Source organism: Mytilus edulis, chromosome 1, assembly GCF_963676685.1.
Source record: "Mytilus edulis chromosome 1, xbMytEdul2.2, whole genome shotgun sequence".
Classification (NCBI taxonomy): Eukaryota; Metazoa; Mollusca; class Bivalvia; order Mytilida; family Mytilidae; genus Mytilus; species Mytilus edulis.
The window spans coordinates 43,195,892-43,340,070 of record NC_092344.1 but is presented as its reverse complement, the minus strand read 5'-3'; the positions used below and the strand labels follow the sequence as shown (position 1 = coordinate 43,340,070).

The 144,179-nt window shown below is 32.1% G+C and overlaps 3 protein-coding genes across 3 annotated transcripts; 1 reads left to right on the top strand and 2 right to left on the bottom strand.

Annotated features, from left to right (window-relative positions):
• Positions 1 to 22,922: 22,922 nt before the first annotated feature.
• LOC139482994 (ubiquitin-conjugating enzyme E2 H) lies at positions 22,923 to 47,448 on the bottom strand. Its single transcript, XM_071267025.1, has 7 exons — positions 47,169 to 47,448; positions 43,744 to 43,820; positions 34,222 to 34,296; positions 30,618 to 30,657; positions 29,922 to 29,974; positions 28,848 to 28,976; positions 22,923 to 28,307 (listed from the first exon to the last, which is right to left on the bottom strand). The coding sequence occupies exons 1-7, from the start codon at positions 47,219 to 47,221 to the stop codon at positions 28,189 to 28,191; spliced, it is 546 nt and encodes a 181-aa protein (XP_071123126.1). The 5' UTR covers positions 47,222 to 47,448; the 3' UTR covers positions 22,923 to 28,188.
• A 5,457-nt stretch (positions 47,449 to 52,905) lies between these two features.
• LOC139483029 (zinc finger C3HC-type protein 1-like) lies at positions 52,906 to 66,665 on the bottom strand. The gene is made up of 9 exons (XM_071267059.1): positions 66,536 to 66,665; positions 65,150 to 65,300; positions 63,826 to 63,976; positions 62,483 to 62,566; positions 61,780 to 61,907; positions 59,867 to 59,988; positions 58,215 to 58,959; positions 57,380 to 57,601; positions 52,906 to 55,411 (listed from the first exon to the last, which is right to left on the bottom strand). The coding sequence occupies exons 1-9, from the start codon at positions 66,628 to 66,630 to the stop codon at positions 55,352 to 55,354; spliced, it is 1,758 nt and encodes a 585-aa protein (XP_071123160.1). The 5' UTR covers positions 66,631 to 66,665; the 3' UTR covers positions 52,906 to 55,351.
• Positions 66,666 to 75,914: 9,249 nt separating this feature from the next.
• Positions 75,915 to 143,114, top strand: LOC139482985 (TPR and ankyrin repeat-containing protein 1-like). Its single transcript, XM_071267018.1, has 31 exons — positions 75,915 to 75,985; positions 82,015 to 82,108; positions 89,979 to 90,088; positions 90,560 to 90,810; positions 92,993 to 93,155; positions 98,675 to 99,019; positions 99,480 to 99,752; positions 100,622 to 100,869; positions 101,839 to 101,992; positions 102,821 to 102,976; positions 103,400 to 103,615; positions 105,229 to 105,489; positions 106,726 to 106,994; positions 107,332 to 107,509; positions 110,734 to 111,051; positions 113,962 to 114,246; positions 116,399 to 116,716; positions 118,472 to 118,744; positions 119,519 to 119,677; positions 121,359 to 121,915; positions 123,169 to 123,228; positions 124,241 to 125,111; positions 125,663 to 126,852; positions 127,245 to 127,655; positions 128,347 to 128,443; positions 129,708 to 129,905; positions 131,918 to 132,228; positions 134,040 to 134,192; positions 135,482 to 135,704; positions 136,316 to 139,452; positions 140,622 to 143,114. The coding sequence occupies exons 3-31, from the start codon at positions 90,040 to 90,042 to the stop codon at positions 140,751 to 140,753; spliced, it is 11,256 nt and encodes a 3,751-aa protein (XP_071123119.1). The 5' UTR covers positions 75,915 to 75,985; positions 82,015 to 82,108; positions 89,979 to 90,039; the 3' UTR covers positions 140,754 to 143,114.
• Positions 143,115 to 144,179: the final 1,065 nt, after the last annotated feature.

Here is a 144,179-nt window from a genome sequence, read left to right as displayed (position 1 = left end):
TTTATTTTTGAATTGTTTTTTACATGTAGATACATAGAAATGGTTTTATTTTCTATTTTATCATAACAAGAGACTTCTCATTTTGCATATATTATGATAATTAACAGATATTGTCTGAGTCTTTTCTGGGTAATCTGTTTGAAAAGTCCACGAAGACAAGATATTTTCTGAGGCCTTTCTGGGTAATCTGTTTGAAAAGTCCATGAAGACAAGATATTGTCTGAGGCCTTTCTGGGTAATCTGTTTGAAAAGTCCATGACGACAATGGAAACAATAGCATTGCCATTTTGAATTAAAGCAAAAGAAGAAGTTCAAAGTAAGGAAAAGAATTCAGATTGACATGATGAATGTATTATTTTTATGATGGAAATCTTTGTGTAGTTTTTAATTTCATTTTTGGGTAAAGATTGCTTGGAAAGCAAGCAAAACCCTATGGCACTGTCTTGATATCTATATCCTCCATGGTTTATCACTACCTTTGATTGTTTAAACAAAACAGTGCAGTTATGTAATCATTATTTGATCCTATCCAGGTTATGTCATGCAATATATTGATGATAATAAATGTAATACTTTAATATTTTAGTAACAATATGATAATTATTATGTATTTGAAATACCATACTTGTCAAGAATTATTTTATCAAAAATTACAATGTATTGTGTATGAATTTTTTAAAACAATTTCTAACTTTAAATGTTCAATCATGAACAAAGGAATAAAAATCTTACTCAAATTTTATATTTGCCAAGCAAAATACAATTTGATGTTATATTGAAAAAAAATCACAAAATTGCAAAATGGAGTCTCATATTAAAGCACTTTGATTATTCATATATTTAATGTGTTGTCTTTCTAAAAATTATACAATTGTGTGAGATGTTTCATTGAATATATTTTTTACCAAGATGTTGCTTTTATCCAAATTCCAATTTAATGGTGTTTTATTTTTTCTAGATTTATAAAATATTTTTTATAGCACAAATCCAATTCTTTTAAAGCTGTTGGAAATATTGATATTTAAATAATGATTTAATTTATACATGTTATAATGGTGTAATTTTTTGTGTTTATTAGAATTACAGAATAGCAATCATTTTTTACATCTTAAACTGATTGCTGTTTGCATTTTCATTTTTTTATTGCATTCTGTGTTTTAACTATTGTCAAAATAGATGTAAAAATAAAATAACCAGGACTTATTTGAAGTGTACAAATAATCACCGGTCATTAGTTTTTATCTTATTTTAAAAAGAGTTTTATGACAGGTCCAAGCTTTAGTTTTTCCTCTTCATTGATTTTCTTAACTGTCTTCTGGTTAAATCCTTTGTGTTTGTAAGTTTAATTTTAAATTTCACATGAAAATATAATTTCATTCTATTAATAATAACTTGTTTTTCAATGTTATAATTTGATCTCATCCTTCGACATCTACCAACTTCTTTCTTATTCTTTTTTTACTGAGATATTGTTTTTTTTTTGTTATTTATATTCTTTATTGTTTGTATATGCTCAGGAATTAAATCTTGCCTCTATAAATAATTTAAATGTAATAAATACACTAAAATCAAAAGTGTTATTTTTTTAATCACGAAACAGAACACACTTAAGCTATCACATATGTGCCATGTAATTTGTTTTATAGACTTAAGCTGAATCTAATTTTTAATTTGCAAGCAGAAGTTGTGACAATTCACAGAAAAAAATAATATGTCACCCGACCAAGACATGTTTTTATGTACAAGCAATCTGAATTGCCAGCTTCCTCAGTACCATTATCCTTGTATATTTGATGATCAAATATCTGTATAAGAAATAATAATATTTTCTTAACATTCTAAAGGTTACCTATTCAGCTTGAAAATAAGGGAGAAAAGTGTCATAGAAACTGATCAACCTCTGCAGGACAGTGTTCTCCCCAGACATTTTATGTAGTATCCTTGTAAACAGAGAAATTTGAAATACCATCTTGTTTTTAAAAATTATAGCATCACATCCATAACATAACCTATAACAAGATCTATTCAGATAGCATCACATTCAAGCAATATAGCATCACATTACCATGATGCTAAAAGGCTCTGGGGAGATCACTGCAGGACCATTAGCCTTGTAACTAAGGTTATCACATTTCCAATCTATTGATATGAAATTTATGTAGATTGTTTCAATTAGATAGTGAAGGTCAAAATACTATTTTTATGCCCATCTTTAGAACAGGAATATACTGGTACACCTCTGTCTATCAATGAAAAATTTAAACAAAAATACCGAACTCCATGGTGAATTCAAAAATGGTCAATTATATCTAACAAAATTAAATAATTGACTATACCAAACAACGGATTTAACGGAAAATAGCTGTCATATTCCTGTCTAGGTACTGGCATTTTCTGAAGATTGATTGGTTGCTCACCGTCCAGTGGCAAATATTTCATGCATGGTCAGGACGACATTTTCTGAAGACTGCTTGATAAGACATTGTGTAATTTGAGAAATTGACTCCCCCTGGAAAATTGAACCCTCTGTATTTCCTTTAAATTTTAGGAAGTACATAGCACTACATTTATATGACATATCACAAATATTTCCGACTTTGTATGGTTTACTTAGTAATAGGAGTTGTGGCAATCTAATTAAAAACAGATCTCTCATCGCTCCTGTTTCTGATATGTCGCGTGGGAGATCTAACGAAACCCGCTTTGAGGTCACATGTGAGTGACCTCGTAGGTGTGTCTTTTTCGACCAATGAAATTGAGTCTTCCACGATCTTGGAAGTTTAACGTAAGGCAAAGGGATGTAACTCATTTTATTTACGACGAAATCGTCAGTCAAAATAATTCATAAACTTTTTTGATTGGCTTATTAATAGGTCGTCAACTTATTTACATATCTTTATAAATTCATAACTTTTAGTTCACTCACATGTGACCTCAAAGCCGGTTTCGTTAGATCTCCCACGCGACATATCAGAAACAGGAGCGATGAGAGATCGGTTTTTAATTAGATTGGAGTTGTGGCCCAATGAAATCGGTTTCTCCCTTTTGTAGAATAGACATAAAGTACAATATATAGCTATGACAATTTGAAAATCTGCAATCTGCTTCGATTCTTTGAGCTAAGTAAAACATTAAAAATATTTTCTGACCTGTTGTAGTTCTACCATGTACATATAAATGCAATATTACTAGATTTAAGAGCGGGATTAGCTATGATTATTTAAAAATTTGTGATCGATTTAGGGGGTGGTACCAAGTTCTAATTCATACCTTTTTTTCTAAAAAAAAAACCATAGCTGGAATAACTATGCTTATTAAAAAAATCTTAGGTCTATATGGACAAAAATAAACGAAAGGAATGAATAAAAATAATTTAAAGGGATTAACTGGCAATTTCGGTGATGTTGACATTTCTTACCTTGCTGATCATTTTTGCTCTTTCTCTCTATCTTTTATATATTCTGAAGAAGAAAAAATAATACATGTAGAAAAAATCTTTCAAGGGCAATTACTCCAAAAAGTGGGAAAATAATGATTAATGACCTTCTTTCTGACTGATTTGTAGGTTTTACTTTGCTAAACATTTTTGCCATGTAAAGTTCCTCTCTATCTATCACAATTCTTGAAACTAAAAGAAACATTAAAATTGTTTTTCAAGGGCAATAACTCCTATATGACTAAAAAAACAATTGACGTTATTATTGATATTGACTTGATAGTAGATCTGGCTTTGTTGAGATATTTTGTTGATTGAAGATTTTCCACTTTCTATCATAGATTCTGCAAAAAAATAAACATTTTTTAAGGTCTTACTTAAAAAACGTAAGACAATCATTATGTCTATAAAAGAGTTCAAGATAATAACCCTAAATCGAGACATTGTATCAATAGAAAATATTTCAGGGGCAACAAATCCAAATCAGGTTGTCCAGTTTGCCTTCAAATTTCATGACATAAATCTTGACCTACCTGTGGAAATCTTTATACGTTTCAGTTGTGCTCTTACTGCTTTAGTTAGTTTTCATTATATATGTTAACCAAAAAAAAAACCATGTGTTTAACCATGTTAGTCTGTTTCTGGGCGGATAAGAATCTTAAACAAAAACTGAATTCTATATATTAGATAAAAGAGATTATGACGGACGACGACGCACACTTAGTGATGGCAAAAGCTCACAACCAATTCGAGGCAATGTGAGCTAAAAAGGAAATAAATAATAAAAACGAATATTCCACTTTAATATGTCGTTACAACAATCGTGTCAACTTTTCCACGATTATGACATAACTATAATAAAAGCTACATATATATATACTTATTTATGGATTTACATAAAATATGAAATTGAAACCAACAGCTTGCTAATGATTCTGATTATTATTCAAACGAAATTCTATTTTTGGTGAGTATTCAAAAAGTAGTAAAGATCACTTAAAAAAATTAGAATATAATATAGCAAGCTGGTTTTTATTAATATCGCCAAACTTTATTATGATATTATACTATAATGAAGCGGTATATGAAATACATACGCAGATTGATTGCATTTTGTGCTATAATATTTTTTCTACAAGTATTCAAAATGTTCAGAGATAAGGATAACCCAATTTTAATACAAAGTGATAAAATATCTTCAGGAGAAAGAATAATTACAAGCACGAATGGTGCATCTCGTATTGTCAGTGTATCAAAGAAAACAACTGAAAATCTTATTGCTAACAAAAAGAATGTAAATATTGTCCAACTAAATGATGAACAACTTTTAAACAAGAATACGACGAAAGAGCATATCATTCTACGGACTAAACATGTTCCACCGTTAACTGATGAAGAAATGGATCATATAAAACATGCATTTGAAAATTCACCTATTGTCTTAAAAAAATACAAGTTGGTATTCTTTTGGAATGAAAAGTCTGGCTGCACATACTGGAAAAGCCTGTTTTATTTTATACAAGGATTAAACAGTACAAATGTGCATAATAGTCATCTTCTATCTTATCTCGTACAATTCAATACCAACGAAATAACAAAGATGATGTTTGATAATTCTTGGACAAAAGCAGTATTTGTAAGAGAGCCAAGAGAGCGAATATTGTCATGTTACTTAGATAAAGGATTAAATGCGGCTTTTATGATGCATTCTTGTAAACGCACCCCGAAATCATTTTTGGATTTTTTAAAACTTATAAAACAATGTAAAGGTTCTCACTGGGAGCCTCAGGTAAAAGTACCGAAGTTTTTATATAAGAATATGATAGTTGGCAAACTGTCTGACATCTTTGCCTTTACTGAACAGCTTCTTACAAAAATTGGAGCTTGGAATGAAACTGTTAACGTTTGGATGAATTCAGAAAAGACCGAAAAGAGAGCAAGGCATCATGCGACAAACTCTAAAGATAAATTGTATCAATATTACAATGATACCAAAATTCAAGACATAATTTTTGAAATGTATACTGATGATTATGATGTGTTTAACTTTGAAAAAAAATATTTTGGCTTTAACAAAAATCTTTACAAACGTTTAAAAACACTATCGTAGATTGATGTTGAAAAAAGCTCCATGTTTCTTATGTCAAAATCTAATTTCCATTTTTTTTTTAAATCTAAATGCATTTTTTCATAATAATTCTTTTATTGTCATATAAGTAAAATGATACTTGTGACATAAACAAAAGTAACAACAACAAAAATGACTGATTTGAAAACGGATTATCAGACATTTTCTTCTTTCATTTAATTTTGCCCGAAAATATGAATAATTACAATAAATGTTTCAACATTTTACCTCTCCAGATGCCCATTTCGACATTTTCATTTAACCATTCAAAACATTTTACCTGAACAAAAAAATATATAGCAATCTACGAACGGAATTCATTTTTACAGCCGATTACATTGAGTGTGTAGGTAAAGGTAATATATTTGGTTAGCTTGCTTGCTAGCTGAACCGTACGTGAGGTTACAATAAGGTAATGTATACTACCCTCCTTTCGAAGTAGCCTAGTTCTACCGACAGCTAGATTGTTTATCTGTTGGACTTGTCTACTCTTAAAGGAGGGTAGTATACCGAACCAAGTAATGACTCACGGTTTAGCTAGCAAGCAAGCTAACCAAATATATTACATTTACCTACACACTCAATGCAATCGGCTTTAATAACAATTGAAATAAATTGAAACTTTTATCTTTAATAAAATTTATATGTCAAAGATGCGATCAATTTCAATCTTAATCAAATTCTTTAAATTTTCGTTTACAGTTTGGTCTTGGAAGTTATAGGCATGACAAAATCATATACGAAATGTAACATATATTCAGAACAATATCAGTTGTGGAACTTTCCAAGTGTTTATCCTTAGAGTTTTCCTGCATTATGAATGTGTTATTACTAAGAAGAGTATATTTATAACTATTTAAATGTCGAATAAAGGCAACAGTAGTGTATCGCTGTTCAATAGGCATATTTCGATTAAGCAAAAACAAATCCGGATAAAAAAAACCAAGAGAACCACATCAATTCAAACCTAAGGAAATATATCAACTACACGAGGAAAACCACAGCACAACAAAAAACTACAACAAAAGCAAACACTAACATACATAGAAACTGACTGCAGAAAACAACTGCCATATTCCTGACTTGGTACATAACATTTTTAGTAAAAATGGTGGGTTGAACCTGGTGATATTGCTAGCCATTGTTTTGTTGTAAAACATTTACTTTTAGGGGGAAACACAATAACAGGTGTGGACACAGATATGTGTTGTCTGGTGGGCGAAGGTTGATAACGACTAGTGCAGTTTTAAAAACTGATGGGAGACAGCTGGTGCATACGTGACTTCAAAAACTTATATTATTTATATTTTTTTTTATTATTTCAGTTTGTCTGAAATTTTTATTATTTCAGTTTCTCTGGAATTTTTATTATTTCAGTTTGTCTGTGTCTTCTTTAGTTTCTCAGTATTCTCCATGGGTGACAACGTCAAAAGCAATAACTCCTATAAGGGTTAAATACACAATTTTTGTCATGTTATAAAGATAAGAATATATGGTATGATTGCGAATGAGACCACTCTCCATAAAAGACCAAATGACACCGAGTTAACAACCTTATATCACCGTACAGCCTTCAACAATTTGCAAAGCCAATACCGCATAGTCAGCTATAAAAGGCCCCGAAATGACAAATGTAAATCAATTCAACTGGAAAACTAACGAGCTAATTCATGAACAAAATAATGAACAAAAACAAATATGGTACTAAGCAACAAACGGCAACCACTGAATTACAGGCTCCTGACTTCGGACAGGCATATACAGAATGTTTTGACGCCAAATACTACCCATAACCTGGGACATAGGTGCAGCGACACAACATCAGAACAAACAATGTAAAAAAATAAATGAAAAACAGATATGAAAAACAATCAAACAAAAAGACAACCATTCAATTACAGTATTCTGATTTGGGACACGCAAATATGAACTAGTTTGTTGGCCAAACCTTCCCCCTGACACGGGACAGAGGTGTAGTAGTACAACACACTGTGGATTCATTATTATTCGTTGGATACCAATTTTAGTGATTTTTTTGTGGGTAGGGGTGAACCACGATATTGAATGTTCAACGAATGACAAATTTCCTATCGGTTGTGTACACAGAAATCAGCAAAACTACAAAATCATATATCCCAAAAAATGAAAGTTATCCTCAATCCACGAAAATTCATACCCACGAACATAAATGAATCAACAGTAGCTTATTAGTAAAACCTGTCCTGTTGATTTTTTTTTCATATTATAGATTATCTCTATCTACTTCAGTTCCCCCCCCAAAAAAAATTATGAAACAACATCGACGGACAAACAGACGGACTGACGAATAGACAAATGCTTCCTTTTCGTACGTTTTAAGGTTTTGCGTTTATAAATAGTTGACGTGCAGAAGAATAGACAGAGGATAAATCTAAAGTCTCCTGCATTGTCGATGCCAATTCACAAAAACTTCGACGATTTAGAACTAGAAAATAAATACAATTTTAACGATAAAGGTTCATGTAAATCAATATATTCAATTTGAATTTTAACAATATCTATATTGGCGAATTGGTAGAAATATGGACGGACTGGTTTATTTTGCAATGGTACGAGTTGTCATTGATTCTTATTGTTAAAATTCCCAGATATGATCACTATGTTTCATCTCATAGAAAATACTATTTGTATAAATACACATGGTAGTGGCAAATTTCGAATTCTGTGGAGGAGGTAGTACATAATTTCAGTATAAGTTTAAACTCTTCAAATTTCTGAGCATGCAAATGGTGAAAAATATGCCTAACAGCCCTATGTATTGACCTTTGAATAAAATAGTAGTGCATATCAACTTTTCATCCTAGGATATATTTTTTTACAAAATTTCACAGTAAAAGTGGCACAGTTTTCGTTAAGGGAGTTCAAAGTTGTACAGTTTTCATTAAGGGAGTTCCTATGGTAAATGGCATTGTATATATATTTACAGAAGTGCAACCTATAAGAGATCAATTTACATTCATGTTGACTTATTTGTACATGTTGTAGGTCTTACTTTGCTAGCAATTTTTGCTATTTAGATAGTTTTCTATCTTTCATAGTTTCTGCAAAAAGTAAAATCACAAAAATACTGAACTCAGAGGAAAATCTAATCAGAAAGTCCATAATCACATGGCAAAATCAAATGACAAAACACATCAAAAACGAATTCCTGACTTGGTACAGGCATTTTCAAATGTAGAAAATGGTGGATTAAACCTGGTTTTATAGCGCTAAACCTCTCACTTTGATGACAGTTTCATCAAATTCCGTTATATTTACAATGATGTAAACATAACAAAATAATATGAAAAACAAAAATCGTCTTTCAAAGTCAATAACCCTTATACGGGGTTAATTGAAATTTTAGGTCATATTGAATATTAATTTTCTTTGCTGAAAAAAATTGCCGTTAAAAATCTCTCTCTGTGTCTTAAAGTTTTCAAGATAATAGCCCTGAACTGAGACATTCACAAAAAAAATTAATACCTCCAAATCAGATTGTCCGAATTGCCTGAAATTTCATGTCAAATAAAACCTCGACTGCTAGTTGATATCTTTATCCATTTCAGTTGTGCTCCTTCTGGTTTACTTTTTATTTTTAGATGTAAACCAAAAAGCTGCTTTTAACACCTATGCTGTATGAATAGCCATGACAGCCATGGGTCTGGACCGATAAGAGTATAAAACTAAATCTTAATGCCAGACATTTAGATAAAAAGTTTACGACAAACGCCAAGTGATGACTAAGGCTCGCAACCCAAGTCAGGCAATGTGAGCTAAAAAGAAAATAAATGATAATTAAAAACCAATTGTTCAAAGAACAATTGAAGGTCTTTCAACTAATAAAGATCTATTTTGATATGAAAACATTAAAATTCAGTTGAAAATGTCAGTTCCTATGGCTTTATGATGTATAAATATGAATTTAAAGCAAAGGTCAAAATCTAGAACGTCAAATTAACCTTTGACCTTGACCTCAATTTCAAGGTTATATACTAAACATTTCAAATCAAAAGACACTAGTTCCTTAATATGTATGGTTCAGGAGTAATATCACTTTACGCATAATTCTAAATATAAGAGGGGCGAAAACTCCCATGTATTGTCTACGCACCCTTGCAACCAAAATTTATAAGTTACGACATGTCGCAACTAACAATTTAGTAAAAATAATTTGTCGATATCTTACAAGGTTAATGAAAATAAGTGAAAATAAGCCAAAATCAAAATTTAGAATTTGACCTTGACCTTTGACCTTGACCTAATTTTCATTTTTTTGGACCAAGGATCTCAAATCAAAATACCCTAGGTCTCTATCACTTATGGTTTTCCAGTTTAAAATACATTTCAAAATTTCAAATACAAAAGGGGAAATAACTCTCATATGGAATCTCTATACGGCTTCGGTCAAAATAAAACAGCACATCCTGAGGATATAATGAGCAATTTGCAAAAATAAATTTGTCGGTTTCTTATACGGTTGTGAAGATTACGCGATAACAAGAAAAACAATGTTTGGGGAGATAACTCTTATATGGGAAAGATTTTGGTTACGCGGAGTCAGTTATAAAAGCGTAATAACTGTTCGATATCATATACCATATGTCTTAGCGACATCTTGCGAAACAAAAAAACAGCGAAGGAAAAAAAAGTTGGCGGAAGAAAAAAAATAATAATTAAAATGTCAATTGTTCTTGAACAATTGAGAGGTCTTTCCTTTTGTAAAGTAAAATACATGTTCCAATAGACGTAGAATGTACTGAAAAGCTTTAAAACACACTGAAAATCCTTTAAATTAGGTCAAAAACACATAATTCGCTATATAGGACATGACCTTGACCTTTGACCTTTTGACCTTTGTCAAGGTCATTAGTCCCAAATGTCATTGCTGAAGACCCCATGGGTCTAGGACCTTTGGTTATATAGTAAAAGCTGATTTTGTCTTTTCAGAAACCTAAATCAGGGGTTATGCCCCTTACAGAAAGGTCAAACCTCTTTGGTCAAAATGTAACAAAGTTGCGCCTAAATAACCCAAACATTTTCCACTATTCAAAACTTCTGTAAGTATAATGGTTTCTGAGATTATCTCATAACAAGGTGTTAGGTCAAAGGTCAAGGTCAACATACACATTTGACCTTGAGGTATTTTTCAAAGTCACATGAATTGATGATGAATGGTGAAGATCCTAGGTGTCTACGACTTACGGTTTCTGAGTTTTGGTGGCCAACCGACACCGGTTAATTTTCATAGGGGCATAACCCTACCAATGAGTCGTTGAATCTTTTCGATCCAAATGTAACGAAGAACCGGGGTCTGGTCCTGAACAAATTTCACCCTTTGTTTTTTTTCTACCTATTACGGTTACGGTGTTGGAACGATAACAAGGTTTTTGGGTTTCGGAGGGATTACTCCGAACCGACAAAATATTTCGACTAACAGGGTGAGTTCTGGATAGGTATTCATGACACCGATACAAAGTGTGAACATGAAAGCGACACGTCTTACGGTTAAGGCTGCTAACTGCGTCAAAGTTTGGCGGAAAAAGAATAATAATAATTAAACTGTCAATTGTTCTTGAACAATTGAGAGGTCTTTCCTTTTTTAATGTAAAATACATGTTCCAACAGACGTAGAATGTATTGAAAAGGTCAAGGTCAACCTTAAAAAGCTTGAAAACACACTAAAAATCCTTTAAATAAGGTTAAAAACACTAAATTCGCTATCTGGGACATGACCTTGACCTTTGACCTTTTGACCTTTGTCAAGGTCATTGGTCCCCAATGCCATTACTGAAGACCCCAAGGGTCTAGGACCTTTGGTTATACAGTAAAAGCTGATTTTGTCTTTTCAAAAACCTAAAACAGGGGTTATGCCCCTTATAGAAAGGTCAAATCTCTTTGGTCAAAATGTAACAAAGTTGCGCCATAATGACCCAAACATTTTCCACCATTTAAAACTTCTGTAAGTATAATGGTTTCTGAGATTATCCCATAACAAGGTGTTAGGTCAAAGGTCAAGGTCAACATACAAATTTGACCTTGAGGTATTTTTTAAAGATACATGAAATGATGATGATTGGTGAAGATCCTATGTGTCTACGACTTACGGTTTTTGAGTTTTGGGGGCCAACCGACACCGGTTAATTTTCATAGGGGCATAACCCTACCAATGAGTCGTTGAATCTTTTCGATCCAAATGTAACGAAGAACCGGGGTCTGGTCCTGAACAAATTTCACCCTTTGTTTTTTGTCTACCTATTACGGTTACGGTGTTGGAACGATAACAAGGTTTTTGGGTTTCGGAGGGATTACTCCGAACCGACAAAATATTTCGACTAACAGGGTGAGTTCTGGATAGGTATTCATGACACCGATACAAAGTGTGAACATGAAAGCGACACGTCTTACGGTTAAGGCTGCTAACTGCGTCAAAGTTTGGCGGAAAAAGAATAATAATAATTAAACTGTCAATTGTTCTTGAACAATTGAGAGGTCTTTCCTTTTTTAATGTAAAATACATGTTCCAACAGACGTAGAATGTATTGAAAAGGTCAAGGTCAACCTTAAAAAGCTTGAAAACACACTAAAAATCCTTTAAATAAGGTTAAAAACACTAAATTCGCTATCTGGGACATGACCTTGACCTTTGACCTTTTGACCTTTGTCAAGGTCATTGGTCCCCAATGCCATTACTGAAGACCCCAAGGGTCTAGGACCTTTGGTTATACAGTAAAAGCTGATTTTGTCTTTTCAAAAACCTAAAACAGGGGTTATGCCCCTTATAGAAAGGTCAAATCTCTTTGGTCAAAATGTAACAAAGTTGCGCCATAATGACCCAAACATTTTCCACCATTTAAAACTTCTGTAAGTATAATGGTTTCTGAGATTATCCCATAACAAGGTGTTAGGTCAAAGGTCAAGGTCAACATACAAATTTGACCTTGAGGTATTTTTTAAAGATACATGAAATGATGATGATTGGTGAAGATCCTATGTGTCTACGACTTACGGTTTTTGAGTTTTGGGGGCCAACCGACACCGGTTAATTTTCATAGGGGCATAACCCTACCAATGAGTCGTTGAATCTTTTCGATCCAAATGTAACGAAGAACCGGGGTCTGGTCCTGAACAAATTTCACCCTTTGTTTTTTGTCTACCTATTACGGTTACGGTGTTGGAACGATAACAAGGTTTTTGGCTTTCGGAGGGATTACTCCGAACCGACAAAATATTTCGACTCACAGGGTGAGTTCCAGATAGGTATTCATGACACCGATACAAAGTGTGAACATGAAAGCGACACGTCTTACGGTTAACGCGGCTAAATTTGTTAAAGTTTGGCGGAAAAAGAATAATAATAATAATTAAAATGTCAATTGTTCTTGAACAATTGAGAGGTCTTTCCTTTTATAATGTAAAATATATGTTCAAATAGACGTAGAATGTATTGAAAAGCTTTAAAACACACTGAAAATCCTTTAAATAAGGTCAAAAACACATAATTCGCTATATGGGACATGACCTTGACCTTTGACCTTTTGACCTTTCTCAAGGTCATTAGTCCCCAATGTCATTGCTGAAGACCCCATGGGTCTAGGACCTTTGGTTATATAGTAAAAGCTGATTTTGTCTTTTCAGAAACCTAAAACAGGGGTTATGCCCCTTATAAAAAGGTCAAATCTCTTTGGTCGAAATGTAACAAAGTTGCGCCTTAATGACCCAAACATTTTCCACTATTCAAAACTTCTGTAAGTATAATGGTTTCTGAGATTATCCCATAACAAGGTGTTAGGTCAAAGGTCAAGGTCAACATACAAATTTGACCTTGAGGTATTTTTCAAAGATACATGAATTGATGATGATTGGTGAAGATCCTATGTGTCTACGACTTACGGTTTCTGAGTTTTGGTGGCCAACCGACACCGGTTAATTTTCATAGGGGCATAACCCTACCAATGAGTCGTTGAATCTTTTCGATCCAAATGTAACGAAGAACCGGGGTCTGGTCCTGAACAAATTTCACCCTTTGTTTTTTTTCTACCTATTACGGTTATGGTGTTGGAACGATAACAAGGTTTTTGGGTTTCGGAGGGATTACTCCGAACCGACAAAATATTTCGACTCACAGGGTGAGTTCCAGATAGGTATTCATGACACCTATACAAAGTGTGAATATGAAAGCGACACGTCTTACGGTTAACGCGGCTAAATTTGTCAAAGTTTGACGGAAGAATAATAATAATAATTAAAAACCAATTGTTCAGAGAACAATTGAAGGTCTTTCCATCAAAACAATGTATTTTGATATGAAAAGTTGTGAAACTAAGTTTAAAATGTCATTTCAATCGTCAAATGATAGCTCCTAGTAAGCTGATTCCAAAAATATATTGTTTCCATACATTGTTTTTAAATAAGGGAGATAATTTGTTACTTCCGGTTTGAAAAATGTTACTTCCGATTTTATTTGAATATTTACTTGACACTGATTCCAAAAATATCTGGTTCTATATACTTTTATATTAATAAAGTACAAAAAAATAGCTATTTCCGGTTTACAAAAGGTCACTTTCGGTTGTTTTTTACAAGGTTAAATGGTTTGATACCTTTTTCTAAAAGTTGTATATCTTTATCATGTATACATATAGAATAAAAGCAAAGGTCAAAATCTAGAACGTCAAATTAAGCTATGACCTTGAGATCAATTTCAAGGTCATAAACCACGGACCTCAAATCAAAAGACCATAGGTCTTTATTATATTTAGTTAATGAGTTATATCACCAAATGCGTATTTTTAAATACAAGAGGGGAGAAAACTCCCTTTTACATTCAACGTACGCTTGCAATCAAAATTTACATCTTACGACATGTCGCAACTAACAATTTAGTAAAAATAATTTGTTGATATCTTATACAGTCTTTGGATATAAGTGAAAATAAGCCAAATTCAAATATTAGAATATGACCTTGACCTTTGACCTTGACCTAATTTTCATTTTTGGGACCAAGGACCTCAAATCAAAAGATCCTAGGTCTCTATCACTTATGATTTATAAGATAGAAATTCATATCACTTATATCAGATGCATAAGGGGAAATAACTCTCATATGGAGCGGTCATATCGCTTCGGTCAAAATAGGACAAATCATGCGAAGGATATAACGAGCAATTTTGTAAAATAAATTTGTCATAATCTTTTACGGTTGCGAAGGAGATGCGCTAACAAGGAAAACAGTGTTTGGGGAGATAACTCCTACAAAGAAAAGTATTCGTTTACGCAGGGTAAATTTCAAAAGCGCATAAACTGTTCGATATCATATACCAAATATCTAAGCGACATATTGCGAAACAAATGTTTATCGCAAGAACAAAATTAGGCGGAAGAAAAAGAAAAAAATTAAAAACCAAATTGTTCAGAGAACAATTGAAGGTCTTTCCATCAAAACAATGTATTTTGATATGAAAAGTTGTGAAACTAAGTTTAAAATGTCATTTCAATCGTCAAATGATAGCTCCTAGTAAGCTGATTCCAAAAATATATTGTTTCCATACATTTTTTTTAAATAAGGGAGATAATTTGTTACTTCCGGTTTGAAAAATGTTACTTCCGATTATATTTGAATATTTACTTGACACTGATTCCAAAAATATCTGGTTCTATATACTTTTATATTAATAAAGTACAAAAAAATAGCTATTTCCGGTTTACAAAAGGTCACTTCCGGTTGTTTTTTACAAGGTTAAATGGTTTGATACCTTTTTCTAAAAGTTGTATATCTTTATCATGTATACATATAGAATAAAAGCAAAGGTCAAAAGCTAGAACGTCAAATTAAGCTATGACCTTGAGATCAATTTCAAGGTCATAAACCAAGGACCTCAAATCAAAAGACCATAGGTCTTTATTATATTTAGTTAATGAGTTATATCACCAAACGCGTATTTTTAAATACAAGAGGGGAGAAAACTCCCTTTTACATTCAACGTACGCTTGCAATCAAAATTTACATCTTACGACATGTCGCAACTAACAATTTAGTAAAAATAATTTGTTGATATCTTATACAGTCTTTGGATATAAGTGAAAATAAGCCAAATTCAAATATTAGAATATGACCTTGACCTTTGACCTTGACCTAATTTTCATTTTTTGGGACCAAGGACCTCAAATCAAAAGATCCTAGGTCTCTATCACTTATGATTTATAAGATAGAAATTCATATCACTTATATCAGATGCATAAGGGGAAATAACTCTCATATGGAGCGGTCATATCGCTTCGGTCAAAATAGGACAAATCATGCGAAGGATATGACGAGCAATTTTGTAAAATAAATTTGTCATAATCTTTTACGGTTGCGAAGGAGATGCGCTAACAAGGAAAACAGTGTTTGGGGAGATAACTCCTACAAAGAAAAGTATTCGTCTACGCAGGGTAAATTTCAAAAGCGCATAAACTGTTCGATATCATATACCAAATATCTAAGCGACATATTGGGAAACAAATGTTTATCGCAAGAACAAAATAAGGCGGAAGAAAAAAAAAAAAAAAATAATCAGAAGAAAAACAATAGGTCTTTCCACAGAAAAGTGGAAAGACCTAATTAAACTGTCAATTGTTCTTGAACAATTGAGAGGTCTTTCCTTTTGTAATGTAAAATAAATGTTCAAATAGACGTAGAATGTATTGAAAAGCTTTAAAACACACTGAAAATCGTTTAAATAAGGTTAAAAACACTAAATTCGCTATCTGGGACATGACCTTGACCTTTGACCTTTTGACCTTTGTCAAGGTCATCAGTCCCCAATGTCATTGCCGAAGACCCCATGGGTCTAGGACCTTTGGTTATATAGTAAAAGCTGATTTTGTCTTTCCAGAAACCTAAAACAGGTGTTATGCCCCTTAAAAAAAGGTCAAATCTCTTCGGTCAAAATGTAACAAAGTTGCGCCGTAATGACCCAAACATTTTCCACTATTCAAAACTTCTGTAAGTATTATGGTTTCTGAGATTATCCCATAACAAGGTGATAGGTCAAAGGTCAAGGTCAACATACAAATTTGACCTTGAGATATTTTTCAAAGATACATGAATTGATGATGAATGGTGAAGATCCTAGGTGTCTACGACTTACGGTTTCTGAGTTTTGGTGGTCAACCGACACCGGTTAATTTTCATAGGGGCATAACCCTACCAATGAGTCGTTGAATCTTTTCGATCCAAATGTAACGAAGAACCGGGGTCTGGTCCTGAACAAATTTCACACTTTGTTTTTTTTCTACCTATTACGGTTACGGTGTTGGAACGATAACAAGGTTTTTTGGTTTCGGAGGGATAACTCCGAACCGACAAAATTTTTCGACTAACAGGGTGAGTTCCGGATAGGTATTCATGACACGAATACAAAGTGTGAATATAAAAGCGACACGTCTTACGGTTACGGAGGCTAACTTCGTCAAAGTTTGGCGGAAAAAGAATAATAATAATAATTAAACTGTCAATTGTTCTTGAACAATTGAGAGGTCTTTCCTTTTGTAATGTAAAATGCATGTTCCAACAGACATAGAATGTATTGAAAAGGTCAAGGTCAACCTTAAAAAGCTTGAAAACACACTAAAAATCCTTTATATAAGGTTAAAAACACTAAATTCGCTATTTGGGACATGACCTTGACCTTTGACTTTTTGACCTTTTTCAAGGTCATTTGTCCCCAATGCCATTACTGAAGACCCCAAGGGTCTAGGACCTTTGGTTGTATAGAAAAAGCTGATTTTGTCTTTTCAGAAACCTAAAACAGGCTTTATGCCCCTTAAAAAAAGGTCAAATCTCTTTGGTCAAAACGTAACAAAGTTGCGCGGTAATGACCCAAACATTTTCCACTATTTAAAACTTCTGTAAGTATAATGGTTGCTGAGATTATCCCATAACAAGGTGTAAGGTCAAAGGTCAAGGTCAACATACAAATTTGACCTTGAGATATTTTTCGAAGATACATGAATTGATGATGAATGGTGAAGATCCTAGGTCTCTACGACTTACGGTTTCTGAGTTTTGGTGGTCAACCGACACCGGTTAATTTTCAGAGGGGCATAACCCTACCAATGAGTCGTTGAATCTTTTCGATCCAAATGTAACGAAGAACCGGGGTCTGGTCCTGAACAAATTTCACCCTTTGTTTTTTTTCTACCTATTATGGTTACGGTGTTGGAACGATAACAAGGTTTTTTGGTTTCGGAGGGATTACTCCGAACCGACAAAATATTTCGACTAACAGGGTGAGTTCCAGATAGGTATTCATGACACCGATACAAAGTGTGAACATGAAAGCGACACGTCTTACGGTTTAGGCTGCTAACTTCTTCAAAGTTTGGCGGAAGAATAATAATAATAATAATAATAATAATAATAATAAACAGAAGAAATACAGTAAGGTCTTTCCCTTTTGTAAAAGGAAAGACCTTAATAATAAACAGAAGAAATACAGTAAGGTCTTTCCCTTTTGTAAAAGGAAAGACCTTAATAATAATAATAAACAAAAGAAATACAGTAAGGTCTTTCCCTTTTGTAAAAGGAAAGACCTTAATAATAATAATAATAATAAACAAAAGAAATACAGTAAGGTCTTTTCCTTTTGTAAAAGGAAAGACCTTAATAAACAAAAGAAATACAGTAAGGTCTTTCCCTTTTGTAAAAGGAAAGACCTTAATAATAATAATAATAATAATAATAAACAAAAGAAATACAGTAAGGTCTTTCCCTTTTGTAAAAGGAAAGACCTTAATAATTAAAAACCAATTGTTCAGAGAACCATTGATGGTCTTTCCACCACTTACAACATATTTTGATGTGAAAATATTAAAAATTCAGTTGATATGTCAGTTCCTATGACTTTATGATGTCTAAATATGAATTTGGAGCAAAGGTCAAAATCTAGAACGTCCAATTAACCTATGACCTTGACCTCAATTTCAAGGTCATAGACTAAGGATCTCAAACCTAAAGACACTAGTTCCTTAATATGTATGGTTCATGAGTAATATCACTTTACGCATAATTCTAAACATAAGAGGGGCGAAAACTCCCATTTATTTTCTACGCACCCTTTCAACCAAAATTTATAAGTTACGACATGTCGCAACTAACAATTTAGTAAAAATAATTTGTCGATAAGTTATACGGCTTTTGAAAATAAGTGAAAATAAGCCAAAATCAAAATTTATAATATGACCTTGACCTTTGACCTTGACCTTATTTTCATTTTTTTGGACCAAGGATCTCAAATCAAAAGACCCTAGGTCTCTATCACTTATGGTTTACCAGTTAGAAATGCATATTCTTATATCAAACATAAAAGGGGGGATAACTCTCATATGGAATCTATATACGGCTTCGGTCAAAATAAAACAGAACATCCTGAGGATATAACGAGCAATTTGGAAAAATAAATTTGTCGGTTTCTTATACGGTTGCGAAGCCTTAGAGATAACAAGGAAAACAGTGTTCGGGGAGATAACTCTTATTTGGGAAAGTATTCGGTTAAGCAGAGTTGGTTTCAAAAGCGTATAAACTGTTCGATATCATATTCCAAAAATCTAAGCGACATCTTGCGAAACAAAAAAACAGCGAAGGAAAAAAATTTGGCGGAAGAAAAAAAAAAATAATCAGAAGAAATCCAATAGGTCTTTCCACGGAAAAGTGGAAAGACCTAATAATAATCAGAACAAAACCAATAGGTCTTTCAACCGAAAAGGTTGAAAGACCTAATAAAAATCGTATTCAACTGTTGACTTTACAACAATCTTCTGAACTTTTCCACGATTATGAACAAATGAAAGAAGCGATGTATTTGTGGATTTATATGAAATATGAAATTAAAAGTAACAGCTTGCCAATGATCTTTGTATATTATCAAACAAAATTCTATGTTTTGATGAGTATTCACGAATTTGTAAAGATCATTTGGAAAACAGTATATAATGTAGCAAGCTGTTTTCAATTATATCGCCATATTCTAGTATGATATCATCATATAATGAAGTTGCATATAAAACGAATATGCAGATTTGCTGCATTCTGTGCTATAATATTTTGGATACTAGAATTTAAAGTTTTCGGAGATGTAGATAACTTTGCCAAATTTTTTATACAAAATGATAAAACATCTGCAAGAGAAAGAATAATTAGAAACACGAATAATGCATTTCGTAGTGTCAGTGTATCAAACAAAACAAGGGAACATCTTATGTCTAACTACAGGAATGTAAATGTTGTACAACTAAATCGTGAACAACTTTTAGACCAAAATATGAAAAGAGATAATATTTTTCAACAGAATAGACATGTTCCACGGTTAACTGATAAAGAAATTGAACAGATAAAACATGTATTTGAAAATTCACCTGTTGTAATACAAAAATACAAGCTAATATTTTTTTGGAATGAAAAGTCTGGCTGCACATACTGGAAAAGTCTGTTTCATTTTATACAAGGATTGAGCAGTGAAAATGTCCACTCTAGTCAGCTTCTATCGTATCTTATACAATTCAATGACAAAGAAGTAACAGAGATGATGTTTGATAATTCTTGGACAAAAGCAGTATTTGTGAGAGAGCCAAGAGAGCGAATATTGTCATGTTACTTAGATAAAGGATTTGATAAATCTTTTATGGAGTATTACTTTAAACGCACTCCAAAATCATTTTTGGATTTTTTAAAGCTTACACAACAATTTAAAGGTTCCCACTGGGAGCCTCAGGTAAAACTACCGAGGTTTCTATATAGGAATATGATGATTGGAAAAATGTCTGACATTTTCACCTTTACTGAACAGCTTCTTACAAAAATTGTAGCATGGAATGAAACTGTTAACGTTTGGATGAATTTAGAAAAGATTAAAAAGAGAGCAAGGCACCATGCGACAAACGCTAAAGATAAATTGTACCAATATTACAATGATACCAAAATTCAAGACATAATTTTTGAAATATATGCTGATGATTATGATGTATTTAACTTTGAAAAAGTATATTTTGACTTTGACAAAAAAAAAACCTTCAGAAACGTTAAAAAGTCTGTTTCATTTTATACAAGGATTGAGCAGTGAAAATGTCCACTCTAGTCAGCTTCTATCGTATCTTATACAATTCAATGACAAAGAAGTAACAGAGATGATGTTTGATAATTCTTGGACAAAAGCAGTATTTGTGAGAGAGCCAAGAGAGCGAATATTGTCATGTTACTTAGATAAAGGATTTGATAAATCTTTTATGGAGTATTACTTTAAACGCACTCCAAAATCATTTTTGGATTTTTTAAAGCTTACACAACAATTTAAAGGTTCCCACTGGGAGCCTCAGGTAAAACTACCGAGGTTTCTATATAGGAATATGATGATTGGAAAAATGTCTGACATTTTCACCTTTACTGAACAGCTTCTTACAAAAATTGTAGCATGGAATGAAACTGTTAACGTTTGGATGAATTTAGAAAAGATTAAAAAGAGAGCAAGGCACCATGCGACAAACGCTAAAGATAAATTGTACCAATATTACAATGATACCAAAATTCAAGACATAATTTTTGAAATATATGCTGATGATTATGATGTATTTAACTTTGAAAAAGTATATTTTGACTTTGACAAAAAAAAAACCTTCAGAAACGTTAAAAACACTATCTTAGATTGATTTATAATGGACAACTTTTGCTTGTTTTGTTGATAACAGTTCCATGTTTCTCATGTCAAAATCTTATTTCTTATTGCCTTTAAAAAAATGTCTAAAAGACAGTTTCTTCTTTCAGTTAATTTTGCACATGTATTTGAATAATTACATTAACGAGTATAACATTTGAGTTTATCAGATGCCCATTCCGACAACTAATTTGTCTTCGGTGCTGCCCGTATCAAATTGATTTGAAATTTCAAAAACTACGAACGGAATTTATATTAAATTACATTTGAAATAAATCGATATATTTATGTTGTAATGAATTCATATTTTAAGATTCGATCATTTTCAATCTCATTCAAATTCTTCAAATTTCAGTTTGATCTTGTGTTATAGGAATGACAAAAATCATAAACCAAATGTAATATATTTTCCTACCCACGGTGTTGTACTTTCGAAGGGTTTATTCTCAGTTTTTACCTTTATTGAGAGTGTTTTATGACTTCCTGCAGTAATTGTATTACTATTTAAATGTAAAACGGTGCCCAAACTAGCCCATCAGGCAACACAATATAATTTAAGATTTTAAAGTTGACTTTGCTCTATCTGGCAGTAAATAAACTTATCATAGATACCACTGCGAGTACTCTCAAATCTGTGGATTTTCTGTTGTGCGTGTCCACGTCCACCATATGTTTGTGTTTTTCTATTTGTATCCATCTGATGAGTTAAGCCTTTCTCAAGTGATTGTAATAATGTGTTCTTATGTTGTACTGTTACACCACTGTCCACGTTTGGGGAGGGTTTAGCGTCAACAAAATAGTTTAACCCTGCCACATTCTGTATGTGCCTGTCCTAAGTCAAAAACAGCATCAACATCCTGATTTGACATTTTGTTTCCACAGAAAGTTTTGAAACATTTATTTTCTGAATAAAGATAACCCTCAAATGAGTTAAACATATTACTATGTTTTCAATATATTGATATTCTAAATGATATTGTCCTCCCAAAAATCCATACTTACTTAAACTGATATAGTATATGAATTTATTGTCAGAATAGACCAAAGATTCAAATGGCTCGACAAAAATGGCATTTATACATTACCATGCAAGTTATGAAAATACTCAAAAGTCAATGAACCATGACTTAATGTATAGGGCTAAACAATTCCCACGGAAATGTGATGTGCCAGTGCTAATACAACTACATACCATTGATACTATAGGTTTTTAATAAGTCGTTCCATGTTTAACAGACCTAAACACAAACATTAACTTGTAAACTGTGGAAAAGTTTCAAAGTCAGTACATCATAAAGAGGGGGTGAGAATATATAATCTGCCTGGAAATGAAACTTGCAAATACCAATACATTTGCTTACCAAATATCATTGACTCAGCGTTAGTGGTTCATCTTAAAACTGTCCTAATCACAAACTAATACATGAAAACTTGGCAAAAGTTTCAGTCAATAGACCAAATGATCTCCATGATAATGAGATGTGCCAATGCTTATATAGCTGCATACCAAATATCATTGACCTGCTTGGTTCACCATGAACTTGACCTAAACACAAACTAATACATTGCTGAGGCTCCCACCCATCCTGGAAACAGTAAACCAATGTCTTGCTTTTTGACACTGACGAGGATAGGCAAAAATGACAAAAAACAGATTTTCATCTTTTTATTTCTTTTTCATATTTTTCTTCCATAGAATAAATATACATAATATCGATAAAGATATAAGACTAAAACCAATCACTCTACATTTCTATATTTCACAGACACCTGTATAATCTGATGGAAATGTTTATATTAGATATATACAAATCTTAAATAAAATATTGCTGGATCCATAATCTGATATCAATAAAATAATTTAAAAGACTAGGAACAAAGTTTATAAATTCAATAATCCATGTAGTTAACCAATTGCTGTAGGCCTGTTCGGTATTGGCCGACTGTGCAAGGGCTGTATAGCCAGTCAAGGTCGTTAAAAAAATCCATTTGTATATGAAAATAAGAAGATGTGGTATACTTGCTGATGAGACAACTTTTCACATGCTAGAAACAATAGGTTTGTGTGTGAAAGGTCGAAAAATAAACAGTTTTAAAGTGTGCACAATTGCTTAAGTAATGTAGGATCATCAAATATTTCATTTAAAATAGTCCCTATTTTATATTTTCCTAAAAAAATCATAAAGTTTCATTTATATTTATTCATGTCAAATAATTCAGAAAATTAACAAATTTCTGGTGATTTCTCGATCAGTATGCATTAATTCTGAATTAAAAGTATGCAAATCTGTGATTGTTAAAAAATCAATGTTAGTTTTGTACTTTTGTATTGAAATCAGAAAATGGTCCAGCAAGAATCACATAATTATCAATAATAGCAACAACATGACCTAATCACTATTGGTTACTCTCACCAAATGTATCATTGTAACAAAATCTTAACAATAGGCAACATGACATTAAAAACAAGACTTAACAAAAAATAAGGAATTCTCACCAATTTGAAACAAAACATTCAACATGGCAAAAACGAGTAGGAGGTATTTTTTAAGAATCAAATACAACTGGAAGCATATATTCATACTTCTATCATAAAAACACACAAAAAAGTATTATTGCTTTATACAGTATATATAAACTATTGTTGTATATGTTTATTAACTTTCACTGCAATTATCAATTTTGGAGGTGAAACAATCATTTTTTATACAAGTTCTCAACTGGTTTTCTGTTTCTACAGCTTTTCTTGTAAAACAGAAACCAGCATTGATAAATCAGACTTTCAAATTTATCAGATAGAAATACATTAATATATTTAAAAAACTTTGTCCATTGATTCTACAATGGAATAAGAGTAATTTAGAAAATTATTTTGATAAATGTTCTTATACATTGCTTTCCGTAATATTGATGAAAATAGCAATCACATTTAACCAAATGGCCACAACTAATATAATTTCATGGAGGGAATATTATTTTACAACAAATTAATAAAGTATTAAATCGTTAAGACTCTTAAGCCTAAATTAAGAAGTATTTTCTCCTAGAAACAAATGTACATTACACAAACTTCTACACAGTGACAGCAAACAAATGGTATGCAAGCACAAAAAGCAGAGATTCTACAGGGAAAAGTATGAAATTTCATATGACCAGAATTTTGTTCATTTCAATGATGTTAAGTGTATAAGTATGAATTTAATTTCGCTGATAAACATTTCTATAGTTTGATAAAAAAAATATTGTGATCTTGATAATTTATTCTACCAAGACAATGGAAAATAATTAAAAAGAAATGTGGGGTATACATTATTGATATAGCAATCTTAATTTATCTATGTTTATGTATTTAGACTTTCAAATCATACTGCTATCGATGGAAATAGCTGGGAATATCTTCAATGTTTGATATCAACATGATTTGATATATTCTACTAATTTGTTGACATAATAATTAAACACTGTTTCAAAATTCTCTAAATTAAATTTTTTTTTCAAAAAGCATGTTTTTTCGTAAATCACACCATCTTTCATGGTATGTGCATCTTAAACACTATGGTTTAAATTGCATGAAAAAAGTAATGCTTAGCCATAATGTTTCCCTATTTAGCAAAATATTATAAACTTAACATGATAGCATGAAAGGCATCTGCTAAAATAATTAGAAATGGAAAACAATTGGTATTTGAAATAAACTGATGATAAATTCTTATGGCTATAATGTACAATTATTTTAACCGTGCTCCTTTGAAAATTTTGATAAAAATAACATTTAACTTGTTAATAACACAGACCAACTTTACACTGTATCAAACAGACATTTTAAGTCCAAATAATTTGGTCTAAACGACCTTCAACTTGAAATAAATATGTCAATTCCAGGACTTACTCCTGCTTAGTTCTTTTTTTTACATGTAGTAAATAATGATAGTTTTTTTTTAATTTATCGTATTAGTAATTTAAAGTTTAATAAATTGAAATTCTTCGTCTGCTTTTTTTCCACAAAATTAAACAATGAATTTGATATTTGGGCAGTCCATATTTTTAACAAAATTCTTTAAAAATCTGATTAACTTTGAAAAAATTTCATAACTTTTCACTCTGAACCATACGGTCTATAACATGGTTTGTCACTGACTCTAATAAAAAAATAACAAAATACATTTTTTGTTAAGCTATCCAAAAACAACCACAGAATTATCCCAGTTTATTAAAAAAAAATACAGATATACTTGTATAACACATTAAAAATAAAAATTGGAAAAAAAAAACTACATGATAAATATGATTTCTTAATTCATGATAAAATGAACCAAAATAGCTCACATTAAGTCATTTATAATTTTTTTTTACTATAAAAAAACATTTACTTCAAAATAACAGTTATTCCTCATTCATCCATGACCAGCTTGAAATGTGCAAAGACTGTCCTAACTTTTTTATTAAAATTTTCAGAGAACTTTGTTTTAAGTGTAAATAATATTGCTTTCACTATAAATGTTATCTATACTGATTAGTACTTTTAGAAAATTTATGGAAGAAGTGATTTTTTATCTAAAGGTAATGCAATAAATTACAGACCGAAGAACCAACATGTGAAATAAGTATATAGTCCTATTCCAGAAGGATACTTTTGTAATTTGTTTATTTTAAACATTTCTATGGTCATATCTTTGTAAAAATCCATGCAAAAAAATATCAAAATTTATACTGTTTTATAACCAATGTGTATGAAATTTATTCAACATACACAACATATTTCTTTTATAATAACCAAAAATTAACCAATACAAAATGTCAAAGAACCTTATTTTCAGAATCTAAGGTCAAAGTACCTCAATTTCAGAATTTATTAAATATAAAAAAACTCAAGTTTATTTTCAGAATCTAATGTCAAAGAACCAAATTTTCAGAATATAACCATCTTGCTTTTATTGTGTATGGTTTCAAACCTTTCCTACAATAAAAGTTCTGGTAAAGTCTAAAAATATTTTATAACTTTCAATTCTATATAACTTAGTCAACCCATTTCACTATTTTTTTTTACTTAAAAATTGCTACAGCTATTAATAGCAAATAAAGACTGAGAATTTTAACAATTAGTCAGAACAGCCTTCTGTGAATTGATTTAATGAAAAAGAAACCTGGGAATCAATATTGTAACAAACCAAATTCACAATTCAAATGTTTTCATTTCTTCTACTTTAATCTCAAACTAGATATTTGTGCTGTAAAATCCTAACTCTGCCAAATTTGAGTGATTTAATCTGTTATATAAAGAAATCTGTTAGTGCATTATAAAATTTTATCAATTACTGTAATAATCTTTTCTAATAACTAACTAAAAAAAAAGAAGGAAAAACAGAAGTTTTTTTAAAATGATATCAAATTTTATCTAAAAATTTATCTTTAAGTATTGGTTCAAAATAAAAAAGGAATATTAGCTCTATCCAATACATCACTATGAAATGTTTATTTCATTCAATAGTTTCTCTTGTTGTCTTATGCATCAAAATTTAAACAAAAATCTACATAAAAATTCATTTCATTAAAACTAAAAGTAAAGTAGTAACTATAAATAAAACATTCAGTTTTAGATAAACTTTCTGTTTATATCAAATAAGAAAATATTTAAGTCTCAATTACTTTCTATTATTTTCAACACCATAATGTTTTATTTCAGTAATGAAAAACTTTATTTTGCAATTGAACATGTACAAATTCGAAAGACTAAAGATATCAAACTTTTTTAAGTTCTGGGGGACATTTTAAAGCACTATGTCAAAACATTTATCACAGCATATAATTTTATCAAATGAAGAAATTTAATACTATCCATCAAAGCGTACATAGGCCACACATAACATATAGTGTTTGAATGAACAAAATGTGTGGAAAACACAAAAATGACCCAGTTTATAATTTTTTGTCATGGGAATTTCCCAAAAGTGTGACCTGGATGAGGATGACCAAAGATAGCATAAGTTATCCATATGTTTTCCTACAACTTCGATGTCAAGCGGCACAAACTTGTAGCTAAGTGTGCTCAGAATTTGAAATTCACAGAAAGACGTTTAACGAAAGAAAAAAAAGAAACTGTTTACTAGATTGCAATAAGAGAACTCAATTTTCCAGATTTTTTTGTTAGATATGAACTAAAATATAAGAATATTAAAAGGAGTCAGAATCTTACATTTTGTTTTACAATTATACTTCATTCAAAAACACTTCCTGAAGGCCTGCATAACAATTTCCCAGGTTAACATGTTCTAAAAATAACACCAGATAACATCCCCTTGTTCATTATTAAAAATGATACGAGTGTCTTAAATTGATGGATTAAAACAATAGGGAATTTTTTAGTTAAGTTTCATCAGCCAAAAAAAAAAATGTGATTTTTTGCATTTACCGAAGTTTCGATTTTTTGAAAAGAGCTTACCTGTTCAGGACTTTTTATAAAGGTAAAAATTGTTAATAAATACCCTAGTGTCTCAAAAATTTGCTTTATTTCTCAAGTAAGAAGAATGGTGGTATTTATTATAAAAGAGAAATAAATATACTGTTAACCGTTCACAAAAACCTTAATTTTTCTTTAGTGAAAAGCAAAAAACGAAAAATTTCCTATAACAATATTGAAATGGAATGGGAAAAAATACTTGTAAGTGTACAAACAAATCTTAATTTGAAGAAGCCTGCTCCAATAAGATGTTTAAAAATATTATACACAAATTGTCATAATTACAGCTGATAATAATTTGTCCATCTATCAATAAAGTCACCATCTAAAACAACAACTAACAACATATTATATGAAGCAACAAGGGGTACAAGCAATAAACAGCATTTTCACTTTCACATGGTGTTAAATTTAGAACTGATGCAATATGGGATGATGAAATCTTATGACAAAGCTATGGTTACAGTTCCATGTCTTGAGCTTCATCTTCTGAGAAATCACTCATAGAACTTTCACTAGATGATGACTGGTGTTCATGTTCTCTTAATGCTTCTTCTGTTGCATATTTCTTTACATATTCTGAAAATAAAATATTATTGTTACTGTTAAAAAAATTACACCCTAAATGGCTTAATTAAAAAAAAATAGCCCACGTTGGAACTAAACAGAATGGACACCTTTATATTCTTTAAGATTAAAAGTGGAATATTTTGTAGAGGCAAATTTAGGGTAGGAATCATACGTCTACTCTAAGACTAGGCCAAAGAAAATAATAACAAAGATGAATATTCATACACATACACACATATAAAGTAACCACCCTTCTTGATCTTATATATTGTAAACCAACTTACTTTCGTGGATACTTTATTTTGTGTTTAGCCCTATTTAGTCTACTTCACAGCGATTTATTTTCATGATTTTCAAATATATTTGATGTAGTTAAATAGAAAATATCCAAGTTTTACTTATTCACAACAATTTATATTCGTGTTATTTATCTTCTCAGGAAAGTTGCGAAAATTAGTTGGTTTACAGTTATCAATATTTTATGGAGGTAAGCACTATTATATGTCAGTACCCAGACAAAGATAAAACAAACAATTGTTTTCTACAAACCTGCAACCTTCTTCTTGTATTCTTCTGGTTTATGTAAATACATTGAGGCAGCATCACCATTAAGTGGATCGGTAGGGTTAGGGTAAGTTAACAACTGTGGCAGAAAGGACTCAAAGATATTGGACAGATCTGAAAAGACAAATACAAATATAATAGTTAATAAAACCCGAGTACAAATGTATCTTCAATTTGAGTGATTTTTTTTTATATTTACATTTTTGACTTGGCCATAGATGTACTTTTAAATAACAAATACCTAACATATTAGGCTATTCATTTTTGCTTTAGAATAACATGACAATGATTTTTATTTTTTTGATGTAAAGTTTACTTCTTCTGAATTATCTGTAAGATAATGTTTGAAAATCATGAACATTCATAATGCCATTACACTTCTCCCCATTTTTTTTAAAAACCTAAAATTGAGAATGGATATGAGAAATGTGTCAAAGAGACAACAACCCAACCAAAAAAAACAAAACCAAAAACTAATTTCCAAATTGTACACAAGATACTAAAATTAAAATAATACAAGACTAACAAAGGCCAGAGGCTCCTGACTTGGGACAGGCGCAAAAATGTGGCGGGGTTAAACATGTTTGTGAGATCTCAACCCTCCCCCTATACCTCTAACCAATGTAGAAAAGTAAACCCATAACAATACGCACATTAAAATTCAGTTCAAGAGAAGTCCGAGTCTGATGTCAGAAGATGTAACCAATGAAAATAAACAAAATGACAATAATACATAAATAACAACAGACTACTAGCAGTTAACTGACATGCCAGCTCCAGACTTCAATTTAACTGACTGAAAGATTATGATTTCATAATATGAACATCAGGCACAAGCATACATATTCAGCAGACTTTTTAGTACTCAACAAGCAAGTCAACAGTCTTTGAAATTTTAAATAAATTTAAACCAAGACTTCACATAAAAAACATTCAACTTCTCCCTTTTCTGTGACTGTTTCTAGGACTGTGTCACATGGTGTCATGTTTGAGAACAGCCTTCAGTGTCATACTTAATGGAATAATAGTACAACATTTTCTTCATTTATCTTATCTTACCATATAGAGCTGTCCATGCTTGGTTTATAACATCTAAACATACAGAGCCAGATCTATAATATAAAATAAAGATCTAAAATGAAATGACACAACTATATCACATTTTTTCCAGTTTGAACTTTGAACCCACAACCCTGTTTTATTATAACTATGCATCTGGTCTTGTATGTAACACTAGTAATAGTAAACTTATGTCTCACTTTTAGGTCATTTTCATTGTATATAGTGAATGCACAAATTTAAATTTAAATGGCAATACTTTAAAATGCTAACAATACAAATCTTTCAAGGTCAAGAAACATGACTGAGGCCAGTAGGGTTGAGCTAGAAAATCATCTTGGAAATAACATGTGCCATTGATTATACAACTGCATACCACAGATCATTGACTAATAATAAATGGTTCCCCTTTGAACTATATCATCACAAAATTCAACAATTGAACTACATTTTGAGACCATTAATAGCTGTTTGGAGTGAGCCAAGACTTCTTGTTGAAGGCCTTACTTTTACCTATAATTGTTAACTTTTTAATACATTGTGACTTGGATGGAGAGTTGTCTCATTGGCACTCATACCAGACCTTCTTATTTATAAAGTATGCAAGATTCAAATTCAATAGAACATGACTGAGGTCAGAGGTGGGGAGCCAAATAATCTCCATGTAAAATGTGCCAGATTTTAAATTCTACTTACACTTCATCTATATTGGGATGAAATATCCTGTTCATAAAACCTGAAAAATATTAACTTTGATTAAAAATTGATTATTCAGGTCGAAGTTTCAGATAAAATTGAATATAAGAATAACTCAAAAAGAGATTTTTCACAAGTCTATATCTTTAAACAATATATAAAAGTATCATCATGCATGTAAAAAAAAATATTTGTCGGATCAGGCTGTTAATAATATTTTGATAAATCTCTAAGCAAAAATCTCCAAACAATGCCATTTCAGCATTTGTTTTTGAAATGCAAAAACTTCAGGCTTTGAACAAATGTGATATATATTTATAAGCCTTTGTGCTCCTAAGTAAAATTTCAGGTCTTGTAAATTAATGAAAACACATTCATAAATTTGGTGCATCTTAAAGCACCTTTTTTTATTTACCTTCAACAGGTCTACGTTTAAACCAAAATATTTTGATTTTTTTTATAAATAGTTAAAATTTGCTGTATGACTAAAAAAAATCACCAAATCTACCTTTAAAGTCAATTAAGGACTTAAGTTTCTTTGATTAAAGAAAAAAATATATAAATTTATCAACAGAGAATTTGATACATGTACATGTATACAGTCTAGATCCCACAGTGATATTTTTTTGGTGAAAATTTAGATACAAGCTGGTCAAATCAAATATGTCATAAAAAATATACCTTTAAGTGCTAAATTGAACACATTTGAATTTTTGTAAAAGAATTTGGAATATCTTCTTTACAAAAGTATCCACTTAATTTGTGTAACAATTCTTTGGAAATAATTCATTTTTATAAGTTTATAAATATTATAAACATTTCAATCTTTATGAATATGTATAGTCAGCCAAACATTTATTTATGTCTCCAATCTTAAAGTGCATAATTGTACATTATCACTTATGTAGGCATAAAATATGCACCAATAAAGCAATGATGTATATGTAAATGATGTCTATATTATATCATGATATATAAAACATACATATATTATCTGATAACAAACCTATAAAAAATGTATATGATGTCAAAATCAAATACATCGTTACATGTGAAGATTTTATAAATTCTAAAATCAGGAAGTTTTAACCTACAAACATATATATGTAACATGTAATATGTACAGCTTAAATGTCTATTTTTAGATGTTACTTAATAGGTTAAAAATATGTCTAACTAATAAGAATAAATTATGTAGGCTTCCTGTTGTTTACGTTTATTGTTTCAGGGTCAATTAAATCAAATAAATCATTTATAAAGAATAACATTTCTGAAAAGATGATAAAACTGGACAAAACTGGATTTGATCAAGAGGAGATGAATTTAAATCAAAATTCATAGTGTAACTCAGGCATACATAAATATATTTTTTTTCTAATTTACAGAGTAATTATTGCATGTATAACTTGGAGCAAGGTTTTTTCATCTTGATGAATACATGTATCATAACATGCATAATTACATTAATATATAACAAGTACATAACCAGATGCTCTGCAGGGCACAGCTTTATACGACCACAGAGGTTGAACCCTGAACAGTTGGGGCAAGTATGGACACAACATTCAAGCTGGATTTAGCTCTAAATTTGGATTGTGATTAGATAGTTGACACAGCATAGGTTTCTGACACAGAATGAATGTGGTCTAATGAACTTAAAATATTTTTTTGCCTTTGAGCAATTCACTATGCTGTTGAATATTAATCCTCTCAAAAAAATGTTTGAAGAAATTTTCTTTCTATTTATGAAATCTGAAATGAGAAAAATTTAACCCCCCCCCCATTTTTTTTCACATCCCCCTTTCCCTTTTTCCAAAACTGATCTCAATTCAAATTTCTAATGGAATTTGCAACAATAACTACTCATTTAAATACATCATAAAATATTAAAATGTAAAATAAAGTGCTTGTTATCACTAAATGGTAAAGATTGTTTTAATTTAGCAGTTGGTAGTAAAAGTGAATATACATTGTATATTGTATAAAACAATGATTTAAGTTGATTCAATGACTATTCTGGACAAAGAAAGATAACTCCAATTGAAATTGTGCAATTAGATATTTCTTGCTATTGTGCAATACTGTGCAATTGAAAATATTTGCTATTGCACAATACTGTGCAATTGAAGATTTCTTGCTATTAAGCAATACTATGCAATTGAAAATTTCTTGCTATTGCACAATACTGTGCAATTGAAGATTTCTTGCTATTGCTGAATACTGTGTAATTGAAAATTTCTTGCTATTGCGCAATACTTAATATAATAATTTTGGATCCTATTTTGAACCAACTTGAAAACTGGGCCCATAATCAAAAATCTAAGTACATCTTTAGATTCAGCATATAAAAAAAGCCCAAGAATTCAATTTTTGTTAAAATCAAACTTAGTTTAATTTTGGACCCTTTGGACTTTAATGTAGACCAATTTGAAAATGGGACCAAAAATTAAGAATCTACATACACAGTTAGATTTGGCATATCAAAGAACCCCAATTATTTAATTTTTGATGAAATCAAACAAAGTTTAATTTTGGACCCCGATTTGGACCAACTTGAAAACTGGGCCAATAATAAAAAATCTAAGTACAATTTTAGATTCAGCATCAAAGAACCCCAAGGATTTTAAATCAAACTAAGTTTAATTTTGGACCCTTTGGACCTTAATGTAGACCAATTTTAAAACGGGACCAAAAATTAAGAATCTACATACACAGTTAGATTCGGCATATCAAAGAACCCCAATTATTCAATTTTTGATGAAATCAAACAAAGTTCAATTTTGGACCCTTTGGGCCCCTTATTCCTAAACTGTTGGAACCTCAACTCCCAAAAACAATCCCAACCTTCCTTTTGTGGTCATAACCTTTGCGTTTAAATTTCATTGATTTCTATTTACTTATACTAAAGTCATTGTGCGAAAACCAAGAATAATGCTTATTTGGGACCTTTTTTGGACCTTAATTCCTAAACTGTTGGAATCAAAACTCCCAAAATCAATCCCAACCTTCCTTTTGTGGTCATAAACCTTGTGTAAAAATTTCATAGATTTCTATTTACTTAAACTAAAGTTATACATGTAGTGCGAAAACCAAGAAAATGCTTATTTGGCCCCTTATTCCTAAAATGTTCGAACCAAAACTCCCAAAATCAATCCCAACCTTCCTTTTGTGGTCATTAACCTTGTGTTAAAATTTCATTGATTTCTATTCACTTTTACTAAAGTTAGAGTGCGAAAACTAAAAGTATTCGGATGACGACGACGCAGACGCTGACGCCAACGTGATAGCAATATACGACCAAATTTTTTTGAATTTTTGCAGTCGTATAAAAAGAACTACATAAAATTCAAATCAATTTGACCACTAAATGTTAACACATTTTGGACTAAAGTCACTAAACTTGGGAATTTCAAGCAGGGAGCCCAGACAAGATATTTTATAATTAGTTTCTATACAATGTATGTTCAACTGAAATTTACCTGAAAGTTTAGGGGCCCTGCTCAAAATCTAGGAGCCATGGGCAACTGGGCTCCCTTTAAGTTTTGTTCCTGCTGAGTAACATTTGTATGAGTTATTATATAGTGTAGTATCATATCATGCTTACCAATAGAGGGAGACTTGAAAGGATATTTCTCTGGTAAATCTACTCTCACTTTCCACACTCCTCCGTCATATGGAGCTACAAATACACATAAATAATTTATTCAAATTTATCCTGCAGTTGGGTGTTCTACTATACAGATACAGTCCTACAGATATCGCTATGCTGTATCTGTATACTATACAGATATCGCTTTAAAGATCCGCCCACTGCCGGACTGAGTATTGTATAAACCTGCGTGACCTCAGAATGTGTGTTGCAATCGCATTCCAACGACATCTCAATTGCGAATTAACGATTACTTTAATACGTTCTGTTTGTTTTCAAACATTTCTTTAGAGCAATAAGAATCACACCAATTTTCTGATAACATACACACATGACCAGCAGTCTTTTCTACGATGACAACTATCGATTTTAAAACTTGAATGTGTATGATTGTGTAACAAAAACAACCATGTCAATTTCAGCATGCATGTTTAGTGAATGTGAAGTGTAGGACAACTGGTACACTCCTGTTTCAAATTGGACAATGTTTTGTTATTTGTTTTTACTGTTGAAATTAGTTTGTTATATTAAAATAGATAATTATTCACCTTGAGCGATGTATTAACTGAGCTCGAAACAGGTGTAATAGCTCGCTAAAAGCTCGCATACACCTTGTTTCCTAGCCTCGTACAAATACAGCTGATATTTAAAGACACAAAACAGTTATTGTCTATAAAACACTAATATTACATGTATATACATGTGTTTTGTCAGATATTCAATGCTAAACTTGTTTGTTAACAATTCTTGTTGTTCAGTGTTGAAGGCTGTACTTTGACCAACAATTGTTAACTTTTTATACATTGTGACTTAGAAAGACATGTACGTACAGTTGTCCATATTTGGCACTGATACTACATCTTATTTAATATATTTTTGATGTCTTTATACTTCAAAAAGTCTGTAACGCAATTTGATTAAAACAGATCATGTTTCATGGATAAGACAATGCTTCACTGAACTTTCTGTTCTGAAAAATATGTTAACCAATCAAATTTCTCCTTCTAAAATTTTGAAAGCATGTAAATTAAGACAAATCCTGAGATTCTCCCAAAAGTCTTCAATTTAAAAGTAGAACAGAACAGAACAGTGAAATATTAAGGTCCTTGTGCACAAGCAATTTGAAACATGATATGTTTTGTAATCAGATTATTTGAATTAGCTATATATATATAGAGTATAATCTTAATATACATCTTAATATTCTAATAAACTTTAATTTGATCATGTTGAAACATTCTTTTCTTGGAATGTCAGTTAACAATTGTATTTAATCTTTAAATATATCTTCAATATATTATTAAATAAACTAAGTTTGTTTTAATTTTTTCATGGATTATCTATAGCTACCAATCAATCATTCTGCACATTTATATTGACACATTAATTAACCAAGCCCATCTGTGTATTTTTTAGTTAAAATGATACAGATCATTATATTAATAACATCAATATTAAAATCTGTTTTTCTGTTAATCAATAGGCATGTTGACTGTTTGATGAATTCAACTATGTTAAACTATCTATTTAGCATGTTAAGATGTTGGGTTTTTTTTTATTGTTGACAAAACTTAATCCAAATTTAGAGTTTTAATTTACGTTTCAACTATTTGTAAATAGAATTAAACAAACAAATAAATATATTTCAGAAAAAAACGAAGACTTACAATTTTAAACACTTAATAAGGTATAACCTTCAGATCTGAAATAATGTATTTTTCACAAAGGTGCTGAAATTTAAAGAAATTTTTGGAAAAGAGACAAAAGATCATTATTCGATTCGTATAATTATCATTAATCTTTTTTTAATATAATCCCGAAACCAAAATAAACTCATCTATTCACTTTCCCAAATTTGTATATGTTGATATATATATGTGGTTGGTAATATACTGGTAAAACATTTTACCTTTTCAAAACTACTTTTATAAGATCCATGTAAGAAGAAAATTTAAACAAATGCAACCAAATTCATATGCCAATTAAGTACTGAGGTAGAAATTTCATTTATTATTAATACAGTGTTTGTAAGGCAATTTTCACATTATATGTATGTGGGTAATCCAAGGGTCCGGAAACGGTCATATATGCCAGACATGACCGATTCGGACACTCAAAAGTCCTAAATCATTTATTGGGATTTAGGTCAAATTTTATTTTTCAACAGAAATAATTTCGGTCATTTCGTTGAGATTGAGTTTCAAATCGCCATTTTAAACATATTTTTGTTTTGTTATCGATTTTATGTAATTAAACTGCCACTCCAGTAAAGTGTTATAATCCTGAGGGTCCTCCTAATAACTATATTAATGCCTCGGGGAGCTATTGGCTAATGATCGCTAATCTCTTTACCTGTGTTTTCAGTTCACACCTGGCTATTTTAATCACAAGCTCCGAACTAATATTATGTTCCAGACCATATGAGTATTTGGACCGTACGCGTACGGTCCAGCTGAGCAGACATGTTTTGGGATCATATGGGTTAAATTTAAACAAACATTTATCAAAATCTTTATTTTTAGTTTAATAAGTCCAATCTACCCAGAATCACATGAGTGAACAATCGATCACGTGACACAAATCAGAACGAGGTTGATCCTTTCATAAGCAAATTGGAACTTATTTTGTGAGGAAAAATTATTCGAATTATGGATTTTATTCTATGATCTGTCAGGAAATTGTATTTTATATTGGATTTATGTGATTATAGTAAAACAGATATCGTAAAAATACGTTTGAAAATTATAAAGTAAAGATTATATCTCAGTTTTCGATTTCGAAAACCGAGGGCACGTGTTTCCCAGAATGGCGGAGGAATTTACGATAGAACCTATCCAAGTGGAAGATTGCAATATATTTGAAAATCAAACAGTTATTGTGAATGATGATGGTTCTCTTCAAATCATTGGAGCTCCATCAGATAATGTGGGGAAAAATAGTGCTACTTCTATGTTTTCTGGAAAAATTAAAAAAGGAGGGGCTACGAGTACGAGTACCGCTACATCTGACCAAACAAATAGGCCAGATTTAATTGGAATGTACCAGGAGCAGATGATCAATAATCAGAAACTGATTTTGGAACAACAGAGAGCAATAAACGCTCTGACTAAATCTGTCTCAGAGATAAAAAATGCGTGTATTCAAAACAAACGCGCACCGGTTACAGCTTCCAGTACGCATGCGCGTAGCAAGGTCAACAGGTCACCAAGTAGTGTAAACACAGCTGATAGTTTTTACGACAGCATATCGGAAGAAGAATCCGAAGGAGATTTTGAATCGTCAAATGAAGATGAGGAAGGTGAACCAAAGAGTAAACAGAGAAAAGTGGAAATTGCACCGACTAAGTTTGAGAAGATTAAAAGAGTAGAAAGTGTTCTTTCCAAAAAGCCTAAATTGGGGCCTTCCGTACACGAGGAAATAGCGAAAATCGTAAACCAAGGATCCGAGTCTACGGTAGACCATAGGAGCAAAGAGGTACAAGAGCTATTAGAAAAATACGTTAGACCCGAGAATTGTGATTATTTGGAAGTGCCTAAGGTCAATAAAGTTTTATGGACTTCGAAAGAGACTGACAAACGTTTAAAAGACTCTGATCGGAATTTTCAGAGAACTCAAGGTTATTTAGTGAATGGGATGATTCCTCTGGTTTTGTTGATGGACAAAAGTTTGAAAAGCTCAACAGAGGAATCTGAAGAAAATTTCGAATTGGCACTTGATTCTTTGAATATGTTACTGTATGCACACAGAGACATGTCTAGTCAGCGGAAAAGATTACTGACTCCAGCACTTGACAAAAAGTACTATGTTCTTTCCAATGAAGGGGAAAAGATTTCTTCAAAGTATCTGTTTGGGGAACAGGAGGACCTCGAAAAGAGAATGAAAGAAATTGACGACAGTGTTAAACTGGGGAAAAAGATTGGTTATACTAAAGGTTTTGGAAAAGATAAAACAAGAGAGCCTGAGAAATCAAACAGAGACAACAATAAGAGCAATGGGTTTAACAGTGGTTATAGCAGTGGTTTTAAAAGTTCTTTTTTAGCCAAACGGGCCCAGATCAACCGAGAGGGAAAGAAAAACAAGAAAGGCAAGGGAAATCTGGGCCACAAGAAACACTAGTCACAAAAGATAATGTAAGTACTTTTATGGTTAATGAATTACATCATCTTAAAAATTTACCTGCCAATTTTGTAGCAGGAAAAATTTCAAACTGTTTACCAGTATGGAAAAACATTACAAGTGACATTAACCTCTTGAGCATTGTGTCTCAAGGTTATCACTTAGAATTTGAGACTGAACCTTGTAATAAATGTTCACGTAAAGAAATAAAATTTAATGACACTGAGCAACTCATTATTGATGACCTGCTATCAAATTTGTTGAATAAAAGTGTCATTGAATTTACTAACCATCAGTTTGGGGAAGTTGTATCTCACATTTTTATAAGACCTAAACCTGATGGATCTCATAGACTTATTCTCAATTTAAGTAATTTAAATGAACATTTGGAGTATAAACATTTTAAAATGGAAACTTTCAAGTCAGCTGTAGAATTAGTAAAACAAAACTGCCTCTTTTCTAGACTGGACATTAAAGATGCTTTTTATAGTCTAAAAATTAGTCTTGAGGACAGGAAATATTTAAGATTTAAATGGAAAGAAAACTTTTTTCAGTTTACTGCTATGCCTAACGGTTTATCGTCCGCTCCTAGAGTGTTCACAAAACTACTAAAACCAGTGCTCTCCTCTTTGAGGAAAGAAGGATATGTAAATTGTGCATATATAGATGATATTTTACTCATCAGTGACTCACATGAAGAATGCAGTAATAATGTAAAAAGCTCTTTGATGTTATTTGATAGCTTAGGATTTACTATACACGATAAGAAATCAGTTGTTACACCAACTACAAAAATTGAGTTTTTAGGGTTTGAAATAGACTCAGTTAATATGACTGTTAGACTAACTGCTAAGAAAGTGGCGAACATTGTAAATTTAAGTGTTGACTTGTTGGGAAAAGTATTTATTACTGTGCGTGAGTTTGCTAAGCTAATTGGGAAATTAGTTGCAGCTGAACATGGTGTTTTATATGCACCTTTGTTTTACAAAACCTTAGAAATACAAAAAGACTTTGAGTTAAAAATAAATAAAGGAAATTTTGAAAGCAAAATGAAGCTTTCAAAGGAATCTAGAGACTGTATAAATTGGTGGATTCTCAATTTACCATATAGTTTCAAACCTATTGTATTCAAATCGCCAGACAGAAAAATTGAGTCGGATAGTAGTATGATAGGATATGGTGCACATGATGTTACAAATAATTTGGATATGTCAGGTATTTGGTCGAAAGAGGAGAGACAAAAACATATAAATTATCTTGAGCTAAAGGCAGCCTTTTTGGCCTTAAGACAATTTTGTGAAAATTCACACGGAGAACATGTCCAATTATTTCTGGATAACACTACAGCTATAAAATATTTGAATAAAATGGGCGGAAGAAAAACATCACTTAATAGACTAGCTAAACAAATTTGGTTATGGTGTATGCATAGGAAAATTTGGTTAAGTGTTTTCTTCATAAAAGGAAAGTTAAACATTAAAGCAGATGCACTTAACAGGCAAAAGCTTAATGCTGATATGGAATGGATGATAGTAGACAATATATTTGCTCAAATCATGGACAAGTTTGGACCTTGTGACATTGACCTTTTTGCCTCAAAATATAATTACAGGTTAGATAAGTATGTTTCATTTGGACCAGATGTTAAGGCTTTTGCAGTTAATGCTTTCTCTTTGAACTGGAGTGATTATTACGCATATATTTTTCCACCTTTCAGTGTATTGAGTGCTGTATTACAGAAAATTTGTCTAGAAAGAGCAACAGCAGTGGTGATAGCTCCGTTATTTTCGACACAACCTTGGTTTCCTGTGATGCTGAAATTAGTATGCAAACAACCCTACATTCTACCAAAAGTTCAAAATATCTTACAAAATCCAAAAACAAGTCAAAATCATCAGTTAAAAAATATGAGACTGGGAGTTTTCATGGTCTCAGGGAAAAATTGTGTGAAAGAGGCCTTTCAAAAGACGCTGCCAATATCATCATTGGATCATGGAGAGAAAGTACACAAAAACAATATGGGTCATATATCCAAAAGTGGATGTTTTTTTGTAACGAAGAAAAGATTAATCAATTTAATCCATCTATAAACAATGTTCTAAAGTTTCTTTTCAATTTATTTGAAAATGGATTGGGTTACAGTGCTTTAAATACTGCTAAATCTGCTGTGTCAAGTTTTGTGTATTTGATAACTAATGTTCAAATTGGAAAACATGTCCAAGTAAAACAGTTTATGAAGGGAATTTTTAACAAAAGACCTTCTCTTCCAAAATATAATGTCACTTGGAACATTGAAATTGTTTTAAAGTTCTTAAAAAGTTTGAAACCAGTGAAAGATATTTCATTAAAGAAGTTAACATTAAAATTGGTAATGTTGTTGGCTTTGACAACAGGACAAAGAATCCAAAGTTTGTTTCTTATTGACATTCGGAACCTTGAATTAGGAGAAACATATGTAAAAATTAGATATGGAGATTTGCTCAAACAAACAAGACCAGGATATCAGTTGTCAGAATTGTTTATTGAGGCATATAAACCAGATTATAGAATATGTGTTGTGTATACCTTAAATGAATATTTAGAAAGAACAGCAGCACTTAGAAATGATGTAACACAATTATTTGTAAGTCATCAAAAACCGCACAAAGCTGTCAAAAAGTGTACTATAGCTAGCTGGATTAAAAAAGTTCTTGTTTTAGCAGGCATCGATATGACTATTTTCTCGCCTCATAGCACAAGAGGAGCTTGTACTTCTTACGTGAGTGGTAAGATACCTATAGATACTATTCTAAGAACAGCAGGATGGAGAAAAGATAGTGTTTTTAGAAAACATTACAAACGACCCACTACTAATGACAGTACATTTAGTAATGAAGTCTTAAATTCAAATGGAAAATAAATGTTGTAAATATCATGTGTATATAAAGGATATATATTTTACAAATACTATTGGAAAGATACAGTTGTACATATATATCAAAACGGTGGAAATTCAAAAATTTTACCATGCTTTACACCTTGTGAATTGGAGTTCAATTTGTTATAACAGAATATGATAAAAGTACAGAAAACTGAACTCTAAAGACTCATGTGATTCTGGGTAGATTGGACTTATTAAATTAACAAATTAAACAAAACTTACCTAAGTTGAAGTTTGATGTTAATTTGGTAAGGTCCAATCTCCCAGAATAACATGCCCGCCCGTGATTGTGTTTATGCCCTCCCAGTGGATGTGAATTTCAGTTTCCTGACTTTTCCTCTGAAGTCTGATTTGTGTCACGTGATCGATTGTTCACTCATGTTATTCTGGGAGATTGGACCTTACCAAATTAACATCAAACTTCAACTTAGGTAAGTTTTGTTTAATTTGTTAATTATACAAATTGTTATTATTACCAAAAAGATGAATAAAGTGAATAAGCGAACAATTGACATCAAAACTTGTTTAATTGTATATCTGAATCCTATTTTGTTACTCTGGACCAAGGTGACACTTGCTACAAATATACCACAAAGAACGTCATATTTTCTTTTACATTAACATGATTTGTTCATGCATGTTCCTTTGTCTTTTTTTGTAAAGTTCCTAAATATTCTATAGCAATTGTCTCCCCACTTTATGTTTACTTCCGATAACTTCAATTTCAATGAGCATAATGGGCTGCATGCAGTTAACGAATTACTGACATGCTAAATACAGGAGATTAACAGATTAAATAAGCGTGATTATTTTAAATAGTTAAAATAATAAGTTTTTATTTCCATTACTATTGAACTTTTTATATTAATTTGAGACATAAGTTCTGTTGATCTGTTATATACATTTGTATCTAATAAACTTGACTAACTTCTTAATATTAATCAAACCGTACGCGTACGGTCCGACCGTATGCGTATTTTGAAAAAGTACGCATACGGTCCAGACCGTACGCGTACGGTCCAAATACTCATACGGTCTGGAACAATTATAAAGAAATTAAAATTCTATACCAACTGTCTTCATTATTTAATTACTTTTCAGCTAAGACAATTGTCAATAATGATTTAAAATTAAATTAAAACTTGATTTAATTTACGGATTTTTTTCACTACTAACACGTGCTTTGTTTACTATGATACGCATGCCTGAAATTCTCTTCCGCAGATTTGACACTAAATCGTAAATTTAAAATGATTTCTTGCAAGTGCAACTATTTTCATTAATATTCTTACACTATTAAAGGTAAATATTAAAAAAACGATGTTTTCCTGTGAATTTGATAAACAAAACTAATCCCGGAAATAAGTCCGGAATTGTTCGTTTTAGTATTGTCGTATTACATCCGGTTTGAATTTCGACTTCAGAATCGAAAGAAACGTAAGCGATGACTGAGAAAATTACGATTTTGAGTCATTAAAATCATTTTATACTTAAACTGTTGCCTTGCCTTAATTGCTTTTGATCGATTTTAGGAAAATGGTAGGATAAATCATGAAGTAAACGCGATGCAACAGTGAAACAAGTTCGTTGATGCTACGAGTATGAGCATACTCGTGCAGTAATGAGATTTTGACAATCTGTTTTTGAAAAGGGGCACCAACTTTTATGTTATATGAAAATGACCGAAATTAGGTGAAAAAATTTCCGGATCCTTGGGGTAATCCCTTAATAAGGGTGTGACTGCTCAGAGAAAATTGAAGAAAGTTACATGTAAAAAAAGAAATCCTAAATTAAAATTTAAAACAACACTCAACAGTATATGAGTCTAGGAAATCATATACAAACTATCCAATTTCAATACAATTAACAGTGGAGACAAAAAAAAATCGCACCAGCTGTTGCAAAATTCCAAAGGCTATAAATACATCATTCATTCAAAAATTGGTCATCCATAAAGTTTGGAATCTTACAAACTTACCATTAGAGCAAATTTCTTAATACATCTTGTATAGTAAAACTTTGGTTGGCCTGCTTGCTTTGTTTATATAAGTGTTTACTCAAACTTTGTAATTAAGATTGATGTCTTCAAACAATATACATTGTATACAGCCATAATATAGTTAAACCTTTATACATTATATTTAAATTTGATTGAAAGTTATCCCAATTACAGCTGTACAATATACAAACAAATCAAGCAATCAAACCAAAGTGTTGCTTTACATGCATTAGGACATTAGCTCTAACTGGATGAGCATCACATTATAAAAAGAACTCCCATTATTGTATCTGATACATATGTCATGTATGTATGCTGCTTTAAATTCTCTAATGAAAGTGTGTCAAAATCTTACCTCATTTAACCTCATGTCAAATAAATGCTGACTCAGCTGATAATGACATTGACTAAAAATATATATTGAGCTTCATTTTATACTCACTACCACTAGGTCCATAGAACTTGACAATGAACTCGTTCAATCCTCCTAGTATCGTTACCTCATGCTTGCTTTCAATACTGATGGTGTTAAGGAAAATTACCATAATGCAATACAGTTTAAATTATCAGTAAGTAAAAAATAATTTCATACATTGTATCCAATTATAGAGAGCTAGGTCAAAATTTTATTTATATTAATGTATTGACTTAACAAATCAAGTTGTTTCAAGAACATAACACACAGCACAAGTTTAATAAAGGGAAGTAACGAGATAGCAATAGTTTTGGACATGACACTCACTCACAGCAGCTTAAAATCTTTTTAAAAAGAGAAAAAACACATGAAGACATGAACATTTCAGTATATTCTACTGTCTAATGACAGGGTCATATTCAACCATTTTAAAAAGGGGGTCCCCAAAACTCCAAATATGGGTGTTTCCAAGCCAGAATAAAAATGGGGTGGGGGTTCCAACCATATCCACTTTTAAATCATTCAACCCTTGGGACCCCCCCCCCCCCTTTCTGGAATTCATCACTGATTTATCAAATTCTTTATAGTGATAAAAAATCCCCTGATCATTGTTTGATTATGTTTCATTGATCATCCACGATGAAAAACACAAGTTAAAGTCTCAAAGGACTGCATAAAATTCAATCTAATTGGGTTAATGCATACTTTGTTGTTCTAACTGGTGTATTACAAAAATTTGTTTAATAAAAAGATAATATCACTTTATCCTCCCAAAAAAAAGTTTTCCCACAGGCCTATTACAATCATGGTAATGTGGTGCTGTATTTTAAAATGTGCTGCAAAAACAAAAGCTTTTTTAGAAATTGTTATGGATGTGATATTATATAGTTAATTAAAAAAAAATCAATATCCAAATATTCTTGTTTACAACTTAGACCTTATATGAAATTTCAAGTGAGGATACTGTTATATTACTTTACCTATACAGCATTCTCCAGAAATCTCCCCAATTTATTTAAATAACATGATGGAATTTCAAAAAGGACTATTTTCTAAAATTAACCAACACTTTTATAATACATTCTATTTTTCAAATTAAATTATATATATATATTACATCAGTAGCTGATCCAGAAATTTTCATAAGTGGGGCCCACTGACTGCCTGAGAGGGGGCCCGCTCCTGTCATGCTTCAGTGATTCCCTATATAATCAACCAAATTTTTCCCACAAAAGGGTGGTAGGCCCAGGTCCATTGAAAAACCCTCTCACTCCACTTCTGTATATACATGTAGCGCTGCACCATGTTACTATTTGCCACTGAACATTAAACAGCCACCCATCTGTCCTTTGAGAATGAAGGAACAATTTGCCACTAGAAGGGTTAACAACGGTTTCTTCAATACAGTTTGTACATTTACATTAATGATATAACATGTGGAAAGTGTACGTGGGAAGGTTTTTTTAATTTTTCAAGCCATTTTTTTCTTTAAAATTTATTCACAATATTCTCTATTCTTTATTTTGAGCCCTTTTCTTCTGTATTTTTTTATTATTTAGTAATGGAAGATCAAAAGTGCAGTCTACTCTGGATGTACTAAATCACGACACAAAATATATCAAAAATACACAATGAGGCCTTCACAACAGAGCAAAAGCTCACATCTCATTGGCCATTCACTGCTATTTCACAATGACCTCTTGCACCAGAGTTGTGTAAAATTCATTGTTCAAAGTTGTGAATGTGTATTGAAGAACATAGATGTCCAGTTTTATCAAAATATATCTGACATTTACATACAATAAGCAAAGAAACATTTAGAACCGAGTGATTTGGAATACAGATTTCCATAACAATTAACCTTTTTTATTTGAAGCAGTGTACAAAGCTATGTCTTCCTATACTGTTCATGGTGCTTGGGTAGGAAATCAACTTCAAAATTAAGCTGTCAAGACATCTGAGTGTGACTAAGTCACTTTCTTAACAGTCTGAGTCTTTTTAGTACTTTGAGCTTTTGTTCAGTTATAACTGCAACTATGTTTATTTCCAATTGTTCAAATCTATCCCTCATTACTTTTTCCAACCTGTGTTCCATTCATCCGAACAGCTTACAGGTTCACAAGAGGACAAACCTAGAGCATCCCACTGGAAAACCGTCTTGCTAGTTAATTACAGGTCATCCCTAATGACATGCTCATACCTCATGGCCCAATCTAGTTAACTGCCAGTATTCAGTTTCACAAAAAATAGAACAACTAAAATTGATCTTAAGTCATGAACAATTCAGTATGTGTATGATCAACTTTGGTCAAGACTTTTTATGAAACTGATCACAGGTCCTTGCAAACTATTGCATATATGTCCATAGTACATGCTTGTTGTTCTATTACTGTATTGCAAAAAGACATGTACATCATCGTCATGATTGAATGGTGTACCAGCATGATCAAACCCTCCATCTCAGAATCTAAAGACAGTGCTTTGACTGACTGAGTCTAAGAAAATCTTCCCTATTTCAACCAGTTAGACTCCATTTATATATCCAATCATACAACAAATTCCTTTACAGTATTACTTTGAGTAAAAAGGGGGAGGGTTCAGTTTAAAAAAAAAAGTTTAATCCAGTATGATATGTTCATTCATCATGTGTTTTCCAAAGTCAGATATCAGTGGCAGATCCAGAACTTTTTAAAAGGGGAGCTCCAGTCATGCTTCAGTGATTCCCTATATAACCAACCAAGATTTTCTCACAAAAAGGGGGGGGGTGGGATTGTGGTGTTGATGGCAGATACTAAGGATAATGCCGCCCAGTATAAACATGTTAGATTCATTTTGGTGCATGCACCACTGAAACTGCACGTCATGCATCTATTTTAAATACATGAAAACAAAAAATTAAATTATGTTTATAAAATGTAATCTTAGCCATAAAATTATTAAGCTCCTTTTCTTTTATCAAAGATCTTATCTCATAAGTGGACTACAATTTAAAAGACAGACTTGTAATGGCAAATTTATGTTTTCTTTGTCTATTTTGAGTATACTTAAACAAATAATACTTGTTATAACACATTGAGTTTTTAATATCTTTGATAACAAAAATTGAAGAACTTTGAGAGTCACACACCCAGCACTTGTAAACAATATTTGTTTACCTACCTGGTTTACATAAAAATACATTTTGTGTAAACGTGTGTACAATGCATGCCAAGGCAGGTTATTGAATTCTTTGTAGCATATTGTGCCTTATAAATCTACTAAAAAAATAAAACTGATTCTTTTATTTTGAGAAAAGATTGATTAACAGTTCGCAAAATTGATATGACTATAAAAGGTAAGTGATGAAATGTCCTCAACGAAACCAAACCCTGGCCAGTTGTTGGCGACTTCATACAGCGGAAATATCTTGAAAAATATACACATCGACCGAAACAATGAATATCTAAGGATACAGCTTCACAACATCAGTATCCATTCTTCTCTTTCCTGGGCTTGGTGAAGACATTTCGTTCAATATAACTTATTTTCAGGAAAGTTTTATTCGTCTGCAATCTGTCCTCAAAACAAAAACAACAATGATGGCGGATGTGGAAATCTATGCATGACGATAGGTCACATGGTCATCTTAACTCCGCCCGTATTAGATAGTTATTTTTGTTATTCACACTTCATATCAATTACTGTATCTATCAATTTACTTAAATCATAAAATTGTATTGTAAAAATTGCTGTAAAGAACTTCGATTGTCTTTATTTCTTCAGGAACCGTGAAATCCCAAAGGTCATAGGTCATTATTTTGTTTGACATTTATCACGTGACAATATTACCACGAGGTTATGGCGATCAGCTGTTCGATGTAAACAAACAATGTGTATTATTTTTCGATCGATAATTTATTTTATAAACATATAAATACATGGCTGATAGAACACAAAACTTATGAAAACTATCGATTATATATTCATTTAAAATAAAATTCAATGGTCATAGAACTAAAACGGGACTGAAAAGATTATATATAAGCCGTTTCTTAAACTATTACATCAAAGCAGATACATATTATATGGGACTTATATGTCCACACCAGTTCAGCTTTTTAATTTTTCATATTCGCAACAATAATTTATTTTATATTTAAGTAGATAAAGATTCAAAGATACCATACATGTCTCTGATTGATTTTATAATTTTATTTTCCAATTTCACTCTTAAAATACTTACTGAAACGAGTGGGGCGTTTTTAGAACAGAGTGTAAATTAATATTTTTCACACTTCTTTAAGTTTTAACATCTTCCGTGTTGACCTTTTCTTAGCTATATGAGTCCCTCCTGATTAACTTATTAAAAGTACAAAAAAAAGCTACAAAAATTTACTCATGATTTATCTTCTTCAAGACTGTAGACTATTCACATTTAATTTATTTTATTGATGTTTATTTTGGGGATTTGCCTTTTATATGTCACTGGTTTTCACTAGGCTTCGTACCTAAAAGAGGTAACCAAGCTCAATTTCCAGTGACTTTATTTCCATCAAAGTCATTCTTGAAGGTTTGACAACAATTTGGCGGTATATCATGGCTCCCGGAACATATGGTGAGATTATGAATACCGTGATAAAGCTAAAAACTACAAAAAAATCATGACTGTTTGAGTTTTTATCAGCAACATTTTTATTACAACTGTAGTTGTTTTTGGTTGTTTGTTTTGCTTTGTATTGATACCAAGAGTCAATTCCTTTTCACCTGATATAATATATAATTTGTTCTTATGTTATGCTGCTACATCACTGTACATGTTACGGCTTAAGAGTTGAGTGACCGAAAATATGTTAAACCATGCCACATATGCTGTTTGTGCATGTCCAAAGTCAAGAGTCTGTACATCAGTGGTTGCTGTTTCTTACTGTGTATCATTTTTTTTTAAATATATCAGACCGTGTGCCGTTTCTCGTTTGAATTGTTAATCACTTTTTTTTTAATGTATATATATTGGAGCCTTTTATGACCTTTTATAGTTAACATACTCTTTTATCTTTGAATTCCAAGAGGTTTACCAACTTTCTGATACTGCTTACTTTCTACGAGACAATTTCATTTCTGCCGAAGCAAGCGACAATAACATTTTGAGAGTTTCGGGCTACATGCAAATGTGTTCTCATCTCGTATCTCAATTAAAAAAAATACAGCATTCAATTATACATTTATTTCAAATTTTCACTAGGGGAACAACTGCCTATCCTCTTCTTAAGTATCTTAATAGTTCACCAACTTGTATTCGAATGGGTTTGTGTTGGTTTTCTGTGTAGCGTATAAGTCAGTTTATGTATTGTTTCTGCCCATTGAATTTGTGTTTCTTTTTCATTTTTTATGTTTTGGTGTTATCCCATTTAAAAGTATCAAAATCAGTTGTGCTACCTAGGTCTAAATCTGATAAGGTGGGTTAGACAGACGATATCAAGTTATGAATCCACTTGTACTCATCATCTGATTTTAAAAAGAGGCATACGGTGCCAAAGGCAAAGGGACAAAAATATATCAAAAGCCTAGGACACTGAACACGATCCCCAGCAGACCCGAGTATGATCTTGAATTCTCCGGAAGGAGAGAATATACTTTTCCACATGTGGCAATAGTCGTTCTGCTCATGCATGGCAAGTACGAATTCGGTGATAAGTCTCATAGGTTATGCCATAATTCAAGTGATGTCATGATTCAAGAAAAGAGGACATGACTGTGTTTACGACAATAGAAACATATTCATGGTAATCTGTGACAGATATTCAATAACAGTCAATCAACTCGTGGGGGTGCTCACAGTCAACATGCAGTTACATGGACTAAGTTAATAAAAGAAAGAGTAACACCAAATGGCAAATGTATTATGCGATTCTATATGGACATTTCAAAACTAATTTCAGGTTGCTTAACAGTCTGAACTTGCGAAAGTTGAAGAGCAACAAATCCTAAACAGCTTGGACAAAAAAGGATGCCACGCCTCTCTTAGCAACACCTGTAAAACATTGACAAATAACCCTTTTCTTAAAAAAATATTCTTATAATGAAGTGATATTCTATCATGCACGAAAGATGGTTTAACTGTCCCTCTAAACACAATAAGCTTGGTGTCAATCTGAAATTCAAGATGGCCACCATAGTGAATGGAACATATTATTAGTTTAAATGTCCAATCAATGGGGACAAAGATATTTAAAAAAATCTGAATTTGAAATATATTAGAATCAGTCATAAAGTTTGTTGTTTATGTGTCATTCTGAATTCCATGATGGCCACAACCCGACAGAAGATTATACTATGTTCATGGTGTAGATTCAGCAAGTCTTAAGGAGTTCAACTGCATGTCTTGTTTGGAAAAAAGTAGAAAAAAATCATAATGTTACACTTCAAAGAATTTATTATAACCATAGGAGACCTAAAGACTTACCGATGTCCAAAATACAACAAAAGCAACACGAAAATAGTACAGAGAAAAAGCATCTGCACCATTAAATGAAGAAATGAGTTAAAGATAATGTGGAACCCATCATACCTCCTTCTGAAGGCCTTACTGTGACTTTGACATGAAGAAATGAGTTAAAGATAATGTGGAACCCATCATACCTCCTTCTGATTTTGTGTCATAGATGGATACCGTATATCCTTTGTTTTTTGTTTGTGTTTGGTTTGTTCATGTACTGATTTTGTGTCAAGGATGGATACCCTATATCCTTTGTTTTTTGTGTGTGTTTGGTTTATTCATGTACTGATTTTGTGTCATGGATGGATACCCTATATCCTTTGTTTTTTGTTTGTGTTTGGTTTGTTCATGTACTGATTTTGTGTCATGCATGGATACCCTATATCCTTTGTTTTTTGTGTGTGTTTGGTTTGTTCATGTACTGATTTTGTGTCATGGATGGATACCCTATATCCTTTGTTTTTTGTGTGTGTTTGGTTTGTTCATGTACTGATTTTGTGTCATGGATGGATACCCTATATCCTTTGTTTTTTGTGTGTGTTTGGTTTGTTCATGTACTGATTTTGTGTCATGGATGGATTCCCTATATCCTTTGTTTTTTGTTTGTGTTTGGTTTGTTCATGTACTGATTTTGTGTCATGCATGGATACCCTATATCCTTTGTTTTTTGTTTGTGTTTGGTTTGTTCATGTACTGATTTTGTGTCATAGATGGATACCCTATATCCTTTGTTTTTTGTGTGTGTTTGGTTTGTTCATGTACTGATTTTGTGTCATGGATGGATTCCCTATATCCTTTTGTTTTTTGTTTGTGTTTGGTTTGTTCATGTACTGATTTTGTGTCATGGATGGATACCGTATATCCTTTGTTTTTTGTGTGTGTTTGGTTTGTTCATGTACTGATTTTGTGTCATGCATGGATACCCTATATCCTTTGTTTTTTGTTTGTGTTTGGTTTGTTCATGTACTGATTTTGTGTCAGGGATGGATTCCCTATATCCTTTGTTTTTTGTGTGTGTTTGGTTTGTTCATGTACTGATTTTGTGTCATGGATGGATACCCTATATCCTTTGTTTTTTGTGTGTGTTTGGTTTGTTCATGTACTGATTTTGTGTCATGGATGGATACCCTATATCCTTTGTTTTTTGTGTGTGTTTGGTTTGTTCATGTACTGATTTTGTTTCATAGATGGATTCCCTATATCCTTTGTTTTTCAATTATATACTAGTAATAACAAGTTCACATACACGAAATTGTTTGATAAGTGAGTAACAAACTTAAAACCTGAAAACCAAAGCCTAATCTAAGAGTTTGACCACAATGTATGCTGCTTATATATCAGGTACCCATTTCAAAGTTTCAACTCACAAATGTTGTTTATCATGTGGGATAACTAAGCAACACATTTTTTCCTTAAAACTTAACCAGACTATATAACTGAGTGTACATAAGTTCAACGTAGACACCTTTTATTTGATACCTTAATACCTGTAACTAAAATATATTCCTTATAGTTTTATATTTACACCTACCTATAGGAAATCTTTTACTACTTTCCAGTATGCTTTTTTCCAAACAGGCCACATCTGGTGGTGATGCATCTTACAAAGTCTATCTGAATCATTTTAAAAAGAATTCCACTTAAACCAGTGCTAGGTTCCATCTAAAACTTGTAGTGGAGTGACTTCTTTTTGTTGTTTTGTGTTGAAGGCCACACTGTGACTTTGAGATGAAGAACAACATTAAAAGCACTATTCCCTTGCTATTGTGTGATTTTGTGATATATACTTTGTTTATCTATTACGACAATTTCTAATTTACATGGAATCCTCCAAAACAAACTCAATACACATTTTGGTTTCTCAAGCTGAAAGTTGGGTCTAAATATCATATTTGCAGTTGTAATGGCCCTCATGACTGCAAGAAAAGTAATAAACAAGGGTTGTGTTTATTGTAAAGGCAAGATAATGAATCAGATTGATGGTTGGTGTTAATGACACTTTCAGAATTCTTATTAGTTATATGGTAGCAGCAAGTTTTAATCATAGATAAAGTTGGGGTACCCCTAGAAACCACCGACTTTATAAAAAAAAATGGCAATCCCATTCAATCAAAACAGAAGTTGAGTGCACCTCAAAAACTCAGTGTCAACAGGTTAGTAATGATCGTAGATAAACTACTTAGACTTGAATCATGTGGCATTCTGGGAGTTGTTGCTTCAGTGATTCCCTATATAACCAACCAAATTTCCACACGAAAAAAGGGGGCATGGGTGCAATCAATGCCTTTCAATGATGACATATGGTTGAAGCCCCTCCTTCGTCATGGGTTGGAAATTGGGGTATAAACTCTAATTAGGCATTTAAATAGAAGATTAGAAGATCATATCATAGGGAACCTGTGTACTAAGTTTCAAGGTAATTGGACTTTTCATCTTCATGAAAAACTACCTCGACCAAAAACTTTAACCAAATACTTTAACCTGAAGCGGGACAGACAGATGGACAAATGAACGGACACAGACCAGAAAACATAATGCCCATAAATTGGCATAAAAAAGCTGTAGTACTACAAGATTTAATTACCTTACAGATATAAATGAGCAACAGCTTCAAACAGAACCTAAAAATCCTCATGTTTATATTAGAATTGATATTGACCATGCAAACAGACTTAAATTATCAACTAGTTAATAAAAAAATTAGAACACATTCACAGATGTTATAAATTTATTGCATCGTTTAAGTTTGATACTTACAGCAGACAAATAAGCACACATGTACTTATCCACTTATACAGAAGAAGATATTGTTCTATAATACATGCATAAATAGATGCTCAAAATAGGCTATAGTTCTCAGATTGTATCACAATAGATTTTAGTTAAACTACATATATCATCAAACAGAGTTCAAATGTCCCCCGCTTTACACATCTAAACAAAAAAATTAAGTTCCATTTTTCAGAAATATCTCTAGGAAAGGTATGCTTGAAAGCACTTACAATGTTCTTTTCCATATAAAAATCTAACAACCACCAATTGTACATATAAGAACACTAAAAATCCAATTTTCCTTATAATTTTTATTTCTTCATGGCAAACCTCTGCTAAAAATATTTGATGGGCATTGACTTTCGAACTTGTCCAATATAAACCTCTGATAAAAGTTTAATAAAAATCTGACAAGAACTGTATGTGTGAAAGGGCTTACAAGACTTGACAGACAGACTACAGATGGACGGTTTGGACATACAATCAGAATTTATATGTTCCCCACAATACATCACATAATCTTTTGCACTAACTGGGTGTTTCAAGATAGTATTCAGACACGTTAAAAATACTGCCATGGATGGCTTAATATTCTGCAATTTCCTATAAAAAGTTTTTATATTCCTATAATGTTTTACAGGATAATATTACAATTTAACACTCCTAACATCATGAACATATCTTAGAGAATGCTATTTCTGTCAATTTGAGAAAGTTTAAATGCAAACAACTTACATATATTCTATATTATCATTATAGTAAGAATGTAATAATTTACTGAAAAGTACAGAACAAAAATTCATTGCAGATATTTAAGTAAATTTCTCCTACAGTCAAATTTCTACACAAATTGTAAAAAAAATATACAATCATTTATATACTTCAGTGTTTTTGTATTGGACTCAATACTACTCCATAGTTTTTGACATCTACTTCAACCCTTAACCCTATTCATAGCTATGGCTATAGTCCTAACCCCAACATAAAACATAACCCATAACTAACGGTATAAGAATCTTTAATTCCCCCCCCTTATATTATCTACTGTATATTTTATATGACATTTATCATGTCTATGAAACATATTACAAAATTGCAAATTTCTTTCACAGAAAAAAAACAACAGTAAGTGATAGGGCAATGACAGTCTTATCTAATAAGTTAAGAACAGCCACTTGGACTTTTGCAACCCTGTCCAGTACTATACCTAAATCTAAAATACAACCAATAAGAAAATAATGAATGGTTATATATTCCACAAATCTTTTAGTGCCTCACAAGTAACATGAAACTGTGAAGATATAGAATTATGTTTGTGTGACCTTGACCTGTAATCCTAACTCATGAGTCATGACCTTGAAAGGTGTATTAAAGTTACACCATCTTTCATCAATATATCCAAGCAATGTGTTGTTATTCAAAAAAGTTCTATATTTAGACATGTTAGACTCAGGGTTAACTACAAAACCCTAGGTTGCGACCATGACTTATTTTTTTCTTCATCAGAGATTAAAATCCTGATTATTTACCTTGACCTTAAATGTACATAGGTTAACTTATGTTATACAATAATGGAACAGGCTTCAATGAATTTTGTAAGCTATGGGTTAATCGGGGTATAAAAGTAAACATGATGATGAATGGAGCTGATGGCACATTATTATTTCAACATACCATGGATTTGTTTATTTTTATGGATACAAATGTACCAACTTTTGAAAATAAAGTCAAACTTGTATTTCGTGGATAATTGATTTTGAGAATGTGCAAAAGTTTGTTTACTATTACAGGCCTTTAGAAATATATACGCCTTTCAATATTTATACTTGTGGTTTACCTATATCCAAAAAAAATTGGTATCCGATGAATGATGATGATTGGCAGTATTTAAAATGTAATTTGCCTCTGACTTACAAAAAAGAAAAATAACAAAAATACTGAACTCCTAGGAAAATTCTAATCAGAAATTCCCTTCCCTACTAGGAAATGGCAAAATAAAATCCAAACAAATGAAAAGCAAATGTAATATTCCTGACTTGCAAAAATTGCAATATTTTTGCTCCTGATTAGAAAATCTAAAAACAATAAAATACTAGAGAGCTTTTAAATAACAAAGTCATATGATGAAGTTGAGATGATTTGAAAAATAGCACTAAAGTATGAAAATACACAAATGACGCAAAAAAAATTTGAAACATGCTGATGTACAATAAATTCTCAGCTAAAAAAGTGTAAATTGTTAGTGTACAAGATATTTTTTTGTTGTAAATTGTACACTATAAGTATTATGCCTAAATTTTTTTTTTTTAAATCAGTCAATGCACAATTGAAAATCAGATTCTTCAAAAGATCTAATCTGCACCGGTAGTAGATGTCTTTCCTGTTTAATCAATTTGACCAGTCTTTCATCAACTTTCTAAGCTGCCTCAATCCTGCCACTGGAGAATGCTGTAAAATAATAAATGAAATGTTACTTAAAAAATATCACCAGATTTGGTTATTGATTATTTGACTATTTAGAAAGACATAAAAGTATTTGTTAGTTCCTTTCCTCTGAAATACAAAAAAAATGTTTAATACTAACAACAAACATCAAACTACTGTTTCCCCAACTCATATGTGTCAAATTTAATATATTTGTAGGACTCGGAACCGCGATGGTACTCAGAAACTGCGATGGTCACGCTGAAGTGCGATGGTATACGCTGAAGTGCGATGGTTCACACGCTGAAGTGCAATGGTGACATTATGACGTTAACTTGTTGATATCTACGCTGCAGTGCGGTGGTGGTTACGCTATAGTGCGATGGTCTACCTGTCACATTGAGTAAAAAATAAAAGTTTAATTACGAACATGTAAAATGAAATCAAATTAATTAGATTTTACAAAAATAGCTGCTACAATGTAGCCTCGCGTTTGGAAGATCTTTTAGTTTCCGTTCAAGTCAAACGAAAGATTTTAATTTTGATTTTTGTTAATGTAATTTTAAATTTGCCAATTTCCCGATTATCACACAGGAATATAGAGTCAGATTTAAGATGCTCAAGGGTGAACTGAACAAAAAAAAAATGAGTGTGTATGTCTATACGGTAACACTAAGCAGGGTTTATGTTATGACAAAATTAAGAAATTGATAACAACAATTATTCCTATTTGTTATTTTAGGAAGTACACGTAGGGAGCAGTCAGGGTAATTTCGGCCTACTTTGTTTCAGGCAATAATCACTGTAACGGTAACAAAAAAGACTAGAGCGACGGTGTTTTTACAAATCAGGATTTATCTCGAGATTAAACAACATTAACAAAAACATTGCTAATACTCTCAATTATTTTTTTTTTTTTTTTAAATTGTCCACATAAAATCACGTGAAGCTTTGTTACTTAATGATAATTTAACATCAATATTTAAAATTATATCAGTATACTTTATTTCAGTTGAATCATTACCGTGCGACATTATTCCGAACATAGGATAACCCATTCGCTGACCAAATTCATCTTTCAGCCCCGTTGCTCCCCTTATTTTGCTGCCTGGCATGGTTAAAAATATTTTTGTAACATCGACATGTTATGCTCAAATCAGTTTGGGACTTAAATCGTTCGTTTTTTTCTTTTTCCTTTCATTTCCTTTGTGAGCATGAAACCTTCATCTACAAAATCATATCATCCTGCTTCCAAATCAATGTTGTATTTTTAAAAACGTTATATTATAAAACGTCACAATATTTGAACGTCAAGCCAAACCATCGCACTTCAGCGAAAGGACCATCGTACTTCGGCGTGGACCATCACACTTCAGCGTGACCATTGCACTTCAGTGTCCCCATCGCACTTCAGCGTCCCCATCGCACCTCCGAGTCCTACATATTTTCCCCATTTTGATAGCCTTAACCTATATGAAGCCTTATTTAAACATCTTTTTGATTATTTGCAATTTGTTGAATTTGGGGAATTTACAGGAAATAAGACTGATGACATTTTAAAGCAAGTACAATCTGTTTTATTAATAATTCAAACGGGAATACCAATGGTCTAATCTATATAAACTGATTCCAATCTGAAGCTTATTTTTTGATGATTTCATTATTTCTTAAGGTAGTACCCAACACTTTCACTAAAATTAATTTGGCTCGTTTAATTTTCATAACATTTTGACAAAGTATTTACTTTGACCCTTTGACAAAAATATAAAAATTAAAATTTTTTTGAACCAACCGTTTTGTCAGAAAAATTACACTGGTTATATAGTAATTTGACAAACACCAATTTTGATCATTGAGAAGCTTAATATTCCTTTTACAACACAACGTAATTAAAACGTTTAGCTGACTTTACAGAGTTATCTCCCTGTAGTGTTAATTAGGTACCACCTTAATTGGCAAAATAATCAATTACCATTGTTACATGTAACTTACTTGCTTGAAATGTTCAGACATGGAATCTTCCTGAGGCACATCAAAGAAGGATGGACATATAACTTGTAAGACATGTTCCCATGGATAACTTGATTTTCCCCTTTCACTTTGGGACATTTCTGAGATCTTCTGTGGTGAGTAACTTATTTGTTCTGGTAATTTGTTAATCCAAGGACACCAATATCTGTGTTCTTCCAATGGGTTGAAATGATCCTTCTTCACCTGAAAATAACATAAGCTTCTTGAATTGTCCACAACTGATTAAAATCAATAATAAATGACGTTCTCATACCTACAAAATCCTATGACCTTACTCATGTTACTGATCAGCATTGCTTGCTACACTATGAAATATATACTTTGTTTTTTATGGTTTGTTTAAATTTTTTTGGGGGAAAAGGGAAAGTCACTTAGGGATACAGACTACAGAAAAGATCACTTGTTGATTTTTCTTTAAAATTTTTAATTTGGACAAACAATATGCAAAGAATAAACAGCTATATACATGTACATTCATAACTGAATTAATTGATATTCAAGTTTTGATTTTGGCCTGTTTGATGTAAAAATAAAATCATAAACTAACATATCTAAGTAGAAGAAATGGCAACACTTTCAAATGAAGTTGTTTTCATAAATTGTTTTTGTCAAGTGTTTCTTAGCAATTAATTAAAGTTCTAAGAATATCGCATTTTTGTCAACTAGTGATAAATGTTGTCTTGTACATGTATTTCTTTATATATTTTCATAGAATACCATAGGTTTTTAGGTACACAATTGTACATATTCTTCATTTCATTCATTAATGTACATAATTTGTAAACGCTCAACCTACCACTTTTAATTTCTTTCTTCTAGGCTGACTTTCTGTGTCCTGTCCTGGACGTTGACTACCATTCTGGGCAGATATATTGTTTATCAGACTAACTGAGTCTTGATTTGTTTGAGATGCTGATTTTAACGTTTGTGCATCATCAACTGAATTTGAGTCTTTGCGTTTTTCACTATCGCTATTAACTTTTTCATGACTAATTGTTTCTATACTGTCTGCCTTTGCAGGACTTCCCAAGTCTGTTTTCACCGGGCTTTCCTTATTATCACTATTGCACTTATCATGTGTATCACCAATACCTGTTTCAGGCGTATCCATCTCATTAACAGGATTAAGATTTTTAACAACACTGCTTGGCTGTGAGAAAATAAACTGATTGTCTTCAAATAAAGATGGAGGTAATTCAGAACTAGGCAAAGGGTCCAAAAAATTAGGCTGTGAAAAATTAAATCCACTCTCCAGTGATTGCTGGTCATCCTGTTGACTAACAATTGGTTGGTCGTCAGCTGAGTTTCCATTTGATCCAGTAGCTTCTTCTTCATCTGATTGAGATTTGCTGGCTGTTTGAGAAGATATTTTGTCAATTTCAACTCCATTAGTCTTTGAAGAATTTTGTGCTTCTGATTCAGACTCCTCACTAGAAACTGAATCATCTATATAGCTGTCTTCCACATTTTTACATGCGTAATTCCATAAACCTACTTTTCGTCTACAAAAATGACAAACTATGAGTCCTGTCTTTGGATCACTGAAAAGAAGAAAAAAATTACTGGTATATAATTAGATAATTGTTTAAAAAAGGATTATCAATTGAAAAAAATGTGAGAATCTTTTCTTGTCAAAATAATTGTCCCATCATCATCCCTTGCAAAGAGAAATTTTAGATTAAGAAACATATTTTAAAAATAATCAAATTTATCATGTTTATGCATAATAAAAAATAAAGTCAAAATACATGAAATGGTCATACAAATGTCATACTTAATGGTCATATAATATTCAAAACAGAACTTGGTACATGATACATGTTTTTACACAGAAGTAACATTTTCAACAGTTAATATATGGCTTCATTATTAATGTTTTTATTTACATAAAACAAGGAATAAATGTTAAATGACTAACTAAAATAAAGTGCCAAAACAAACAAATGATTAATATCAAACATGAATCAAACACTTGTTTAAAATCACTTGCCTCGTGTGTAAAAGGTCATTTATTGAACTTAGTTGTCTGTTTTAAAGAACAGATGACAATTGAATAAAGCTATATATCTTTAGTGACTATTTGCAAAGAACTGAACTTTCAGAGCATCTTGGGATTTTTCACCCCAACCTGTTATATCACAATGAGCTTTTCAGAGTGTCCTTAATTGTTGAAATTTATCTCTGAAATATTTTTTAAGGAATTTAGGAAACCTAGAATGTTAACCTAATTGTGTACCTATTGGTTACCAGGTAAACTGTCTATTTGTCTAACACAGCAATTGATAGTCTGTTAATCTTCCCTTTAAAAAATAATAAATAAACCATTTGAATAAATCTACCAAGTCCACATAACCAGTTTGCATCTTGAGGTACTACTCTTGAAGGTTATATGTTTATTTCATTTATTTTTGTTCGTCCAGAAAGCATATTCCGAGAACTGTGACTTACCTAACTTTCCATCCAGTGATGGCCATACTAAATGTTCCTAGATCAATGTTGTCTAAATTATGGTTCTCTAAATGTTTCTCAGCAGCACACTTCATTTCTTCTAAATGATTCGCTGATAAACCCTTCAGGAGAAAATGATTAGTTGTAAGTACAAAATGTAAATACCATGGATTAGTTATTATTTGTGAGGTTCTTCGTTTCCTTGATGTTATGTAAAGGTTTAAATATAAATAATATGCCACAAATTCTACCAAGTTTTAAACCTAATATATATCAAATGAAAACTATTTGAAGAGCATCTTAAAATTTATCAGTCTTCTATACTTTTTTTTCTTGTAGAATCACCACTGGAGGATATGTTATGTCAGTAGACAAGAACAAAATGATCACTTTCAAATGAAGGACCTTCATATATAATTTCAGCCTAGTTTGATTCAAGCTAGACTGCAGCCTGCACGGTTAGCCACTAGTCCGATGCCCCAGACTAGTAAAATTTTATTCGGACTAGTAAGCTTTTGCAAAATTCTGTTTGGCCCAATAAGAAAAATGTCAGAATATTGGTCTTTGGACTACTAGTTGAAAAAGTTTTTGGTGCAGACTGAGACTGGTGGTTTCAAATGAGCTGATACAAATGTACAATAACTCACTTAATTCTATGGAACCAATGGAGTCATGTGAGCTAATAGTCCTATTTTACCGATTGCAAACTATAATATTTCATTAGCTGAAGAGAAATAACCATGTTTCCATTTTTGTAAATTTGTGCAGTAAAAGCCACAAATTTTAGCAGCTTGAAAGTACCCATAAAAGAGACGTCTTTGTTTTTTGAGTTTTTTTTAATCTGAGTTTTTACCAAGTCAAATTGTGAACTATTGCACTTTTAGTATTTATCAGGAAGTTGATGCGTATTGAATGTAAACAGACTTTATATGGTAAAGAATGCTCATAGGTAAGTTTATTCTGATTTTCAGAAAGTTTTGATTTGTAGTTCCTTAGAAAAATGTGATTAAATAACATACATGGCTAATTAAGTATTTAGTTAATAGGAAGTTGATGATCAATGAATATAAACCATGTACCAGAGAGTAAAACATTCTCCTATGAAACTTTATTTAACCTTTTTGGAAGCTGATTAGTTTAAGTATTTCGTAAGATAAATATGATCAATATTTTTTAGAATTTTTGATAATTATTTTTGGTAGAGCAAGATAACAGTTTTCTTCTATAAACCAGGTGCTCAGCAGGGCACAGCTTTATACGACCCAGTGGTCGAACCTTGAACAAACTTGGGACAAACTTGGTCACAATATTCAAGCTTGATACTGTCGGAATTTGGATTGTGATAAAATTTTTGACATAATATATGTTTTTGTCACAAAATTAATGTGGTCAAATATCTAACACATCTATTGCACAATACTGTGCAATTTAAGATTTCTTCTTGAAACTTTTCAAAATTCGAAATTTGAAAATTAAAAAAAAAAGGAATCCCTTAAAAAAATGGTAAACAAACAAATCCCCCCCCCAACTTTTTGAAACCCCCTTTGAGCAATAACCCTTAAACTCAATCCCATGCTTTCCTTTGTAGTATTGAACCTTGTTGTACAATTTCAGAGAGATCCATACTCTTAAACACAAGTTATTGTCATGATTGTTTGGAAACTAGAAACATGCTTCTTTTAGGCCTTTTTTTGGCCCTTATTCCTACATATTTTGGGCAATTTACCCAAAACTGAATCCCAGCCTCCTGTTTGTTATATGGTACATTTTGGTACCATTTCAGAGAGATCCATACATTTACACACAAGTTATTGTCTGGAAACTAGAAAAATGCTTGTTTTGGCCCCTTAATTCCTTAACTTTTGCCCCATAACCCCTAAAAAAAATTTTGGGGTCGTATAAAAATAACATACCTTTTCTTCAAATGATTTCAATGAGATTTCCGGTAGACGACTTTGAACTTTTTGTAGACTATCTATGTATTCAGTTATACAGCCCACAAGTTTTCTTCTATCTTTGATTGGAATATAAGAATATCTTTCTGAAAAGTACATATAAAGGTTTATTATTACTGCCACAAAGGCTCTTCAAACTTGAAAAGTTGTATTAGTTGAACTGATCAAGTTTTAAACTGAAGAATATTGCATGGGATAATACTGTAAACCAACGAATTTTCATGAGTAATTTAATTTCGAGACTTTTGAGAGTAGATAAATAACACGAATATTAATCGTCACAAACATTTATTTTCTATCTTATTACATTAAATGAATTAGAAAATCATGAAATAAAATCGCCTCGAAGTTGGGCTGGACACGAAATAAAGTATCCACAAAAAAAATGGTTTACCATGTTTACAGAAAGTACACAAACACATGAAATATTTATTCACATTTGACAGCATCCTAATGTTTACCCCTACAAAACAAGTTAGTTTTTGTATATTTTCAAGTTGATTAGTTGACAACATTGTAATAATTAATCATATAGTTGAATAACTGGTGTTTCCAGAGGTTAAGAACATACATACTTGTACAATCTGTCAATATAATGATTACTTCTCAAATGTAAGATTTTTCAATTGGCTATTTTTTTTATTTCTCAACATATAAATACCTGGACTTGGATAAGCTGGCCAAAAACAAGACTTCAGATGTGCAGTTCTAAGACTATCTTTTAGTTTCATGCAGCTTTCATGATCTGGAAGAAAATGTTGTTAGATTTTTTCAGAGATCTATACAATACATAGGCAATATGAGGGCAATGAAAAGATACTTGATATGCAGTACATGTACATATGAATCAGGGCTTATCAAAATGTGTGTGAGCATCTTGTATAACACAATTACTTATTGGTAGCATGTGGTCCTTCAATATGGTCACACAGTTAACTTTCAAAGGAGAATTTGATTTTAAAATATATCATTACATTAATCTATAATTGTTTAAATCCATGCTATTTGGCCTCTATCGGATACTTTTTTTAAGCTATTCTTTTCAGTACGTATTTACCATTGTTTACTCCTTCAATCAAAATTTTTGAACATATCAAAACTTATAAAATATTCATATGCAGTAAACTTTTGAAGAGCTGTTTAGTTTTAAGATTATAGTAGACTGTGGATTCATTATTTTTCTTTGGATACCAATTTTCATGGATTTTGTGGGTATAGGTAAACCACAAAATTAAATGTTCAACTAATGCAAATTTTCTAAAGGTTTTTATGACATTAATGAAAACTTTGGCAAACCACGAAATTTTAATGTCCATGAACATTCAAGTTTTCCTTCATCCACAAAAATTGGTACCCATAAATAAATGAATCCACAGTAAGCCTTATTATACTTGTTTGTATATTCATTAAAGTCATAAGAAACCTCAAATTAAAAAAAATCATGCATATGTTTTTTTATAACTAAATGGATAGTTTTCATTATACAACTTATATACATATACTTTTTTCTGAGGAAAATTCTTTAATTTGTTCACATTTAAAAGAAGTTTACTTATTTTGAATTGCTTGCTTCCAGGAAGCAATTCGCCGATATATTTTCCGTATGCATAGTGACCTGAGCATAACCCTCCTCGTAAAAATCCGGTGATCGCAATACGCATGGGTCTGTCATTAAAATAAACAATTATCTGATTGTACATGTTAAACACGTGCTCCATATTCATGCTTTTTGTTATGTGTTTACTATAAGATGACAATCGGTAAACTTTGGCTTTAAAACACAGCATTTAATGAGCAGCCATATTTTTTAAAATCATAACAGAGAGAAAAAAAAATTGACGATTATACGATATATTTGCGTAAAAAATGACAAAATCGTGCACAGAGTTCTAAGTTTATGATATATATATGCATTGGTTCAAGAATTGGATAAACATTATTTTTCACCACTCACTGGTTTCATATGACTTTAATAATACAACTGAAAATATGATTATGAATTACATATAAGACTGTTAGCTCTTTTTGGTAGCTGACCAGACAGAACTGCTTTACATCCAACACACTGTAACATGTCTGTTTCTTTATTCTTCCATCCATATCTTGAACATATCAAGGGAGATAAGTCTAATGGCTTGGCAAACCATGACATCATCTGACATTAGTTAAGAGAAATATGTAATTAATATATACAAGAAGATGTGGTATGAGTGCAAATGAGACAACTCTCCATCTAAGTCACAAATGTAAAATGAAAACCACTGTATAAAGAGCCCCCAAAAAATACTCGTGTAAAACCATTCAAATGGGAAAACCAAGAGTCTGATTTATATAAAAACATTTTAATGGTACCAAACCGTCACCCTTATCTGAAACAATAGTGTAACATCACAACATAGAAAGACGTACTATAAAATATCAATTGAAAAGGCTTAATTCAATCAAAAGATGTAAATCCATTTTAATAAAATAAGAAATCAATCATGAAAAAAACTGGTCTTGAAATTCCATAACACATTGTGTTGCCATACATGTATAACATATTGAAAATGTGTATGCAAGTACTGATAATTAGATGTGTCGAATATAATACAGAAATTTGGATATTGCAAAATAATCTCCATGGAAATATTGTATTATATTCATGAGGTAAAAATGACCAAAAGTGAAAACCCTTAGAAGCATTCAGGAGCCTCTGCCCTTTGTCAGTCTTGTATGACTTATTTTAGTTTCTTTAATTTATTTCGGAGTTGAGTATGACGTCCATTATCAGTGAAGGATACATATTTTTGTTTAGGGGCAATCTGGAGCATGCCTCCATGTGCAGGATGTTTTTGCTGTTTTGAAGACCCATTTGTTGTAAATACGGTGCAAACACAACGCAGGAACATAACTTATTTCTTTAATTATAACAGTCTATTTAACACATCCCCCCTTTCCATTCTCAATTTTATGAATTTTATCTTATGTTGTGCTATTACAATAATGTCTCAGGTTAGGACAAAATTGAGCACTCACAAACATATTAAACTACTACACATTCTATATGAGATTGTCCTATGTCAGGAGTCTGTAATTCAGTGACTATTTTTTTGTATGCAGTGCATGCAGTGTATCCTATTTCTTTTTGTTAATTGTCATGATTTCAGGCTACAATGTATGTGTTTTTTTATTTTATAAAAATTACACATTTTTTAAGTGGTGCATTTCATATCTATCCTAAATGGTTTGAGATTTGCCCATTTTTCAATGGTAATATATAGTGACTAAATCTGCTTCATTTGGACTTCATTTCTTTTTATTTCATATTGTTAAACCTAAAGGATACATCATATGATTCAACCCTCTCAAAAAAGGCTTCTTCATCTTGGGAATCAACATTCTTCCTTTTATCTCCAGATGATGTATGCTGTTGAATTTCTTTATCATGTGAAGCAGCAACATTACTCTCAGTTAGTTCTTCTGTGAAAGATCGCTTTCTGAAAAAGTAAAATAATCAATGTAACTGAATTTTTTGTGCACTTCTTTCATCACCATGATCACTGCAGAAAAATATAAAATTACCAAACTGTTTGCTTCATTTGATATAGTGCACTCAGTGACCTATTGCTGTCAGATATCTATTGTCCCTTTATTTAGTGTTTCCTGTGTGGTATGGGGACTTGCTAGTCTTCTTGTCACCCTTCCCTTTTTAGGAAAATAATCTGATGTCATGCCCCTTTTACGTCATATTTTAGAAGGCCCCACTGTTATTTAATATCAGTTCTTTTAATCTTTTTATTGCAATCATTTAACAGTTGATATTTGAAACAGTAATAGCAATAAAAATCATGTTTGCTAACATTACAGACGAACTGTCAACTACTGATGGGTACCAGTATCGACGCACTGTAAACAAAGCAGTAAAAACACTTGCACTTACCTGATAATTGAAAAATGTGACATCTTGAAATATTTCGACCAATCAACGTTCATGATGTTGATTTTCGGTAACTAGGATCTTCTACCTTCTTGCATATGAATTACAAATTAGGTAATAATAAGATACATGTATCATGTGTTATTCGTACAGAAGGTAGAAGATCTGAGTTCCGGGAAATCAACGTTGACTGGTCGAAATATTTCAAGATGTCAAACTTGCCGAGAATGAAAGTAGAATGTATTGAATGTTGAAAAAGTGGATTATTTGGACTTAGAAAGGTCGTTGACCATAGCAAGGCACAGAAAAATGTAGAAAAAATGTTTATCTATAAGTGTATACAATTATTGATGTCTGAGAGGTACAGATTATGCAAAAAATGAGCGCAAACAAATTGTCCGTGATCTCTTTTTTTGAATGGGCACTGCTTTCCGTCTCTATATTGCACAAAAAAAATAAAAAAAATAGCAAAAGCAATAAAAAGCGAATGTAAATTATTAGACTTAATAAATGAATTAAAGGGACACATGAAATCGGTCTAGAAAAAAAGGATGAAAAGCTAACATGTCAAGTCTTTCCTGTATTCGTAGCAAGAGCTTGTACAGAACAGAGTGGACCAAAATTCTTGATATGAGTTGTAGTTTTATTTCCGTGAATTGAAACTAAGTCACGAATATCCATAAATTTGTAATTGTTTTAAACATGTGAAAGTGAAAGTGCGCTGTGATTAACAATACATTTTATTCTATTTAATTTTTCAGGTATGTTTAGCTTAACATACGGGATGAAAGATACCTTTTGGAACTCTGTTCATATTTTGGTTTAGAAATGAAGGATGACAACAAATTTTTAAGTTTTTTGTCGGGCGTAGTAGTGTCGACGGCCTCCATTTTGAAAAAAAGTATGTGAATTGAATTAACGACGAAAATGATTGGATGATGTCAGCCAATCGAGGGAAGTTTAACAAAACTTTATTTATAACATTCCGAACAAGTCCGACAATATTCCGGGAAAATATCCATTTCACGAAACGTTTCGAACAGTATTTAAAAATTTAAAATACCGTTAGGCCTGTAATAGTTGTGGATCCGATCAGCAAATTTAGAATGGATAAGATACATAAGCCCATACACAACCATGGAACCAATAAAAATAAGCCAGAATGGAGTCACTAAACTCCTCAGAGGAATAAGACCTTGATTTGCCCAGATGATATACCAGCCTTCATGCTATAAAAGAACACTGTCGAACACCCGTCACCTTACCTGACTAGACTATACCAGCTGTCAATGGATCAGGGGTCAATACCAGAAGATTGGAGGACAGCCAACATAGTCCCAGTCTTTAAGGCAGCAACCATTTGATTTTCGGGGGGGGGGGGGGCTATGGTTATGGTTTTTTTTTGAAAAAAAAGTTTGTTTCCAGTTTTTGGAGAAAAAAATAATTTGTTTTTGATTCTGAGAAAAAAAATTTGTTTGTTTCACCCTCAGCTGCCACTATATGTAATGCTAAAATTGAAAGAAAAAATTGTTTTCGACTTGTCGCGAAAAAAATAGATTGTTTTTCGCCGCAGGCGAAAAAAATAATTTGTCCAGAAAAAAAAACCATAGCCCCCCCCCAGAAAATCAAATGGTTGCTGCCTAAGAAAGGCGAAACACACATAGCAGCAAACTATACCGTCCAGTACAGGCCCGTGGCCAGGAATTTCCAAACGGGGTTATTTGGCCTCAAAAACTCGACTTTAATATAGTCACAACTCGAACAGAACGTTGACTTTAACATTATTTGTTTACAAGAGGGGGGTCGTCCGAACCCCCCTGGCTACGGGTAATGCAGTATCCCTGACATCAATCACGTGCAATTAACTGAGCTACTAGAGCACATAGTCCACAGTACTATCATGGACCACTTTGACCGAAACTCCATATTGTGTGACGAACAATATGAGTTCAGAACCAAACGTTCATGTGAATCCCAGCTGTTTATAACCATGCATGAAATAGCCAAGAACATGGAGGATGGCGATCATGCAGACAGATATCATCCTGTTAGACTTCGCCAAGGCCTTTGATACCACATAACAGACTGCGTCACAAAATGGACTACTACGGAGTAAGAGGTATCCAACTCGAATGGATAAGATAGTTCCTATCCAACAGAACCCAGTCTGTGATCCTTGAAAATCACAAGTCTGACCCTCTTGACGTGGTACCCTCTGGAGTTCCACAGGGCCCTGTGATGGGTCCCTTACTCTTTTTGGCATACATTAATGACCACCCAGAAGCAACAGCATCAAGCTAGACTGTTTGCCGATGACTGTCTACTCTTCCGATGCATCAAGAAACCAGAAGATGTAGACTTGCTGCAGAAAGATCTTTCCTCGCTGGAAGAATGGGAAAAACAGTGACAAATGTGTTTCCACCCAGAAAAATGCACAGTCATCCGTGTCTCTGGACGACGCCAACAACTTCAGACGTCCTCATTAGAAACAATAGACAGTGGGAAATACCTTGAGCTCACCATCAGCAAAGATCTCACCTGGTCAAATCACATCATCCAGACCATAGGGAAAGCCTCCAAAATACTAGGATTCTTACGGAGAAATATGGGTAGGTGTACTCCAGCAACAAAAGCTACAGCTTACTGCACGTTAGTAAGACAAACCCTGGAATATGCTTCCCCGGTATGGGATCCCCACCAAATTACCATCATACGTGACATAGAGCAGGTACAGAGACGAGCAGTTCGCTTTGTCTACAGTTACTACCTGGAAATCTCTACAAGGATGTGTCACACAGCTTCTGGACCAACTGCAATGGGAATCACTGCAGCACAGACGATTGAAACATTGTCTGGTGCTGTATTACAAGACTCAACACCAGATGATTGCCATTGATCCAGCCAAGTACGATGCATCAGGTGACAGTAGAACCAAGGGCAACCACAAATTAAGAGAGACAAGAGTGAAGAGGGACGTCTACTATCACTCATTCTTCCCGAGAACGACTAGGGAGTGGAACAAACTCCCAGAATCAGTAGTAGAGTCCGGATCACTAGAGGACTTCAGGGCCAGATTGAACACAATCCCCTGGACCCAACCAAATCGTTTAAATAGACAACAGGAGAACCAGTGTATATAGTTGTAAATTAGCATATTTTATTGTAAATACCATCCAGTTTTTCCTGCAGTACAGACGATGGAAACAGAGTCTGGTGCTGTATTACAAGACTCAACACCAGATGATTGCCATTGATCCAGCCAAGTACGATGCATCAGGTGACAGTAGAACCAGGGACAACCACACATTTAGACAGCAAGAGTGAAGAGGTACGTCTAGTATCACTCATTATTCCCGAGAACAAATAGGAGTGGAACAAACTCCCAGAATCAGTAGTGGAGTCCGGATCACTAGAGGACTTCAGGACCAGAGTGAACACCATCACCTGGACCTTACCACATCTTTTAAATAGACAGCAGGATAACTAGTGTATATAGTTGTAATTTAGCATATTTTATTGTAAATACCATCCAGTTTTTGGACTTTTACTTTTGGCCAGGGAGGAGTGGCCTCCTGTTTGTTTGAGATGCGCCCGAGCCAATTACACTTTAATAGAGTTCGACTCGTACCGGGAAGAAGAAGAAGAAGAAGACATTCAACCATCGGAATACAATAAAACGTCACGTAATTTAAAAGATAGATTCGACTAAAATAATTATATGGGGGTACGATCAACCTTGGAGAGGATATTATTGACAGCAAATGCAAATCAGAAATATTGAACACTCAATATGATAGTGTCTTCACTACAGAGGATAGCAAAAACATGCCAAATATGGGAACCAGTACTAATCCAAACATCAGGAAGTTACAGCTTAAACTCCTAGACTCAACAGAAGCAAGCGGTCCAGATGAAATACCAACTAGAATCTTGAAAGTAGCACACTGCGAAATTGCACCGTTCCTCACAAAAATCTTTGAACATTCCTATGACAGTGGAGAATTTCCTAAAGATTGACGACAAGCAAACATCTCAGTTATCTATAAAAAGGGGGACAGAAGTTAAGCAGTAAACTACCGCTCTGTATCGTTAACCACACTATGTTGTAAAATTATGGAACACATAATCTACAAGCACATCATTGAACATCTTGAAGAACATCAAGTCCTATCCGACTTCCAACACGAATTCAGACGTAACCGATCATGTGAAACCCAACTCATCAACACCATAGAAAAAGGACCACTTTGTTATTTAATTTACATCAACAATATGAGAGAAACAATCTCATCAAAATCAACCACTACGTCTATTTGCTGACGACTCGCTACTATATCGATCCATCAAGGGTAGTGATGACAGCTTACAACTACAACAAGATCTAACAGAACTGACTAAATGGGCGGAGAGGTGGCAAATGACATTCCAACCTGGTAAATGCTACACACTCAGAGTAACAGATAGGAACTATCTTATCCATTCGAGTTGGATACCTCTTACTCCGTAGTAGTCCATTTTGTGGAGCAGTCTGTTATGTGGTACACCAATATCCATACCTCGGAGTCGAATTGTCAGAAGATCTCAGTTGGGATCCACACATCAAGAAAGTCATCACAAAATCAAACCGAGTACTAGGGTTCCTAAGACGTAATATCTGAAAGTGTAAAACAAGACATCAAAGCGCAGGCCTATACATCACTAGTGGGCCCATATCTTGAGTACGCCTCGGCAGTATGGGATCCGTATCGACAACATCACATCAACTCCCTAGAAATGGTCCAAATAAGAGCTGCCAGATTTGCGACATCAACATACAGTCGAGAACCAGGGACACTGACAAACACAAACATCACGAAAACCCTAGAATGGCAAACGTTAGAATCTAGACGGAAATCCAGTAGACTGAGCATGTTTTACAAAGCAACACATGGAAAGGCGGCTGTCAACATACCATCATACGTGCGAATGCAATCTACCTCAACAAGACAATAACATCCAGAAAGATAACATCAGATCAGTACCTCCACAGATGCCTACAAATACAGCTACATACCACACACAATCACCGACTGGAACAGCCTGTCTCTTGAAGTCTTCCAATCTACATCTCTGCAATGCTTCAATGAGCAACTTCGGTGACTGCTGCTATAAACAGAAACCATCTGTTTTTATCCAATTTTAATTGCACTTTTAAATACTGAGCACGCAGGTTGACGTTTGCACAGTAGTATCTGCGTTGTGGATTTCCACTGCAGATCAATAGTATAGATGTAGATGTAGGATTCATAAGGGATGTTTCCTTGCTTATTTTGACAAAATTAAACAAAACTGTCTGCTTGAAACGAATAATTACTTTACTGCTAGTTCACTTTCATTAATAATTGAAAAAAAAATCCTATACTTTTTTTTTATACATATTTTGTATCTACTTATTGAAATTTGAAACCAATTTCTTAAACTTTCTGTAAAAAAAAAGAATTATAAAATTTTACCTTTCACCTCTTCAATGCACGAACTTTGCAAAAGACAATATTTGACACCTATTGTGTTTGTCATGGCGATTTATAATCCCATAGTATGTGAGTTCATCTTTTTTTAGAGATCATATGTTGCATTTTGAAAGTTAATCCTGCCTGACTGACATTTCGTGACTTTCATTTTAAGATTGACAAAGAGGGTTGTTTGATACTTTTTACATTAAAACGAATCTTGTTTTATCATTCTCATATTATAAAATTCTTACATTATTTTTATATGAAATGTGTGTGCCAAATATGATCATTTAAATGTATATATTTCTTTTTTTTCTCTACAGAACTCGTCAGGAAGTCTCGTATTCGACAAATCCATTATACCGTTCACTGCTTACCCCTTACGATTCCAAAGAGGGTTAGTGAAATTCAGTTTCTGTCATCAGCCTCATTCGCCTATCTATATTAATATTTTAGGTGAATCTTCCAAATTTGTTTAGATATATACACACGAAAACTTTACTTTTCTGGGAAAAAATGGTGATTCTGGTAGTTCTTTTGACCTATCTTAATTGATACTGTTATTTGATATCAATGTGTCTGTTTTTTTGTCATTTTAAATTTGTTTTGGCTCTGATTCTGACAGACTGAGGCTTATAATAATGCATGTATATAATATTTTAAGTAATGTGTTATTGTTGAATAGATAATATACCATTACTGTCTTTTGATAAGGTAAATGGGCGTTTTTCAATAAAAACGTGATTTCTTGTCCCAACCACTTTAAAAAAATGTGCTTTATCTTTACAAGTAATATTTTGTGTGCAGACAGTACATTGAATTAGATTTAACATTTTCAAGCAAAGAAACATACTATTTTTAGAGGGATTTCCTGAATGGTTAAAAATGTTCAAAATGGCATGTCCCTATACCTCCTGTTCAACATTCATACTCTAAAATAAAAAAATTATGGTAGAAATAAATGTTATTTTTATTCAATATAAGTTCTTTAACTATTCAAAAGTATTTTTTAGAGCCAACATATTTCAATAAACAGCTTTTGACAAAGGATTTTTTTTTTTTTTTTTTTTTTTTTTTTTTTTTTTTAATATTAAACATATTTTATTAACAATCACCTGTTACATCAACCCTCAGTTGCCTAGGGAAGCAACTAAGGGGGCCCCAATTTTTACAGTCTCATTTGTCGGGGAAAAGCAAATGAGAAAAAAACTCCCACTATAAATTATTAACATCAACCTTTATAAATATTATCTATCCTTGTACAAATGTACATGTACCTGCAATCAATATCGATCTATATATCTATAACTCTCACCATATATAATTATTTGAATAAAGTTTGTTTTTATCTTCATTTATTTCTCACAAAGGCTACCTGTATTTATTAAGCAGTTTCAATTTTATCGTACATCAAGTCTTTTGTTATGTTCATTTCGATTACATTCAATTTCTGGTCGAGTGATCATTTACCACGTGCGATTTGTTAAAGGGATGTGTAGTTCATTCATAAAAAAATGGATTAATGATTTTGATTCCCAATAAGGATTAATATCAAAGATATGGTGAGTAAATATTTGTTTATAATATGAACCTGTTGATACAACATGTCTTGTTACAATTAGATGATATACATGAATATATACACAACAGATATTACATGACAAAGGATTTTTAATTTTAGAAGGTGTGTCCCTGAAATTCCTGATAAAATGTCCACTACGAAACGAAGTCAGTAGGTTTTGCTAATAAACAGTTTTATAAAATCAATGTTTGCAAAATAAATAAACATAAGGGTCTTACAAAAGAAGTGAGGCTTTTATAAAAGCAGTTAAATTGTTGTACAGCTTAGTACGTGCTTTGTTGAATAGAATTATTCTTGCCACTATTGCAATATAGGGATTGTGGGGACAAACTAAAACATGTGAATACGTCCACTACGAAACGGTCACCTACGAAACAAGTATGGGAGAAAAACGTTTCGTAGTGGACACTTCCACTACTATGCAGTCGTTTTTTTACTCTTTTTCAATTGATATTCGTGCAAAGCAAATAACAAGGGTTAGTTTCATGTAATTTTCAGTAACTTTCTATCAACATAAAAAAGAGGTGAAACTTTTTGTCCACTACTAAACGGTTTTATCAACTACGAAACTCATCAAAATGTCCACTACGTAACATGAGTTGTACCTTCATATGTGAAGTACTGTCTAATCTTTATCTCCAATTCAGAATAAAATGAGATCGTTCTAGTATATAAAGTAAAACAAACTGGAATGTCTATAGGATACATTAAAATGCAATAAGAAGTGCGTTTAGAAGCAGTTTCGTAGTGGACAAATGTCCCATACTAAACAGTACATAAATTATGAAAATATTTTCATTTTAAAGAGTATTTAAGATTGCACTTTTTATTTACAAATAAGGTCTATAATAGAGGTATTCAAAATAACTCTTGAAATCAAATTTTAGATAAGTTTATTTTCCATTTTGTTAGGTCTGACATTCACACTTTTATTGAAAAACGCCCAAATATGTAGTTTTATTGACTTTTGAGCCACCGGCCGAAGTGAATATCATTTTTTCAAAAGTCAATTAAACCACACATTTACCGAAACAAAAGACGGTAATTGGTTTATTCCATATTCCGAGAGAAATGTATGTTATGGCAATTATTTACCAAAACCAATTGTACATCACACGTTTTTTACCAAAGATATGCACGTAAAAGCACGCGAAGTTTTGCGCGGTGAATATACTTTTTCCGCTGGTTAATATGCTTATTTATTCAAAATCCCATTCATATAGAAACACCTTCTAAAATTTTATCAATATGGAATAACTTCACGTTTCGTCCCCGAGGGTATCACCAGCCCAGTAGTCAACACTTCGGTGTTGACATGAATATCAATTATATGGTCATTTTTATAAATTTTCTGTTTACAAAACTTTGAATTATTCGAAAAACTAAGGATTTTCTTACCCCAGGAGTAGATTACCTTAGCCGTATTTGGCACAACTTTTTGGAATTTTGGGTCCTCAATGCTCTTCAACTTTGTATTTGTTTGGCTTTTTAACTATTTTGATCTGAGCGTCACTGATGAGTCTTATGTAGACGAAACGCGCGTCTGGCGTATAAAATTATAATCCTGGTACTTTTGATAACTATTTACACCACTGGGTGGATGCCACTGCTGGTGGACGTTTCGTCCCCGAGGGTATCACCAGCCCAGTAGTCAACACTTCGGTGTTGACATGAATATCAATTATATGGTCATTTTTATAAATTTTCTGTTTACAAAACTTTGAATTATTCGAAAAACTAAGGATTTTCTTACCCCAGGAGTAGATTACCTTAGCCGTATTTGGCACAACTTTTTGGAATTTTGGGTCCTCAATGCTCTTCAACTTTGTATTTGTTTGGCTTTTTAACTATTTTGATCTGAGCGTCACTGATGAGTCTTATGTAGACGAAACGCGCGTCTGGCGTATAAAATTATAATCCTGGTACTTTTGATAACTATTTACACCACTGGGTGGATGCCACTGCTGGTGGACGTTTCGTCCCCGAGGGTATCACCAGCCCAGTAGTCAACACTTCGGTGTTGACATGAATATCAATTATATGGTCATTTTTATAAATTTTCTGTTTACAAAACTTTGAATTATTCGAAAAACTAAGGATTTTCTTACCCCAGGAGTAGATTACCTTAGCCGTATTTGGCACAACTTTTTGGAATTTTGGGTCCTCAATGCTCTTCAACTTTGTATTTGTTTGGCTTTTTAACTATTTTGATCTGAGCGTCACTGATGAGTCTTATGTAGACGAAACGCGCGTCTGGCGTATAAAATTATAATCCTGGTACTTTTGATAACTATATTCAGCCATTGCACTTGATTTATATGCTGTTTATGGACCCAGTAATTTGGAAAATTTTCTGTTCTAATCTATTATCTCTATATGACTAATAATCTAACAGTAACGGTTTTCAGTCAGTGGAGCACGCATGTACTTATTATCCTCATATTAAGCAATTAAGTTCCCCAGATATTGATTAGAATATGACACCCCCTTACAGAGTAATATCTATGGTTAATCTAGACTTTTAACCGTTCCCCTCTAAATTTTATCTTGTTTTGGGTGACCTGCGCCCTCCCCCTTTTTTCAAAATCCTAGCATGATCTGCATCTGTTCCTTACATGTTTTTGACAAGATCTGTTGTGTTTATCTTTTGTATAGTTTTATGAGGATTGCTGTTTGTCATAACAATGGTAATTTCTCTTCGATTTTTGGTTTGTGACTGTTGCCTCAGTTTCTTATTTAAAATTCCCTTTTTTGAATCAACTGTATCTTGGATTATATCAATGTCGGTATGCAGGGTTCTGTTATAACAAATATGGTATTTATAACATATATTTTTACGCTGATAAATGTGAATAAACTTTACTATTATGAGTGTGTTTAGCCTATTATAATTGCGTTTTACATACAATTTATATAATGATTATTACTTTATTTACACGTATTTACAATAGGTCGATCATATGTCTTTCGTAGTATATAGATTGTTTATGAACTTTCTTGCTCTTTGCCATCAAAGGAAGCATATCTTATACAATTCGAAACCAGTAGTTAAAAATAGTAAATCATATTTAAAAAAGGATATTTCTAGAAAATCCATGATAATACTAGTACACAGGGAAGTGTTAAAGTGTACACTGTACTATCTCAACGTGGATACGACGTAAATTACAAGTAAGTGAAGTAGTGTATACTTATAGATGATAGATATAAAATTAAAGTTAAGTTAATAACAAACAAAAAAAACCGAAATAAAAATTATTATGTATTACCAAAGCCGTGTGGCCTGTTTTAAATATGACGAAAAAGTCCCTTGTCGATTACCATAGCCCTGGACCATTCCAATATTTGTGCATAAAATTTAGCCAGAGGTAGTCTCAATAACTATAGAAATTGGGAATGAGTTATTTGTTTTTAAACATTAGAGAAATTATGAAATTTTTATCTTAGTTACTGCAATTGATGTAATATGGATTAAATATGACAAAAATAGCAACACTGAAACACGGGTATTTTTCATTCACTTTTAATTCGTACTTCATTTGACCTTTCAACTGTTTTCCAATTCGAGCGTCACATGGTCAAGTTAAGTAGTTTGTAGACGTAAACTCGGGTCTTGATTATAGTATTTTATGAGTCGTATTATATAATCTATCAATAATAATCAAACAAAAGTCAATTTGATAGTTACATCATGTTATTCAAACATAAACTATGTAAATGAAAGAAATTCATCAATGCGTTAAAAAGCTAGATATCACCAAAGTAACATATACACCTGATAATTTTCCAGAATCGTTTTTTATTGAATTCATAACTAATTGAAATATCGATACAATGAACTAAATTTGTGTTTTGATGAGATAACATATATAATGTTAATTCAAAAGTGAAAGTTTGGACTGTTTTCATGATTGAATTTTTTACTATTTCATTTTGAGCAAATGGTTGTAAAATGGCAAAATAGAATACAAGATAGAGTTTCAACCTATACTGACGTTTTTGAAACATTTGCTTTGCACTTTACACAAAATTCTTTTTTACAACTCGAAAATGACAATTTTTGAATACATTAAAGTACAATTAAGGTAACTAGGAGAGTATCCTCCACGCTTCCGGAAAAGTTCATTTAAACGTCGTCTCATTCTTTGAGAGTCGAGAAACAGGGACAGTTAAAAACACCATGAAAACCCTAGAATGGCAAACGTCTGAATCTAGACGGAAATCCAGTAGACTAGCTAAGCATGTTTTACAAAGCAACACATGGAAAGGCGACTGTCAACATACCATCATACGTGAGAAGACCATCTACCTCAACAAGACTATACCATCCAGAAAAATTCACTCTCGTCAGTACCTCCACAGATGCCTACAAATACAGCTACATACCACGCACCATCACCGACTGGGACAGCCTGCCTCTTGACGCCTTCCAAGCTACATCTTTGGAATGCATGCTTCAAGGAGCAACTTCGGAGACTACAGCTGTAAACAGAAACCACCTGTTTTTGTCCAATTTTGATTGCACTTGTAAATACTGAGCACACAGAATGACGTTTGCACAGCAGTATCTGCGTTATCGATTTCCACTGCAGATCAATAGTATAAATGTAGATGTAGAACTCATCAGTGATGTTTCATTGCTTATTTTGACAAAATTGAACAAAACTGGCTGCTAAAAACGAATAATTATTTTACTGCTTGTTCACTTTCATTAATAATTGAAAAAATCCCATACTTTTTTTTTATACATATCTCGTAGCTACCTTAAAGTCATATGAAACCTCAAATTAAAAACAAATATGCATATGTTCTTTTTTATAACCAAATGAATAGGTTTCATTATATAACTTGTGTACATATCCTTTTTTCTGAAGAAAATTCCTTAATTTGTCCACATTTAATAGAAGAAGTTTACTTTTTTAATTGCTTGCTTCAAGGAAGCAATTCGCCGACATATTTTCCGTATGCAAAGTGACCTTAGCGTGACCCTCCTCGCGGTGATCGCAATACGCATGGATCTGTCATTAAAATAAACAATTATCTGATTGTACATGTTAAACTTGTTCTCAATATCCATGCTTCTTTGTTGATTGTTTTCAATAATGTGGAACTCGTTTAAACTATGACTTCAAAATACGACAATTAAGTAGCTGCCATTTTTTCACCTCATAACAGACAGAGAGAAAAAAAATTGGCGATTATACGATATATTTGCGTAAAAAATGATAAAATCGTGCACAGAAGACTAAGTTTATGATATATTCATGCATTGGTTCAGGAATTAGATAAACATTATTTTTCACCAGTCTCTCGTTTCATATGACTTTAAAGAATTGTTGAAATTTGAACCCCAATTTCTTAAAATTTCTGTAAAAAAAGAATTATAAAATTTTACCTTTAACTTCCTCAATGCACGAACTTTCCAAAAGACAATATTTGACACCTACTAGTATTGTGGTTGTCATGGCGATTTATAATCCCTTAGTATGCGAGTTCATATTTTTTTAGATCACACATTGCATTTTGAACAGGTTGGGAACAAACCCCCTGTATGGTGATTATACCTCTATAGAGGGATAATCCTTCTTTAGAGGGATAAAATTATCCCTCTATAGAGGGGTATTTTTGTTTGCACTGGATTTAAAGCAAATTAGGGCAGAACGGCATTTTCTAGTTATATTGGCTATAATCTCTAGCATTATATGCATCAACATATGCACTTTACTAAAAATTGGGATAACCAGTTTTCTGCTAAAGTGACAAAACTTGCAATCTATTGTAAACCTATCTGAACACCTGATCAACAACAAAAGGAATAGTAAATTTCATGTTAAATCTAACAATAGAAATTCTGTTCAGTGAGGCATAAGTGAGTAGAATTTACCTGATCATTACAGCTTTCAATCATGGTGAACAATAGATTTTATATTTAGTCAGATAAGCATCAAACTGGGCATTTGCATATTAAATTAAGTACATCAATTGGTGCATCAACTGTTCCAGGTTACTGCCATAATACGTAGAGAATGCCATTCTGCCCTATATTGATTTAAATCCAGTCTAAACAAAAATATCCCTCTACAGAGGAATAATTTTACCCCTCTATAGAAGGATTATCCCTCTATATAGGTATAATTACCATATAGAGGGTTTGTTCCCAACCTGTTGAAAGTTAATCATGCTTGACTGACGTGACTTTCATTTTAAGATTGACAAAAAGGGTTGTTTGATACTTTTAACTTTAAAAACGATTTCTGTTTTACTATTCTCATATTATAACATTCTTACATTATTTTTATGAAATGTGTGTGCCAAATATGACCTTTTAAATGTGGATATTTTTTTTCTACAGAACTCGTCAGGATAAGTCTCGTATTCGACAAATCCATTATATCGTTCACTGTTAACCTCTTACGAATCCAAAGAGGGTTAGTGAAATTCAGTTTCTGTCATCAGCCTCATTCGCCTATCTATATTAATATTTTAGGTGAATCTTCCAAATTTGTTTAGATATATACACAAGAAAACTTTACTTTTCTGGGGAGAAATGGTGATTCTGGTAGTTCTTTTGACCTATCTTAATTGATACTGTTATTTGATATCAATGTGGTTTATTTTTGTCATTTTAAATTTGTTTTGGCTCTGATTCTGCCAGTCGGACTGAGGCTTATAATAATGCATAGATATAATATTTTAAGTAATGTGTTATTGTTGAATAGATAATTTACAATTACTGTCTTTTGATGAGGTAAATGGACGTTTTTCCAATAAAAACGTGATTTCTTGTCTCAGCCACTTTAAAAAAAAAAATGTGTTTGATCTTTACAAGTAATTTTTTTGTGCAGTCAGTGCATTGAATTAGATTTAACATTTTTAAGCAAAGAAACATACTATTTTTAGAGGGATTAATAAGATATTGATTCCTGAATGGTTCAAAATGTTCAAAATTGCATGTCCCTATACCTCCTGTTCAACATTCATACACTAAAATAAAAAAAAAAGGTAGAAATAAGTGTTAATTTTATTCAATATAAGTTCTTTAACTATTCAAAAGTATTTTTAGAGCCAACATATTTTACTAAACAGTTTTTGACAAAGGATTTCTAATTTTAGAAGGTGTGTCCCTGACATTCCTGATAAAATGTCCACTACGAAACGAAGTCAGTAGATTTTGCTAATAAACAGTTTTATAAAATCAATGTTTGCAAGATAAATAAACATAAGGGTCTTACAAAAGAAGTGAGGCTTTTATAACAGCGGTTAAATTATTGGCCAAAAAAAAAAAATAGTACATCAGATGGACCAAAGTGATACCGTATTTTTGTTAATGTCCACTACGAAACAGGTCATATCTCCTTCAGTATCTGGTTTTAAAATTATAAAAACAATATCAGTGTACAGCTTAGTACGTGCTTTGTTGAATAGAATCATTCTTGCAACTATTGCAATATAGGGATTGTGGGGGGAAAATAAAACATGTGAATACGTCCTCTACGAAACGGTCACCTATATACGAAACAAGTAAGGGAGAAAAACGTTTCGTATTGGACACTACTACTACCATGCAGTCGTTTTTTACTCTTTTTTCAATTATATTCGTGCAAAACAAATAACAAGGGTTAGTTTCATGTAATTTTCAGTAAGTTTCTATCAACATAGAATAGAGGTGAAACTTTTTGTTCACTACTAAACGGTTTTGTCAACTACGAAACTCATCAAAATGTCCACTACGTAACATGAGTTGTACCTTCATATGTGAAGTACTGTCTAATCTTTATCGATAAAAATTGGTTCTCCAATTCAGAATAAAATGAGATCTTTCTCGTATATAAAGTAAAACAAACTGGAATGTCTATAGGAGACATTAAAATAAAATAAGATGTGCGTTTAGAAGCAGTTACGTAGTGGACAAATGTCCCATACTAAGTAAACAGTACATAAATTATGAAAATATTATCATTTTAAAGAGTATTTAAGATTGCACGTTTTATTTACAAATAAGGTATTCAAAATAACTCTTGAAAATCAAATTTTAGATAAGTTTATTTTCCGAAATTCACACTTTTATTGAAAAACGCCCAAATATGTAGTTTTATTTACTTTTGAGCCAACGGCCGAAGTGAATATCAGTTTTTCAAAAGTCAATTTAACCACACATTTACCGAAACAAAAGACAGTAATTGTTATATTCCATATTCCGAGAGAAATGTATGTAATGGCAATTATTTACCAAAACCAATTGTAAATCACACGTTTTTTTACCAAAGATATGCACGTAAAAGCACGCGACGTTCTGTGCGGTGAATATACTTTTTCCGCTGGTTAATATGCTTATTCATTCAAAATCCCATTCATATAGAAACACCTTCTAAAATTTTATCAATATGGAATAACTCCAGCCATTGCACTTGATTTATATGCTGTTTATGGACCCAGTAATTTGGAAAATTTTCTGTTCTAATCTATTATCTCTATATGACTATTAATCTAACAGTAACGGTTTTCAGTCAGTGGAGCATGCATGTACTGATTATCCTCATATTAAGCAATTGCGTTCCCCGGATATTGATTAGAATATGACACCCCCTTACAGAGTAATATCTATGGTTAATCTAGACTTTTAACCGTTCCCCTCTAAACTTTATCTTGTTTTGGGAGACCTGCGCCCTCCCCCTTTTTTCAAAATTTTAGCATGATCTGCATCAGTTCCTTACATGTTTTTGACAAGATCTGTTGTGTTTATCTTTTGTATAGTTTTATGAGGATTGCTATTTGTCATAACAATGGTAATTTCTCTTCGACATTTGGTTTGTGACTGTTGCCTCAGTTTCTTATTTAAAATTCCCTTTTTTGAATCAACTGTATTTTGGATTATACCAATGTCGGTATGCATGGTTCTGTTGTAACAAATATGGGATTTATAACATATATTTTTACGCTTATAACTGTGAATAAACTTTGCTATCATGAGTGTGTTAAACATATTATAATTGCGTTTTACATACAATTTATATCAATAATGATTATTACTATATTTACACGTATTTACAATAGGGCGATCATATCTGTTTCGTAGTATATAGATTGTGAATAAAAATTGTATGAACTTCCTGGCTCATTGCCATAAAAGGTAGTAAATCTTATACAATTAGGAATCAGTAGTTAAAAATAGTATATTATATTTCATGTATTTAAAAAAGGATATTTCTAGAAAATCCATGATAATACTAGTACACAGGGAAGTGTTAAAGTGTACACTGTATTATTGCAACGTGGATACGACGTAAATTACAAGTAAGTGAAGTAGTGTATACTTATAAATGATAAATATAAGATTAAAGTTTAGTATAAATACCAATAAAAACCCGAAATAAAATCTATTATGTATTACCAAAGCCGTGTTGGTTGTTTTAGATATGACGAAAAAGATGTAAAGTCCCTAATCGATTACCATAGACCTTGACCATTCAAATAATTGTTCCTAAAATTTAGCCAGAGGTAGTTTCAATAACTATAGTAATTGAGAATTAATTGTTTGATTTTAAACATTAGAGAAATTATAAAATTTATATCTTAGTTACTGCATGACGTAATATGGATTACACATGACAAAAATAGGAACACAAACTCGGGCATTTCCCATTCACAATAAATTTTTACTTTATTTGGCTTTTTAACTTTTTTTTCTAATTCGAGCGTCTCACGGTTAAGTTGTTTGTATACGGAACTCGCGTCATGATTATAACATATACACTTGGTATTTTATGAGTCTTTTACTATCAATATTATAATAATCAAACAAAAGTCAACTTAAATGCAGAGACATATATACATGTATATATATGTATATATGTCTCTGTTAAATGTTACGTCATGTAATTCATACAGAAACTCTGTATACGAAAGAAATGCACCAATACCTTAAAACTAGATATCAACAAAGTAACATATATTATATAAATAATATGTTCCCGATTTGTTTAGCTATATACAGTTAGAAAACCCAAGGTTTATAGGATAAAATTATTAATTAAATTAAACGAATGCTATATATATTCATTTTAAAGATCGGACGATACGATGTCAAAAGTTTTCGAAACCAAATGCATAAAAAAAAACAAAATTAAGGATTTATTAAGTAAAAAATATATATACATTTGTACTTCATAATAACTCTGTCAAGGCATTTTTCTCTTATTTTAACTAGGTTTTGATATCCATGCACCCAGGTTCAATCCACCATTTTTACTTAAAATATCATGTACCACGTTAGGAAAATAGCAGTTGTTATAAAGTAGTTCATTTCTATAAAAGTTGGCGTTTGTTTTTGTTGCAGTTCAAGGTTTCTGTTGTTCCTTTGTTTTCCTGTTTTAGTTGATGTACTTTCCTCGATCTATGTTTGCTATCCGGTTTTGTTTTTTCTTAATCAAGTTATTTTAAACATTGGTATACAATCTAATTAAAATAGAGAACTCGGATTGTGTTATACTACATATAATATGAGTATAACGTATGTTGTATATATTGATTAGATTGCAGCGGTTTACTACTGTTGCCTTTATTTATTCGTTGACGAAGATGAACCATAATATTTTTTCAGCACATAAATGCGTCTTCTTCAAAACAATGACAACATTCAATAATAGAAAAGGACAAAAAGGAAAAAGAAACTTTGATCATGCAGGTGAAATAAAACATTTGCAAAAGCAACAACATTAAATACGGAAAATGTGTACCTCGTTTACTCTTTAAGGTCCCCTTTGTAAAATGTTTGATTGCTTTGGATTATCAACCGTTCTTGTTGGTCACACATTTTTAAAGTAGTAAAACAATACTTTTATCTAGCATAATATGCGTTTAACCATTTTTGAATCGGCTATAGTCTTCAAATATGATCACAGATGCGAATTTAGAGGGGAAGTGGTCCGCCCTCTTTGTGGGAAAAATTTGCTTGATTATATAGGGAATCACTGAAGCATGGTTGGCGCGGGTCCTTTCTTAGGTAGTCAGCGGGCCCTCTTATGGAAACCTCTGGACCCGCCGCTGGACCAAGCCTTTGGTGATTGAGGTGACAAATTTATATGTTCGTCTACTTCAAATGTAAGCAAGGTGGAATAATGAACCAAATAGTTAGCTGTGGTCAGCTTATCACTGTACAACATACATTTTTTTTGCATTTATTAAAATCATAATTCGTGAAAAATATGTTGTTTTTGTTTTTAGTATTTCCCCAAATGCTGACGACGAGACGCTTATACAATTGGTTTTGTAAAAATATAATTTTTCATTTTCATGTTGTAAATCAAGCATTACTAAATAAACTCATCATATATACCAGGACTAAATTTAGTATATACGCCAGACGCGCGTTTCGTCTACAAAAGACTCATCAGTGACGCTCGAATAAAAAAAAGTTAAAAAGGCCAAATAAAGTACGAAGTTGAAGAGCATTGAGAACCAAAATTCCTAAAAGTTTTGCCAAATACAGCTAAGGTAATCTTTGCCTGAGGTAGAAAAGCCTTAGTATTTAAAAAAATTCAAAAAATTGTAAACAGTAAATTTATAAATATAATCATATCAATGACAATTCATGTCAGCACAAAAAGTGCTGACTACTGGGCTTGTGATACCCGCGGGGAAATAAATCTCCACCAGCAGTGGCATCGACCCAGTGGTTCTAAATACTAACTGTTATAAGAGGCAATTGATTTTCAAAATTAAGTACCATGTTGTTCTTTTCAAAATAGAATCATATTGATCGTGACTTCTGAATGGGTTATACTTGGGTGCCTATTTCCAAAATCCCGCTATTTTTGTACTTTGGGGATAAATGACACACTTGGAAATCCTACTTATACACTAAGTACGCTTACGAAGCAGGAGATTCTGGAAAACCACAAATCGGTTCTAATCTCCTTTGGTGTTAATCCAAAGGGTGAAGACCAGGATCTTCCATCCTTATATTGGATTCCTAAGCTTCACAAGAATCCTTATAAGGAAAGGTATATTGCAGGTTCTTCCAAGTGTTCCACTAAACCCCTTTCTAAAGTTTTTACTGCCATACTCACTGCAGTCAAAGAAGGACTTCAGAAATATTCCGAAACGGCATATTCAAGAAGTGGTATTAATCAGATGAGGATACTGAAAAATTCAAAAGAGTTATTGGTGAATTTACAATCTCAATCATTAAAATATTGTACCAACAATAAAACCTTTGATTTTTCAACTCTTTATACCACTGTTCCACATACTAAACTTAAAGCTCGATTGAAACAACTCGTCAGCTTATGTTTCTTTAACAAAAAGGGCACTAGACGTTTTAAATATCTAGTTTTGGGCTGGAATTCAGCTTACTTTGTGAAAAATCATACAGAGTCAAGGAAAAAATATACTGACGAGGATATCACTGCCATGCTGGACTTTTTAATTGGCAACATATTTGTTGAATCTGGAGGTTTGGTCTTCCAACAGACTATTGGAATCTAAATGGGTACCAATTGCGCTCCTGTACTTGCAGATTTGTTTTTATATTCCTATGAAGCAGAATTTATCCAAGGGCTTGTACAGAAAGGAGAAAGGAAATTAGCCCAGTCTTTTAATTTCACCTTTCGGTATATTGATGATGTACTGTCTCTTAATAATAATAGATTCAGTGATCACTTACATTTAATATATCCAAGGGAACTTGAAATTAAAGGTACTACCGACACAGATAAATCTGCTTCGTATTTTCTCGAAATGACTACAGATGGTAGGTTGAATACCAAAATTTATGACAAACGCGATGATTTTAATTTTCCTATAGTTAACTTTCTATTTCTGTGTAGCAACATCCCAGCGGCACCAGCATATGGAGTATATGTGTCTCAATTGATACATTACTCTAGAGCTAGCTCAAAATATTGAGAATACTGCTTTCTCAAAAGTTGCTAAGACAAGTCTGTGAATCAATCAAATTAAGGTCATCACTCAAGAAATGTTACGGTCGCCATCATGAGCTGATTAGCCATTATGAAAAAATTGTGTCAGAAATCCTATCTGGTATTCTTCCTTAGTCATAATAACCTTCCATCATTACCGGACTGAACAAAGAAATAACACGACGGGTGCCGTATACGGTGCAGGAAATGCTTATCTTTCCGGAGCACCTGATTTCACTCCCGGTTTTTAGTGGAGTTTGTGTTGTTTCTTAATTATTATTTATAACTGTTGATGTAAATGTCCTTTCGCTTTTGTGAGTCTTTGTTTACTCCTTGGTTTTGATTGTTATTGTCTTAACACACTTCTCAATTTCTCACCCTTAATTTGGGGAGCTTATATTATTCAATCTCTACTTTTCGATGTAGAAGACTATTGTTTGCCTGTATATGACCGTGTTGTTTCTCGTCCTACTTAATTTAAAATTTCAATTGGTTCCCTTAGTATTTCTTTTTCAACAAAAATGTTTTATGCGTGATTGTACAGAGAAGTAAATAAAGGCAACAGTAGTATACCGCTGTTCAAACTCATAAATCCATGGACAAAAAACAAAATCGGGATAACAAACTAAAACTGAGGGAAACGCATTAAATATAAGAGGAGAACAACGACACAACACTACAGAAACGGACCAAGCATCAGAAAATATAACATATAACAAATAATGCAATGCAAGGACATCAATATTTCAATAATACTATTATTGAAATATTAATGTCCTTGCATTGCATTATTATACATGTATATCAAAAGATAAAACCAAACTAGTTTTGTATTTAATTTGAAAGTGAAAGTTAAAAGTTTTGTTTTCATGAACCCGAAACAGGAAATATAAGTACAGTCAAGTCCGTCTATGTGTTTCATCATGCTCTACTAGGAAAATAATCACATGCTGATTACAATGATCACGAACTACGGATATCATCTAGTACTCGAGTACTCGATTATCGCTGATTAGTACTGAGTACGGACATTGACCTCTTGCTCATAACATTTATTTTTCTCGAGAACAACCGAAGACTTTTAATTATCATGCCTTTTGTTGATATGTTTTTTTAGTACTAAGTGTAACGCTTGATTGATCTGGTTTGACTATGTAATCATTATAGAGGGTCTGGATAGGGGGGTCTGTTATTCTGTAAACATTTAATTTTCACCCCTTTTTTCTCTAATCTTCAAAAAATAACCCCTTTTGCCTCTAATCTTCAAAAAATTAACCCCTTTTTTCTTTAATCTTCATTTTTTTTGCCCATTATTCTCTAATCTTAATTTTTAAAGGGCATTATTCTTTAATCATTTAACCCCATCCCAACCCTCATTATAATTCAAAACATTATTATTGAATTATTGATAAAATTATTGTATACTAAATGTGGTAAATAATCTATCAATTATGGTTTAAATACTGTTGTATTATATATTGTCTAGTCCCAAATGATAATGTAGAAGGTTTAAGTTATCAAAGATTTGGGTTAATATGAACATTTTATCTTCTCTCTTCCTTAACCATATACTAGTACAGTTATTTTCATGTAGGTCTTGTATGTCAATTCAATTTCTTTTCAACTGTTCTTTTTTTTATTGACATAATTTACCTGTGTATTGAACTGAACATTTCCGTGCATTCATTCATTTTAAACATAAGAAACTGGTGTACACGAGGGCGGATCTTGTCCTCTATATCAATGAATTTAATCATAATTTATTTTTTAAGTTCAATTTTCATTCTAAATTGCTTGTTTTTATACCTTATCATTTTAATTGTATTATATTTATGACACTGAATATTTTTTCATGAATACAAAAAGGAAAGCCGGACTATAAGTTTCATTGTAAATGATTTTTAACGGTTATATACAAATAGTAAATTAAAAATAAACTAAAAAAAAACCAAACAAACAACGAGTATCTGAAGTTATCATGCAGTGAAAGATAATAAAATCATTACTGAGAAGTATATAGATGAGACATGTCCGACCTAGTTTGTTTATCTTATCTAATGGGGAATGTACGACTTCAGTTAGAAAGTAAAAGTGAAATATCATTTCCATGAATCTGAGCTATGAAACTGATACAAGTAAATAAATACAGGGCCTTCGATATGTTTTATCATTATGAACAATTGTATCGATCAGTAAACATATTTACATATTTATCTATCCAGGCTTTCTGCGATCATGCCCAATGACATATTGTTAGTACTCTGTAAGTTTGTAACGCATTTATTCTTTTATATATTTATCGAATTACGGTTATAATTTGAATTAATATAAATGACATACACAATGTAAGCTCTGTGCTTATTTAGTTTTAATGTAAAAAAGAAGATGTAGTATGATTGACATGGAGACAACTTTTCAAAAGAGACCAAATGACACGGAAATTAACAACTATATGTCAACGTACGGCCTTCAAAAATAAGCTTAGCCTATACCGCATAGTCAGCTATATAGTTATCAAAGGTACCAGGATTATAATTTAGTACGCCAGACGTGCGTTTCGTCTACACAAGACTCATCAGTGACGCTCAGATCAAAACAGTTATTGAGCCAAAGAAATACACAGTTGAAGAGCACTGAGGACCCAAAAGTCCAAAAAGTTGTGCCAAATACGGCTACGGTAATCTATTCCTGGAATAAGACAATCCTTAGTATTTCGAAAAATTCAAAGTTTTCTAAACAGGAAATTTATACAAATGACCATATTATTGATATTCATGTCAACACCGAAGTGCTGACTGCTGGGCTGTTGATACCCTCGGGGACGAAACGTAAATTTGAAATTTCAATCCTGGTATTTATGATGAGCTTATTTACAACCACTGGGTCGATGCCACTGCTGGTTGAGATTTATTTCCCCTAGGGTATCACCAGCCCAGTAGTCAGCACTTCTGTGTTGACTTGAGTAATTATTGATATGTTCATAATTATAAATTAACTGTTCACTGTTGAATTTTTGAAGTACTAAGGCTTTTCTACCTCAGGAATAGATTACCTTAACTGTATTTGGCAAAACTTTTAGGAATTTTTTGTCCCCAATGCTCTTCAACTTCGTACTTTATTTGGCCTTTTAAACGTTTTTTTTTTATTTGAGCGTCACTGATGAGTCTTTTGTAGACGAGACGCGCGTCTGACGTAAATATGAAATTGTAATCCTGGTATCTATGATGAGTTTATTTACAACCACTGGGTCGATGCCACTGCTGGTTGAGATTTATTTCCCCTAGGGTATCACCAGCCCAGTAGTCAGCACTTCGGTGTCGACTTGAGTTATCATTGATATGTTTTTTTATTATGAATTAAAACTGTTCACAAAGATTTTGAATTTTTGAAATACTAAGGCTTTTCTACCTCAGAAATAGATTACCTTAGCTGTATTTGGCAAAACGTTTAGGAATTTTTGGTCCCCAATGCTCTTCAACTTCGTACTTTATTTGGCTTTTTTAACAATTTTATATTCGAGCGTCACTGATGAGTCTTTTGTAAACGAAAGGCGTGTCTGAAGTAAATATGAAATTTCAATCCTGGTATCTTTGATGAGTTTATTTGCACACGAATCAAAACAGTTAGAAAAAATATTAAAAACTAAAAAACTTAAAAACCAAATATTCGAAAAATCTGTGCCAAATATGCTACACATACGTGGAGGTAGAAACATCCTATTGATTCGGATAATTCCACACTTTATAAAAAAACAAATTTATAGAAAATAAACGTATAAAGGATATTTCATGTCAACACTTTTAAATAAAAGTACCGACTACCAGGCTATTGATATCCCTAGGAACGATAGGTCCACCATCAGAGGCATCAACCTAACATATCAGGTTGGTAATACCCCCGTGAATGATATAAAGTATACACCTTTATATAGGGATATAATGTTAGTTTCAGCTAGCCTACGAAGTCAATGTTATGGTAGCTCTATGAATTATTTTTTTACTAACTGCATATACCGATTTAGACATGTTATACAGTCAGTATGATTACCTTTACATTTTTAATGTATTTTGTTTCCTTGCTGTCAAATTGGCATACATTTTACAACTCAATTAATTTATATATAAATAGCATAGTGTTAAAGTAAATCGTCTCTCCAAATTTTAAATCATCGCTATGTTAAATAATATATCCTAAGGAACTTACGTATCGGCTTTTTTCTGATGCTGTGTGATTTTACTTTTAAGGAAACATTTTTGGAAAAGATGAAAAATGTAAGCGTAACTATTAGATAGAAGGTCAACAATTATGGCTTACTTTCCGCAACCTCCTGGAATTAACTTCATGCAAGCTAATGGTATGTATTCATAAATGACGGAAACAGTATTATACAGCTGTTTTAAAATAGTCGTAAATCGATTTAGCGACAGAACCACAGCAACTATAAGAGGACAACAAAGCAACAACAGAAACCCTAACTGCAACAAAACAAACGCTAACATACATAGAAACAGACTATTTGTATTCTTTTAAAAGGACCATATACAACAGTAACTGATATAATGGGTATATCTTGGAAATTCTTTACATGGTGTAAAGAGAATGCTTTTCGAATATTCTGCAGGTTTTCATTGTTCCGTCATATAATTTTGTCATCAAAATTTGGAAACAAAGATCGATGTAGCTAATGTATTTTTACCAATATTAATTAAAACATCAATAACACATATTTTATTCTAGTAATTCATTTGCATTTTATACTGTCTATTATGTTACTAATGAAGATATTTAATTAAGGCAGAAGCATAATAATTCATTTTCGTTTTAGTTAATTTTGCTGTGGCTACGATTCATCAACTGAAATGTAACGCAAAGGAGGCACTGAAACACAATGACAATGCACAAGCTCTTGTTGCTTATAACCAAGCCATTTTTTTGGCATACCAAGTTTCAATTCCTCCTGATGAATTTGGGAAGTTGTTATGTAACAGATCACTGGTGTATTATAACTTAAAAGATTACAGAAGCAGTTTGACAGATGCAACTCAAGTCTTGTTCTTTTCTCCGGAATTTTTTAAGGTAATTTATCCAAAGAAATCTGCACTTTTATGCACCTTATCAATTGCTCTAAATTTAATTCAATCCATATGACCTCAGATATTATCGTAGTTCCTGTCTTTTCTTTCAACACTGGGGAAAGAATAACAAATACGTTAACAGCTTGGATGCTTGTGATAGATGGTCTCAGCTTCTTTTTTCTGCAATGCAACTTCATGAAAAAAGACAGGTTTTGTCCATCATTTTCTACATGAGAAAATGATTGTAACAGGTCAGGAATAAGACAATTCTTTTCATTGTTTGAATGTGTTTGAGCTTTTGATTTTACAATTTGATAAGATAGTTTCCGATTTGAATTTTCTTTTTAGTTAGATATTTTTGTTATTTTACTATATTCAAGGTTATAATCATGCATTTAACGATTAAATTTACACATATTATTACACAACGGAGTGAATTTTAACGTCACATTCTGAGTTATATCGTTTAACTTGCACAATTTTTTCAGTAAGGTGACTATAGTAGCCTTTCCTGGAATACTCTGTATATATTGTAAGCTTGGATATGCATGATTGTTTGTTTGGAGGCTCGGAAGTTTTCACAAATGTGATTACATATCTGGCGTACGGATTTTGCAAAAGCTTGTGTAAAGCATCGTCACTCGTCAGTATGCAAATACAAATAACAGTAGTATCCAGGATTTCAAAAAAACATAAATATGTTGAGAGAAAACAAATCCGGGTTACAAGCTAAAACCGAGGGAAACACATCAACTATAAATGGAAAACAAAGGAACAACAGGAAAACTGGAGTGTCAAAAAAAACCCGCCAACATACATATAAACGAACTATTTTATAACAACTGATTATTCCTTACTTTGTACAGGACATTACTAAAAAAAAATGGTTGGGCGATCCTGGTTAAATGGCTAGCCAAGCCTCCCGCTTTATGACAATGCTAAACATATATCACTTTAATAACAATACTACGTGACAAAAACGCAGCATGAACACACGCTTGAACTTTAATCACCCTTTGACCTGTCAAAGATCATTCATTGCCTTGACATTTTAATTTTGAGTCTGATGATTTTGTTCATCACTTTTAAGGAAAACATTACATCTGATTTGAAAACACGCTCTTGTGCGATCATCTTCTGTATAACTCTTTTAATTATTTTTGCATTCATTATAATTTAAAAAAAAAACAACTATTAATCCACTTACTGGTGACAATGACCTTAATAAATCTATAGGTTACTAATTTTATTTAGATTAATTTCAACAGTTTCGAAAAGGTATCACTCAAAGGCAATACAATTTTAGTTGGAATAAATTTTGGTGGAATATATAACATTTCATCCCCCAATTTGCAATATATTAGGGTAAATAAATGCAGAATGTTGCCATGGATACACAATAAAGGTATTCATTTTCTATCATTTGAACTTTTGAAAATCAAATCTATGGAAGATACAGCTGATTACATATATATCTACATGTATGACACTAACAGTTATGTTAACTTAATGTATAAGGAAGCTAAGAATAGAAAATGATTAAACATTTTATGATTCAATTCTAATATTATTTGCTAACTGTGGAATCTTACCTCAGAAAAGAGGTTCGAAATCTACTGAAGGGATTAGATAACGATAAACTATTAGGAGTGTTGTTTACAAACAATTAATTGCTAGTTTACAAAAAATGAGACGTAAGACATATGATTTTCAGTTGATCTCTTGATAGATAAATGTAAACAGTTTCAGAAAGGGTAACACTCAAAGGTATTGACATTCTACTTTATTCTAATTTCAAGAAAGAATGTGATCGTCGATTTTAACTTGTCGAGAAACCCATCCTATTCGTCCTACAAGTACATTATCAACGTTAAACAAATGGTCATATTCTTACTATGCCACGGAAAAACGATCAGAACTATTAATACGGTTCAAAACAATCACAATGATTTAAATGTTTTCAGACAGGAACTGCATTAAATTAGTATTCTATGACCATTTAAGTGTCTTTTTGTCTAAGATATACAAACAACAGACAATTCCGCTCAGTTTAAAAAAACTTTGGTTTATATGCGTGTCTCAATTATCATAATAATAAGAATATAATACTACTAATTTGATTTCTTACTTGGTTGTGAGATATTCACTTCTTTGAATCAAAAAGTTTTTGTTTTACATTAAAGGGACATTATAGGCAAGGTTTAGCTTTCAAAAGTCTAAATCAACCAGTAAATGCTGTTGGATGTTTTGCCAATGCTATTAACTTTTGCCTAGAAACTAAGCAGAATACGCAAGACCTGGTTGCATGCTACACAGAACTGATAAATGTGCTCTGTGAAGTTGAAGGTAAGTAATTCTTATATGACGTGCTTCTTTCGCTTTATGAATAAACTCATGCTCTAAATCTAATAAAAATTTGGCACATGCGTATATTGACTACTGCATAAAATGAATTTTATCAAATTGGCATGCATTTAATATATTTTATTAACTTAAAACACGTACAAACTTTTAAATGATGCACATGTTGTTACTTATTCATTTATTATGACTGTAATGTGTTGCATTCAGAAATTGACATATTTGACCTAGATACAACAACCGTTCATGATGGCTGTTCCAGAACTTCTCCCTCTGAAAAATACAGTGCTAGCTGTTTGCTTCTTACAAACAAAAAGGAAGGTTCATGAAAAAGTCTACACAATCGCTTACCCTTATTCACATAGGACATAGGAATTACGTTAATTGTCCTAATCGGTATCGAAATAATTGGTACAAGCAATACTTTATTGTAGTATTAACATGAGTAGGCATTATATTCGTGTTATGTTAGCCCTCACTATCGCCCGGGCAAAAATAATCCCGAATATAATGCCTACCCATGTTAAAACTACAATAAAGTACAGCTTGTATCAAGTATTTTTTAAATAAGGGCGACAGAACTTAACCGATGGTCAAATCTTTTTAATCTGTTGAATAAGAGACACATTTAGGTAACCAACTTGAACTCTCAAAGACAAGAGCCTAGGTGCATCAACAGAATAGTCTCCTGATATGCAAGCATTACCCACCATACGTATAAACACACAAATCTCCTTTTGTGACTGAATCATCCGCCGTACGAATCAAAACAAAAGTCTCAATCAGTATAGGCGAGTGACTTATTTCAAAAAGACGGTGCAATTTTTGTTAAATCAAGGTCAAAGGTCATGAAAAACATTCCAATTTTTGCGATTACTAAATAAAACGCCATTTTTTAATTCTTGTACCGTAAAATTTTCCAAAAGATCATATGAACGTTATGGAACATGATACATAATTTCCAAATCAAACAAAAAATACGAGATTCGATGTGCAAAATTTCCCGAAAATTGAAATTTATCACAAATCCTAAAAAAATGAAAAATTATTCAAAATCTTGGGGAATCGATATTTGTATGCTAAAAAAATAGATCAATGTATATGTTTTAGGTCAAGGAATATTTGTTTTGTAATTTTAAGATGCAATTATAAATTATTGTTCATGGAACAGCCTTCTATTGAAGTGTTTGCAGTTGGCCAAAAATCTGCCATCTACAAATAGCGATCATTTTGTTAATCTATGTTAAAATAGCACATCGCTAATTGTGAATATCAGGGAGGAGAATGATTTTCTATAATAAAAGAAGGGGTATTTAAAGTAAGAAAAGAATATATGCGAGGTAATTGAGGTTAAAATATGTTTTTTACGAAGTCAAACTTTTTTACTTTTTGTAATCATGTTTAAATGCAAACATTAATTTACTTTGCGACTAAATCGTAGGCAACATTGAAATAAGTGACCTTGTTTAGAAACACTTGGTTGTCTAAAGCGGGATGTAAACGCACTAAATAAAATGCGGCTGCTTCTTATTTAGTTTAAAATCATGTTTTAGTAAGTCATATTAAATGTGTTTAGAAGTTTAATCGCTTTAATTATTTGAATAAAAGATGCTTTGAGTATTTTCTACATAAGCTTTAAAAATACAAATGCATGTCTGGAATTTCAGGAAACATGTGCTCTCTGTCACACATGTCAAAAACACGCTTTAAATATTAAAAAATGCATTTGAATAATGACTGTTAATCTCTCTGCTAAAAGTTTAAATTGTTTGCATATGTGAATTTAGTATATAAAAGTCATATTATGCAATCAGGCTGAAATCTTAGAAAATATGCACTTATTCGTCCTTGACCTTTGATCTTGATTTGACGGAAATTGCACCGTACGATTTTTTTACGACCGGGCAAAACAGATAGTACAAATGTATAGCTTTCAAATGATATATAATTTAGCCGTGTGTTAGGTAGGTGCATTAAAAATTTAATTTTATGGTTAAAGTCACTCGTCTAGTATGAACAGTACATTTACAGACTAAACTACTATAAGTCTAGTACCTAAAGATATAATAAAACATGTCGATAGAGGTTTGAGACACCGTAAACACCGTATTGGTAAACCAATTTGTAATGATTCGATATACACTATGGAGGCATATCAGTCGAAATTTATAGTTCTGAATAAGATTGTTGAAATTGTCATATTGAAGTCCGGAGCCGGTAATTCAATGACTGTCGTTTGTTGCTGTATGTCGCATTTGTTGCCGTTTATTTATTGTTTTGTCCATAAATCCGAACTTCGTTTTCTTGTTAGAATTGTTTGACATTTGTCATTTCATGGCCTTTTATAACTTTCTGTGGAGTATGGGTAATTTGTTGAATCCGTACGGTCTCTTATGTGGATTTATTTCTATAATAATCATACCACATCTTCTTATTATATAACTTTGTCCGGACCAATAGGTTTATTTTTCGTTCTTTGAGCAACTATATATGGGATATGTATTAACATATAACTGGTTGTTGCGGTAAACTGAGACAGTCATGTGAAGTTAGGTTATAATAGTAATCATTTTAATCCAGGTTATGATATTGATAAGAAGATATGGTCTTGGTGCCAATGATACAATTCTTCGTCCAAGTCACAATGTATACAAAGTTAACAATTATAGGTCAAAGTACGGCCATTAACACGGGATATTTTCTTGTCCCGGGCCTTAATTTTAACATAAGCTTTATACATGTGGCAATAGAATATATTCCAACAAGAAATCGTGTCACGTACCGCTGGAGATGATCAAAGACTTAAAAGTCATAGCCGTTAAATTCTTTCTTCACTTAGCAGGATTTAAATCTCACGATATGCATCTTAGGATGTATAATATGTCCACTAAAACATAAAAGGGTCAAGAATGAACTCTAGTAAGTATGCAATACAAACAAATATGTTAAGGACAATCTAATCCGATTCCTTTTTCAAATGTTGTTGTTTCTTTTATCATATTTTTTGAAGATTTAGAAACTTCCATTTGGAAAAGAAAAACTAATAAAATTAATTTATAAGAAATATTGGAAGTTATGGTTTAACTGTTATGAAGGAAATGATAAGAGAAAGGACAAGAAATAGAAATGAATACTCATTGCTCTATCGAATATAGAAATAACCAATAATATCCCATACAGATATTTCCACTATACAAGGCTTTTAATTTAACAATTTTCACTACTTCAATGATCAATATTCCTAGGGCGTTAATGCATTTGGTTTATTTTTGTTAAAAATCAAAATATAAAATATTGTGGATTTTTAACCAAATGAATTTTATCCATCATATTTGTAAAGACCACATGTATGAAAATAGTACCCTATAAGTTATCAAAGGTACCTGGCTTATAATTTGTTACAACAAACTCACGTTTCGTCTACATAAGACTCACCAGTGACGCTCAGTTAAAAAAAGTTAGAAAGCAAAACAAGTATAAATTAGGGCATTGAGGACCCAAATTTCCAAAACGTTGTTCTTAATATGACTAAGGTTAATCTTTTGCTGGTATAAGGAAATCCTAAAATTTGGAATAATTCATACTTTTACAAACAGTGATTTTATAGAAATGACCATATAATTGATAATCATGTCAATACTACTGGGCCAATGATACCCAAACAGTGCACGGCAATATAAGAAAAGAAGATGGAACGGTAAATATACAGTGTGTTTCTTTCAACCCATGGCATGACTAGACCATGCTAATGGATACGAATTCTGTCTCAAACTAAAACAGACACACTTGTTAGCTAACGAATGATTGACTAGACTTTAGGGGAACAGGTTACACATTGTACCGACCATGTCTTTGTAGTTGTCCTTAAATGCTGCGCATTGTGGTCGCGAATAAGTAAAATCCATTTTTTGTATTTTAGCTGTAACATCGAGTATAAAAAAGTAACAATGTTATTGTGTTGATCATTTTATAAATTCATAGCAGTATTTACTCAAGGCTTTCACATATATTTTATAGATAATTCTAATATGACGTGCTTCTTTCGCTTTGTAAACAACACTGTGTGAAAATTCTCGATATATCTATACTCAGCGCAGACTCAGAGATACACAATGTATACATAATAATGGACCACGTAAATCCACATGTATTTGAACCTACTTGCAAACGCTTTGCCAATTCTATTGTATTAGAAATTGTAATAAAACAAAAGACAAAAGAACTTTTATTCTTATTCGGATGCATAATAAAAAGACTTAATATAATGCACCTAGTTTTGTTTATTTCCTAAATATAGTAACACAGCTATATTGTGCAATGTCAATTTCATCATGGAACACTTTCTCTACAATCAGGGGTTCATTAAGGGATGACAATAAGCTTGCTATTTATGTTACCATTTTAAAAGCTATTAATATACTAATTTAAGTTGCAGTATAAAAACAATATTTAGTCAATGTCACAAAATTATAATCTTTTTTTGTAACCATCGAAGTTCGTATAATATTGTATTAAAATGGAATTCTGAGGTAAGTTTTCTTTTGTTTTCCATTCTATTGCATTTGATTTCAGCGAGTCAACATGGCAGCTCCTTCGTTACGAAATGTCAATTTTGGATTTACCGGTAGCTTACGAGAAAATATCTAAATTAAAAATCGGAAATATTGGGTTTGAGAATTAACATATTTTTTCCAGCGGTTATTAACGAAATATTCAATGCAAGCTAAATATTTATGAGAATATTTGAGCTTTATCTAACAAGGAGTAAAAAAGAACAGCTTCACACACGGCATACCCACTCTCGCTTCAGTATTTGAATGAACTTATTTGTCCTATTAGAATCGAAATAATTCATGGAAGCCATAACGCTAACGCTCAGGATAAAATTCGAATATCACGGCCCAGGCCATGTGTAAATTTCCAACAAATCTATGGCTTCCATGAATTATTTCTTAATTTTTATTAGAAAAGCTCACTTAATTAAAGTCGATATGTAAATAGTCAGTTTCTGACTATGGAAAAGACATTCAGTAATGTAACAATAACAGATAGTTTTTATAAATTTTCTGTTTACAAAACTTTGAATTTTTCGAAAAACTAAGGATTTTCTTACCCCAGGAGTAGATTACCTTAGCCGTATTTGGCACAACTTTTTGGAATTTTGGGTCCTCAATGCTCTTCAACTTTGTATTTATTTGGCTTTTTGAACTATTTTCATCTGAGCGTCACTGATGAGTCTTATGTAGACGAAACGCGCGTCTGGCGTATAAAATTATAATCCTGGTACTTTTGATAACTATTTGCATTGTAACAAAATGAAACAGACGATACATAGGGGAACATAAAATCTTAAGCTTCAGACGCATGGATTTACATTGTTTTGGTTTCAGTTTTTTAGTACAATAATAATTAGATATTGAAAAACACCATGCCGAAAACAAACTTTCGACTATAAAATGTTACGCAACAGTTACTTAGATGTACGTTAATGTATTTTTTTCCAGACATATTAGAAATAGATTCATTCATAAAAAATCCAGAATCAGACGAAGTTAAGGATTTAATCCTGAAGCGACATTCGTCAAACGATCAGTGGAAAGCAATTTCCTATTTGCTCATCGGTAATGTTATTGGCGCTGACTCGAAACTAGCAGGAAGCTTCTCAAAATGCAATTGTTCTAGTTTATCAGTTCTGAAGATGTTTAAAGAGACTTCAGAAACACAGAAAAGAGTTTGGGCTAACAAATTGGCAATCAAACTACTGCAGAATGGTGCTTCGTTTCAGGAATTTGAGAATGGGATGGACGAACACGTTATTCACTTTGGTGTTAAGATTGCCTTACAAACAGGTATCATAATTGCTATCAATTATTTTTACATAACACGGATTCCTTATTCGAATTTGTCAATACTTTTGGACCTATAAGTTATTTCCTGCTTGTAACGTTTGTATAATAGTTATGATTTTCAACCATTTTAGCTGCAATCATTCATGAAGAACCATTATTTCCCCCCGTTATAGATAAGTTCGTATAAAAAATAGTGCATATTTTACATTCGTACAAAAAATCTTTTAAAACAAACAAAAACTATCCATATAACTTAACAATATTTTAACAAAAAATAACACTTGCTTTACATATTGAATTGAAGTTTGTGATCAGGAAAATTATTTATGTAAAAAGCAACGAAGTGCAAAACACTTTACTGTCAGACAATATTGATATAGAAAGAACTAGAAAAGATAAACAGAAAATGCCGAAAAACATTTGAATATAATAATCGTTGTAACTTGATTTTTCCCTGCAGGTAATGCTGAGTTTTTAAAATATTTACTGTCATCATTTATGATTGAACCATCTAAGATAAATGCCCAATGCAATGGAGACACAGTATTACACTTTCTTGTGAAGGATTTAGACATTCGTAAAACAACAATTGGAGAAACGATCATTGGTCTTTTGGTTAATCATGGCTGTCGGCTAGATATAAAAGACAATGCAGGCAAAACACCAGTTGAATATACAAGTAAAGGTGACCAGGTATTCAGGCTATTACAAAATGCCTCAAACTGCAGTACAGGTAAAGACATTTTCGCTGCTGATATTTTTTTAAGTACACACGACGCCCTTCTTTGCATTTAAAAAATAGTTTCATTCAAATTAGTAAAGAGAACCGTACGGCCTTCAAAAATGAGCAAAGCCCATACCGCATAGTCAGCTATAAAAGGCCCCGATAAGACAATGTAACACAATTCAAACGAGAAAACTAACGGCCTTATTTATGTAAAAATAAAATGAACGATAAACAAATATGTAACACATAAACAAACGACAACCACTGAATTACAGGCTCCTGACTTGGGACAGGCACATACATAAATAATGTGGCGGGGTTAAACATGTTAGCGGGATCCCAACCCTCCCCTAACCTGGGACAGTGGTATAACAGTACAACATAAGAACGAACTATACAAATCAGTTGAAAATGGCTTAACTCATCAGATGGACAGAAATACAAGTGGACGTGGCCCGGTACTTATACATCCCGACACCAAAAGACACAATGAACAGATCTGAGAGTACTCGCAGTTATCTGACAGCTAGTTCAAAGCCACTAACAACTAATAAAAAAATCATGCAACTAAGACTAGACCCCCATTTAACTGATATATATTCACAGGTTGTAAAAATATCAAATGATTGTTTGCTGCCCAAGTTTCCTTCTTTAAATAATATAAATAAAAGAAATATTCTATTTTCCGGTGATTTTATAGTAAAATAGTTAAGAAGATTTCATTTTGTTGACAAATTTTATCTAATTAATGAGAAATCAGTGTGTTGTAACTTTTTTCTAATTTTGAATGATATATATTAGAACAAAATAATTACATTTTAAGGAAGATAAATCAATTGATAAGCTGTAATTTATACGCTTAATTTACCCTGTAGGTAGAAACGATATTACAAGTATATCGAGAATTCGGAAGATGGGGAAGGATGCCCTTGCGGCAGGTAACTTAGAAAAGGCACTCGAAATGTACACAGAGGGATTATCAGTTTGTTCAGATAAAGGAGACTTAAAAGAAACGTCAATGTTGTATACAAACAGAGCAACCGTATATAGTAAGCTTGAACAACATGATATGGCTTTAAAAGATGCAGAAAATGCTATTCAAGCTGATCCAACAAGGCATAAGGTATGGAACATATTTTCCAATAAAAGGGATACAACATGCTCTTTTGATTTGAAAGTTTTATTTCCAATAAGATTTAATGAGACGATATTGATTTCTTCATGTGCACCATGAAAAAAGTATTTCTTAAATTTTAGACAGTGGATGAATTTCCGTGTACTTTACAAATGATTTATACATAAAAACTCATATCAAAGTTACCAAGCATAACTAACGTTTAATGAAGATTAATAATAAAATTCTAAAAACCAAACACACGATTAAACTTCAATATACAAATGTACAACCACATGAAACGGTTATTTGACAAAAGAGAAAAAGAAAGAATGAATAACTAATTCCAGCTGTTTTTACGATTGTTTTATATCTATATTTATGTTATAGTGTAACCTGACATCAGACATGTAATTCTTAAACATAAGCTAGCTTTCAAAGACTTATGTTGCATAGCAATAGACACATGTGCAAAACATAACAATAATATTAGATCTGATTTCACTATTTCAAACTCAAATAGACACTCTCTTTTAGCCAAGTCAGTAAAATGTGTTTCGTTTTAATAGGCACATAGAACGATATTTGAGCAATACTTTAATTCAATCTTCTTTGGATCTGTATGTAATCTATGTTGTGACTTTGGATAGAAAAAGATTACATATGAGCTCAGCATGTTCAGTAATTGGAAAGAATGCCATAATGATAGAGTCCGCAACAAGTCTTTCTACATAAATAAATTGACAATAATTAGTTGTGTAAATCTACCTGCTTCGCCGTGTGTTTGAAATGTTCTCATCGCATGAAAGGTACAATCTAACTTATATTGTTGGTATCACTGACGACATCTATATACACAACATTAAATAATGACTAAAGTAATATTTAATGTTTTGAAATTAGTTTCTTTCCATGACTGATTTTTGTCAATTGTATTATAATTATTCGATCAACTAATTTGTAAAAATTTAATTTAAGGCACACTGGAGGAAAGGAAGAGAACTTTATCTTATGAACAAATATGACGAATCATTTGATGCTTTCCTACTTGGATGTGGAGCAGTTCAACCAGTGTGTGATGACATAATTGATTTGCTATATGGTGCAGTGATTGCTTTTCCAGATGTATCAGGTATGAGTTTTTCATAGTGACAGAGCAATGAAATATATTGATGTGATCGAATTGCAAAGTACTATCAAATGCAACACTAAAAATCGTTTAGTTATGGTCCAGTTGAAAACTATCAAGTGACAGAGCAATAACGCAGTTAAACTAATAGTAAATGTTTGGCTTGTAGCGATTAGCTAAACTTTGTAAGACATGGAAGCCGAATTCTGAATTGTATTTTGACATTCTTTACACCAACAGCAGAAGAATGCTTATTAAGTGAAATAATGTTTATTGGGGCAATAACGGGTTGATCATTACTTTGCATTAATATAATCAATATTGAGAGAGTTGCTTTTATAGTACAGCTTAGAAAACCAGGTGACTAGAATAAAAGTCCATGTCTTGGTTAATAATGTACATACGGTTAACTTTGTCATAGTTGTCATGTTCATGTATTTTATTACATGTTAAACATAAGATGTGGTATGATTATCAATGAGACAACTCTCCACAAAAGACCAAAATGAAACAGAAATTAACAACTATAGGTCACAATACGGCCTTCAACAATGAGGAAAGCCCATACCACATAGTCAGCTATAAAAGGCCCCGAATTGACAATGTAAAACAATTCAAACGAGAAAACTAAAGGCCTTATTGATTTTAAAAAAATGAACAAAAAACAAATATGTAACACATGTTCAAACGACAACCACTGAATGACAGGCCCATGACTTGGGACAGGCACATCAAACATGCAACTTATTCTCTTTTAAAATCCGTGTTATATAAAAAGTGTTTTTCTTTATAGAGTTTTGTCCAAATTGAATGTAGTTTTGTTTATTTTAGAAAATCGCAAAGGCACAATGTACAAACAGTTGTTTCCATATTGTTTTATTCAGTTCTGGCCTAAAATACTGAATCGATTATCAAAAGAGTGTAAATGGGTAGGAATCAGATATCTCATTTTAGGATTGAAAACTGAACTTCCAACAGATCATGCAGGTAAATATAGACATATATCACTGAGGAAAATTCTATATATGTACATATGTTTAAAAGGTCAAGATGTGAGTCATCGATCTTCTGATGAGGGCGCTTGATATTTACGAGTAATGTTACATGAACATAATGAATGAAAAGTAAAAGAAATAAAAATATCGAACTTTCAGGAAAATTCAAAACGGAAAGTCCTTTAAAAAAAATTCAAAATCTAAAGCTAAAATATCAACCCGAGCCACCAATATAATTGAAAGAGCTCTGCTGTAATTACAGCTAAGTATATAATAAATATGTATATCGTATCCTTCAATTTCCCAAGGACATGCGAGATGGTGACGCCGCAAAAAAAAAAGAGCATTGATTATAAAAAACTTCAATATATCTGGAAAAAAAATGAAGGATTGATGTTAATAATTTTTGTTTTAGGCTATGGAGTTGCAAGTTCTTGTGACACTAGTGATATTGAACTGAGCACTGTGTTCAAATTTGTAGAGGAAACTCGATCAGATAGATCAGTGAAAAATTGGTTAACCCCTACATTAATGGTTCTCTTATTTAGACATAAGAAAATATTTCTAAATTTCAAAAAAGATACCACTGATACTTGTATCCATGCTGCTGTAAAATATGCGCTAATTACAGGTAAGAAATATAAACTATAGATGATCAATTAATTGTTTGCTGGGTAATAATACTACTTTTTATTTTTATCCGTCATTCTAGCACCATTTGTATAGGGTATTTATGCAATAAATTAATCGGATTTATGGTTCATTGATGTATCATGATAACATGTAGATCGAGTTTGCCTTTCGTCACGTTACAGGGACTATTATCTTATGTTGTACAGTTAAAACACTTTCCAAGGTTCGGGGTCTTGGCTATAGTGAAAATGGTTAATCCCGCCACATTCTGTATGTTTGTGTTTGTCCCTAGTCCCCTGTAATTCAGTGGTTTTCGTTTGTTGGTATGTTACATATATGTTTTTTTGTACAAAATATTGTACATAAATATGCTGTTGGTTTTCTCGTTTGGATTGTTTTATATTTGTCATTTCAGGCTTTTTATAGCTGACTATGCGGTATGAGCTTTGTTCATTGTTGCACATCTTCTTTTTTATTTTCGCTAAATTACAGACTTACATATATGGATTCCTGCTTGATATACTTGCAAAATAAGGGGTAAATTTAGTACGTTATTATACAATACTGTCGTAGATTATTGAGTTTGCGTTTTCGTTGATCCTGTTGACCAAATATTTTTTGACTGACACTCCTGTGAATTGAGTAAGAACTATTGTGGATACACGTTTCTTTCCTTTTGATGAAGACTTTGTACTTGGTTTGACGAAAATGTCATAATTTCATTTCATCACGGAAAATACGTTCATCAAGCTCTCAGTAACTGGGAAATATTAACTTTTATTTATCATTTTTATGTACTTACATTTTGTTGTTTATTTTAATGTTATTTTAAACACGTGTGCCCTCTAGTATTGATTCTTAGTATATGTTTAATCAGACTGCTTTTTGGTACATTGATCCGGATATAAAGAAGATGGTTAACAACCTTAAGTTTAACCCCATTACATGCATTTTACATATTTTAGCGAGTTTTTTGTATTGAAAGTAAATGGCAAAACTATTTTTAAAAAATCCTGTCATAGACTTTGAAATGTCTACATTTTGACACATTGTAGAATTTTCTTCTTATTGCTGAAGTAATACATTCTATAAGTCTATTGGGTACTTAATGTTGTTGTTTAATTTACGAATAACAAACCAATACCTTATTATTCATATTTATTTATATCAGTACAACAATATGATCCTTTTGACATTTCTCTAAATAGACTATACCCTTCAAATAGTAATTGGCGAGAACAGAACTTTGGTGGACAGGAATGATTCGTAATTTTTCTCGTAATACAATAACAAATATGCATCTTCAAAGTGGTAACGTTTATGCTATAATTGGAAAGTCAAGTAATCTATTTAAACTTTTGTGTATCATCATAATATTGTCAATACCTCAAAGTGTACATGCTGTGAATTTCGACAGAAAGAAATTGTGTAAAATAACATTTGTAATTTAGACTTTTTAATTGTTTAAGACACATTGAAAATAGAATGTTGACAAAAAAATTACATGCAAGCAATGCCAAGAGTTTCTGTACGGTCCAGTGAAGTTGGGAATTACTTTCGATTATCAGTTGCCAGTTTACAATTGTTTGTTAATCTACAAAATTTATGTAGGTGATGTGTGTTTGCTTGAGCTGATGCCTATCCAGGGAACTAGATTCATAGATGAATATTTAAATGGTAACCAGGAGTCGCCTTACCATGTCATTACTAAGAATCGATATACACAAGACTGCCAGTTAATGAGGAAAGTTGTATTAATCCTGATCGAGAAAAACTTCACAGCCAGTTTTAAAGATAAGGAATACCGTTTGCCCATAGATTACATCTCGAAAGAACAAGTTGGTGTATTACACGACGAATTACTGAAAATAAGTAAGATCCAGAAATATTTGTAAATTAAGAAATATCAATTTCAAAATTACTTGGTTTGCCAATCATTCGGGGCATTTATATTCTTTCCAAATATGATAAGGGTCTTGGCTCTTTAAAACTCCCACTCAGTCGATATCTCTGCTGGTAGAATTTTAGTCACCGATGGTATTACTTTCTCAATAGCCAGTACAATGCTACTTGCTTGAACAAGCATTTACTACTTTATTAAAAGCTGTTATAAAATTCTAAAAATTATATAAATTTAAGTAATGTATTTCACTGTTTAATTGCTCTAATGTCTTGTCCGAGCTTTGCAATAAATAAGCTCTCTTTGTGTTTTAATAAGCTTTTCGTGACTGTATAAGATTTTGGATTTTCGTATATTTTAGCTTTGAGCATCACTGAAGAGACAGTTAAAGTAGAAATTAGAATATTGTGCAGTAAAAGTACCAATCTTAATATTATCATAACATTTTTCTGTCGAAATTAATATATATTTTTTGTTGAATTTATTATGTGAATTTACATTTAGCCAGATATATTCTTTTAACATAATATCAATCACTTTTAGCCAAAGCCCTATCAATTTTAAGTAATTTTATATTAATACCAAGGAACAGAAACTATAAGAAATTGTTTGTATTGTGTAGATATTTTTGAAGCCAAAACTTCCATTATTTGCCAAGCATATAAACTAGAACTGATATGCGGCTTTCAAAATATCATAAAAGTTAAAAATAGAAAATACTCAAGATAAAAAACTCCTATTGAGTACATGTGCTGTATGTAAATTGTCTATTACAAATGTTGCACGAACCTTTCTGTCAACCTGCAAAACGGTTAAGAATTCTCAAAAAGCTATTTTTTGGCGTTATAAGATGATTTGTTTTGCACAACAATATGTTGAAAAGAAAATTTTATTTCAGAGATATATCAATTATTAAGACCTTTGAAAAGCACCTTAATATTGTGTATTTTTTTACCATTTTTTGAAATAATTCAAGATGCAAATATGGCTGTTTCATGAAAAGTAATGAAAATATACCAACATTTATTTTCACCTTAACTCCTAAATACCCAAATGTATTTGAAATATATATAATTTTGCCAAGTTGTAACTATCAAATTGGACGAATTTTGGTATTTTGCATGGTTTTATGGCAGACTGGCTCTTAAAAGTATCAATTCAATGACTGCATATCGTTAACATGTCAATCATAATATTATACCATTAAGGTAGTGATGGTGGCTTAAAGACACAAGCTCAAATTATTCAAAAAATTGAAGAAGAAATGTTAAAGAAAGACTACACAACTGCCCTTCAAATGGGTTATAATGCCATGTCGACATTTGATGTGGATCTAATGTTTGGATTTAACATTGTGAACGCAGAACTGTCATGCTTGTTGAGAAATCTATCCGATTGTCATTTACATCTTGGAGAAATCAATGCTGCCATAAATACCGCGGGTGACAGTGTGAAATACAATCAAACTTGTTATAAAGTAAGTATCTTGAACCAAAGACTGTTGTAAGTTAGAATATCTGACAGATTTAAAAAAAAAAAACTCTTTATATTTTTAAACTGTCTTAAAAATAACAGCAGGTTTGATTTCAGCTGTATTGTTGATTTTTAATCAAGAGTATTAGTTTTCTTATTGACATATTTATGAAAGATATATATCCATTTTTTTGCAATTAGTTGAAATGTTTCTACCTTAATCCGATAACGTTGAATGCTGTTTTATGAAATCTAAATTTTATTCGCTCAACAAAAAGAGGGTTGTGTTTGATTGATATTGATTCAAGAAGTTCTATATCGTTATTTTATCAATTTTACAGGCACACTATATGTTAGGGAATGCTTTACTAATAAACAAAAGTTACGAACCTGCATTTGCAACATTTGTAAACGCACTCCTGCATCATTGCAACAGCCGTACAACTACAGATATATCTATGATTGTTGAAATCTTAAAGAAAATTTGCCTTACATTTATGCGTTTGGACAAAAAAAGTAGTAAGTAGTAATTTTAAATGTATTTATCATTTTAGTAAAGCACATACACACTTTTTATTAATATCAATAAAAATGTCGATTTTATGTAGCCATGATCCCGTCTTCATTTTTCATTTGGTAGTTCATTACTGTAAATGCAGAAATTATTGCGAGGTTTTTTGTATTAAACAGGATTTTTCTCAAAGTCGTAAAAATTAAAATCGCATTCAAGTCTTAAATGTCAAAAATCGCAATAATAAATGCACGCAATAATTTCTGAATTTACAAATATTTGTTTAACCGGATTTATAACAAGCTATACGACGAGTGCCATGCGTTCAAATGGGTTTCTGACACGTCCGGAGAATGCACACCTTTAGTTTACTTCAGATATTGTTTAATCATACTATTTTTTTCTTATCACATTAATAAAAAGAAATAGACGAAGATACTTTGAAGTAGAAATTAAATGTGCTTAAGCATTTTTGTACCTTAATGGAGTTGTTATTGTTATATGAAATCATTTTATTGGCAACATTACATGTACAAATCAGTTTAAAACTTTTAATTGATTTTTGTTTATATACTTTTAATGGAGTTCTTGCAAAAGTATTTGTTTGTTACTTCAACGGGTCTTCTTACTCGATTTATAAAATTTAAACATTAGTAAACTATTGTTGCTTATAGTTTTAAATACATGCAGGCCGCCTGTGTTTAATTGTCAATCGTAGCTTATGCTTCTAGATTTAGAACAGAACATGATAAGATCATATCAAATGATGAGAAATAGACTAAAAAAACAACAAAATCTCGACAAGAGAGTTGTACAGTCGGAAGTAAATTATATTTATTGATTGACAAATGAAGATTTAGAAATCCTGGTTACGATTTAGATCAAGACCATATAAACTATTGTAATATAGTAAACAGAACATAACACTACTGTTCAACGTTTTCTTCATATTCTAGTATGACGAACTATTATTGTCAACCAGTATTATCACAATAAAGCTACCTTTAGCGCACACGCAGTAATAGAAAAAAACGGCTGTTCCGCGTTACGACCAACTTATTCATGCTGCCATATATTCTCAATTTTCGACATCAAAATCCCCAGTTTACGAGGCCAAGATTCAGATGCAATATATATATCTCTATTCCACAGCAACATAAACAAATCAGTCCATTTCAATTTATTTTTCATGGCAAAATTTCATATAACGAAAATTCTGCGAAATGATGTTAATGTCTTGGCATGGCAACGAAACAAGGTGACGTCACAAGTATGTTTCCGTAAACAAAAAAATCAGATGTAAATACCGGGCGTTTTAAAGCTTCTTGTATGCCTCAGAACGAATAAAATTACATTGGAAGAAAATATATAAGTTAGAAATGCGATTGAAAAAAAAAATCATTGAATAATATAATATTACTAATATAAAATCGAAACAGCCCAAAACATTATCGTATGTACAAGGCTTTCATGGTTAACAAAATTATCGAATTTGTCCTATTAGAATCCAAAAAATACATGGCAGCCATAGATTTGTTTTCATTTAACCATGGGTTGGGCATTTATATTTGATTAGTTTACCCTGAGCGTTAGCAAACAAATCTACGGCTGCCATGAATTATTTTAGTTGGGGCCATATCAACTATTGTTATTGGAAAGCAGAACATGCATTTCTGTTTAATGTTAACTTCATAATATATTTTGGGTGCTAAGGGTACGTCCCGTAATGACCTAAAAAACTAAAGTCATTACTCCCGCGGTTGTCTCAACAATTTCAAGATGTTTAACTTCTAAAAATCTTCTTTGAAATATTAAAAATTTCAATCAGTGTTTTTTCGACTTAATTCGTAGCTCTTCTCATGAATCTCATCTTGAAGAGTCTTTCAAACTAAATATTTCGTTCCAGTAAAGGATAAACTATGATCTGAATAAAAATGACAAATATGAAGACTTCGTTTGCTAGAAGTTTAGAAAACTACGTGGGGGTAACTTTTTAATCTAGTACGACTTCAGAAAGTTTAATTTTCAAACAATTCCGAAAGCATATTATTCTAAAAATGTGCGCACGGTCAACGCTTTTACAACCTATGAAGTTAAAAAAAGAAGCATTCAATACTTATAATTACATTTTTTAGCTAGGATCATGCAAACACGATTTTTATCAAGTTTTTATTTAATTTACCTGTGCACTATATTGTGGGACCTCTTGCCATCATGAATGATAAAAGAGTAGGTTCAGTAAGACCCCTTTTTGGCCCCAAAATATAGCAGTTTCACAAAATTGTTTAAATGCAAAATATTAATGCTCTTCAACTTTGTACTTGTTTGGCTTTATAACTATTTTGATATGAGCGTCACTGATGAATCTTATGTAGACGAAACGCGCGTCTTGCGTACTAAATTATAATCCTGGTAACTTTGATAACTATTTAGCTATTTTTGGGAAAGTTGAAAACTTCTGGTACATAAATATGGGCTGTTGTTTTCAATACAATACACATATGTCGGGTACTAGCATCGTTAACCCATGCTAAATTTATGAAATCATCACAATACTAGCATTTGAATTAAATTTTAGACGGTTTCCCTCTTAAAAGGAAGTGACCGCATTCGTTCTTCTTAATATTTAAAAGTAAGTTGTATTTGATGATAATATATAATATATATAAAGGTTGAGTGTGAACACGGATGCGGCCACATTCATTTTTGACTAAAACCATCCGAAAAATGACCTATTATGACGTATTTGTCAGATTTTTCATATTTAATCTTATATTTGAGCGTATATAATGACTAATTAAATTAAAATCTTTCACATAAACTAATTGAAGTAGACAGTTAAGTGTTTAAAAAGTGTCCAAAATCTTTCATCAGATGAACCTTAAATTTGAGGCCAAACTCGGCCCTTACCAGACCTACTCCTTTTTTTAAAGAAATAATTGATGCAAGCTATATTTTATTGTAGTTTTAACATGGGTTGACATTATATTCGTGATTATTTTTGCCCGAGCGATAGTGAGGGCTAAAATAACACGAATATAATGCATATATTATGCGTTGAACCACGGAGGTCAAGTTGCTCACTTGCATTAACTTATCATAAAACGAGGTATATACGTTGATTCATTACTCGTGCAGTAATATTCTTAAATTTTGAATAATACTAGTTAGCTATTAGATTAACAGGGAATTTGTTTCTGATAACAATTTATATTAATTTCAACATTTTTAGGACCGGTTGACATTCAAGCAGCAATTCCTGTTCCCGTGGCATATTCAGTCTGGGTTCATGTCTTATACGATTTTATATCGGACAGAAACCTGGTGGCAGCGAAATTTATCGACGAATTCATGTCTACATTAAAGTCTGATAATCAGAAATTGGATTTTAATCTCAAGCCTCTCTGTGATATGCTAGTGTTAGAGAAGTTTCCTGAATGCATGTTTTTTATTGCTTACCTTATTAGATGTGGTTGTATATATTCTGCTTTATCAACGCAAGAAGGGGACACATTTATCAACGCAGCTGTACGAATGACATTTTATACTGGTAAGTTGTTTAGTTAAAATAGACGAAGTGCATCCAAGATTCATAGTAAGTTATTTACTTTAAGTAAGTTTAAATATATTTTCCAATCATATATAAATATAATAAAAAAATAATTTGATACGTTTACCTTTGTCCACATATCATACAATTAAAGCCTTTTAATGAGGTCGACAAGAAGATATGTAGACTAAAAACAAGTATATTGACTAAGAACGATAAATGAGGTCGATATACTTCTTTAGGTGGTCGATTTATGCTCGTATCAACCTAATACAAAGGCTTAAATTGTTTATCATAACTGTAAATTATACACAAATACAGCACCAATGCATTTGGTTGATTGTTTCGATTGTGTCAGATGTTCTAAAAATAAACGTGCAATATCAATTTTCGATCTGCTGTTTTCAGTCTAGCTTTTTTTTAAATAATTAAATAGGTGACTCTTTCTCAAATTAGTTTGAATATACACAGTAATACTATCAACTTTTACCAACTCTTATACCTTCCATATCTTCAATCTATTCAGATATTTCTGCTTGAAACTCGTTTTTTTCTTATATGTCTTTCGTACAGTTCGAATTGAAATGAACAACATTAATTAGCATGTAATCATTGATTAGCGGTTGAAGAAGACTTCTTCTTCAATTCATTACATAACTGTAGTATTATACATTCACATTTCTGTACACTTAATGGTTGTTGTATATTAAACGTTAAGCACCAATACTGTAAATTTTTACGAAATATAGAAATACCAGTACTTTCAATTGGAAAATAGTCTAGTCATGGTCAACACGACAAAACGGAAATCAAATGGCAAAATTAAAAGATCAAACAAATCAAACGAATGGATAACAACTGTCATATCACAGGCATTTTCTTATGTAAACCTGGTTTTATAGCTAGCTAAACCTCTCACTTGTATGACAGTCGCATCAAATGCTATTATATTGACAACGATGTGTGAACAAAACAAACAGATATAACAATTAAAAATGTCAAAAATAGGGTACAGCTGTCAACATTGTATTATAATTTTAATCACTATAAAAACAAACAAATATATAAGAAAGAAGCACAAAAAGGCATATAGACAAAGCACATTAGCAAAAAGAAAGGCAAGAATACAAAAATTTACAATAGCATAATCACACAATGCCGGGATTTAGAAGTCCAGAGACACGTCATACGTATCGAAGAAACACAAAAAGGCATATAGACAAGGCACAAAGACTAAACAGTAAAAGTAATATTATTAGATTTATTTAAGTAAGTTCTCAATTAATGTCCATTAGAATACATACTAACGGTCGATACACTTTATCACCGAAACGTGTGTATTTATTTTCCAGGAGAAATATTAAAGTTTTAATAATATCTTCACATTTCCAGTAAGTGTACCTAGCATACTTGACATTTTGATTACAGAGATTTTTAAAAGACAATTTAATTGATTTGGAAAGTTTTTCTTTATATATTGTGTGGAAGTGTAGCGTAGATTGTAGAAAAATCATAACTGTCATCAGAATAATCAGGACCAATTAAGAAATCCAAAATATTATTCCATTATTTGCAGGAAAATTACATTTGTTATCCATTTGTTTGATGTGTTTGAGCTTTTAATTTTGTCATTTGATTAGGGACTTTCCGTATGGGATTTTCCTTGGAGTTCGGTATTTTTATGATTTCACTTTTAAGCTCACCCGGCTCAAAGGGCCAAGTGAGCTTTTCTCATCACTTGGCGTCCGTCGTCTGTCGTCTTCGTCGTCGTCGTCGTCGTCCGTCGTCGTCGTCTGTTAACTTTTACAAATATCTTCTCCTCTAAAACTACAGGGCAAAATTTAACCAAACTTAGCCATAATCATCATTTGGGTATCTAGTTCAACAAATGTGTCCGATGACCCGGTCAGCTTACCAAGATGGCTGCCATGGGTAAAAATTGAACATAACGGTAAAATGTAGATTTTGTCTTATTACTCTGAAACCAGAGCATTTAGAGAAAATCTGACAGGGTTATAATAGTTATTCAAGTCAAGATCTATCTGTCCTAAATTTTCAGATGTAAAAGACAACCGGTTGTTGGGTTGCCACCCCTGAATTGGTAATTTTAAAGAAATTTTGCCTTTTTTGGTTATTATCTTGAATAATATTATAGATAGAGAGAAACTTAAAACAGCAATAATGTTCAGCAAAGTAAGATCTACAAGTAAGTCACATGAGCAAAATGGTCAATTGACCCCTTAAGGAGCTATTGCCATTTATAGTCAATTTTTACAAATTTTGTAAATTTTGGTAAGTTTTTACAAAATGTTTTTCTCTCTAACTACTGGGCAAAGTGCATTATAGATAGATATATTGTTAACAGTAAGAGTGTTCAGTACAGTAATATCTACAAACACATCACCATCACCAAAACACAATTTTGTCACGAATCCATCTGTGTCCTTAGTTTAATATGCACATAGACCAAGGTGAGCGACACAGGCTCTGTAGAGGCTCTAGTTTCATACGCTTTGTTACAAAAAAAAATAAATAATAAGTTATTTGATACTAATAAGGTGACCTTTGATATTTGATCTCGCTTAAAACACAATTTTTTAAGGTTATTCAATAGTGTTGTTATATTATGAATTGCTGACAATATTGTAACATGAAGGCTCCTTAATTTCCTAGCTTGTGATTTTTTAGATAACGCGCAACTGTTCACCAAGTATAATGCTTTTCATGATTATGATGATAGAGGCAGGAAAAATTATGCATTTCGGGACTATTAAGACCCAGTAATAAATTATAGGGAAATTACTTATAAAAGCTTGAAAAAATTCCCTCAAAGTTGACTTTGATGAATGTGGCTATTATGTACATTTTCCGTACCTTCATAACACTTTTTTTTATCCGATTTTGTTAAAGGTATTACTGAAGTGCTGAACATTTTATGTCATTGCCTGCAAGCTGGACAACATAGCAACATAACTGACCGCGAAGGAAACTCTTGTCTCCATGTTGCTGCTGCACAAAAAATAGAAAAGCCTGTTATCGCAAGACATGAAGTTATTCAACTTCTGATGACAACTCATATCAGCCCTTTTCTAAAGAATAAAGATGGGAAGTATGCTATTGACCTTCTTCACAAAGAAGACAAAAGATCAAGAAAAGTCCTCCAAAAGCATATGAAAATGATGTCTGCAGCTAAAGGTTTGTTAAGGATATCAACTTTAAGTTAAAGCCTCGGTCACACCTTACCGGATAGCACGAACGGACGTCTAACGGATGAAAATAAAAGTTGTCCGTTGACAAAATTGTTATCCGTTGGGAGTCCGTTGATGTACCAACCAAGTAAAACGGACGAGTAACGAATGCATAACGGACACACACCGGATATGCAACGTACGAGAAACGGAAACGTACCGGAAAAAACGGATGTCGAACGTACATCCAACGGACGAGTACCGCATAAAACGGACATCTAACCGGATAAAACAGATGAACAAGATATACCGAAAAATTAAAGGCGACAATAATAATATATGTAAATCGCATAAATATTCAAAATGTGTAACTGGTTTTGGTTTGTTCTTCAAAATGCCATCAAAGGGCAGTGTCTGGCCTGAATAAGAACTGCTTGATTGTGAGGACGTACCATTACTCTAAGATCGATTATGAATAATAAGAATTGATAAACCTTAAGAAATCTGACATACCAATAATCGTCATTTCTGACGAGAAATTTTAAATTGGGATTATTTTTGTCCATCTGATGAGTTAAGCCTTTTTCTGCTGATTTTTGATAGTTTATTCTAATGATGTACTGTAATAATACCACTGTCACAGGTTAGGGGGAGGGTTGGGATTCTGCTAACATAATTAACCCCACCACATTATGTATGTATGTGCCTGTATCAAGTCAGGAGCCTGTTATTCAGTGGTTGTCGTTTGTTTATGTGTTACATATTTGTTTTTCGTGTATTTTCTTTATATAAATAAGGCCGTTAATTTTCTCGTTTGAGCTGTTTTTACATTGTTATTTAGGGGTCTTTTATAGCTGACTGCGCTATGAGCTTTGGTCATCGTTGAATGCCGTACGGTTACCTATAACTGTTTATTTCTGTGTCATTTTGGTCTCTTGTGGAGAGTTGTCTCATTGGCAATCATACCACATCTTCTTTTTTATTTTTATTTATCCGTTTCAGATCCGTTCATAATCCGTTTTATCCGTAATAAGTCCGGTAGAAGTCCGTTTCACATTCGTTCAACATCCGTTTTATCCGTTAAATGTCTGGAGAAGTCCGTTGGTGAATTTACCTGCGCGACCTTCAACGGATGTATAACGGACACGTAACGGATACAAAACGGAAACAAAACGGACGCCTACCGGACGTTCAACGGACATTTCATCCGTTTGATGTCCGTTCAAAGTTTTGATCATGCTCAAAATTTTCCACTGGACAGAACGGACGTCGACGGATAAAACATACGCTCAACGGACATGCAACGGATATGGACGGACGTCTAACGGATAAGAACGGACGTCGAACGAACACGAAAGTATTGAAAAAAGTTATCCGTTAGGCGTCCGTTCGAGCTTTCCGTTAAGGTGTGAACGAGGCTTTATGTTCTAAATCAAAGTTATTGGTTCTGATAGTATAAACCTAAAGCCATGCTCCCGACAATGTGGTTTTGACTTCAAGAAAGCAAGCTAAAGCAATGTCTGTTAGCAACTACTTCAATCAAAAATGATAATAGTGTTGTTAACAGTAAGAGCAGATCCCATAAAGGGTAACCATAAATCTTATTTCACTAACAATTAACAATTAATAATAACATTATGTCATTGAAATATCCTACTTATTTTTATGATATAATGACAAAAAAAAAACCAAAAAAACAGCAATCAGGAAAGCGATCATTACAAAATGTCACAAAAAAACTAAGACTGAGCAAGATGACAAGACAATACGATACACTCTATTAGACTCTTACAAGATCAGAGGTCAATACATTATATAAAATAAAATTACAACATTACAATGGTGACAAAACTTATAAAGAATACACAGTAAAAGTATGTAATGTGAAAACAAACACATAACAACTACACTGGGGTTTAACTAAGACAGTTACTTAAGAATGGCTAGCCGTTTCTACTCCACTAGAGACACTTGTTGTGTTACTCATTGTAAGTACCAATAAGATGATTCTTTTTAAGTTATGTCTTTATTATTAGTAACATTTTCATTGTAATCATATTTTCTATTTGTCGGTATTTATATATGCATAGATTATCAAAACTATTATTTTCATTCTAAGCAATTTTACAATATTGTCAATTTTTTCTTTATATTCATAGATGTAGAAAACCCAGACCACCATGGTAGAGAAAGTTCACCAGCAACACCAAAAATCACTGAGCATGATGCACTATTAAAGCAAAAACAACCAACAGATGAGCGAATGAAAAATGACGACAGGCAAAATGATACAGTTGAAGATAAATGCAATACATGCCAGGAAACATTCGATAGATGCAAAGCTAGTATTTTAGAAAAACCATCACTTGCATTAAAAGATCTGTCGAAGCTAATAAAGTCAAAACACAAACATAAACAAATAGAAGAAGCATCAGTTGTTTTGATTGCTGACTTCCTTGCGGAATCAAAAGATATCGGTAAGTAGGTTTGTACGATCATGATATTATTTTTTTTAATGAAAAATACCTTAAGGACAGAAATATGTTGCATATGAGATTTAATAAACCAGGTATACAGTATCAAGAGTATGTGTTGGTGAAAGAGGGACGAAAGATACCAGAGGGACAGTCAAATTTTGTCGTGAACATATTGCGAATTGCGTTGCTATGTTAATGTACTTTTGTTTGTTTACGTCGGAACGTTATGACGTCGGCGTTGGCGGAAGTAGAAACTATGTTATTAATGGTAGACCAGGCCAACTGTATTTTTATATATCTCCTATTGTGACTACAAACATAGCCAGTCGTTACCATTTTAACTACATATCATTAATATTGCAAATTCTTAATAAAACGATATCTTATCAGTCAGGATCCTACTTCGTCAAAATTATCTCCCCATTACGCCAGTTCATTTTCACAATCGTAAAAATGGAAGCCACTGTAGCGATGACGCGCTACCAATTTTGCTCTTGGAAACCGATAAATTTATCCACATTGCACCAATACGATCCTTATATGTCAGTTATATTTTAAAAGACAAATGTATCAACTAGCTAATGAGCATCAGTTAATGATCTTGTCTGCATTGATTCAACTTAAAACTATTGTCTGATCGGTTGTAAGGTGGAATTTTCGAAAAATCATAAACATTTAAAAAAAAATCTAATTAAATATTTCGTGGAAGGGCAGACTAGATTTTTTTAGTGGTTGAGGACCATAAACCCTAGTTATCACACACAAAAAATTAGAATTTTTCGAAGATATGCATTTTCATCATCCAACTTGTAAGACTGTCGTCAAGTACTTTCAGTAAAAAAATAGCTATTCGAACACACCTTCCCTGTTTGTGTGACTCATTAGATAGGTATTTCACTTGACCCATATATTTCATCTTTTAGTACTGTTATTTTTTTGTGTTATAAAGTCAACCTGTAGCTTTAATTTATAAAAATGATAGAATCTGAAGCGAGACGATGTATGAAATATTCTTACTTTGAACGATATCAAGACAAAATACTCAACTCAAACACGCCCTAACATAAAAAGGTGCACTCGATTTTCTCTTTTCGATACAATTGTTACCTATTTTTTGGAATTTTTTCTTCAGTCACATAATGGAAGGGCAGACACGAAAATTACTGAACTAATAGATTGATATCTTTTTCGTCCGTGGTAATTTTTTCAAAAAAATCGGAGGTTATGCATTTTTGTCATCCAACTTGAAAGATACACATGTCGTCGACTTGATATCTAATTGTTCTGCTTAACTATGTACTAGATAAATTGAAAACTTATGCAAATGGTGTTTTTGAAATAAAACACCTCGTAATTGAGAAGAAAATTGCAGTTTTGTTTGTTTCTATTAACTTTTTAAAAATTTGTCACTATAGTAAACAATACAGTAAACATTTATCGCCTTCTCTAATAGAGAGCTTCGATTCTTTTGTTCTATTTCAACCTGGTTTCCGACTGTGATCTCCATCAATTAAATCGATATTTTGCATAGCATTGCACTTTAGCTTACCTCCTACACATCTCTAGGAATATCATTGGTAAAAGGCGATCAAATAAAAACATTTTTAAAATGACTGTGTAGAGATCGTGTATATTTCATATGGGGTTAGTGGGCATGTTTTACTAATTTTAGTATTCTTGTTTTAGTACTGGGTAAGTTGCATTGTAACGTAAAAACAGGATAAATTCCGGTTCAAGTTTTTTTCTTGTTTTCAGATATTCCTGATGATTTATTCAAAATACCACAAAAATTGTTTACGAAGATAATAGAAAATTTAGTGGACCAAGAAAAATGGAAACGAATATATGAACTGGTAACAAAGCATAACATTGTGCATGGCACAAGAAGTCTTGCTGGATTTGCCTCAAAAATATGTACAGAAATACTAATTTCTCAGCTAATCAAAGATTTCCCGAATGAAAAATCTTCAAAATTAATTGAAGAGATAGTAAACTGTTTTATCACAAATGGTAGTACAGTAAATCAAGGTGAGTTTGCACAGATGATAAATACATGCAATGTAAAGATTTATAAAATTTTAATACTATCTGGTAACATTATACATGATAAATCTTTGATTGTGGGTTCGCACATTGATACATGATCTTCATTTGCTATATCAAGTTTTAAAAAGCACATAGAGTAAAATGATGCTTTCATTGGCATCTTAAACCGAAAACAGAATGTTCCAGACTTAGCTTAACACCATTTCGAAATCTTGAAAAATGCGTAATCAAATGGGAGATTAATATCCTGTTGGATTAATAATATTGTTCTATTGCGTAAGAAATTAATATATGTAAGCAAAGCATCCAAATTGTTTATGTACAAGCCATTTGATTGCCTAAAATATGTTTTTTTTTATAAAGAGATTTAAACAAAAATATATGAGTATGAAAAATAATAAATTCTGTTGATTTCCGAGACTTTCTGGTAAACATCAACAGTAAGATGTTTAGAAAACGTAATTCTCTGTAAAAGAAATGTGATGTGTGTAATATTTGGGAAAGACTATATCAAAGTAGAAACAGATTTAGAAAATATTTAAAAATAAACTAAATAAAACTCATCATAGAAATTAAAAAGAAGGACATTACCGTTAACAGGGGATTAGTTCAGATGATTGGAAATGAACACATGTTTGATACATAATCAATGCCAAATAAAAAGTATCAGAGAACACATATTGGGAAATCCAATTTTGATTCAATCATTACTAACATATGTTTTTTTAAATATTTTTTACTTTATTTTATTTTTAGGTGGTGAGATTTGTATAAAAACTGCCATTGCGAGACAGTGGTATAAGTTGATCAATACACTGATCTGTTACTATAATTGTGATCCTCAACATTTAAGTCTTGATTCATGTAGTACTCCTGTTCATTCTGCACTCGTTCTTGGACTGCATAAAGATACAGGTTAGGTTAATTTTTATGACACCAAGATATGTACTCATTTGTTTGCTGAACTATCTTAAGTATAGAAAACGATTATTTGTTATGTCTCAAACGCTTTACGCATCTTTGATTTAAGGTCAAGTTACAGTAGAGTGGCTTTGTCACAGATTTCAGTAACATTTTGCATGCAACTTTAACTTTGACTCGTTGAACTACAACTGAAAATAGGAAAAATAATGCATTCATCTAATTTATCATTGAAATATAACTGATTCAAAATGGATGAAAATTTGCACAGAAAGCATATAAAATCGACTAAAAACCTTCTAAAATTTGTATTAAAATCATATAATCTCTAATTCTACTCCATAGATTTTTCTTTAAAAATATATATGTTGTGAATACATAAATTTCCGTTTTAATGGTGTAAAATTAAGATAGGGTCACCGACTTGGTTTTTCTGTATACATTATTCACAGTCGTGTTCGTTGTGAAAAAATCTTACAAAACGTCGAAATAATTGTAATGGCATCGTGTTACATGCCCTAAAATGTTGATTTTTAGACAAAAAACGAAGTCAGTCAGCAAAATTATGATTATTTCATATCATTAAAACAGAAATTTATGTGTAAACAACATATAGTTTTTTTTTAAGAAAAACATATGATTTATGGAGTAGAATTAGGGATTTGATGTTTTTAAACCGAATTTAAGAAGATTTTTCGCCGATTTTATGTGCTATCTATAAATATTCACTCATATATATCAGATAATAAAAGATATAATTGCATTATTTTTTTCGATTTTCATTTGTAGATCAACGAGTCAGGTTTGTATGCAAAAGTTTAGAAAAATCTGCAACATATAGATATAGTCCAAGTAACAATTTATAAAAGTTAATCATTATAGGACAAGGTATGGACTTCAACATGGAGCATTGGCTCACACTAAACAGCAAACAATTAATTGGCCCCAAAATTACTAGTGTCAAACCATTCAAACGTCAAAACCAACCGTCTAATCTATATAAAAACGAGAAACGAGAAACACGAATGAACTACATAAACAGACGACAACTACTGTACATCAGATTCCTGACATAGGACAGGTGCAAACATTTGCAGCGGGATTAAACGTTTTAATGGTAGCACATTTACCTTTCTTGACCTTTATTATAAACAATTATATACAGCAGAAGATCACTACTATAAACATGCCATGATCAGTTAATTGAAGATGTTGTAAGATTGCCAATGATACAACTTTCCACAAGAGACAAAATGAAACAGAAATTAAAAATTATAGGTCACTTTACGGCCTTCAACAAGGAGGAAAGCCTATATCGCATAGTCAGCTATAAAAAGTCCCGAAAGGACAAATGTAAAACAAATCAAACGAAAAAATTATCGGCCTTATTTATGTACAAAAAATGAACGAAAAACAAATATGTGACATATCACCCAACGACAACCACTGAATTACAGGCTCCTGACTTTGGACAGGCACAAACATACAGACTGTAGTGGGGTCAAACATGTTAGCGGGAATCTAATCCCACCCTACCTTCGACAGTGGTGTAACAGTACAACATAAGAACGAACTATAAAAATCAACTGAAAAAGGCCTAGTTCATCAGATGGATACAAATAGAAATACTACACAGCGATTAATGTTTTAATTAAGTAATTTTTTAATATTACAGGAAACTTCTCTGGTTTAAAAAAATGTTTTGAATTGTATGCTAAAAATCCCGATAAATATTGGCGATTGGATCCTAAGCAGAAAGACAGAAACGGAGAAACACTTTTTCATTTACTTGTCAAAGAACCATATAACCATACATTAAAGCAATTGGCCGAAATATTAACACAGAAACATGTACCATGTAAAGTACATAACAAGGACGGGAAATTACCCCTCGATTATCTTAAAGCGAGCGATCCTCGTTACAAAATTCTCCATAAAGCAGTGGAATACGACACAATGCAATTAAAAACTGTTGAAAAACAGAAAAAGTCGAACGATGAGCGTTCAATCAACAAACCAATTGTAGAGATAAGAAAAGACTCGGTAGTGAACATGGAATGTAAGAAAGACGATCTGAAGCAAAAAGATAAAACTATTGACAGCAAACCTATAAAACAACAAAAAATAACAACTGAATCATATCTTTCACAAATTAAGAAGCTGATAAATTCAATAAGTCCTAAAGGATTGGTATTGGAACCCTCAAGTGGGGATCCGTGCAAAGAAATAAATGTAAGTTGAGTTTTGTGTGTTCTCATAACATAGTTGATTAAGTACGATCTTTGACCAAAAGCTGTACGAACTATTTGACATTTGTGCCATTTAAAGTATAATAAATGTTTAACAGACAGTCGCTATGGTATGCCAATAGGTAATAATTATGTATTTCTATTGAATGACTTCTTTTTATCCATATGAATTGGAAATCATACACAACCATATCAAGTACTAAAATGTTCTTTAGTTTCAATTTTACATATATTGATAATGTCCTTTCACTCAGTAACCCGAGTACGTGCATGCTTGTATTGCATCTACCAAAGTGACCTCGATATTTGATATTACCATAACTAAAAGGTCTGCGTCATATCTTGAATCTTTTCCCAGTATAGACACAAATAGACAATCGACTTCAAAATAGAATATATGACAAATGGGATGATCTTAACTTTACAATATTTTACTTCCAATTTCACAGCTGTAATAAATAATTTGCTTTAATGTATGGTATTTAGATATCACAATTGATACACTACGTTCGATAAATGCTCCTTATACAAAAACTGCCCAAACAGATCTCCTAGTAGAAATTATTTTCATCAACTTTCATTATACGATCCAACGCACATACCACAAACAAGGAAAGTATGTAAGGACTCATCATTATGGCACTAAAGTTTAAAAAAAAAAGTGAAAATACTTCATCCTGTCCAAATTACCCGGAATAAATCACCAGCCCAGTAGTTAGCGCTTCTGCGTTGACAGGATTTATCAATGATATGGTCATTAACATATTTAGCTCTAAGTACAGTTAATGAAAAAATGAAATTTTTTATGACGTCATAAATCTGTTGTAAAATGCAAAGATGTCTGTTCCTCTTGTTTTAGGGCATACAAGGCGCATAAAAACCTCCAAAAATATACACATCATTGTTATATATAACTGATCCTTAAAATAACAAATACTTTGTATGTGTGCGCTCACGAATTATGCACCATGTCTGTTTTTTTTCTGCCCATCCGGTTTATTTCTTTCTCCAAAAACAAAGTATCAGTGCTTGAAAACACGTTGAATGTGTATGAGTAACCGTTAATAAAGTTAGGTTTTTTAAATTCTTTTCTGAAAAAAAAAAACCCATTCATTCTGTCTATAACCTTCTTTTGTCGATTTATTTTTCTTATTAATGAACCGAATTGTATTGAAATGTAAAGTTTTTATATTATTATTATATAATGTGAATGCAGCTTAAACATTACTCTTTTAGCTTGAAAGCATACCTGTAGGTATTGAAGATGAATCCGAAATTGACCAGATGGAGTTAGATGTAAGTTAAATTCTCTTATTTTTATCTATTTCTTGCACAGGTAAATTCTGGTATCACATTGCATGGAGTATGATACGAAATGGTGATGCGAAACTCGGCGTAAATTTGACTTACTTATCATGTATCACAAGACGACAACATTTCATTTGGCTATTTGTAAGGTCATTAATAACTGCCAATGGTAACGAATATGTACATTTTGTCCATGGCAAGGGACATATGTGATTTTTTCAATAATATTATAAAAAAAACATTTACACATTTCACCTCACAATAATTTCTTTTTGTCAATTTTTTTTATATTCTAAAGCCGTATTACAAGTCTTGAAATATGTCTGATGTTAAAATTTGACACAGGAAAAGGATATATGACGTCATACAGGAATGTGCAAAAGACAAGATCATCTTTTTTGCGAGAATTTTAATTCACACATGTGTTGAACATAGGAGAAATAGGTTTCACCACTTGTGAAAATTTGATATGGCTTGATATCAACTCTTGTTAACGTATTTAAATAGTAATAATAAACTCGTCACAAACTCGTTAATTATTATATTGAAATTAAATAACTGGAGTTGATAAAGAGCGATATCCCTATCTTACTCGTTACGAAACTAATAAAAATATATGTGAAAAACTAGATAATAGAAAGTGTCGAAGAGCCACTGGCACACATACAGATATATAAGCAACAAAAGAAAAAAGTAATGGAACACTTGTGCAACTGGAAAATACAATTACAATTTAACATCTTTAATTATCTGAAAATATATCGAGAATAAAAACTATAAGAATAAACTAAACATAAAAATAAAATATAAATATTTCCGATTTTTATGTTAAATTTGTATGATGTGGTAGTCAGAGGATTGATTAATTAATACTTGCTTCAGCCTATATTTCATTTGTTTACCTGATTGTTAAAGTTTTGATATTAACAAACTTATTCCTTATATATATATGCTTCGATAATTTTTGAGATACGAAATAACAATAAAATATTTTTTCAAGATATGGCATGGGAGCTTAGAGGAGAAACAATGGGAAGTCGAATGTACTTCTGGAGTTTTAAAAAGTCTACAAAGTAATCGAATTAAGACAATGTATAAGGAAAGAATAGTAAAGATTATCAACGACCTGGCTTCTGGGATAAACTCAAAAAGTTTCTTTAAACCGTTAGTGACGGGTTCTGATAGAATAAAACTTTTTGAATCAAAAATATCATCTGCAAGTAGACTTATATGGGAAGTAGGTAAACAGTTTTCACCTCGACTTACAATGCGATGTGAACAACACGTGAATGTGTACACAGATATTATCAGAATCTGGGAAGTTGTAATGGAACACAAAAACATCCATCAAGCCGTGGAAAGAATTGTTAGTTCAATTGAGAAATCTCATGAGAAAGGAGCATCTTGTCTCATTCAAAAAAAACTTTGCGGCATGAAGGAAGGAAATATTGATTTCAGCACACAACAGAACAACCAAAACGATAATCGCAAGTTGAAAACGCCAAACATTTATGTCGAATCAGATCAAGGTAAGGAGAACTTGCTTGAAGACATATCTTTTTTCCCACCTGCCAGTTCGAAAGAAAAGGAGTACAGTACCATCAAGTTTTATACATTTTCTTCCAATGTTGCATTAAACATTTTGCACCAGATGAAAGGAGAGTTCCCTTTTCGAGTCACAGATGTTGAATACCAGATAACGAACCTGCCATTCGACGCACCAATAGTTTTGATTGGTCGTAGTGGAACGGGAAAAACAACATGTTGTGTTTATCGCCTTTGGTACAGGTTCCAAGAGTATTGGTGTACAAAGATCATGGACGAGGCGACACCGGAAGATTTACAAAGCGAAAATACAGACCATTGTAAAGGTATTTGTACAATGAAATATATACTATCATTTACTTTGTATTCTATAGATTGATTATTTTTTTATACAACTGATTTCCAATGCTCAGCATCGAAGATTTTTTTTAAACATGCCGAAGGACGATGGTACCTCCGAGCATCCCAATAAAAACCGACCGCCACGAAATATCCAATATTAGAAGCTTAACATTAAAAGATGAATTGTACGTTAGAATACATATAAATCTTTTCATTTTTTTTAATTTTAATATTCTAACACTTTAATGCTTCTTATACTCTGCTCTTTCTGAAAATTGCTTTTAATAGTCTGGTGTTTATATTCTTTCTCTTCAATCGGGGTTTTAAAGTTAGATATGCAAATCTCTCGCTTTCCTAGTCAGTAAAACATAAGATCAAATTTAAATTGGACAATGAATATCAAACTAGACAAACACATCAATGTACTCTTTTGACATAAAACAATTCCCAAAAAAAGGTATTGCAATATACACAATAAGTTGTTTTATTATTTACAATATCAATTTGAGGTATTATATTGGTCTTTTATTTCCAGAGAAAAAGGAAGATTTAACAGAAACTTCTGTTTCTAATAAACAGGAATCAATGAATTACCACGTTGAAGATGAAAGCTTACATGCAGAAATTCTTAAAAAGAATGGACAGGCCAGTCGAGCTTGTTTTGACAAAAGTTCTTTTGCTAGCGAAGAAGACAAAAGCAGTCAATGCAAAACTGAAAATCAAGATGTGAAAGATTCTATGATATGTGACGAAAATGATGGTGAATTACGCCAAATATTCATAACAAAAAATGGTGTGCTTTGCAGGGAAGTCCAGAAAATGTTTAAAAGTTTTATTGATGGCGATGAAATGACGTCACGACTGTTCAAAACGAAAGATGACGATTTACCTAATCGTTTCCAGGACATAAAAAAATTTCAATACCCAGTGTTTATTACCGCTAAACATTTTTGGTTAATGCTTGATGCTACCTTAGGACCTCCATACTATTTTGAAAGACATATTGACGGGAGTCCAAAGTCTGAAATAGAAGGATGGACAGACATTGATAATATGCAAACAATTCTAGATGACGAATTTGATTACGAGTACAGTGATGACAGTGAAAGTGACCAAGAGGAAGAAGACGTAGATCAAAATATAACTCTCGTTGAAAACAAAAAAACTCGTATGAAGAAAGTTGATCCGAGACGAGAAGTGACTTACGAGGTGTTTGAAGATGTTATTTGGCCTCGCATTATCGGAAAGTTTAAAAAGCATAAAGGGAAATATCATCCGTCATTAGTTTGGACCGAAATAATGTCTATTATCAAAGGGTCTTATGAAGCAATATATGGCGGAAGATATTTGGATAAGAATAGCTATTTTGAAATAGGAAAGAAGCAAGCCCCAGCTTTCGTCGATGAAAGAGAAATACTTTACAATTTTTTTCTGGAGTATGAACATATTCGACAAAACAGACATATGTTCGATCAAACAGATCTAGTTCAAAATTTGTATCAAAGATTTCGCAAGCAGAAAAATCCAAAATGGAAAGTGAATGAAATATATGTCGATGAAGCTCAGGATTTCGCCCAGGCTGAACTTTTTCTACTTATCAAACTTTGTGAAAGTCCGCATGGAATGTTTGTGACTGGTGATACAGCTCAAAGTATCATGAAAGGAATAGCTTTCCGATTTAAGGATCTAGTCAGTCTTTTCCATTACGCTAGTAAGGACTCATCTGTAAGTTTAAATTCAAATTATAAAAAAAAACCTGTTTGTAATTGTTGTATATGTGTAGCCCTTAAACTCTGGTCCCCTTGCCTAAAATAGAATACATCGATTTTATCAACCTTGAAAAAAAATAAACTTATGAAATGAAATTAATTTTTTTAATTTTTTTACTTCGTTTAAAAAAAAAAGTCAAAGTTTTGATGAAACATGGATCTACGATGAGGATTTAAAAGTAATTTTGGAACGTCGATAGAATATAGAAATGTCTTTTTGGAGAAGCATAAAGATTGTTTTATCCAAACTTTTACCATTGATGACATTGAGACCATATAATTTGTTTAATAGCATATGTAATATGTGTCTAAATTACTATGTTTTAATCTGAGCTTGATCATTTGTAGGTTAAAACTGTCGGGGTTTCTGTTCAACCAGATCGTATATACGAGCTTCCACACAACTATAGGTCACATTCAGGAATTACAGCTTTGGCTACAAGCGTACTTGATATTCTAAAAGACTTGTTTCCTGATTCCTTCGACAGTCTTCCAAGTGATCAATGTCTATTTGAAGGACCAAAACCAGTTCTCCTCGAGACTGTTTCCTCTAATTGGCTGAGTCTTATCTTGTGTGAAAACGTGAGAGAAACCTCGAAAATTGAATTTGGTGCACATCAAGCGATTTTAGTGGTTAATGACAAAGCACGTGACAATATTCCAGATGAAATGAAAAGTGGACTTATTCTTACATTATACGAGGCAAAAGGATTGGAATTTGATGATGTTTTGCTTTACAATATATTTACCGATTCAGAGGTAATGATTGTCGTTTAAAGTAATCAATCATTGAATAGTGTTAGTCATCTGAATTTCTGATGATCAGTTTGCTTAACAAAGTGGGGAAGAGAAAACACATGTGCTAGTCTGTTCTTTTACAAAATGAGCAAACAAAGGCCACAGTAGTATACCGCTGTTCGAAACTCATAAATCGATTGTAAAAAAAACAAATCCGGATTACAAACTAAAACTGAGGGAAACACCTCAAATATAAGAGGAAAACTACGACGACAACATACATTTATTCATGTATATTTTCAACCATGCGTAAACGTAAATCAACATGATAAGCTGTGATAATGAAAAACTCATTCACCAGAAACTAAAAGACACAAATGTAAACAACGATAATGCACTGTACTTTCTTCAATAATGAGCAAAACCGATGGTGTATACACTGTATAGTCAGCTATAAAAAACTCCGATAAAATTAGAAGTATTCAGTTATTCATTTTTGCGCCTGTCCTAAGTCAAGAGCCTCAGGCCATTGTTAGTCTTTTATGAATTTTAATTTTAGTTTCTTGTGTATAATTTAGAGTTCAGTATGCCGTCCATTATCACTGAACTAGTATATATTGTTCTATATATTATAAATAAGTTAAATAAATTGGCTGTACAAACTTTGATGTTTATTTTGAACAACCGTTAACAAAGTAACATGTATTTTCAGGCTACAAAAGAATGGAGAGTTGTTTTATCGTTTCTCGAAAAGCTTGTAAAGAAAGACTCAAAGAATGAATCAAAAATACCTTTGCAAATGTCAGCAGGTAAAAACAAAACACTAAAAAAAGCATACATTAAACATGAAGATAATTTTATACATGTAAACACAATAAATCTTTTTTTTTACTTTTTTACGAAATAGTAAGAGAAAAAAATTGGAATCTGTTTCTTTTATAGTTTTAGTGTGGTATATACATTTGATTGTATGTCAAGCTTGCTGCTTGCTCCATTGTTTCACTTTTAATGTTTTCATATATTTCTTTTTAATGAATAACCTACATGATAAACACACGTTCATCCGTCTCCACTAACGATCAAGTTAAAAGGTAACATTAAAGTGGATTCAAATGAGTTAAATTTCAACTTACAAGCCATTAAATACATTCGCGAAGTTTTTTTATGCCCCATGTATAGGCATTATGACTTCTGGTCTGTGGTCGTTCGTCCGTCTGTTCGTTCGTTTGTTTGTCCGGCTGTTTCATGTTAAAGATTTTAGTTACAGTTTTTGGTCGAGGTCGTTTTTGATGAAGTTAAAGTCCAATCAACTCGAAACTTAGTACATATGTTCCCTATGATATGACCTTTCTAATTGTAATACAAAATTAGTTTTTTAACCCCAATTTTACGGTCCACTGAACATAGAAAATGATAGTGCGGATGGGGCATCCGTATGCTATAAACAACACAAATATGTATATATAAATATATACCTTAGAAATGATGGACATAAAACAAAACCCATATATTTGTTTTGGTCAAACTCGTAGCTTTAAATTGAAAGGTTCAGTAACAAAGACATGATTTCTTTCAGTAATATATATATATATTGCTGAGATCGTTTGTTTTCCCGTTTGAGTGGTTTTAAAAATGTCATTTTTATGACCCTTCATAGCTTGCTGTTCGGTTTAGGTTTCGTGTTGAAGACCGTACTCAAACCTATCATAGTTTAGTTTAACAAATTGTGACTTGGATGAGAGAGTTGTTTCATTGGCATTCATACCACATCTTCTTATATTTATATTACGGATTACAATTGTGCCCAATTTTATGATTGGACAACAATTCTACCCCAATAGGAACCTCAACAATGTCGTCGTAACATCTTTAACTGTGTGACGTAGTCTAAAGTATACAAAACATTAAAAGAGTGGAAAATAATGACGTGCATCCGTTAATAATACATTTGTAGTTCAAAACAACGCAATTTGCATTCCAAATACCTATTAAAAGGAATGTTTTAAAGTGTTATTAAATAAAGTTGTTTGTAATTTACTTTTGATGTTTCTTAATCTTTTCTAAACTTTTCAGATTTACGACCTTTGCCGTTCAATCCGAAACAACACAAAGTATTAAATTCTGAATTAAAACAGCTGTACACAGCAATTACAAGAGCCAGGCAAAACGTTTGGATATTTGACGGAGATAAAGAACAGAGGAAGCCAATATTTGAATACTTTCAGGCTTTACATCTCGTTGAACTTGTTGCAGAAGATAAGGAAGTGAAATGTAAAATCAGTATATTGCATATTTCAGAGAAAAAAAATCATTGGGGGGGGGGGGGGTTCACACATGCTTAGTATTTTTGAGTATGGATGACTAGTACGGTGACAAGTAGGATATTGATAGTGATATTTTGTTTATGTTCCATGATATAAGATAGTGTTGCAAATTCAACATGACATGAATGATTAGGTTAAGAGTATTGCAATTATAAAGTCAGTGTGTTGCTGAATCAGATGCTTGTTTTACAATCTCCTTAGACATATATTTAATTTCTATTTAATAACGTTTGAATGGAAACCAACCTATTCTAAAACTATAACTTTAGTTCCAATATGCCATGATAACATCAGTAGTACCCATTTGTCTGCACGAGTTGCACATTTCCACAAATAGTCTATTTAGTGTTGTCCGAAGCCACAGTATTGGAAAATCCAAAACTTAGAATAAATTTAAAAGATTATCAAATTAAAAGTAAAAAAAGTATAGCCAAAGCCGGGCAGGTCAATGAGCTTTGCATAAGGAAGATTTATTTTTTAATTCAAAATTCAATTTGTACAGCAAATTTTAATAACACAATATTTCCATGCCAATACCAAATGTATTGAAGTAGTCGCAGCAATAAAGTAGATACGCAGCAAAATTGTCGTATGTCACCTTATATTGGTTTTTAGATCACATGGCCCAAAGGGCCAAGTGAGCTTTTCTCATCACTTGGCGTCCGTCGTCCGTCGTCGTCGTTAACTTTTACAAAAATCTTCTCCTCTGAAACTACTGGGCCAAATTTAACCAAACTTGGCCACAATCATCATTGGGGTATCTAGTTTAAAAATGTGTCAGGTGACCCGGCCAACCAACAAAGATGGCCGCCATGGCTACAAATAGAACATAGGGGTAAAATGTGAATTTTTTGGCCTATATCTCTGAAACCAAGGCATTTAGAGCAAATTGACGTGGGGTAAAATTGTTTATCAGGTTAAGATCTATCTGCCCTGAAATTTTCAGATGAATCGAACAACCCGTTGTTGGGTTGCTGCCCCTAAATTGGTAATTTTAAGGAAATTTTGCTGTTTTTGGTTATTTTCTTGAATATTATTATAGATAGAGATAAACTATTAACAGCAATAATGTTTAGCAAAGTAAGATCTACAAGAAGTCAACATGACCAAAATGGTCAGTTGACCCCTGAACAAGTTATTGGCCTTTATAGTCAATTTTTGTAAACTTTTGTTATCTTTTACAAAAATCTTCTCTTCTGAAACTAATTAGACAAATTTAACCAAACTTGTCCACAATCATCATTAGGGTATATAGTTTTAAGAATGTGTCCGATGACCCCACCTGCGAACCAAGATGGCAGACATGGCTAAAAATAGTACACAGGGTAAAATGCAGGTTTTGGCTAAAATCTCAGAAATCAAAGCATTTAGAGCAAATCTGACATTAATAAATTTGTTCGTTAGGTCACGGTATATCTGCCCTGAAATTTTCATACCAATCAAGCAATCCGTTGATGGGTTGCTGCTGCAGAATTGGTAATTTTAAGAATATTTTGCAGCTTTTGGTTATTATCTTGATTATATTATTATAGATAGAGATAAACTGTAAACAGCAATAACGTACTGCAAAGTCAGACCTACAAATAAGACAACATGATTAAAATGATCGATTGACTCCTTAAGGAGTTATTGACCTTTATAGTCGATTTTTAACAATTTTCATAAATTTTGTAAATTTTGTAAATTTTGTAAATTTTTACAAATAATTCTTACTGCTGGGATAGATTCATAGGTTCATTATAGATAGAGATAATTGTAAGCAGCAATAATGTTCAGTAAAGTAAGATCTACAAACACGTCATGAATCCATCTGTGTCCTTCGTTTATGCTATGCACATAGACCAAGGTGAGCGACACAGGCTCTTTAGAGCTTCTAGTTTTTAATTTTAAAGTGCTTAGGTGTTTCTCAGAAATCTGTGTTAGTTTCTGCTTTATTAATTCACTGTTATATGTTTTCAGCTTTTACAAGAAAGTCTACACCAAGAGAATGGGTTGATAAAGGAGAGGAATTTATGAAATTGAAGATGTATACTCAGGCGGTAAAATGCTTTAATACTGCAGGCGATTCAAGAATGGAAGACATAGCACATGCCTATCAACATTACAAAATTGCTAGCACTCTACCCCAAAATAGTCCACAATGGAAAGAGGAACTTCTTCAGGCAACTTTGAATTTTTTAGAGGCAAAAAAAACCAAGGAGGCTGCAAAATGTCTAGAAACAGCTAAACAATTTGATCTAGCTGCTGAACTATATGAGAAAAGAGAACAGGTTAGTATAAAAGATAACTCTTTGATATCGTTATTTATGTTATATTTTCAATAACTGAATCTGTCAATATGTACAAAGTCGTACACAGACATTTTTCCAGTATGTAAGGTACTGTATTTTATGAATGATGGCCAAATATATATTCAGGCGATAATAAATTTAGAATTGACATAAAAATACCCACAACCATATGTATTTCTAAAATACAAGGGCATTTATCTAGTTTTTTATTATAAAAATGTTTTAAGACTTATTCCCAAAAAATTTATGAATTTCGAATTTGACCAGATTGTGCTTTCATACATTACACAATGCCATGTTTTGTGTTTGATAGTAGCAATTACATCTTTATCTTTATTCTTTTTCTTGAAATCAGTGATTTAGATTATTGAATTATGAAACTCAAGTTGATTTTTTTTCTTTAGATTCTGACAACTACTACCCATATAAAAGAGGATATCGGTAATGTTACATATAGCCATCACGAAATGGCAAATATCGTCAAATTAACCGCAGCTTACATTTTTAGCTCACTTGGCCCAAATAAACCATGGATACCAAATTAAATATTGTATTTACGCCAGACGCGCGTTTCGTCTACAAAAGATTCATCAGTGACGCTCGAATCCAAAAAGGTTAAAAAGGCCAAATAAAGTACGAAGTTGAACAGCATTGATGATCAAAATGTCTAAACGTTTTGCCAAATACAGCTAAGGTTATCTATCCCTGATAGAAAAGACTAAGTCTTTCAAAAATTCAAAACTGTTCATTTAGAAATAGGACCATATCTATGATAATTCATGTCAGAACAGAAGTGCTGACTACTGAGCTAGTGATACTCTCGGGGAATTAAAACTCCACCAACAGTGTCATCGATCCGTTGTAAATAAACTCGTCTACAAAGGACTCTAAGACACATAGGATCAATTGAGCTTTTTTCATCACTTGGCACATCCATTGTTGTGTGTCTGTTTCTTAGCCATGCCGTTGTCAGTTTATTTTTTACTTATGAGATTGAACACCCCTTTGGTATCTTTTGTCTCTCTTTCAGATGCATAGTGAACTCTACATTTTTTTCGGTTTTTAAATACTTATGTTGCTGTCTCATTTTAATTTACTAATATGTCACAATTATGTCATTTTTCATATCGCAATTATATTTTATATCCAATCTTGAGTAGAGATTTATTGCGTATCCATCTCTTCGCATGTGCGTGTGTTCAAACACACATTTTCTTCACAATTTTATGAGATCCTGTTTTACGCAATGTATTTGTAAATAGCTTGACAGTATTGAAGTGTCACGTGTTATCACTTTTCAGATACCTACTTCTGTTTTACCGATATCGATTTACTGTAACTGATTTTGCCGATACCGATTTAACGTTAGCGATTTGTCTTTATAGTTACGATACAAATATAACACACATGGGACCGCTGTTCAATTCTTCTGAAGAGGGTTACTAATCATGGGTATTGACATACTTCTAAACGGTTCAACTATGTAATACAAAAGTTTTTTTCAGCAAATAATTTGAGTGAATTCCAGCCTGCTAAGCTAGTTCGAAATACACTTAATTTCTATATGCCTTTCATAACTTTTACTGCATTAAATGATTGTGTGGCAAGATAATCTTTTTTCGACCGCACTTTTTTTCAAAGTTGTAAACTCAAAAACAGCAGAAAACACAAATAGAAATAAACATGAGAAAGTCGTTTATATAATGATATGATTTATTTTTGTTCAATATATAATAGTGTCACTAGGTCATGTTTTTCATGTATTTAAGATTCTTCTTTTATTTCAAAAGTTCGAAAAAGCCGCTGAAATGTATAGAAAAACAAAGAAACCCCAAGAAAGTTGTAAATATTACGAACGTGCTGGACGTTACGAAAAATCCATTGATGTACATCTTGAAAACAAACAGTTTGAAGAAGCTATTCATTCACTACACAGATATCAGGTGAGAAGTACAATTTAGATACTGGACTGTCTTAAATTATATTAAGTGCTTGAATACAAAATCACTATGTACTTTCTTGAGCTAATAATAAAAACGAATGAAATGTTTAAAAAAAGACCGCAGATGAATATAAACTTTTATTTTCGACCGTCAAAACGCCAATTGACGACCACATCCCTTCTATAGAAATGACATATTAACAATTTTTAGCTCACCTGGCCCGAAGGGAGCTATTCTCATCCCTTTGGGTCCGTCGTCCGTCGTCGTCGTTAACTTCTTATATTTTGAACTTCTTTAAGAGAACCACTAAATGGAATGGAACCAAACATGGCATGAATGTTCCTTATGAGGTCTGACCAAGTTTTGTTACTTTGTAGCCGATCCATCATCTAAAATGGCCACCAGCGGGGAAATTAGTTTAACTTAGGGCCCCATGGAAAATACATACAAATGTCTTCTTTTAGAGAACCAATGAATGGAATGAAACCAAACATAGCATGAATGATCCTTATGAGTTGTTGACCTAGTGTTGTTACTTTGTTGCCGATCCATCAACCAAGATGGCCGTTAATGGAGGACTTAGTTTAACATAGGACCCTAAGGGAAATACAAAAAAATGTCTTCTTTTAGAGAACCACTGAATGGAATGAATCCAAACATAGCATGAATGTTTCTAATGCGATTCTGACCAAGTGTTGTTAGTTTGAAGACGATCCGTTATCCAAGATGGCCACCAGCGGGGGACTTACTTTAACATAGGACCCTTTAGGAAATAAATATAAATGTCTTCTCGTGGAGAACCACTAAATGGAATGCAATATTCAACCAAATTTGGCCTCAATCATTATTTAAGTATCTGTTATGATTTTACCTTTTTTATATGATTTCAAAAGTAGAGTCAGGTGATTGATACAGGCTCTGGAGAGCCTCTAGTTTATTACTAAAATTACCCCAAAACAATCGTTATCATAAAAATAGATATTGGTTTTATATTAATACATGTTGATATTGTTTTTGATGCGTATACTACAAAAATCTACATCCGTATTAAGCGTTATTATTCGATTTCATGCACTAAGTTCACTGTCAATATTTGACCTACCTTTTTCATTTGTAAATTTTTCAAATGACTAGAATCAAGATACATAAAGAATGTCTTGTTTTTTTTCTCTGAGCATTTTAACGAGGTAAAAAGTGTATATGACTCTTTTAAATTCAAGATTTTTTAAAATATGTACACCTGTCTATTTATATGCACACTTCTTCTAACGTCTTATTGGATGTTTCAGGAGAACACTAACCCAGAAAAAACAAAAGTACGGGATAATCAAACTGAAGATCAAATAAATAGGAATGCTGCTGAGTATTATCATACACAGGGAAATCGCGACGCAATGAAAAAAGCTTTGAATAGAATTCGTGATATTTCTTGCAGAGTGATGTTTCTGGAAAAAAAATTCGATGGTGAAAATGATTATATTAAGCTTGCAGCATCTATTTTATTGGAAAATGGTAAATGATCATCAGGTTCTGCTTTCTAAACCAGTTTTATTAAATAGTACAATATTGTATTCCAATTGTTAAAAATTATAATAACCAGTATCTATAAGGAGATTTGAAAAGTTACATACGAAATAACTGTTTGTTTAAATAACACACTAGTTCACTAAATTACAGAACGAATATCAGAGGTTAATGAACTACTACTTGTTTTCTTTTATGTCCTTGTGTGAACTACTACTACAGAAAGCCAACTCATTGTTTATCTGACAATAATTGTAATTCATTTATAATTAATTACAATGAACCAAACTTCAATAATAACACCAATGACTAACTTATCATATTTTATTGAACACGTGTAACGATAATCAATTGCATCAAAAACAGATTGTGGTACTATTATAAAGTTAATCTTGAAAAAAAGAACCATTGACACAAAGTGATATACATGAGTTTTTCAATTTTCAATGTGTTGTATTGTATTCAAAACGTGTGAAAGAAAAATATTAACAATAACTTGATTAAGACCCAATCATCTAGATCATTGACCAGGAGTTTAATTTTTAGCTGTGATATATATGTAGATTTTTCATATTTGATTATATTTATTTTACTCCTAGGACAGACAAGAAAAGCGGCCAGTCTATACGTTGACTACGGTTATGCACAAGAAGCACTTCCGCTGTGTCGAAAAGACAAAGAAACATATATGATAGGTATATGTTTATATTTAGATTCTCTCACACAAATCATCATTAGACCTGATGGGAGTGCTTTATGTTCTTACAGTACGAATACAAAAGAGATGACTACACAGTTAGAAGAAGCAATTTTTAACTTCAATAAATGCCGAAACAAGTACAGGGACCGGAAATGCAATTACGGAGAAGTAACTGACGAGATCGGGAAATCAAACTTGCTTCTTGGAAGGCTAAATGGCCAGCAAAGATTTATTGGAACTGCGTTCAATTGCTTTGTGAAAAGAAAACCGCATTCAAATGAAGTAGGAAAATTAGAGTGTCTTAGTTGGATGGTCAATAATTCCAACCTGAAAATAGACGCAAACTTAACAAAAATTGTGACAGGAATGGAGAACTTGTTTAAAATCTTTCTCATTTTAGTCCCATTATCAAAACTATCAACAAGATTTACGGAGCAAAAAAAGGAACAGTTTTTGAGGGATAATGGTGTAAAAATTAAAATTGGCAAACATTTTTACAATCCTATCCACAAACCTCGTATACTTGAAGTTCTGGCAAAAGTTCGCGATCCAGTAACTTTCAAAACTGTTAAAACAGTTGTCGATGATGTACCTGCTATTTATAAACTGATTGTTGAAGACCTTTTAACAAAAACTAAATTATGGTTATATAAAATAAGAAAATCAATTGAGGAGGAACGACAAAAACTGAAAGCATTGTCTAAACCGACTATAAAATCGCAAAACATTAAAACTAAAGTTTCTTTCACTCATAGTGAATTTCTGCAGCTCATTCGTTTGGACATGCACAATGTTAAGCTGGAACAAATTTTAAACGAGTGTAATACAAAGCTAGGTCTAAACTGGGAGCAAAACCTTATTTTGAATCAGTCTGAACAAAGAAGTTTTCAGTTTTTCAAATGCAGAAGACTAATGGAAGATTTGATTCTTACTGTACCGCATATCAGTAATACAAAACCAGAATTGTTCGAAATCTTGATTAGTGTACGGTCCCAAATGGAAATTTACTTTGAATCGGAATTGGCATCTTCTAAAAAGATAGAAAAAAGTGTAGCTCGATTTTTCGAATTAATTTTCTTCAAAAAGGTATTTGGTCTGCAACAGAAGGTAAAAGACAGTCTGACAAAGCTTGAGAGTACAGTCTTAGATGAGAGGAAGAAAAATACTTTAACCCGACAGAAAGCTTATAGCTGTGGCTTCATCTCAAAAACAAATGTACAATATCCATTTGTATCGTCCGTTGTTCGCTCTTTTCAAGATAGTGTTGATAGTTTAAAGTTGTACCACAATCCATACAAAGCCTTGAAAAAGTTCAGCATTTTTATTTGGAGAATGAATAAACAACAAACAGAGGAAACAATGCCAGAATTGACTTTACTTTTAATTTGGGTTAGATATTTCACTTTAGTTGGTCTCAGTATGCAATCGAAATTTTGCGGAATCCAGAAGTCTGGAAAGAATTGTCATTTTGTTATTCCGTCGTCATATATAACAACTTCAAAATTCGTCGAGCGATGCATGTTTTATTCAAACGCATGGACAACTGATGCAATAATTTGCGCAAGCAAAGAAGCGTCAATTAGTGACGATATACCAGATTTTTTAGAAAAAAATATTGAGATATTGGCTGGAATTAGAGGAAATATTAATATCATAAGTATAATTTTTCGACGTCTTGATGAATATCTGCTTCTACAAGAGTCGTCCGAAAAATTTACGAGAGGTGATGAATCTTTGTCCTCAATTATTGATATGGCAGAAGATGTTATATTATTGAGTATGGTATACATCATAAATATGGGTGAAGGGGTGTCATACGAACTGGAACCATATCTCCTTAAGGAATTTGCGTTTTTAAGATGTGATGAAAAATATCCCAAAAACATTTTAGAAGCTATACATGGAATACAAACTTCCTCTGGCATTGCAGATGTCTGCATTTGTTTTAAAAATTTGTTAAAGCAAAAAGGGGATAGCTTGATAAAATGTGCATGGGATAATCAGAAGAAACATATTTCAAAAGAACAAATTGAGTCGGTATTTAATACAAGAGAGAGTTTTTTCCTGCCACAAACTATAAGAATTTTATCAGATCCCAATTCTGCTAAAGAAACAAATGAAGAGATCCAAATAATACAAGAAATCGAAATTGACGAGGACGAAATTAGAACCGTTCGTGAAGATCACATTACAGTTGAAAAGAAAAAAATAGAAAATTTCATTATGCCAACATTGAATAAAAAGGAAAACCTGCAATCCAAAGTATCTATTGGGAACGACGAATTTTTAGAAGATCCCTTGTTTGCTGTCGTGTTGGTAGATGAAGGAGGTTGTGATGTCTGTGGCTGTTCTTTTGAAGGTTTTGGTGACGACGAGGATGGAGAGGGTGCTGGAATAACCACAAATCATGACCGTGTTCATGAAAGTCCTTCATTATCAACAGTTTCAATGAACTTGAAATCTATAGCAAGGTCTTTATCTGCCACAAAGACGGAAAACTTACCAGTTTTAACATTAGCAAAAACTCAATCTAACATACCAAATGAACAAATTGGTTATGTTACATCAAGTGATTCCGCTCGATATTTGTCACAAAGATCGGTTTCGTTAGAATCAGAGGATAATCGAGATTTTGTAAGGTCGTTGTCATCGACCTCTGATGATCAATCACGATTGACAATGCAAGCATTCGAACAGCACATAGCATCCCATTCCCATAAGAAAAAGATGAAAGAGGTTCAGATATTTTATGAAGAGTATAAAAAGTATATTAAACCCGGTTTAGAAAAAGTTCGTCAATTTATAACAAAATACGAATTATCATCCGGCGATATAAGTGAAAGGTATGGAGTAGATGAAATCAGAATAAGCCAACTGCTATCACGTTTTGAGGATTGTAATACAGATTTAGCTGAAATGATAAAATCAAAACAATGGAAGACAACAAAAAATGTGGAGAAAAAGTTGCATCAACTTGTACAGCTTAAATCCAAATTGAGAGATAGCGTCAAAGAATTATCCAGTGTAAAGCTTAAGGTACGTTAGATAGTATTTTACATTGTATGCATTATCAGGAAATCTCCTTTATCCTTATCGGTGTTATATCTGATGGATTTGAGCACATACGTTTACTTAATATGTGATAACGTACTTTTTAGGCTTACACTGTCCCTTGCCTATTAAACTGAATTCATTTTTAGGAAATGATATTTTTTATTGTTTTGACTGAGCTATACATTTGAATATTATTTTATACCACTTAGCATTATATTTCAATATTACTCAAACATTATACCTTCCAAGTTTAAACTTAGTTCACGTATTCTAGAATTAAATACTTAGCACTTTGTGAATACTACTTATTTGCCATCAAAAGTCCGACAGTCCTCATCATAGTTTAACGCATTGTTTTTTAGATTATATATGTTCTTTAACTTAATTAGGCCTTATGATACCTCTTGACAATTCTCACGAGAAAATGAATGGCCTGATATTGTCCAAATCAAAAGAGACGAAAAATATTATGACAAACATCATTAACCACTGAATTGCAGGCTTCTGATTTTGAACAGGCACTTACATAATGTGGCGGGCTTAAATCTCACCGTCGATGAAAAGCATTCAACATGTGCAAAATAAAAATTGTCGTCAAACAAACAAAAATACGTATCTGACAGATTCGAAAAGACTTTGCAACTCATTATTGTCAAGCGAATGAGAAGTAAATAGTTATAGTAGTACTTACAAAAAGTGTGATGAATAAATATTTTTGAAATATGAACTGACAATTAGAGGAACGGACGGACAAGGTGATTGCAACCTAAAACTGACTTCTGAATTTGGAGCATCAATAGTCATATTGATGGTCCTCTTAAACACTTGTATTTGTCAGATTACTTTATCTTTCATCAAACACAACAGCTAAAATCGTTGAAATATATTTTTCACAGAATATTTCATCATTTGACTTTTAAAATTCGTCTCCGCTGAATCAACAAAGTCAATTGAGATCAGCTTTGACTAGGTTCGGGGTCAAATCATAGCAATATTTCCAATGTCTAAACTAGATCTGAAAAAGACTAAATGATCGTGTGACTAATACAGTTTCTTTTGACTTTCTAATTTATCTATCGCATTCCGGAATTTATATATCAGATTTTAATGTAATTCGTTTCTCATCTTCTCAATCTTTTTGAATGTTTCAGACCGATATTGCAGAACCACACAACGATTTAGATGAACTAGAATACAAACCACAGAACGAAAAGAAGAAACGCAGAAATAAAGGGAGAGGAAAGAATAATTGGCGCAAAATTGATATGAATGTTGTTGATTAGAACTCTACAAGGTCATATACAAATAGGACCGTTTGCATATTTTGTTCAAACTGTCAAATAAACTTTATTTAAAGAATAAATCATGCATACAGTTCCTGGCGACGCAACATTTTCAATATTGTAGATACTAGTTTATATCTTTACATTCCTATTACATAATTTTCAAGAAATATGATGCGAAATGAGACTTGTCGAAGGCCGTTTGGTTGCTTATTGTTACTTACATCCACTAGATTTGCACTTTGGTGGATGGTTGTATAATTGGCAATCATACCACGTCCCCATTATTTTTATATTTATATATGTTTAGTTATTAAGTACTGTTTTATGCCCCATTTATGGGCATCTTATTTTCTGGTCTGTACGTCCGTTCGTCCGTCCGCTCGTCCGTCCGTTAATAAGCTGTACATAGCTGAATACATCGAATATTCCAGAGGATAATTAGGTTTATACCTATTTCAAAATCCTGCATTTTGCTGCTTAATTATTTTAAAAGTTTTATTTTCCTTGACCTTCAATATTTGGTTTCTTTGACACTTGATCCTGATACAAAGAAGTTCAGCTTTTTAAAGGTCTCAGTTTTAATTACACATCATTTAGAAAATAGAAAAAAAGTCCTGAAAATACTTCAAGAGCTATATAAACCAACAAAAACAGAACCATATAAAGTGCTATATTGCCATGTGGTTTTCATCAAACGGATGTAATGATCAATGTTTTTTGAGGGGGTTAAATGAACATTAATTATCAGTTGTATAAGTATTTTAAATGTTTTAGGTAAATCATTGCTATCGAAAACTAGACTGCAAAAAGACAGTTACCCACTTAATCCTTTTTAAACTATGTGCACCACATGTTCACTTTAGATTTATGCGTCCGATATATATGACAGTTTTACCCAAATTGCAGTCAGTGAGTTATAGTAATTTCAGAATATACACATTCCCATATAAAATTAATCTTTTCCATTTGGTTGATTCTGTTAATTGGCACACGTGTTAAATTTATACTTCAAGATCCATTTCTTGATAACACGTGCAATTTTAAATATGTAGTTACCTTCTCGTTTGGTTGATCAAACTTTGAGACCAATTAATATTCATAAAATAAATTACAAACATACATTTTTATTTTGATAATTCAAATGTTGGGAATTTTAGATTTATAATAGCCATCATAAACTGATCAATAGATACACGTTATTAAAATTAATGCTCTTTCCATAAAAGGTAATGAAATTATTACAAATCAGGATCTACCTACAATTCCAGATCACATGAGATCACTTAAGTCTTTCATGGAACTCATGTTGCTCAAACTTTTGTTTTCTGACAGTGATGACATTATCTCGTCGACTCATGATAATGTGTAATTGGTATCTTCTACCTCCTTTTTTGTGTATTGTTATCCTAATTTCTAATTCGCCAATTCAGTTTTATCAAATACATTTTTAAACAATATGCACATGTAATGCGTATTCTATTATTTTTAGGGTAAAGAATAGTTGTTTCTGAGCATCAACAAATCACATACAAATTTCCGACGAAAATACGAATCTTGATTAAAAAAAGGTCACACGAACGAAGTCAAAGGAAAACTACTCTTTAATAGACACATTGAATGGTTTTACACGTCTAGTAATTTTGGTGCCCTTTATAGATTGTTGTTCGGTGTGAGCCAAGGTTCCAGGTTGAAGGCCGTACATTGACCTATAAAGGGATACTTTTATTTATTGTTATTTGGATGGAGATTTGTCTCATTGACACTCATACCACATCTTCCTATATCTACATATTCAAGAACATTTTTAGTTTCAAAATGGAATCTATAATCGTGGCCTTAATTTGTTCCATACTGCTGTAGATTAATGGCATCGTCACTTTTTTCAATGTTTCCTGCTCCCCTTTAAAATCATTCTTAGATCCAAGGTTTTCACCTTTAATGCCTTTTTTTGTGGTATAAAACAGATGTTTGACTACTGCCATATTATGTTATTCGGTCTGAACTTGTATAACACTAAATTAATATCTTTCATCAGCTTTCACTTAAGAATGTAAAAAAAATATGGCATTGTGTGCGTTTGATGAAAACCACATGGAAACAAAGCAAAATATGCATAATTACCTGGCGTTTACATCCTATGTACTTGGACTTTCCGAAGATATTAATTCCAAAACCACGTGTTGAGTGGTTTTTTTTTAATAGGTTTATATACACATTTGTAATGTTCTTCTATTGTGTTTGTTCATGTAACAATAGTCTTTTTATAATATTATAGTATTAATATGAAAAATAGTTATTATGATGACCACTGGCTTTGTAATTGTTATCTGTTGAAAGACCTAATAAATTTAGTCATTACTTTTTTACTTTGAGTTATGTTTAGAATTTCATTTAACAATTAACAAAACAAACTGATCAAAAAAGGTTTTTTTTATATGATATAGACTCTTGCTTGTCTATTTTTTAAGGTTCAGTTACTCATGTTCCTCCTATAGACTCCTAAATTTTATTGTAAAATAAAGGCGTGCGTGGTACGTTTTAGATTTGAATCAGGTACAGTAGTTGTATTAACGCTATAACATGTTTTCTCTTTTTTGTCCTACTTAAACTTAAGTTTCAGAAGTTATTTAATTATTTGTTGTCTTTGTTTTATTTAGAACTGCAGTACAACGTAATATATCAAACTACAGCATGAGCTCAATCGAAACTTTCCCCAAAAATAGTAAAATCACAAAAATACTGAACACCGAGAAAAAATCAAAAAGAAAAGTTCCTAATCAAACGGCAAAATCAAAATCTCAAAAACATCAAACGAATGGATAACAACTGTCATTTGTATAGTGAATGGTGGATTAGACCTGCTGTTTAAGATAGAAATTACCTCTATTGTTCGAATCAGAATCGAAATAATTGATGCAATGTTATTTTAGCCCTCAATATTGCTCGGGGAAAAATAATCACGAATATTATGCATACCCTTGTTAAAACTAAAATAAAGTATAGCTTGCATCAATAATTTCTTAAACAGTATACGTTTATCACACAAGCCTAATTTGTTTAAAAAACATGCTTATTGTATGATAGGAATTATTTAAACAATTCTTTTGTTTCATTCATACACACACCAATGTAATGTGCCTTCAAATTACCGGTATACTGTGACATACATTTTTCAAAACAAAATAACAATATCAGGACGCACATTTTGGTATTTAATATATTTTTTCTATATTGATTCTTCACATTTTAATATCATGATGTATAACAAACATCAATGTCATAATCATTTTAGAACAACAATACAATTGAAAAATATGTATATGTAATGTCTAATGTTTAAACATTCTATGGCGTTTAAAGATTGTGGAATCTTTAGTTTCAAATGTTGTTACAAGGGTCAAAATATTTTGTAATTCCTTTTAA

What these genes read in the sequence shown, in the direction of transcription:
- LOC139482994 (XM_071267025.1), bottom strand. Translation starts at nt 47,221, where the DNA reads ATGTCTTCACCAAGCCCAGGAAAGAGAAGAATGGATACTGATGTTGTG. An exon ending in GTTCTATGGACCTAGTGGTA is followed by an intron (nt 34,297 to 43,743) that starts GTGAGTATAAAA and finishes GTGTATTTGTAG; the next exon opens with CTCCATATGACGGAGGAGTG. An exon ending in AGCATGGACAGCTCTATATG is followed by an intron (nt 28,977 to 29,921) that starts GTAAGATAAGAT and finishes TTGTCTTTTCAG; the next exon opens with ATCTGTCCAATATCTTTGAG.
- LOC139483029 (XM_071267059.1), bottom strand. Translation starts at nt 66,630, where the DNA reads ATGGAGGCCGTCGACACTACTACGCCCGACAAAAAACTTAAAAATTTG. An exon ending in GCCAGCTTATCCAAGTCCAG is followed by an intron (nt 61,908 to 62,482) that starts GTATTTATATGT and finishes TGTACTTTTCAG; the next exon opens with AAAGATATTCTTATATTCCA. An exon ending in GAAGAAAGAAATTAAAAGTG is followed by an intron (nt 57,602 to 58,214) that starts GTAGGTTGAGCG and finishes TGTTATTTTCAG; the next exon opens with GTGAAGAAGGATCATTTCAA.
- LOC139482985 (XM_071267018.1), top strand. Translation starts at nt 90,040, where the DNA reads ATGGCTTACTTTCCGCAACCTCCTGGAATTAACTTCATGCAAGCTAAT. An exon ending in TAAGATTGCCTTACAAACAG is followed by an intron (nt 99,020 to 99,479) that starts GTATCATAATTG and finishes TTTTCCCTGCAG; the next exon opens with GTAATGCTGAGTTTTTAAAA. An exon ending in AAATACAGACCATTGTAAAG is followed by an intron (nt 125,112 to 125,662) that starts GTATTTGTACAA and finishes TTTTATTTCCAG; the next exon opens with AGAAAAAGGAAGATTTAACA.